The 142,063-nt window shown below is 55.1% G+C and overlaps 2 protein-coding genes across 4 annotated transcripts in view; both read right to left on the bottom strand.

Annotated features, from left to right (window-relative positions):
• DNAJB6 (DnaJ heat shock protein family (Hsp40) member B6) overlaps positions 1-19,368 on the bottom strand; it is a 36,961-nt gene extending 17,593 nt beyond the window's left edge. Inside the window, exons 1-5 of the mRNA XM_037131900.2 lie at positions 19,285-19,368; positions 11,672-11,761; positions 9,376-9,485; positions 7,465-7,521; positions 6,715-6,828 (exon numbers count right to left, since the gene is read on the bottom strand). Of these exons, the coding sequence (XP_036987795.2) occupies positions 6,715-6,828; positions 7,465-7,521; positions 9,376-9,485; positions 11,672-11,736 (346 nt within the window). The 5' untranslated portion in view covers positions 11,737-11,761; positions 19,285-19,368. The remainder of the gene's footprint in view (positions 1-6,714; positions 6,829-7,464; positions 7,522-9,375; positions 9,486-11,671; positions 11,762-19,284) is intronic.
• A 25,206-nt stretch (positions 19,369-44,574) lies between these two features.
• UBE3C (ubiquitin protein ligase E3C) lies at positions 44,575-118,195 on the bottom strand. 3 transcript variants are annotated; one of them, XM_037131879.2, is made up of 23 exons: positions 117,805-118,195; positions 106,788-106,841; positions 105,414-105,488; positions 104,617-104,763; positions 101,232-101,347; positions 98,705-98,862; positions 93,468-93,621; positions 92,871-93,091; positions 92,242-92,396; positions 89,862-90,049; positions 84,343-84,429; positions 79,459-79,616; positions 79,104-79,336; positions 72,865-72,969; positions 71,312-71,399; positions 71,053-71,150; positions 69,518-69,650; positions 67,200-67,447; positions 55,141-55,353; positions 52,862-53,050; positions 52,704-52,770; positions 47,492-47,622; positions 44,575-46,062 (listed from the first exon to the last, which is right to left on the bottom strand). In XM_037131879.2, exons 1-23 carry the CDS (start codon positions 117,868-117,870, stop codon positions 45,892-45,894), a joined length of 3,255 nt encoding a protein of 1,084 aa, XP_036987774.2. In that variant the 5' UTR covers positions 117,871-118,195; the 3' UTR covers positions 44,575-45,891. The 3 variants fall into 3 exon arrangements, with proteins under 3 accessions (XP_036987774.2, XP_036987775.2, XP_036987776.2); XM_037131880.2 differs by having other exon boundaries at positions 101,232-101,299; XM_037131881.2 differs by lacking the exon at positions 84,343-84,429.
• Positions 118,196-142,063: the final 23,868 nt, after the last annotated feature.

The following is a 142,063-nucleotide window of genomic DNA, read 5'->3' as shown; positions in this document are numbered from 1 at the left end:
TGGAGAGCGCAGGGGCCGGCACAGGGACGGGAACGGGGTGCCCAGCGTGAGGCCCCACGGCATGCAGTCCCGCGCAGAGCCGTGCAGCATGCTGCCACACACGGTTGTGCGGTCCAGGTGTCCCCCGGTCACTGCTCTGAGGACCAGTCCTGGGGACTTCAGGGTCCTAGGGCGCCTCGGTACCTGCACGCCGCTCAAAGGCTCTGGGAGGGGGCTGTTGTGCAGGGTGGCGGGCCCCCCGTAAAATCTCCCTCTGCAGAAGTGCCTGCAGAGGCTGGTTCAGGAGAGTGTGAGGAAGGTCAACTGCTTTTTGGTTGTATTTTGTTGCCTTTTAAATAAATACATCTTGCTTATTTTCCTCCTGATACTATATAACCTAAATGTTACTGTCTACAATTCAGATATTCACAGAATTTTAACACAGACATTCAAAGATTAAAGTCACAAAACTGCCCTGGCTGGTGTGGCTCAGTGGACTGAGCGCCAGCCTGCAAAACAAAGGGTTTTATTTTTAGTCAGACTAAAAATAAGTCTGACTTATAACTGTCATTAGAAACACACGTTTTCAATGTCACAATGATGTTGTTAAAAGTTGCCGCCAGGAGACTAAATCCTTACCAGGAGCTTCCCATCACTGGCCACACTGCGTTTTGCCCTTTTAAGGGGGTACAGTCATACATCACAAGCTTTTAAATCTTCAACCCAAAGCCAAATACAACTGTTTAAAACCCTCAACCCAGCAATTCTACTTAAAGAAGAAAACAAAAACATCACCTCGGCCCAAGCAGACAAGAGCCCGCTGCTCAGTGAGACCCCCGCGCACCGCTGACAGCAAGGGCCACCAACGGCCTGATCCCCAAGGCAGGGGACAGGCAGGCGGAGCTCGGGTCCTGTGCAGGCCGAGACACGGTCACAGCGCTCACGCCTCAGAGGCACTCGGAGCGGGATGCGTGTGGAGCAGTCACAGGGCCTGACACAGGCGTCAGCCATGCCTCCGCCTGGCGGCAAGGCCAAGGGCCCTTGCTCCCCCTCCTTTCCACTCTCTTCTGTGTTCCAAGTCTCACCCGGAGCACGTGTGTTCTACTGCTTTTGAGGTTGGAAGGAGTGAACACCGTACTCTGAGGTTTCCCAGACCAGGGTGACAACACGTGAACACACCGAAACACGCTGCCAAGTCCGCCTCTTGCCCACCCACACCTGGCCTGGAGGGTGAGGGGCAGTGGGAAGAGGGGGCTGTAGCTCTCTCCCACCAGCTGTACCCCCGGGGCCACACCCATTTAAGGGCCACAGGGGGAGGGGTCTCGGGGGATCTGGGGATGAGGCCAGCTCTCAGAGCAGCAGCCTGAACAGAACAAACGGCCCTTCCCATGTGGGTGGGGGGCCTGTCCCATCTGCAGAAGGCCTGCCGCTCTGGGGCTCCTGCAGCCCACGGGCCTCTGGCCTGGAGCCGGACGTCAGCTATGCAGCTGCTGACCTGTCTTCGTGCTCCAGGGAGCTGGCTCTGTGCACTACAGGTGGACGAGGACAGACACGGGGGCACCGAGAGAGGGAGAAGCCAGTACGGACACTGGATGTGAGGACGTCTGCTCAGGCATGTCTGTGCCCCTCTGACACCCCGTGTGTCCTGAGACACGGCCCCACTCGAGCCAGCAGGTCCACAACATGGCTGGCTTCCTTCTCCAGTCCGAGTCTGATGCAGCCTGCACCGAGCCCGTCTTTGAAACTTCATGGACCCTGCTCTGTGCTCAGAATACACAGCTCCACCATGCAGGCGGCCCCACAGCAGGGAGTCGGCGCCCTGTGACGTACCTCCCGCGGCCAACCCCAGCCTGAGGATTCTAATGCACAATCCCAGAAACGACTCACAAGTTTCACATCACACGCTGTTCGGAGGCACACGCTGAAATCTCGCTCCATCCCACTCAGGGCGCAGACGAGCCCTCCGTCCCATAGGCCACACTGCGCACAGGACAGGAGGGGACACCGGGAGACGCCATGTGCATGTCACCGCATGTGCCACCGTCGCCACTCCCCCGCCCCCCGCCGGTGTCTGCAGTGCCTGGCGGACAGTGGGGTTTCCTAGACGAACAGGGTGTGTGTGTACAACAAAGAACACAGTGCACCTGGGGTTTGGCTCCATCTCTGGTTTCTGGCATCCACTGGGGGTCTCAGGACGCACCCCTCAGATGGGGGCACCGCTTCCAACAAAAAATACATTGATCTGAGTGGTGTGGGGAAAATGGGCACCGAACACACACATCTGCGCCCACACGTGCACCTGCACCCACAGGCACGTTTTCCGAATTTTCACCCAGACTCAGCCTGAGAGAGCACCTCACCCACAGTGCCAGTCCTGGCTCGGAAGACCCACACACACCATAGGAAACTGGCCCTATGAGCACAGGACCACAAACGGGATCTGAGGGCGTTGGGGACACCTGAGACAGGGTGGAGGTCTCCCAGCAAACCCAGCCCCGAGAACCAGGGTCATAGCCCTCCGCTGACCCTCAGACCTGGGGAACATGAGACCCTGCATATGCAGAAGCAGAACACCTACTTGGAAGGAATTGAAAATTGATGTGACAGCAACTTAAGGACTCAGCAGGGGGCACTCAGGCTGCCCAGCTCCCACACCACTGCTCCAGAACAATGGAGAGCTTTGGGTCACGTCCCGGCCAGGCTGCAGCACCGTTCCCGCAGCCGCAAACCTCCGTCCTCAGAGCCCAGACTCACCCCACCCTGGTGGCATGGTCCTTGACCCAAGCCCCGGAAACGACCTCACAGGGGCCTCAGGGGCAGCTGGGTCTCATCTCATGGGTGTCCCTTCGGCCAAACAGCCTCCCCACCCCCTCCTGGCAGGAAGCAGCGCCCACAGGGGCCTCAGCTCCACCAGACTTCGAGCAGAAAGGCTGGTCCGTGAAAGACTTGGGACACACTGACTCAGGGCCACCTGCAAACCGCACACGAGGGGAGGACCTGCCTGCCGGGAGCACATGCTGGCTCCCATGACGGAGCACAACACAGCAAAGGGCTGGCACCCCACTGCGGGTCCCACAGCCCAGGAATTGACCAACTGGTCCTCAGGAGGAACGAACGACCTTCCCAGAGACCACCCCCTCCCAGCTCTGTGGGGAGGGTGCTGTCAAAGAAGGGTCCACGGACAAGCAGCCAGGTAGCAACACAACCACCCTCCCCACCCCCACCCCGCCCCCTCATCCACCAGCACCTTCTCCATGAGTCTCAGGTGAGAATTAACTCCCCAGGGCTGCTCCACACCTGCACAGGCAGGTGCAGCTCTTGGAGAACGGCTCACCCAGAGCGCTGACCCCCACCCCCCAGTGAGAAGCAGGTGGGAGCAGCTGCTCCCCCCTCCGAGGACCCCGGGCCTCACCAGAACTGATCTGAACCAGGGTCGCATGAGGTTCTCCTCGGCGGGAGGACCTCGCCCTGCCACCCCACCCCTGTGCACAGCGTAAGCCAGCGCCTTGTCACAGACAAGACCACACAGGCACAAGTCACTCCTGGGCCCCCACCTGAGCACCAGACTGTCCCTGCTCCAGAGCTAACAGCCCAGTCAGAAGACCGCGTCCCTGGCTGCACTGTGGCCCCGCTGTGCTGCTTAGCAGTCACCAAGGAGCCTCACCGCTGCAGTTGCACACAGAGGCTAAGTTTGGACCGACAGGCCACATGGGGACACAGTGTGCAGACACGTGCACGCCAAGGAGGCTCTGGGGCCACCAGAAGCTAGAGAGGCCCGGAAGGGACGCCCCCTCACAGCCACCCGCCTCAGACCCTGACCTTAGGCTCCCAGCCTCCAGCACTGTGGTTCTGGTCCCAGAAAGAGCCCTGCCCACCCCAGTGTCCTCAGTGGTCACCACGCCAGTGCCAAATCTGATCAAGGGCTGCTCCAGCCAAGAAGCAGTAGCAGAAACTCTTTATTCACGATACACTCACCATGGCTGGCCCTCAAAGCCAACCATGTGGTCACAGGTGTGCCAGCAGCACCTCGAGCTCTGGGCCACTGTCCTCACTCAACAGCTCCTCGATGTCCTCACTGAGCCCCTGGCTGTCCCCCAGGCTGGCCTCGCCCTCCTCGCTGGACGTGAACTTTAGGTCCTCTCTCAGGAGCTCTGCCTGGCCCCAGCTCCAGCCCTCCTCGCTCGACTCCCCTGCACTGAAGCCCTCGAGCTCCTCGCTGGAGACCACCTCCAGCGCATCACTGCTCCCCACGCTCAGGACGTCGTCCTCCGTCGGCGACTCCAGCTCCTCCCCAGGCGGCTCGGCCTCCTCGAACCCTGGGGGGCAAAGGGAGGCTCACTACACAACAGGGGCCACACCCTCCTCCACAGGCTGTCCCGCTTCTGGAGACCCTACAGAGGGAAAGGGGTGGGGACAGACAAACTCTCTGGACACAGGGCGGGGTTTCCAGTGAGCCAAACTGAGAATGCAAGTGTGTCCACCTGGGGCTGCCCCGGACGGCCCCAGTGTGCACAGATGTAGCCTGACTGGGCGAGAGCCCCGCACTGGTGAGTGAATGCCAAGAGGGTCCTGATTCAGGGTGCTGCCCTGCACCCAGGTCGACAGCAGCCCCAGAAGCCAGGCTCAGAACCAGCCCCCGCCCCTGCTGGAGGCTCGAGGCCAGCAGGGCCCCAGCCAAGTCCTCCTGCAGGCCAGGGGCGTCCTTGCCACTGGGTGCTCAGGCCCAGAACTGCTTACTGTCTGCCCAGCACCCGTCTGCTGTGTCTGGCCAGTCTTCAGCCCCACCTGAGATTCTACGTTCTGACCGGCAACAGCTTCAGCTTGAAGTGTCTCGTACCAGACCGTGAACCCGTGTTTTGGACATCAGGCAGGTCATGTGACCCACAGAGCTGGCAGACAGGAGCTGCCCCTCGCACGTACCGCCAGCAGGCCACGGCGCCACGCCACATGTGCGGTCGCCAGGGAGCTGCTCCTCTTCCTGCATGCAGATCCTGACAGCCTGAAAATGGAAGCCTCCTAGGACACCTGCAAGGCCGGGCGGGAGAGGGGTCACCGCCACAGCACGGGTGGGGATGGCGGAGCCTGCATCACCACACGAGCACCGCCTCTGGGCGGCAGGCCAACGTCCAAACAGCAGGGGGGTCAGCCCCACCTCCACCAGCTGAGGCCCAGAGGAAACAGCCGCCCAAGTGGGAGAATCAGGTGCGAACAGCTGCAGCCAGAGGTGCTCCGTCCGTATTGACCCCTGTCCACCTGGCCTCTCTGTGCATCGTGCTCTAGAAAGAGCTGCTCGGGACAACCTGTCTCAGTGAGGAGGCCTGGATCAGCCTGTCTCGGCTTCTCCCCAAGAGAGGCACACCCCACCCCTCTCACCACAGCGGGTCTCGCCCCTCACTCTCACCTTTAAAGCGTGACATGAATTGCACCCCAGGTGCCTTCACCACAGGTCTTTCCTCCCACCACCTTGGTCCTGTGCACCAGAGACCCCATACCCAAGAAGGCAGAGGGCCAGCCCACCTAACAGAAGGCTGTCCCCCAAAACTATCCTGCCCCACAAAACTGCACACCTGGACTCTGCTGAGGGCCGTGCTGAGACACGGAACAGCCCACACAGGACGGGCAAGCACGCTCGCCTACAGGGAGCCCGTGCCGCACCCACTGCAGGTCCGGGATGGCAGCGAGCACAGCCGCTCTGCAGAATGAACCCAGCCTGCACACAGTGGGAACGCAGCTCTGCTAGGCCCCCGCAATCCATCAGTGAGGGCGAGGCTTGCAAACACACACCAACAGTCACCTGCCCCTCCACAAGCCACACGCCACCGTCTCACGGCCAGGCTGCAATCCAGCAGAGCAAGGCAAGTGTCCCTGAATCCCCATCACCAGGAGCAAGAGCTAGGACCACCCAGCTGAGGAGGATGCACACCCACCGCACACAGCAGTGGGTCGCTTTGCCTGCACTGCGACGAGCGGGTCCGTGGTCCCTGTGGCATCTGCAGACTGGGCTGCTCTTCAACATCCCCCCCCCCCGAGGGCATGCAGGTGCTGTCCAGCCCCCACACCCAGGCCCCAGCATGAGGGGACACGAGGCACTGCCCCTCAGTGAGCCCAAAGGCAGAGCAGCCGGGGCAACACCACCAGCCAGCATCCAGACACCCAGCTGTGGCGGGCTGATGGACATGCCCACAATGCGTGTGCCCGAGACAAACGTGGGCACGGAGAAGATGGGACTAGCCTCTATCCTTCAATGTGGGAGCGGCAACACCACAGCCCCCTCTAGCACACCACACGGCCCGGAGCCGACTCCTCCCGCAGACTGCACTCAACCCTGCTGCCCCAGGACCACCAAACATACAGCACAAGAAGCTACAGAGAAACCATCCCCCAACACTGCAGCTGTGGCGCTGCAGGTCCCCGTCAGCCTGCACAACACGCTTGCCCACTCGAAGCAGCCACCCGAGGCCTGACCACTGCACACCGGAGGAGGCAGAAGAAGTCCATGGGGACCCTTTGCAGTGAAAAGGACACGCGAAAACCTTCGCCGTTTCACTGTTCGGGGTGTGAACTCAGAAGAACCTTCAAGGAGCGCACAAGGAACGCTGGGGCCGTGTGCTGTGTGCTAAGTCGGTCGGACCTCCCCGCTGGCCGAGACACAGCAGAAACAGGGGGCCGCCACCAGCCCTCCCTCCCAGGCCTCGTGGGGCCCCCCATGGGCCACAGCCCAGGCGGCAAACTTACCAAAGAAGTCGAACGAGAATGGGTCCCTTCCACCGAAGAAATCCCTGAACACGTCCTCTGGGTTCCGGAACGTGAAGCCGAACTCGCCAAACCGATTGTCAAAGTGGCTCCCACCTGGGCAGGAACAGCGGGCTGTGAATGCTGCGGGCCGCACGCCGCCCCATCTGTCTGCGGAGCGCTCCACACACCCGGGCCCTGAGCCGCTCCGGAACCCCAAGGCAGGGGAGCCTGTGCCCCGCCCCACCCCGCACGGCGCCTGCACCTCCAGCAGATGTGTGCTTGGACAAGGGTGTCCCTCCTCGCTCCCGCCTCGAATGTGCGCTCAGCACACACCCACTCCACCAGGAAACCCCGTGCACACTCGCGCACACCCACAGCCTGTCTGGGGGGGTGGGGAGCACGGACTCCCTGGTGGGCCTGCGCCGTGGGGAGGCCCGCAGAGCAGCACAGGGGCGTTTCACCAAAGCACAGCTGCCTTGCCTCACCGCCTGAGCGGTGGCTTCTGTCTCCCAGTGGGACCTGTCTGTAACCCCTAAGGACACTGCACTGGATGCACAAACTCACCCTGCGTTGTTTCCTATCTAGTCTCGTAAGCGCCATCCATCTGTCCTTCCTCTCCCGGCCCCACCTGTCCCAGCTGCAGGCTGTCCTGCGCCCCTCCCATGCCCACGTGTCCACGAGAGCTCACACACTCCCTCCCCCACCCCCGTCTCGATGTGTGTCATCAAAGGAAGCCCGACACTGGCGTACCTCCACCTCCATTCAGTCCTTCTTTGCCATATTTGTCATAGATGTCCCGCTTTTTAGCTGTGAAGTTAAAAAGAAAAGTCAGCAAAGACCATGCACCTTTCTCAACCAAGCCCGTAAACAAAGGACCCTGAGTTGTAAGTCAGAGACCAACGCAGGCAGAGGGGAGGGGGTGGAAGACGGTACAGAGGACAGGGGTGGTGATGGGAGAAAACACAGTAAGACGTGACTGTCAGAACCTTAAAGACAGACCAAGCGGTTCTCAGTGTTCTGTCGGCGGTAAGGATGGGGCCGACCACACTCTGAACGAGAGAAGGAAGAGAGAATATCTAAAAGCACATCTCTCCTTAAAATCTCAGAAAACCTTCCAGTGTTATGAAGTTAAAACATGATGATCAATGTTAAACACTTCACCCTAGCTGGTGTGGCTCAGTGGATTGAGCACTAGCCTGCAAACCAAGGGATCTCTGGTTCGATTCCCAGTCCAGGCATACGCCTGGGTTGCAGGTAAGATCCCCAGTAGTGGGAGTGTGGGAGGCAACCACATTCTGAAATCTGTCTCCCTCTTTTTCCCCCCTTCCTTCCCCTCTACCTAAAAAAATAAAGTCTGAAAAAAAATTTAGTCTCACCCCACTGCCCAGAGCCCACATGTGCTACATGAAACCACACCCCAAGTCTCGAAGAGTTTCGGCCCTCGCCATTGGGTGGGGCAAGTGGACGGGTGCAGGAAACCGAGGCAGGCAGCCACAGGCCCCGTGGCCCCTGTAAGACAGTGGCCTGGCCAGCCATGCAGAGTCCTGTCCCCTGACCTTCCAGGGGAAGAGAAGAGCAGAGCAGCATCGGCCATGCCCCCACCCCCACCCGGCGCTGGGATCCAGCGTCCTGGCGATGACAGGCACTCCCTGGAGGTGATGCCCAGCTGCCGGCTCTGGCCGCAGGCTGCTTGAGAGCCCAGGAAAAATGCAGCTCCATCACAAAGAAACAAAAAAAAGAGAAAGGTGACAACTGCACAGACGGGCATTTACAGGCTATCTTGCTGTGAAGTTCAAGTTTGGGCTCAGCACTGTTTCCTCTGTCCTGGTCTGGAAGTGCCCACACACTCAGGACCCCAAGGTCCCGTGCGTCCCAAGTCAGTGGGGCTCAGAAGCCCAGCCAAGGTCTGAGACCAGAGGCTGCACACACCTGCAGTGAGAGGCCCCGCCTCCACCTGAAACAAAGGAGGGAGTGCTCAAAGGTACAACAGGGCACTGACACCTAGTGACCACTGGCCGCTCAGGCCCAAGGCAGCAGTGGCTTTCAACAGTGACCCTGACCCACGCAAACACTCTCGGAGCAGCAGCCACCCGGGCAGGTAGGTCACCCGCCCAGCGTCCCGCCTGGCCAGGTTGGTGCAGTGGCTTCCCAGGTTCCTTCCCGAGACCCACACGGTCGGTCCTCCCTCACCCAGAACCCAGAGGTGGTCTCCTTGCCACCAAGCACTGCGGACCAGAGCCGGGAAACAGCTGGGCTCCCTGGGCTCATGACTCCAGGCTGGAGGAAAGGACTGGCCACCACTCCATGCCTGCACCCCGGCCAGGACGGGAACCGCCCCCAGAGCCTCCACCTCAGCTGTGCATGCAGTCCCTCCTGCCGGAAACCAAGGAAGCCCTTCCAAGTGCTACAACTCAGCCATGAGCACAAAGGTGAAGGCGGTGCGGTGAGCAGGAGCAGTCCTGCACCACAAAGGGGGCCGCCACACACAGGCCGTGGCCTCGTCTGTGCTGCCATCCTCGCACCCAGGGCCGGCTCTGTGCTGAGCCACCCAGGGGGAGCCCACGAGGCGCACAGGGTCCAGTCTTCTGGAAGACAGCCAGACTTTCTCCACAGACCGCGCCCACCCCTGCCCCGCGAGGGCGCCACACACAGGTCACTCACCATCAGACAGCACCTCGTAGGCCTCGGCCACTTGTTTGAATTTCCGCTCTGCTTCTTCTTTGTTGTCAGGGTTTTTATCTGGATGCCACTTCAGCGCCAGTTTTCGGTACCTGGAGAGGAGCGGGGGAGCATCGATCACAATGGAGTCCGAGCCCTCAGAGCCGCAGGCTGGTGAGGGCAGCGATGGTTCGGCCCAACAATCACCATGCCCCAGAAACATGTGAACAAGTTCTGCGGCCCAGGGGCCACGGAGCAGAGCAGCCTCCGGAGGCAGGACCGAGGCAGGACAGCGTGCCGTGTCCAAGGCCCCAGTGTGTGCGTGCATGTAGGGAACACGTCCCACAGAGGGTGCCGCTGGGCAGGAAGAGGTGCCCACTCCCACCCTGGCGAAGGTCATGCATTCCAGGTCTTCACAAAGCCACCCCACTGTGAACTCACCAGTCTGTGACCAACATCACCGTGTTCCAAGGTGACAATGGACAATAACGCCATTTTAAACTCAAAAGGTCCTCTTAGTTGAGCTAAGCACAGGCAGCCTTTTTTGACGGGGACAGTGCATGGGGAGGGGCTGCCCCTCAAAGTCTGGGCAGAGGGGCACAGGGACCTCCTCACACCTGGCAAGGTCCTGAGGGGGGGCTGTAGTGGTTCAGAGTGTGACCTCGGCTGACCACACCCCTGCAGGGGCAGACCCCACCCCCACCAGCTCCCAGCCCTGCTGAGGGGTCATGTGAGAGCAGGACATGTGTGTGCACCCCCCAGAAGAGGCCCATGCCCTATAAGCCGTGCCCACGTGCCCACCGGACCTCAGGCTCCCAGCAGCACCGCAGCTGCGAGGTGGGAAGGCCCCCAGGCAGAGGGCCTGTGACACAGACCTGGGGCAGTGACAGCCACACAGCACCTTCCGTCCAAAACAGGAGGTGTCCTGGTCACCGCACTCATCCTCCCCAGAAGGTGCACCACCCATTAGAAATCAATGAGGCCACCCCGGCAGGCGCGGCACCACACACTAAGTGCCCTGAGTGCCGTGGACTAAGCGCCAGCCTGCAGTCTGAGAGGCTGCATATTCAGGGCCCACGCTTGGGCTGCAAACCTGGCCCCCAGCTAGGGGCGGGTGAGAGGCAACCAATGGGTATTCCTCTCACGAATCGATGTTTCTCACCTCCTCTTTCTTCCTCCCCCTCTTTGTAAAAACAACATCTTTTAATAATGAATGAGTGAATGCACAAATGCATGGGACTAGCCCTGGATGTGTGTAGCTCAGTTGGCTTAAGCATCATCCCATAAAAAAGGCTTGCAAATTCAATCCCCAATTCATGAGTGTACGGAAGGCAACCAATAGAGACTTCTCTCTCCCCTCCTCTCTAAAAGCAATGGAACAAAGGTCCTCAGATGAGACTAAAAAAAAAAAAATACAAAAGGAGGCTAAATCCAGCCGGTCGGGATTTATTCCCCTGGGCTGCCCTCGGTGAGGAAGCCCCACCCGCTACGGGCCACTGTGCCTCCTGGGCTACACCGCACCGCATGCAGGTGGGCCTCCCCCGACGGGGTGTCCTGTGCACCCAGGGTGTCTGTGCCAGGGCAGAACAGGGCTTCCCACTGCCCCGAGCTCTCCCCAGCTGTGAGCTATGATGGAGTGAAGAGGCCCCCAGCCAGCTGGACACAGTCTTCCGAAGTTTCTTGGTCCAGGTGTGACAAGGCAAGGTCTCAGGCAACTCCAGGTAAGCCCGGCACAGCGCACAACCTGCTCTGGGTCTGGTCTCTTAGAACAAACTGGTGCAGAGACCCCTCTTTTCCAGCTGCAGACCCTCCCAGGACTCCTTTGTGGACTCGTTAGAAAGTGGGTCCCGAGACCTGCTTCCCACTCTCCCAGGATGCCTGACTTGGGTTCCCAGCAGGGCCACAATGCTGGGACATCTGCCTGCTGACCTGTTCTGCTCTGTCACCGCCTAATAAATTAAGGAGATGCAGCTCCCCTGGTCCAGGCCCTGGGCACAGGCTGGGCCCCTGGCAGTGGGGTTCCAAGAGACCACACAAGGACACTACGCCAGGTCACCTCCACCTCCAAGCCCAACGTAAGGGCTCTGGGATTATCTCACATCCCCAGAAGCAACCTCCAACAGAAACAGTATCCACTGCCCCAAAGCCAGGGACAGAAGGAACCATGGGACCCCCCCCCCCCAGGGCTGGGCTGAGGCTGAAGACCAAGATGATGGACTCAGTGAACACTGGCACAAACAGCACCCAAGCATCCAGGGCCAGCACACAGGCTCCTCACTGCAGACGCTTGGCTACTTACGCCTTTTTAATGTCCTCGGCCGAGGCATGTCTCTGCACGCCTAGAACTTCATAGTAATCCACCATGTTTCCACAGGCTGCTGGGAGAGCCCTGCAATCAGAAACGGTGGTCAGGACAACACTGCAAGGCTGGGCCGTCGTGAGGAGGCACAGTGGCGGGTGATGTCCCCTTGGCAACGACCGCTGGCTTGCCAGGCTGCAGTCTTGGCAGAGACCGAAGGGACTCCTGCCCTAAGTAAGATCCTTCTTGACGCGAACAAGAAAAGCTCTGAAAAGCCTCGTAACACCCTAAACCACTGATCTCCAGCCTTTCTCATCTTGTGGCACACAAACTACTGAAATCCTGCAGCACACCGGAAAGTGTATTTTGTCCCATCTGACCAAAAAAGTAGGTATGATTCTGACTCGCTCACACCAGACAACTGTTGTGGTGGCTGGTGCTGTGTTTCATTTGGTGACCCCAGGGGAAAGGGGTCAGCACCCCGACTACACAGTCCAGTGCTGCATGCTCTCAAAGTCACCACAGACCCAAACTAGGCACTGTCGCCAAGACGCAGCACCCGGCACCCGCCCGAGCAGCAGCTGGCAGGCCCCCGGGAACGCCCTACCTTCCTGCCTCCGTCCATGCTCAGGGGCTCTGGCTACCTCATGCGTCCAGAGTGTCCCTGTGCCAGGCACGGGGCAGGCACAACGTCCCCAGACAGAGGACATGCGGTGTGGAACCACATACGGCGCTCCCCAACACGCCCAGGAGGGAACGGGGCCTTCTTTGGCGGAGGGCTATCGACTGGGTCGACCGACTGAAGTGAATCTCAGGGAAGAGCTGTAACCTTAAACTCACTGCTGAAAGTCTGCGTGCAGACGGCTACGAGACTGCGTGACGGAAGAGCACACATGCGTGGCCTGTGGACGTGAACGACAAACTGTGCGGACTGCCTGTGGGGGGGGCGCGGCTGGGCGGAGGGGGGCAAACAGGGAACAGCTAAGACAACTTTAACAGCAGAAACAGTATCTTTGAAAAAACCAAAAGAAACAAACTTGGCAACAGGACAGACTACAAACCTGCCACGGACAGCACCGAATTTCATGTTTCTCAGCCAACAGCGCATCAGTGAGCGGAGCAACAGATCCATGCCTCTCTCTCAAATCAGTAACTGTTTTAAGTGGTTTTAAAAAAAAAAAAAAAGACGACTGAGAGCAGAACGACTTCAAGAGACGCAACATCCCAAACGGGACCACCGCAGGGAGAAGAGAGAAGCAGAGCAGCGTCCTGCAGCCTGCGGTCCATCAGAGCTGCCTGGGGTCAACGCCAGACAGCAAACCGCACACCCAGAAGACCTGCACACTGAGCAGGCCTGACACTAGAAGCACGCTGGTGTGTCACATTGAAATTTCAGAAAAATCAAAGATAAAAACACCCCATAAGCCACAGGAAAAACACCTTCCTACAAGGAAGCAGAGGAGGACAGATCCGCAAGCAGGAGTAGAGCGGGGCCAAGGGCCCCGAGCCCCGCAGGGCGCCCGCCGTGGCACAGGCCCTCAGTCCCATCGACAGCAGCAGAGGCACTGGCTGGCGGCAGGCCGGTGCGCACGTATTAAAAGCTCCTCAGAGAGAAGGGAAACAACGTGGCTCAGACACACAGGGGTCGGGGACGCATCGAAAAGAGGAGGGTGAAAATAAAATCTTGTTTTTCTTATTCCTAACGGATCTAACAGGTAATGGTTCATCCAAGTAACAGCAAAAAGCATCCCATCATGCAGGAGTCCACGTGTCCGTGTGCTGCATGGAGTGAGTGTGGTAAGGGCCCTGGTGGGCGAAGGAGAGTCAGGAACAGCTGCTTTCGCCAGGCACCTGCGCCTGGGCCTGTGCCTGCACCTGCACCTGGCTGCAATCTGCCCTGGCTGGTGTGGCTCAGTGGACTGTGCGCCACCTGTGAACCAAAGGATCACAGGTTCAACTCCCAGTCAGGGCACATGCCTGGGTTGTGGGCCAGGTCCCCAGTAGGGGGGCACTTGAGAGGCAACTGCACATGGACATTTCTCTCCCTCTTTCTCCCACTGTCTAAAAATAAAATGTTTCTGGAAAAAACACACAAAACATGACTGTGTGACATGACAAAAGTGTTACCTGAACTACTAGTCATATTGCAACATATAAACAACTCAAACATCTACATCTCCAACGTACATATAAATATCAAACAAAAAAAAAACTAAGCTATGAAAATTAAAAACACACAATCACAAACATGAACCAAAAACCAGTGAGCGTGAAGACCAGAGCAGTGGGGTGCCGGGTGGGAAGGAGATTAGAAGCCAGTGCGTCCAGCTTACACTGCAGAGGCCCTTCAAGGCTTAGGAACTGGCCAGACAAGTTCAGAGATGATTCGACTCACGGGCCAACCACTGAGGCCCCACAGGCAGGCAGAGGGCATGGTGAGCTCGAGTCCTGGCTGGCACAGCCCCCACCATGGGAGCCCAGTCTGAGCACGGGTGGCTGCCTGTCCCATCCGCCCTTCTCCCACGCGGACCACTATGTCCCACAGGCTGCACCCCAGTGGCAAGCCCAGACAGCCCCGGTTCTCCCATGACAGCTGCCCTCTTCATCTTCGAAACATGCAACCCATTTTTTTTCAAGAGGACACAGCACCCCTGCAGTCCAGAGGCCCTGCCCATCACAGCTGCCTGGTACTGTCATGCTCCGGCTTCCCGGGCGACGGAACCCGCCGCCAACCCGGGATGGCTCTCCAACAGTGACTGCAGCCCCTCCGCCAGCCCTGGCCGTGCTTCGGGCTCACTCACAGGGTCTCCAACAACTGCTTGTGCACAGCCCCAGGCCTTTGCATCTGGCTGATGCCTTTCTGAAGTTTTTAACCAAACCTTACAAAGGCTCAGCTGAAACCTGTGGAAACCAGGCCATAAGCTGTGTTTGCTCATACTCCCCCTCTGACGCAGGGTCCCACTGGGTCATGTGCCACCAGAGCCAGAAAAAGGGCCACGCCAACAGGACACTTCCACGCCACGACTCTTGAGGACTCAGGACTCTGCGTCACTCTTGCTAAATAAACAAGCCTCTGAGAAAAAAGGGCCCCGTCCCCCGACGGCACGCTGCCCTCACGACCTCCTTTCCCTGGGCGTCACGGGAGGTGGGTGCGCAGGGGGCGCTGCACAGGGCCCCAGATGTCTCACGCCCCTGCCCGCCCTCGTGTTCTGAGGGAAACATCCTGCAGTCCACCTGCAGGACGACTGTTACAGAACGACCCTCAGTCCCTCCAGCTGGGGAAGGGAACTCAGACGCCACTATGCGCAAGCTACCTGGTCCCAGTGCTGCCAGAAAGGACGGAGGCAGGAAGCAGTGATCACTCTGGAGCGGCTTCCCAGATGCCCTTCTGCTACCTGGTGACTTCCCAGAACACACAGATAGGGAGAAACCAACAAAGTGCACAAGCAGTCCCAGCTGACCTGGCTCGGTGGGCTGAGCACTGGCCTGTGAGCCAACAGGCTGCTGGTTCAGTTCCCAGTCAGGGCACAGGCCTAAGCTGTGGGTCGGGTCCTGGATGGGAAGTGCTCGAGGCAACTGATGGGTGTATCTAGAGCACGTGGATGTTTCCTTCCACTCTTTCTCCCTTCCTTTCCCTCTAACTAAATAAAGGGCTTTTTAAAAATGACTTGAGCAATCCTTCCTTATCACAGATCATCTACCTAAATATTTGGTTCTTACACAACGTCCCCTAAAGCATTCCTGAAACACACAAGGAAAGTCACCTCCTCTGACCCTGATGAAGACCACTGGCACCTACCCGACTCCTTCATTAAGATTTTATTTATTTACCGTTTTGTTTTGGTTTCTTTTTAGAGGGAGGGGGAGCAGGGGAGAAAGAGAGGGAGAGAAATCTGAATGTGCAGTTGCCTCTCACGTGCCCCCCGCAGAAGACTTGGCCTGCCACCCAGGCACGCGGCCCGACTGGGAATCCAACTGGCGACCTTTGGTTCACAGGCCGCACTCAATGCAGAGCCACACCAGCCGCGGCCGATTCCTTTCTTTAAGATAAAATAGGGCACATCGGCAAGTGCTCGATCTCTGGTACTTGTGAACTTAAACCACGTGCATATGTGTATTTCTCCCACTTTCCTGAACTCGGGATTCCACTACTAACTGCAGAAGGGAGACCAGAATGCAGACGAACCAGGAAGAAGGCCCGTTCAGTCCTTTCTGGACTCGCGAGCTCAGGACAAGGCTGCAGGCACAAAGGACACAAGAGAGACTCGACACTCAACCTGCAGGAACGTGCAGGGTTGCCAGGCGCCACACACCAACACAGGGCAGACCCACTGCGCCTCTGTGGGGAAGGCAGGGCCGGAACCTCAAAGGGCACCACATCCCCTTGTCTGAGGAAACCCCCCTTCCAAAGGCCACGGACACTTGCCGCTGAGTCTAAGAACCCAGCAGGCAAGCTGTGGACTCGATCTGGGTGTCCGTCACCAGGTGAGTGGGCACCGGGGTCACAGGTACAGCGAGTTCTCACTCAGCCATCAAGAGTAACACCAAAGGACCTGGCCAGCACTGTGCTAAATTTAGTCAGGCAGACAGTCCCCATTTGCTTTCACATATATGGGGACCTAAAAAACAAGAAACAGAAAAGAGACTCGCACAGAACTAACAGGTGGCTGTCCGCGGGTGGGGGTGGGGTAAAAGGACCCGAAGACAGCTGGAGTATCTGGGTGTACCACTAGTTCTGCCGCCTCACAGCCATGCTGCGGTTTTCCATTTAGAGAAGGTACAGAGTTTAAGAGATATGTCTTGTTGTGTCCCAATAAGACAGTAATGTGCCAAGGGTCAAGGCTATAAAGAGCATATTCTCTGCTTTGAAATACACTGCAAACCTCAGAAATGTGGGTTTTTGGTGTTTTTTTTTTCAGAAATTAATCTCCCCACCTTAAAAATAAGTTTTTTGTGTAGCTCAGTGGATTGAGCACAGGCCTGTGAACCAGACAATTGCAGTTCGATTCCCAGTCAGGGCACATGCCTGGGTTGCAGGCTGGTCCCCTGCAGGCCAGTTCCCAGCAGAGGACACACGAAAGGCAACCGTACATTGATGTTTCTCTCCTCTCTCCTTCCCTTCCCCTCTAAAGAGAAATAAATAAAATCTTAAAAAAAAAAAAGAAAAAAAGACATCTTATATCCTTCTTCCCAAGTATAAAAAGTTTTTTTTTATTTCCTTCTTAGGTAGGCAACTGAAACCAAAGGGGTCAGCTGTGACTTTTTAAAATCCCCCTAAAAATATAAAGTTTGGAGAAACACCTTACAACCAATACATAATAAAATCATCATGATTTTTACTGCCTGACTTACCCAATCAGCTCTCCAACCAGGCCTTGAAACCATCTTCTACCCCTCCACCACGGATTCCCCCTCCCACTCTGTTCTTCTCGCCACGCCCCCAACTCTGCTCAAGGTGGAAGTCCTCTCAAACTGGACTCGAGGAGAAGCCCAGCACCTGTCTGCCCGGCCTGGCCCACCCTCCTGGCTCCCTAACCAGCCTGCAGTCCCCACCCGGCACCACGAGGCGGCGCTCCCAACAAACGTAAACCAAACCGGGTATTCCACACAGCACCACACTCATCTCTAAACTCCCTTACAAAGATGTGAAAGGGCAAAAAGAACACGTTTTTTGTCATTTTGTTAAAGAATCAACTTGCAAAGACAAAGACTGATTCTATGCCCTTACTCCCCCCAGCAAACATCAGAAGTGCCAGGGTTGAAAGCATTAACCACCCCGGCAGCCAATCTCTGCCCTCCCCCAAGGGACAGGGACCAGCGAAGATGACAGACATGGTCCCATTACCAGCCCCCCTATAAAACTGAATTCAAAAAAACTCCCGCCCATGCTGGTGTAGCTCGGTGGATTGAGCGCGGGCCTGCAAACCAAAGGATCACGGTTCGATTCCCAGTCAGGGCACATGCCTGGGTTGCAGGCCAGTTCCCAGCAGGGGACGAGAGAGAGGCAACCATACATTGATATTTCTCTCCTTCTCTCCTTTCCCTCCCCTCTAAAGGTGAAAAGAACCCACCAGCCTTCACTCTCTAAAACTGTGGAAGGTGCACAGACCAGACCAGCCACCCCTGGCTGCTGAGAATGCGGGCTGAGCACTGTGACTGATGGTGCTGCACAGGGCAGCCGGGCTCACAAGAGAAAACAACACTGCCCGGTCCGTCCCTCGGTCCCAGCACTTGAAAAGGACGAGTCTGCTCGGGCAGGAACACCGCTGCCGCGCAGCTGCGGACGTCAGGCTGGAATTCCCTGGCCCTCCCCTCGGAGTTCAGGGTTACTCAACCTGCCCCACCCTGGCCTGCAGCCAGACACCTTCCAAGTCCACCCCTTTTAAACCCAAAAGGACACCGATGGGAAACCCTAACACTGTGAAAAGAGCCCCGAACACCCCTCCTCTCTTCTCTCATCTGCAGCGGGCGCCCCTCCTGCACCCCGGCTCCCCCCACTTCCCATCAGTCCCCACACCTCCACAAAGTCAGGTTCCGCAGCATCTCAAAATCTCCCCAAATCTCCCCGCGCTTCAGAGGGCTGACACAGCGCTCTCACCTTCCCCTCGGAGCCTGCCCAGCCCCACCCCACGGGAGCAGGAGTCTTGTCTTGGAAACAAGGAAACTTGGATTAAACCTCACAAGAACCACGGGACGAGGTGTGCTGGGGGACACGGGGAGGGAGAAAGGTACAAAACTCTTTAAAACCTTTCTGATTTCATCACTGCTATTTTTAAATGAGATTAAACGTTAAGCTCAATCAGCAAATTCAAATGGTAAGAGCCGATACTCCCCCACCTTGGATCATTTAACTTTTCTACCAAATCAGCTACCTTAAAAGATTCTAGCCACCAAATCCGACTCCGAATCCCCAGCTGAAATGTGAGTGTGGGACCTGGCAGGGGCGGCCAGTGCCTCCCGCGCCCAGGGGCCCCGGGCCCTGCCCGCCGCGGCGTCGCAGGCGGGTCGGACCAGCAGGCCCACCGGCTCCGAGAGCTTTTTCCGAGACGACCAGACGTGGGCCGTCTGCACCTCTGGCGTGGTTTCCGTACTCGGGCAAAACTGATGTAAACCTCAGCCACAGACGCACCTGCGGGCCCCGAAGGGAAACAACGCGGCCTGGGGCTTTTAGGGGGAAGTCCGGCGTTTTCCTCACGGAGAAACTTTTAAGAGCCGATGGAGGATTCTGGTAGCGTCCACTGGCACCGCCGCCCGGGCCCCGCAGGGCGCGCTGCGGGGAGCACCCACCTCGTCCCTGGTCTAGGGGCGTCCACGGGACGCGGAAAAGAAAAAAAACCGGCCTCTCACGCTGCAGGCCCCGGGACGCTCCTGTGGGGACGCGCCGCAGGGACCGGGACGGGGCCCGGACCAGCGGCCCACCGCCCGCACGAGCCCCACCCCAACCGCCGGCGCGGGCCGGACCTCTGGGGGCGGGCGGGAGGGCGACCCACTACACTCCGAAACGCGCTCCGGCCCTCCGGCCGGCCCCGCACCGGCGCCGGCGCCGGCCCCACAGCCCGGGCCCGCCGGCCCCTCGTCCGCCCCCAACACGGGGGCGCCAGCGCAGCCCTCACCCAAGACGCGGAAGAGGCGGCGGGAAGGTGCGACGAGCGGCTGTCCGGTCTCCTCCTCCTATCCTGCGCGACGGCGCTGAGGACGACAGCGGCTCCTCGCGCTTTCCTTTCTCCTTTCTGCAACAACAAACAGGAAGTGCGTCAGGCGTCGGCGGCGTGGTGGATCCACTTCCGCCCGGCCTGACGCCGCGCAAGCGCCCGGACCGCCGCTGCCTTCCCGAAGTTTCTCGGGAGCTGGACGGCTCAGCGTCGGCAGAGCTGAGCTTCCGGCCGAGTCCCCGCCCCTGAGACTGCGGGGAAGCCAAGGCCTGGGCTCGCTGCTGAGGGCCCGATGGTCTCGGTGTCCCGCACGGACCCCGCGCCTCCCGAGTCAGCATGGGTCCCACAGTGGAGACCCGCGCGAGGCGTGCGCGGGGAGGCGGGAAAAGAATGATCCCTGGCCCGGGGGTCACCCTGGAAGCCGTAACCCCTGACCCTATGGAAGTGGGGTGGCGCTAGAAACTGTCGCCCTGACCTTGGGGTATTGGGGACGGACTGCAAGCCGTCACCGGGCCGCAGGAAGTCAGTGCGGTGCACCCTGCGCACAGGGGGGACGCGTCCCTGCTGCGAACCTCCCACGTGACATCCAGCGCCACGCGCGGCCTAATCCCGTCCCCGCAGATGCAAAGGGCTGCTGTGCCTTTCCCACTGCACACTGCGCGGTCGCAGCGGCTCGCAGTGCGCCGACTCGCCGCCACCTGCTCAGCTGACAGCACCTGATCCTCATTCCTCCGAGCCCTGGACATTACACGCTCCAGAGCACAAAGGCTTATTAGCTTCCTTCCCGCGGCAGGGACGCACTGGGAGCCATGGGGCTGCCTAACCTACTTCAAAACAAAAGGTTGCTTAGTGCGTTGTACACCTGATAGGCTGTGTCCATGAACTGGGAAATGAACTATAAAAAAAGATTGCTTTATACTTTTAAGGGCTTTTTTACTATATATTCTTATTATGCTACTACAGTTGCCCCATTTTTTCCTCTTTATTGTCCTCCACCCCTAAAAATGATTGCTTTATACTGTATGTATTCATTTCTCATGTTTCCTGAACCTTCTGCAGGACTTCTATCGTTTTTAGCAGATCAACAGTTAGGTAAAGAATTTTAATTCTTTTATCTGAATAAATTCTCTGGGTTTTTTTTTTTTTTTTTTAAGAGGCTTTGATAACTGCCTGGTGGAAAGGAAGGAATAACAGTATCTGATCTGGGTGTGTACATCTCATGATAAAACTGAAGATCATCTCAGCAGAGACTGGAATTGCATTCAGATACACTGACAGTTTGGCCCTGTCCCCTGTAACCATATCTGCCTGCAGGTTGACAGTTTCATTTCCCTTCCAGTGTTGACAGTACTATCAGGTGACATTATGCATTTTCAATAAGTTCCTGCAGCAAGTGTGAGCTAATCTTGAAATGCAGACAGCCAGGATACATGAATTTTAAATAGTAAGTGGTAGGCTAGCCACAAATAACTTCGTCCTCCCTCCAAAAAGTGAAACATTTATTAAAACATCTGGCAGTGCAATAAACCATATCGCAGGAAAAAGCCAACTAGTACTCACAAGGCCCAGCCCCAATGAACGCACGCGGTATTGTGGGAGAGTAGAGGGGCAAATATCCTGAAAAAACGACATGAAACTATTTAAGGAACTTCTTGCAAAACCACAGACAAGCTCTTTCGAGATAAGACTGGGGATTTATTCCAAAATTAGCATCAGCCCAAATGGTGCTCCTGGAAAGCCTACTTCAGAGGACAATCACTTCACATGGAACCACCAGGATTTAGTAATTTTTTTTAAAAAATTTTCTGTATTTGCCCTGGCTGGTGTGGCTCAGTGGTTTGAGTGCCAGACTGCCAACTGAGACTTTGCCGGTTCGATTCCCTGTCAGTGCACATGCCTGGGTTCTGGGTCAGGTCCTCAGTTGGAGACAAGTGAGAGGCAACCAATTGATGTTTCTCTCCCTCCCTTCGCTTCTTTCTAAAAATAAATAAAAATAAAATATATTTTTAAAATAAAGATTTTTATTTATTTTTCAAAACGAGGGGTAGGGAAGGAGAAACGGAGAGAAATGTGTGAGAGATACGTGGTTGCCTCTCACACACCTGCAACCCAGGCATCTGCCCAGACTGGGAATCAAACCCGCACCCTTTCGTTTTCCAGGCCAGCACGAAAGCCACTGAGCTACACCAGCCAGGGCTGGAGCTACAATGGTTGAAATTGCAATGATTGTCAAAGTCCATCTAGGGAAGGTGAGTGTGTCTGTTCGAAAGGACAGAAATTTCGAACTGTGATTAGACAGACAAGTGGCTGTGCCTGTGTGGAGGATGAGGCCGGGCCAAGGACTTTCCCCAGTTACCTGGTCGTTGGGGAAGCCAGGCACCCACCCTGGGGAGAGTTCTGGGACAGGCAGTGGAAGAGCACAGAGTAGGGAGACTGTCCTTCCCCAGACAGAAGGTTAACTGGGTGTGCTTCCCTCGGTGCCTGGCACCAACTCAGGGTATAAGAGGAGGGGAGCAAAGTGCGCAGGTGACAGTAGAGAACCAGCAGGGCAGGCAGGAGCACACACCCTGCCACGCCCGTCCACGAGGCCAAGAAGCTAAGGTGAAGGTCCTTTCTGGACGGCCATCCGGCAAGTTTTATTATCAAACTGTGAAATTCACTTTTGATCCAAGGATGACGTTTCTAGAAATTTGCCCCAAGACAATAAACATGGGAAAGAAAACCCCAGGCCTGAAATGGCCTCCCTTGTGCTAACGCCTGTTACCAAACCTAGACATAATACCTGATCTGAGTAGGTGCTGCTTCAGCCTTTCCGGGAAACAGGCTCTTCCTCAGGCAGTCTGGAACCTTCTGGCTAACGCCGAGGAAGTAACCCTTCATGAGGACCAGCTGCCTGATAGAACTGTCTTCCCTTCACCCCGAAAGATGATGCCCTGGTCTAAACATAACCCTTTCTTTTCTTTTCCTTCCTTGCTGCACTCTTCAACAGATTAAATCTTGATAAAAATTTTCCATTTTGGGTGGTCCCTTGGAACACCCTTCAACTTGTGGATGGGATTCTGTCCAATTCGTGAATTACTTAAAATGAAGCCTATCAGATGTTTTTCAAATGTACTCTGTGGAGTTTTGTTTTTTAACAGCAGGAATGAAGAAAGAAAGGAAAAGATAAGAGGTTCTGGATCACCATTCTGGCTGATAACTAGTTCCTCCTCACCAGGAAAGATCACCTGGGTCAGGAATGTAACAATGTAGTTCGTTTTCCTCTTTTTTGATTGACATCAAATACACCCAGGATACATTATGGAGACAGTGGTTATAATGCGACCCCATTTTTGTATAAGTGTATTTATTTATGTATGTGTGTGTATAAGTGTGTGGAAAACACACACACACACACACACCGTATGGAGAAAATAAATGTGCCCGTCACCCTCCTGATAAAGGAGAACGAGCACCAGTTTATTAGCGTGAATACCTTGTGCACGGGAAGCGCCCATGGAAATGCAGTAAACTCCCAGCAGAGACGAAAGAAACACCCTGGCTGGGGGGAGCTCCCTTACCAGAAAAAGCAAAGCACAAGTGGACCAAAAAGGGGCCAGGCACCACACCTGACCAGCTCAGGGCAGGCGGCCTGACACACTCAGACACAGACAGCAGCCCCATGGGACGGTCTGAAATGGAAACTTCCCAGCTAAGAGCAGCTTAGCCAGGTCACCCAGGCTTAGGCCCGCACCTTCCCTGGTGAAGGTCAGCCTTTACCCCAACCGAGCCTGACGATTGTCCTTTTTGCACCTGTGACAACTCACCTTTGGAATGTCAGGGTAAGGGTAACTTCCTTTTTTCCCCAGGGCCCCTCAGGGCACCGACTCCCCCCACCCACCTACCCACCCACCCAGCAGAGACTGCAAACGTCCTCGTTGTTATTGTGATCATGTTACTGTGTTAACCGTTGACTCTTAACTCTCCCATATTGGCCTGGAAAAGAACTGTGTCTATACGTTTTGTTTTTTATCCGATCCCTTACGCTGCGCCTCCTCCATTCAAGGTCACGTGTAAGACAAAAACTGAAAGGCCGTTCTCTGGAGCATTTTCTCAATCCGTGGAGATGATTTTGCTTCTTGCCCGTCGTCGTCACTTTGGGTCAAATAAACTCATAAAAATTCCTGAAGGTTTGGACGTTTTTAACATAAAATAAAGCAGGGGGCGGCCTTCGCCCCTGATGAGAGATTCCTGAGATTCAGGAATCCTCCCCCTCTCCGGCACAGAGGGGGACCGCTTACCACGGACATTTCCCTTAGGGATGTAAATGACGGGGGGCAGGGGGGGGGCTTCCACTACCAGAGCGACTGCAGTTTCTCCAATGTAATACGAACAAAACAGTCCTCGAGTCCAAGAAGTTGCCTCCTCCTCAGGGACACCTGGGGGCCCATTCAGTAGCTTGTTGAAGTGCCTCCTGGAGTTAGATCTCTGATGCTTCTTATTTTCTTCTCTCTGATTTTATGTATTGTTTGAACTTCTGCATTACATATAAAATACATTCGTGTTATGTACACATTCTTTTCAAAACCAGTGAAGTCATTTTTATAAAGTGGAAACCATGAATGGCACACAGCCCCTTCAGAACTTTGTAGCGGTGTGATGTGAGGGGTCAGAGGTCGAAGCATGACAGGCATATATCCATTTATCTACTTATTGAACACGTATTGAGCCCTGACTGGTGTGGCTCAGTGGCTGAGTGCTGGTCTGTGAATCAAAGGGTCACGGGTTCAATTCCCAGTCTTAGGGCACATGCCTGGGTTGCTGGCCAGGTCCCCAGTGGGGGCGCAGGAGAGGCAACCAGACGCTGATGTTTCTCTCCCTTCCTCCCCCTCTCTAAAAAATAAGTAAGTAAAATCTTTTTTTTTAAAGTATTGTACACGTGTCCTGCACCAGCACCCTGCAGGGGTCCCGATGGGACTCCTTCCATCAGAGGGACCTCAGGCTGGAGGGAGGAAGACTGAGGTTCCAGTACTGGAAGGAGCTCCAGTGAAGAAAAGCTTCCCGCAGGAGGCCAATCTTACATGTGTTTTGGAAAACAATGGGTGAACAGTCGAGGCCCTGTGTGAATGCAGAGAATTCCAGATGGACAAAACATTTCCAAACATGGCCAAGACAACAAAAGAGAAAAAAGATAAAGATATCTGTTTTAAAAACTTAACCTTTTGTAGGGGTGGCAACATAATTATTTCAGAAGGAAACATCTTGTCTGATTCGGCAAAGGTGAGGCTGTCCACAAGGCTTAGAGGGGAGAGAGGGAGACTGTGTAACAAAGTAACCAACTTCGCTTTGAGGAAGAGAGTGTTTGCCAAAGTTACTTTGATTCTACCCAAGGGAGGTGGTCGGGAGCCTAGGCCTGGGGTGGGGGAGCAAAGGCCTGAGTGGGCAGGAGGGCCAGAGGCCCGGAGGCACGGCAGGAACAGAAAGCCGACATCACCAAGTGCCCTTCCCATGCTTTCTCATTCCTCCCCAGCCGTCTCCAGTCTTCAGGACGATCCACCTTTCCGGCCCAGCCCTGTCCGAGCGGCCTCGAGGAATGAAGGGAGGGGTGGGGTTTCGAGTTCGGATCCAGGCAGCAGGCTGGAGGGCTGAGGAGGGAAGAACACAGGGACCAGTGACCACCTGGGGTCCTTCGGGGCAGGGCACGGTGAAGGGGAGGGAGCTGCACTTATCGCGGGCACTTTGTTAGGGGACACAAATCACCTTATTGGACAACCAAAGGAAAGGGTGACCGCCTTCAGGGAAGAAGGACAAAGCTGAGGATCCGTGCACCATTGGAATGGCTGGGCCGAAGGAAATGCAAAAGTGAAACTGGGTCCTAGGATGTTGAGGTGTGTAGCCAGCAGGGGCTGCCTTACAGACGTGCGGTAACAAAGAGGAAGAGGCAGGAGGGTGGGAGAAGAGAGTGAACATGTGAAGGGCCCTGACCAGAAACCCCACCGTTTAAATGAGAGCTGGGCCCTGACGGGCGTGGCTCAGCGCCTTGGGCATGGTCCTGAAAAGTGAAAAAAGATCCCGGGTTTGATTCCACATCAGGCCTGGGTTGCGGGCCAGGTCCCCGGTTGGGGGCATGTGAGAGGCAAGCAAGCGATCAATGTTTCTCTTCCTCTCCTCCCTCCCCCTCTCTGTAAAAATAAATAAACAAAATCTTGTAATGATAAGTAAATACATAAGTTGGAGCTGGCAGGGCCTGCAGGCAGAGCACACCCCCTCCCATCACCCAGCAAGGACCCCAACACGGAGCAACTCCCCTCCATCCCCACCAAGAAGCAGTTTTTCCACCTCCGCTATACGAGAGGGAAACCGGAGAATCTTCTCCTACCCAGCAACCACTTGACCAATGAGAGGCTGTGCAGCCCAGCCAATGAAAAGGCGCAACACCCAACTCCCAGTTCCCGCCAATGGGCTCCTTGTTTACAACAGCCCCGCCCTGGCCGGTATCTCTATAGATTAGAGCGTCCTCTCCGTAAGCTAAGGTGGCAGGTTTGATCCCCGATCCCCGGTCCAGGCACATACACGTGTCAACCGGTGAACATATAAATAAGTGGCACAAGCAACTGATGTTTTTGTTTCTGTTTCTCTCCCTCTCTACAATCAATTAAAGGAAACAGTGCAAAAAAAAAAAAAAAAAAACCACACCCTTTGCCCTGGCTGGTGTAGCTCAGTGGATTGAGCACCAGCCTGCGAACCTGCAAAGAATCGTGGTTCGATTCCCAGTCAGGGCACATGCCTGGGTTGCAAGCCAGTTCTCAGCAGGGGTCATTTCCCAGCAGGGGACACATGAGAAGCAACCATACATTGATATTTCTCTCCCTCTCTCTTTCCCTTCGCTTCTAAAGATAAATAAAATCTAAAAAATAGATAAATAAAATTATTTTTAAAAAAAGAATAATAAGTTTGGGGTATTCACTGCTAAAAAAAAAAAAAAACAACACCCTTTGCCCTCTGGACCATCAGACCATAGGTCCAGAACTGCAATTCTTTGTTGTTCCCCAATAAACCTGTTTGCTGGCCTGTGCAAGTTCAACAACATTGGCTGTGGGGAGGGGGAGGAGTCGGTGACGGTGGAAACCTCACAGAAAGCACCCAGCAAACAAGGGAAGGCAGACACACTCTCGAGGAGGAAGGGATTCGAGTGAAGGCTTGGGGCTGATCTGGTTTCACTCTGCTGTTTTGGCATGTGACCCAAAGACACTCTGACACAGTTCGCATCAAGGAGCCCGCAGACAGGAAAGGGGTTGAGGGACAGGGAGGCGGAAGGGATGGGGGGAGTGGCTGGTCTGGAAGGTTTGGGGCCAAGAGCAAAGAGAGAGGAACTAACTTTGAAAAAGAGGAATTTGCACATCCTCTCTCCAAGCGGACAGGAGGAAAAAGGAGATAGAGCTTGGGTGTGAGACTCCTGTCCCCTGTCGTCTTGACCTCAGTAGAGGAGGGGCCTGGTGCACACCGGGCATTTGGGGCCACCACGAGGACATTGGGGACAGGAGACATAGTTAATGCCGGTAAAGATCCTGCCACAGAGAAGCCCTAATCTTCTTGGCAAAAAGAGAACAGAAAGCAACTCTGTGGTCACAGGTCTCACCGCACCTGGCCCCTGGGACAGTTGGTGCCTCAGGGAGGGAGGCAACCGGCAGAGGCCACAGAGGGCAAGGCAGCCCCTTCTAAGTGGCGACCCCATGCTGCCTGGGGCAGGAACTCCCCTTTGCGCCCGGCGACTCCTGCCGCCCAGCAAGGCGCCCCAACTTCACGCACATGCCTCCCTTTGCGTGCGTAAAAGAGCGACGGGAAGGGCTGCTGCATCTGCCCTGGGCATGGAGAAGCGCTGGCTCTGAGATTCCCGGATCAAAATGGTGAAAGCGCATGTCCTGTGGGAAAGAGTTCCCATCCGCAGTGAAGGTTCCCATCCACTTCTCCAGAGGAAACCCTGCGCCCCCAGCCTCGGAGGGAGGTGGCAGTCACACCCTCAAAGGGAGCCCAAGAGCCGACAGAACCCCCGCACCTGCCAGTGCAAGTCCCTGTTGCAAATTTCCAGCCATCACAGCTGATGGCCGGGAGCGTCTGGGGGAACGCGCCCTGGAATTCCCGATAAGACCCCCACCCACGGAAGAGAAACTGGCCCTGTGTCCCGCCCCACCTGCTCCTACGGCCTTAGAAACCGCTTTTCCTGGCTAACCCAAAGGCGTAGCGCTAAGTGGGATAGCCACAGTGTGGGGTGTGGGGCGTGGGGGGCAGTGTGCATACTGGCCGCCTTTGGTGTGAAACTGGGGGGGGGGGGCAGGGAGGGAGGGAATGACACTATCTGGGTTTGCTTCAGCAACTCCCGCATTCTGCCCCAGACAACAGGGACTGGGGGAGGGGATACAGGTGCGGAGTGGGCAGAGGCAAAAATGAGACTGGGATCTGTGCAGAGCTTTCAACTATGTTACCAACTGACACTGTTTCAGAATTAATTCTAAAATACAACAGGAGAGAGGTCGGCCTGTATCTAAGGAGGGAAGGGTGCCTCCTGGAGACACAGTAACTCCAGGGAGTGACCTCCCACAGGGACAGTGAGAGGGAGTCCCTCACAGACAGGTCCCTCCTCCCTCTGCCCTCAAGGCCTCAGCCTGTCAGTCACTGGGCCTCACAGTAGGTGCCGCAGGAAGAAACCACAAACCATCTCCAGACACGGAAGAGCAAGCAGCTCAACCCAGCAGTTCCCCGCAGGTTCTTGTTAATGCCCTTTGCTTTTCCTTTGATCCCTTTGGGGCAGCCCAATGCCTCAGCCTTCACAGCACCAAATGATGCATTAGTCATTTCCACGATGAGAATGCTATCCAGGTTTCCTTTTAAAATTTATTTATTTATTTACTTATTTATTTTTAGACAGAGGGGAAGGGAGGGAGAGAAACATCAGTGTGTGGTTGCCTCTCATGCGCCCCCTACTGGGGACCTTGCCTGAAACCCAGGCATGTGCCCTGACGGGGAATGGAACCGGCGACCCTTTGGTTTTCAAGCCAGCGCTCAGTCCACTGAGCCACACCAGCCGGGGCCAGGTTTCCTTATTAGAATTCATCTTGCTAAGCAGTTCATCAGCACTCCTTTGCTGAGCAAAGTCCCTAGTTAGTGCATCCCAGAGTTCCAGCAGGAACAGTGCCTTGGAGCGTCACCTCCTGTCAGCGGAGCCTGGTTCCCTGGGTGCCCTGTGTCCACTCAGGCTGCAGGTCAGTGGCATGCTGCCCTGCCTGGCGGTCCCTTTGTAAATGAACTCCCCTCTGGGGACAATGACGCAGTCAGCCTGTCCTGTCCTGTGTCCCTGAACTCCACAGGGCTGTGGCTCCCCCAGACCTATCTGCTCCACAGTCGGACACATAGCAGGCGCTCAGCGGACACACGTGTACTGCACAGGTGGATAAGCGGTGACTATACTTCCAGACAGTGGCTTTGCTCAGCTGGGGCACCTGGGAGAGACTGGCAATCTGTGTGCAAGATCCAAGGTCAGGGGAGGCCTCGGTGTCAGAAACACTGATGACCAGATGGGCCTCGGGGAGTGACCAAGGGGAAAGGGGCTCTGGACAGAAGGTGGCAGTGGGGTGGGGATGTAGGGAGACGCCCAGTATGCAAGGGCCACCTGCTCAGAGGGGGCTGAAGGCCCTGGTCCCTTGGGGCTGTGGGGGCAGAGCAGGCTGCCCTGGGGGGGAACATGGGGTGGGGGCTCCAGCAACCCTGCCCTGCACCAGAGCCCCTGGCATGGGGCCCTCAGCCACAGATGGAACACGCAGACCCCTGCTTCCAGAGCGAGTCTGCTTCTGTGTCCTCGGTGGCCAGTTCACCCTCTGATTCAGAGACCCATGGGCCAGCAAGCACACCCCACCTGTGCCCCTCTGCTGGGTCACCTGCTGGAAGGAGCAGCGCCCTCTGGGAGGGGAGGGGTGAAGAGAGGAAGCAGGCAGACCTTGGCCTCTAGGCTTCCCATTATTTAAGAAGCTCAGAGATCCAGTGTCCTTGCACTGGATCCAGGTGCACCTTACACCTGGACCCCAGGTGGGGTCACCTGGGGTCAGAGTCCCCAGGGGACTCTGACAGTCAGTCCCCAAAGCCTGCCAGAGGGGGCCAGTCCCCCATGGTGGGGTCGGTGGCATTTGGTTGTGCACCTCTGCCTGTCACCCACTGGCACCAGCCTTGTGATTTCTGGAAGCGGCACAGGGCAGGGGCTGCGCGCGTCTGCGGCACCCTCACCGCGGACTGAACACCGTCCAGTTTGCATGGGCCTTCGAGGGGGCGCGGCGCGGAAGCGTCACTGAGTGTGGGCCAGGCCCTCGCTGTGGGAGAGGCCGACGCTGGCCTGGCAGGAAGTCCCTCCGTCCAGGACGGCACCGCACGCACTTCGGGCCTGAACACAGCAAACGGCCTGGTCTCTGTTGGGGCGTTTTTCTCTCTTCAGAGTAAAAATAGTTTCAAAGTTGGAAAATCACGGCCATCCTGTCCTGCATTCACGAGAAATGACATCATCTCATGTTCTCATTGCCAGTCTGCCCCCAGGGCCCAGGGGCAAGGAGTCGGAACAATGGCCGTCTTTCTCTCTGGGTCCGGCCAGCACGTCACCCTCACTGTTACCTGGTGGGCAGGAAGCTGGCCCTCCCGGAGCCCTGACACCCAGCTGCCCTAGGGCTGTGGGCTCGGTCGGGCCACCTCTCTTCCCTTGCGTATTTCACAGGATCTCCCAGCCGCTGTGCGGCCCCATCTTCCTAGGCGGCCCTCTCGGCTCCCCGGGCAGATGTCTACAGTGTGGTCGGGGCCGATGGGTCAGATGGGTCGGGCTGAGTCACAGGAGCAAGATCCAGCTGGAAGGGAGGCACTGAAATACCGGCCGGACCTGCGTGGCAGATGCACCGGTGGCCACTCGGGGAGTTGAGCGGAGGCCTGGGGACACCGGGCTGCCTCCCCAGAGACAGGGCCTCGTCTGTGCCCTCGGTGGCGTGTGGCCGCGCCTCTGTCCTCACAGGGGCCTCCTGAACCCAGCGCCCCGCGAGGGGGGCCTCAGCCCAGTTGAGTGGGAGATAGTGGTTTCCAGAGTGGATTTGTCCCAGCGCCTCCCTCCCTTTGCTCCCTAGAACAGACCCCGAGCCCTGGCTTCTTGGCCGATTAGGGCGAAGTCTGCATCCCAGCCACCCCCCAGCCACGCCGGGGCTGGGGGACAAGGCTGCGAGTCATGGGGTGGACCTCCAGCGGGCGTTTTCTCTATGACGCAGCCTGAAGACTCCGGAACAGGCCCCCCCGCCGACCTCTGTGTGGTTCAGGATTACGAGTTGTGTGCTGTCCGTCCCGTGGGTCCCTCACTGCAGCCTGGGAACTCCCGTGGGACGTGCCTTGGAATCCCAGAAATGACAGCAATGAGGCCGGGCACTGGGGGCCAGTGTGGTGGGAAGTGATTAAAAACAAACTCTCTTGGTTGGGTATTTCAGTGGGTTGGAGCCTCAACCCCATACACCAAGGTTTTGGGTTCAATGCCCAGTCAGGGCATGTACGAGCCTCTGGTCGGTTCAGGTCTCCCAGCCGGTCAGGAAAAACCATGCGTTTTTGCAGCTATTTGTAGTTGAGATTGTGAGCACAGGGTCAGGCACACACCCATCCCAAGCTCGGAGGGTCACGGAGATGCCTAGAAGCCCAGCCCAGCCACAGCCTGCACAGGCCAGTTTTCTGTTGACAGACACTTCCAGGGTTTCCAAATCCCCCCTTATGATTTATCACCCGCCCGCCTTCTTAGGTTCGTGAGCTGATAGCCCTCGGAAAATGCTCCAAAAGATGCTGAAGTGGAGGAAGGGATTACAGGGGCCCCTGAAGCTCGCCCATCAGGTATCTGTCTCTGAGGTTTGGTGACTGTATAATTGTAGGACACGCACGCAAAGGATTTGTCCCCAGAGAAGTGCCAATCAGCAGTGCCCCATGGGGTTCGGTCAGTGACTGACTCTCTTGGGGATAAACTAGTCAATCCATTTGAAATCCCTCCCTTCCGCCTTCTGGTCTGGTTCCTGGAAGTCTGCTGGGAGGGAGTGTTACCCAACAGCACTTGGGATTCCCGCTGCCCGCCCACCCCCGCTGGGCAAAATTCCAGAGGCAAAGGTTTGGTGATAAAGGGGAGGAGTATTTATTCCAGAGCTTCACAATTTTGGAATAACAGCATCCCATTCGTATTCAATCAAGCCTGTCCCTCAAAGCTAAACTCTTTCACTCTTTCTTCAAGGCTTGAATCACTTAAGCCTTATCAATCGCGGCTAAACTCTAACACCCGAGTTCTCCTAGCATTCCTCTGTTAGTTTTTAACTACCTTATTCCAATAGGGTTAGTTTACAAACCGAAACAACGTAAAATACAAAGCTGCACCGTTTTGGAAGAACAGGAGGCTTCTGCCTCAGAGCCTGTCCCCTCTAGAACAACCCTGACGCCCGCTGCCAGGCCAGCCCAACCCTGGGCTGTGTCTGAAGCTCCTTCCCACCCAAAACACCGCCTGTTGAAAAAGGCAGGCGGCAGCTCCAGGCATCCCTGAGGAAGAGGAGAGAGCCAGTGAGCTGGCCCAAGAGCCCTTCATTTTATTCAAAAAGTTTTTTTAATTGATTGATTTTAGAGAGAGGAAGGAGAGAGAGAAAGGGAGGAGAGGGAAAGAGAGAAACATCGATTTTTGTTCCACTCGGTCATGAATTCATTTGTCGATTCTTCTCTGTGCCCTGACCGGGGACCAAACCCTCTCGACCTTGGTGTGTGAGGATGATGCTTTAACCCAATGAGCATTTGGCCAGGGCTCTTCTTCTGTTTTAGATCTTCTCGTCTGCCCATAACTCCAGGGCTCCCGAGGCCCCTCCGACTCCCCCGAAGAGCTCTGAGCAGACCTCTCCCCCTCAGGGGCTGTAACACCCAAGTGGGTTCGGCAAGACCTGGACACAAATTAAGATGACGTCCATGAGTCACAGTTCTCTTCTCTTTTAAAAATTACTTTTTACTCTCCTCTAAGAATAACTTCCTGAAATAGAACTGCCTGGAGAAACAAGAGATACATTTTTGCATTTGAATACATATGTCATTTACTATCTTACCAAACAGCGTCTGAAAACCCCCACTTCCTCTCAGCCTCGGCAAGATGCAACATGCTAATCTTTAATCTCTGGCAGCCCGATGGCTAAAAAATACCACTTGGCTAGATCACTTGGCCTGAGTTATTTTTATTACTGTTGGTGGTGTTTGGATTATTGTACTGGTTTTTGAAAATGGAGAACTGCCCTGGCCGGTGGCTCAAGTCGGTTGGAGTGTCGTCTTGTGTACCAAGAAGGTTGCAGGTTCGATCCCCAGTCAGGACACATACCTGGGTCCCGTGTTCAATCACTAGTTGGGGTGTGTACAGAGGTAACCAGTCAATGTTTCTCTCTCTCACATCGATGTTTCTCTCCCTCTCTTCTCTTCTCCTTTCCTTTTTTTCTGCTTGAGTTTTTATTTACTTATTTTAGAAAGAGGGGAAGGGAGGGAGAAAGAGATGAAGAGAAACATCCGTGTGTGGTCGCCTCTCACATGCCCCCTACTTGGGGACCTGGCCTGCAACCCAGGCTTGTGCCCTGACTGAGAATCGAACTTTGGTTGGTGCTCAGTCCACTGAACCACACCAGCCAGGGTTGCATCCTTGCTCAGAGACGTTCCAGTGGGTACAAGACATTTTCGCCGAATGCACAGCACGGCTGATGAATCCTGAGGAAACCCAGTCCCAAGCCTGGAAGCTGCACGGGCTTCCTGGAGGGTGGGGAGAGATTCCAGACCTGCTTAGGGGTGTCCAACCCACGGCCCGCGGACCTCATGAGACCCAGGACGGCTGTGAATGCAGCCCAACACAAAATCATAAATTTACTTAAAACGAGATTTTGTGTGTATGTGGTGACGCGTCACAATGTACTGAATGTGTGGCCCAGGACAACGCTCCTCCTTCTAGGGTGACCCAGAGACGCCACAAGTTCCTGGGCCATCGAGAGCAAATTCACAATCTGTAAGGTTCACCCCGCAACATGCACGATTAGGAGGTTTTTAGCATATTCCGGAGCTGTTCCACCATCTCAGCGGCCCGTTCCGGAACGTTCTCCCCACCTCCGCCCTCCCCCTCGCTCCACCCCCACCCGGAACCACTCCCCTGCTTTCCGCGTCTGCATTTTCGTCCTCGGGACAACTCATGGGGAAAAGTCCTGGTTTCTTTTGTTGTTGTTCTTTTTAAACCGCTTTGAATTTTATTAGACACGGCAGCATCTACATGCACTTGAACCAGAGGCACAGGTCAGCGTGAGATGTAGTTCATCGGTACTGAGGCCAAAAGAGGTGACCTTGGACCCAGCAGCCCCACCAAGAGGAAGTTCAGACGAATTTGCACAAGGGGTGAGGTCACACCGGTTGCACACCTGCTGAGACAGCAGCCGGGATGGACTCCTGGCGGAGACCTGGTGAGGAGAGCAACGCTGAAGCCCCCTGGTGGGATATGGGGCTGCCACGAAAAAGGTTACGCTCGGAAGGTTCTCCGTATTCTGTTCTGTTATGGGAACATGTCTTTTTTTTTTCTTTTTAAAGATTTTATTTATTTATTTTTAGAGAGAGGGGGAGAAATGTCAATGTGTGGTTGCCTCTCACACGCCCCCAACCAGGGTCCTTGCCTGCAACCCAGGCATGTGCCCCAACTGGGAATTGAACCAGCGACCTTTGAGTTTGCAGGGCGAGGCCCCAGCCATGGAGCCACACCAGTCAGGGCCACAGGGGCAGATCTTAAAACCTGGAATGAAGAACCGAGCTAGTGGGGAGGGGGGAAGGGTATGGGGACCTACACGGTGATGGATGGAAGGCTGACCTGGGGTGGCGGACACACCGTGCAGCGTTCACACGATGTCTGGCGGAACCGCGCGTCTGAAACCTGCATAATTTTTGTTAACCAGTGTCACCCCCAATACAAAGGGAAAAAAAAAAGAGAGAAACAGCAAAGGAAACATCAGGAAGCAAAGACCCACAGCTGAAGAGGGAGGAAAACCACACGGGATGTTCAGCACCGAGGCGCTGACGTGTCCTCCCCGGAGCAGCCGGAGCCGGGCTCCGAGCTCAGAGCCCGACCGCTTCCTGGTGTCAGGCCGCGTGTGTTCGCGGTTGCCAGGACTGCCCCGAGCGGAGGGAAGTGCCGGCTCTGTTGATTGTTCCACTTGAGTTTGTTTGGTTTCCGCCTCACGAGGGCGCCCTCCTGGGTCACGCCCACGCTCCTCTGGGCCAAAGCCGCGACACGCACTGCAAGGCTTGCTCTCTTGGGCTCCCCGTTCCCTGGACTCGGAGATTCCCCCCTTCTCCCAAGGGCAAGTCTCAGACGCACCCCCCCCAACTGTGTGAGGGGCTAGCCTCTGCCCCTCAAGGTTGTCAGGTGTTGAAGGCTCCCTCCTCCCAGACCTCAGGCTACGACCATACTCAGAGATGGATCTTCGCAGACCTGGAGGGGACTCTCCAGGGTCTTTAGGTCTTAGGGTGACCACGACCCTACACCAACAAGTGTCCTGGCGAGAGGGGGACCTCAGTCCCAGAGACACACGCTGGCAAGCTGACAAGAAGACACAGGACGGCGGTGGCTGAGCAGAGGGGCCTGGCCCTATCTCCCTTCAGCCTCAGCAGGAACCAGCCCTGTGTGCCCAGCCTGGGACTCAGCCACCAGAACCACGAGTCCACCCCCTGTCCACGGAGCCGCCTGGTCCGGCTCCCCCAGCAGAGGGAAGGGAGGCCCCCGGCCCCGTGCCTGTGCGTTCCGGCCACCCGGCATACAGCTCTGTGGTTCACAGGCTGCTGTGGACGGGTGACCGCTGTTACCACTCCTGTCTGCCCTGCAGTTTCAAGACTCCCATGCGCCCCCACAGCTGTTAAATATTCGTCTGAATTCAGACACCCGTCTTGGCATTACTCTGAGTCCAGTGTGAGTGGGTGTCTCCCGCATCTTAAGAGTTTCTTCTGTCCTTTGCTAATGTCACGAGTGTAGCAGGAAGACCCGCCTCCATGTCGGACTCCGGAATGGCCCCCAGTGCAGACAGCCGGCAGGGCCCAGGTCTCCTGGGCAGGGCCCAGTGCTGCTTTGGGCCTTTGAGACCCACTCGGGGTCTGGGTCGCACGTCCTTCCTGCCTGCTTTATGCTTCCTGGCCCTTTACAGAGGCTGCTCGGGGACAGACTGCCTGCACAGGGCCCGGGGGTTCAGAGTATGTAGCTATAGACTGGAGAACTTGAACTTCTGCAGGAGGAGGGTGAGAGCATGCAGCCACGTCGGGGCACTGACCCCTGGGAGTTACAGTTTAAAGGAGCTTCAGGGACGTGGCCTGCAGTGCCTGGGCTCCTCCTGCCTCGGTGGCTGCCTGGAGGCAGCCAGGACCCTGAGGACCTTCAGCAAGGCCGCTTCTCAGCAGGCGCGTCTCGGGCAGCCTGCACTCACTGAGCCCTGGGTCCTCGGGTTCATCCCTGTCTTAGTAGGTATCAGGGGCTCTGTCCTCCTTAGGGCTGGGTCCCATGGAGATCCATGCTGACCCTCCTCCCATGTCCTTCTCTAACCCTGTCTGGCTCCTGTCTCCTTCCGTCCCTGCCCCACCCCCACTGGGTGAGTGGTCTCCCTCCCTCCCAGATTCCATCTGCTTTGCATTAGAACCCCTACCCCTCACAGCAGGGAGGTCCTAGAGGTCCCCACCTGTCACCTGCCCCACCCCCTCCTTCCAGAAGAACTTTGGGGACTAGTCAGCCTGCAACGGCCCTGACCTCCTCCCCCACAGACAACCTCTGGCTGAGGTGGGGGGTGGGAGTGGGGGTGGGGGGTTGGGGGGTACCAGCCAGGCCAGGTCAGCCTGTGCTTTTCCGAGAACACATCTGCATCTCACCTGAAGCCTCTTAGCCTTAAGCCAACCTGCCCGACTGAGGTTTCCTGCTCAGAGCCCAAGGAAGGGGCCACAGTGGGGACACCCAGCCACCCTGGCTTCCTGGGTCTGCTGAGCCACATGGCCCTGTGCCTACGCTGCAGGCTGCACGCAGGCAAACCTGCCAGCCCTCTGGCCCTGACTCTCAGCCAGCGGCCAGCTTCTGCTCTCCTGCCCACAAACCGGAGCTGCCTGGCCTGCTTCTGACTCACCTGAGTGAAGCCCCACAAGCCCTCCAGGCCAGGGCGGGAGGGGCGGCCACCCCAGCTCAGGAGAAATGTCTCCCAAGTGCCCCTGAAGGCTGTCAGTCATTTACATGTTAGCGAGAACAAGCCGGCTTTGCAGGAGACACAGGGATCCATTCAGGGGAGAGGCTTGTCCTCAGAGCCAGAGGAGCTGGGATGGGGTGTGTCCAGAGCTTCCTGATCACCCAGAGAAATGCCTGGACAGGATTAGCAGAGCAGGTCTTGGGAAACCTGAGTTGTTCCAAGTCCTTAGGCAAGATCAGTTGAGAAATGGGTCCTGCAAGAGTCAGAACATCACCTTGGTGTAGGGACCTTCCTGGCCAGGGACACCCAGTGTCCGACAGAAGCTGGGAAGGAAGAGGGGAGGGTGGAGGGGCACTTTGGGGAAACTGGGGCAGTCAGAGAGCCAGCCGGGTGTGGACGCCTTGCCTGCAGCTGCTAGTGGGTGACGGACCGTCTGCCGCTGCCAGTGAGTCACCTGTGCACGAAAAACCAGTGCTCACCTGCACGCCCTTCAGGCCTGACCCACATTCCCACAAGGACACTGTGGGCCTCCATTGGGGTCTGTGCTGGGCACTGACCAGGCCGGTGGCCAGCGAGCATCGTAGTACATGGGTGGTGCCCAGTCACGTTTGGGGGGCCTGCATGGGCTGAGGGGCCGAGTAAACACTACCGAACTGAATATTCCTTCTGTAACAAGGTGTCCACAGTCATGATGTATAGACTCTGAGAAATGTTGGAAGTACTTTTTGGGAGGATAAAGATTTTATTTATTTTTAGAGGGAGGCGGAGGGAGAAAGAGCAGGAGAGAAACGTCATTGTGTGGTTGCCTCTTGTGTGCCCCCTACTGGGGATCCAGCCCACAACCCAGGCGTGCACCCTGACTGGGAATCGAACTGGCAACCTCTCAATTCACAGGCCAGCGCTCCATCCACTGAGACACACCAACTGGGGCTCATCCTGTCTTTTTGAAGCAGAAGAGCCCCCAACCGTCCCCATGACCCTGTCACAGAGCACCGACTCAGTCAGTATGACGACAGGAATGTGAAGTCGTGCGGAAAACTGTACACCAGCTGGTGACGTCAGGACCTGAGGGGTCCCGGGAATTCAGACTGCTCATCCACTCATTCCTGAGTCCTGAAGGTGAATCCGGTCTGGGACTGGTGACTAAAGATCACCCGCAGCCCCACCCACACTGCGGCAGTCTCCAGCCCCGCCCCCAGCCAGAACAGGCCCCTGGTTCATTCATAAAGTGTTTCATGAACTCCAGCCACGTCGAGGGCTGGGTGAGGCCTGGGGTGGGTGGCTGTGGGCCCTGTCCTCCAGTGAGGGTGACAGCGACGCAGTGGCTCGACTACACAGGTTGTCTCTCTCAGACCTCGTCTCTTCCTCCTGCAGGAAGCCCTCCTGCCTTGGGCCTGGGACAGTGCTGTGGGCTCAGGTGGGGCCGCCCTCTTTCCAGCAGCCAAAGGTGGGCTCACGGCCCTTCCTCCTGTGTCCATAGCTTTGCCCTGTCCTGGTGGCCATCCTGGTGGCCTCCCCTCGCCTTGACCTCCTTCCACTCAGTGCCTGAGCGTCTCCGAGTACAGCCTGGAGCTGCCGGGCTTAAGAAACCAGCCCCGGCCCCAGTGCTGTCCCTTTCCCAGCCCCAGCACCCCTAGGAGGTCCCTGAGGGCGCGGCCTTGTCCCCAGGGACCCCGTAGAAAGCTACCTCTGACTGTGGTGTCTGCTCTGAGGGGCAACACATCCCCCCAAAGGAGCAGCCCTGTGGGGTGTGTGTTCCCAGATACGGCGATCAGCGCACAGGCCAGGACGTCGTGCAGCCCGCCCCGTGTGTGTGGGGGCAGTGGGGACAGCTGTCGAAGTCCTCCCCATCAGGCCTATCTCCTGGCCCCCGCATAACCCCTAGGAGGACCTCTGGGCGGCAGGTGGCCCTAAGAGGCCTGCAGTGGGCAGCTGTCCCGGCTGCCACCCCTGCTGCCCTGTCCACTTGTGCTGACCGCTGGACTGGCCTCGGGCCACAGGCTGGAACCCTGGGTAGCCTAGCTCTGCAGCCTGCTTTGGCCTCCGGGCAAAACAGAGGGTGTGGGTGGAGAGTCCAGATAAAGAGTGTGGGGCACTCTGGGGTCAACAGGAAACAGTCAGCCTGAAACTCCCCTTCCGCTGGGCGCCGGGCTCCCTGGGCCTGGGTGGCCGTGATGCTTGAGGTGGCTGGTGCAGCAGCCCACGCACATGTTCCCACCCACAGCCAGGCCCTCGGAGGGAGCCCAGCCTCATAGGCCCCTGGGGGCCCACGAGGAGATGTGGGGCCTGGCCACCTGGGCCACAGACTTGTTGAGACAGCAGCTTTATGTAACAGGACCCGGTGGTTTTGCTAGAGGTATAAATAATTGAAGCTGTGTCTTAAATTACCAGAAGGATTCGGTGTGTTTTGCAACCGCACAGGGCCTGGACTGGGCTGCTGGTTCCCAAGCCCTGGATGCTACTGCTGGGATCTGAGGGGAAAATACCTCCGGACAGTGATCCAGTGACTCCAAGGAGACAGTCACCTGTCTCTCACTCAGTCACCGGTCCTTCTGGCCCAGGGCAGGCCCTGGGGGAGTCTGTCTGTACTTTGTGAGGGGCTCAAAGCACCCCCGGGTTCCACCTACCATAGGCTGAGAGCTGCAGCCCATCCCGTGTAACAATCAGGAATGTCTTTCAAGGGCCACTCCCAGCCAGAACCTCGGTCTAGAGGAACAGCAGATTGGGACATCATGGGCTCAGTGCCTGGGACCCTGCTGGGCCCTGGGGGAGTGTGAGGTGGGTGTGTCTGAGAACCAAGCTCAGAGCAGATGAGCTGAGCAGCACTGTCCTTGACAGGCCACCCCCCAGGAGTAGCCCCATGACAAATGTCCTTCAGTCCTCTGTCCCTGCACACGGGAGGTGGCACAGCCCTGCCTGGCATGGGCATGTCCAGGAGACCTGGGCCACCGCCCATGGCCTGAGGCAGTGGCTCTGCAGAGTGTGGTCCCTAAGGAGCTCCCAGGCCCCGGTGGCCTTGCCCAGGACTCAGCTCTGTGTCTCAGCCTGCTCAAGAGGCAGCGCCAACCTGGATACCCTCTAACAGCGGGCCATCACCCTGGGTCCTCGGCTCTTGCCTTCCCCACCCTCTTCTCTACTGCAGGAACCAGCTCGGGGCTGCCAACACCCCCCTTGGTGGCTCCCCAGCACTTTCAGCCACCTGTTCCCCACCCCAACTCTGCTGCCCTTCACAGCTCAGGACTTCTGCCCCCCTGGGCAACACCCGCTGCCACGCAGGTCTCAGATTCCAGCTCAAACTTCACTGGGTGCCTTGGGACCCTGGAGAGGATAGAAGGCTGCCCTTTCTGTTCCCTCCCTGGGCTCGTGCCCCCCCCAGCCCCCCTCCCGAGTCTGTTTGGCTCAGTGCAGGAGCCCAGTGCCTGGAGCCTGGCCAGCCGCCCTCATGAACTCATCCTGAGTGGACGAGAAAGCTGAGACGTGTGTGGTTCAGATGCACGCACCCTGGAGCAGGGCATGCTGTGTGGGGGTACCCGGAGGACCCAGAGTCAGTGACCCACGGGGCAAAATGGCCCAGAGGTCCCAGCGGCGCCCGGGATCCATTCCCGACTTAATTTCAGGTAGTACATCACCTGCCTTCTTGGGGCTACGGAAGCCCCACTGGCAGAAGTAGCCGGAAGTCAGGCGTCCCAGTCCAACAAGGACGCCTGGGGAAGCAGGAATCTGTGAGGAGCACCAAACCACCTCGTAGTGGAAGGATTTCCCAGATGTCGTGTGTTTACTTGGTGCTTGCTCACTGCTCACCTGGTGTCCAGCCCTAGCAGGAGTCTGGTGGCCCACCCAGGTGGCCCTGTGCTCAGGCCCCTCCCAGAGTATTGGTTTGCGAAGCACCATTGACCCACAGGTAGGAGCAAAGACTCCTTTGATAACCAGGGAAACTGAGGCCCAGAGGGCTGAAAAAATGGTTTGAAAATCAAGGCCACCATGAGAGTGTGGTAATAGCAGAATAACTCCAGGGGTGTGTTAAGCTGACGGGTGGTGGGGATAGCATCAGGCTGGAGCCTGTGACTGACTCTCTCAGTCGGTGGGTGAAGATTCTGATGGGGCCAAAGGCTTGGGGAAAGAGGCACAGGCTGGGGAGGGGGCCCCCCGGGCTGTGCTGGGCAGGGCTGAAGGCCTGGGTTCTCCCCAGGGCCCCTGGAGGGAACAGGGCCCCGACGACGGAGAGTCCTGGTCCCCAGAGTGGGAAAGGCCCCATCCGGTGGTCTGGGCCCCACTTCATCTGTGGTTGGCAGCGCAGAAGTGCGCGAGAGATCTAGATGGGGACAGTAAGGCTGCAGCAGAAGGGCAGCTGGGACCCTGGGCAGCTGGGGGACCCTGCACCCCAGTCCCCAGTGCTGAACACAAGTGGCCCCGCTGCCCCCCTCGTGGACCTCACCCGACTTGGCTGCCTGTAGCAGGGCCCGCGGCTCAAGGTTGTGGGGAGGACTCTCTCAGGTCCTGTAGATCTGCCCTCCCTCCCAGGAGCCTGGCCAACCTCGCCTGCTGGACCCAGGTTACAGGCCACACTTGGATGTCTGGGCTGGGCCACCTGGCCTTCGCACCCTATACTGTTCCTCCCCACACACAGTCCTGAGGGGCACTCCTAGGGACTAGAGTTCCTCTGCGCCCCCAGGCTCGTTGGGGACCAAAGACAGAGCCCCGCCCAGCCTCCACCTGAGGCCGTGAGCCGGCTATGTAGGCGGTCCGGCGCCTGCACAGAACGCCCCTGCCGCCCCGCCTCCTGCCCAACCCCCGTCTGACACCACATGGACTTAGTGCAGACCCCACGGAGGGCTCGACCGCTTGCGGGGGCAGCGGGTCTGCGTGTGCCTTGAAGACTTGTGTGCCTTGAAGACTTGTGTGCCATGTGCATGCGCCAGCATCTGTCTGTGCACGCGCACGTGCTGTGCAGCCGCAGCGCCCTCTGCTGGCCACACCAGGGACCGCAGGAACTGACAGTTCGGAGGCCTCGCAGATCCCTGACCCCCCAACCCCACTCCAGCTCGCAAGGTCCCTGGCGATCCGCAGAGGAGCCGGGGAGACAGCACCCGTCTCTGGGAACGGAGCCCAGCATACTGCCCCCCAGCTTTGTCACTGAGTCCCCTCCATCCTAGTAAACCCTGGGGCTCCCAGCTGGGACTCAGGGTGCGGCCACCCCCCACAACCTATGCCCCTCGGGGCCCTTGAACTCCCGGGTAGAGCGCCCCCTGCAGGGTCCCCAACCGCCCCCACCGTTGCCACCTCCTCCGGTCCCCATGAAGCCGCAGAGCTGGGGGCGGGCCAGCTTGGTTCCACCGCCCCGGCAGCGGCTGCCCACTTGCCCCTCCAGGCAGGACCCCGGGGGTCCCACAAGCCCGAGGCAGGACCCAGAGGCGGCTCCGACAGCATTTTCGCGGGGTTTGACTCGGTTTTTGGCCACAGGGCCAGCGAGGGTGGCCCTGCACGTGCCCTGTGCTCGACCACCAGGAACTACCCCCCACTCCAGCTTAGCTAGGGCGTCTCTTGGCAGGTGCCGTCTTCACCGAGGGTAGAAGTGGCCACCCCACCTGGCCGGCGGGAAAGGAACCAAGGTGGGAGCCATTTCTCGGCGGTCGGTCTCCCAGATAACAGTCCTGTCTGGATGCGGATGCCAATTGTGTGGTCGGGGGCTGGTTTGAGCTCCCCACAGCCCCGCTCGTGGAGGGAGGGCGTTCCCATAGCAGAGAACTACTTCCTGGTCTTCCCACCAAGCAGGCCTCCTGCCCCTCCTGGGGGGTCGCCGCTGTACCACCACCCTTCCCCTGCCCCACTGGTTGGAGCCCCACCCCCTGCAAGCCAGGAACCCTCCTCCCCCAGGAGCCTGACCTGGGTTTGGCAGCCTCGACCCAAAACCCTGGGCACTGGAAAGCCTGGCAGACCCTGGAACATCCTGCTGCTGATGACCCTTAGGCCCGAGGCTTCCGCCAGACCACACCTGTGATCCTGGGGCAGGCAGGGGCCGGCTGACAATCAGGTCCAGGGCTCGGCCCCTGCGCCAGCAGCAGTTGGAGGGGCAGCAGCATGCACAGGCCAACTTAGCCCCGGGCACCGCGCCCCTTGACCATCAACCCCAGCAAAACCCTGTGCATAGGGTTCCCAGGTGGGGCCCTTCTGCCAAGCTGACCCTTCGCTGTAGCACCTGTGAGCAAGTCAGGAGCCCACCTGGAGAGGGTCACTGAGCCCCAGGGTGATCTGGGCCGCCCAGGCAATGGGGTTGGGGAGCAAGCCCTGACAGTGGTAATGCAGTTGGGAGAACAGGGGAAGCACTCAGGGGTGGGCACACCAGCCCATGCATCCACAGGGTCGCAGAGGTTGCCTACCCAGACAGCCGGGCCTCTCCCCCTCTGTGACCTTTCAGAGGAATCCGACACTCATCCTGTCTAACTCACAGGGACGTAAATGGGAAATGTGAAGTAAACGGAGAGTCCACATTTCTCAGCAGGTTCCCCCTGCACCTCCACTTCCCCTCCCATCCCCTCCCCTCCTCTCCGGGAACGTCAGTGCAGGGACAGCTGCGCCCTGGGCTACGCAAGGCTGGACAGCCTTCCCAAGGGTCTGCCGTCTCCTGTGGAGGAGTGTCACCTAGGAGCAGCCACCCCAGTGCCCTGCCAGTGATAGAGGCTGGGGGGCAGGGGGAAGGGCAGCACATGGACCACACAGTGCCAGTCACCCTGTGGCTGTCAGGACGGGGACACCACACACCTGGGGCCCCACCTCACAAACAGAGGAGCTAAGAACGGGGAACACTTGTGCTTCACAGCCCACCCTCGAAACCTTCTGGATGCAGAGATGCAGAGCCACGCCTACAGCCTGCTTGGCCCCTCAGCCGTCTCCAGACTTTGCCCCTGGTCCTGCAGCCCAGCCGCACGCCTGCTGGGAGAGCAGAGACTGCCTTGCTCTGAAACGGATCCCAGAGCCTTCTGTCCACGGCCAGCCACCAGCTGCTATTTCAGACCCAGACTGCACATCGCCCCAGCACTCTCTGGCCTGGAGCAGACTGGTTCAGAGAGCTGACTGTTTTACATTTACTGTTTATTTTGCAGGGTGGGAGGAGTGGACACGGTGCAGGTCTTGGCTCTAAGAAACCAGCTCTGGGCTGTGGTTGGCTTCCCCGAGGCTCCTATCCCAGGCCCCAAGTGTCTGCATCACCACATACTGTCCTCGGCCTCTCCCACACGCCCGGCTCTCCGAGCTGTCCCTCAGTGGTCACCCCCCCAGTGCCATCTTGGTCCCCCACCTGCCCATGGCCCAGTGCCCGGCCTGTGAGCCAGGGCCACTGCACCAGCCCCAGTGGTGGCGACAGTGCTCGGTGAGGTGGGCCCCAGACACCCAGCTACACCTGTGTGTGGAAGGGAGCCTGGAAGAGACACCTGGAACAGCCTCCCTGTAACTCGGCGCTTGGGACCGAGCACAACACTGCCAGCAACGAGCAGAAAGAACAGAGCACAGAAGCAGCAAACAACACGGCGCAGAAAGACCCTCGCTCCCACGGGCACACTCTTCCTCAACAGCGTGACGCCAACTCCAAGGAGAGGGGAGTCCCCAGGGCCCTGGCTCCCCACCCCAGCTCAACCCCTCCCAACATATGGGCAGGGGACATGGGGCAGCCTGGCGAGCCTCGCTCCGCGTGCCAGGGCGGGGGGGGGGCACACTGGACTTTTACCAACCCGCTAACCTTGGTTAACATCTAGCGGCTGCGGTTTCCCCAGGGCAGAACCAACTAAATACAGGGATTGGGGCGTGACCCCAACACAACCTTGGGGGAAAAGGTTAATGCAAAATTTACCCAGGAAAACATACAGATAAATAAGTAAGTTCCAAATAGCCAAGGGGAAAAAAAAACAAATTAAGTGTAACTGCCCATTTCTCTTCAGTCCACAGCATTTCCAAAATACTGATGATAAAATACACAAATTAACTAGTAAGTAAAGAAGATACAGAACATTCAACAGAAAACAACCTCAAATAAAAATAAAACCAAGGACAAACCCTAATTATTTTATTTCTGTGTATCAAGACTACAAATAGCATTTAACACTTAATTTATTATTCAGATTAAGAAATTACACATTTATTTCAATAATGGTCATTGTCTTAGAAGTGTCGTTCAGTCCCCGCATCTAAACGTGTATTGCTAGTCTGGTCAACGCAGGGGGGGCAGCCGGCGCCCGCTGGGGGAGAGGAGCCGCGCCCAGCGTCGGCAAGGGCCCCGCCCCATTTCCGGAGACCTGGTTGCCCACCATCAAGTCAGGTCCTGATAAAGTGCCCATCTCACGGGAATTACAGCACTCCTCCCCTGGATGCGTGTCTAGGGACTGTCCCGTCTTCCTTCAAAGCAGCACCGTTGAGGGGGGCGGAAGGGGCGGGAGGGTGGCGAGTCACCGAAATCCAAGGAGGGGACGTCTAGCCCAGGGCCGAGGGGGGCAGGCCGCAGGACGAAGGTGCAGCTGCCACTTTGGTTCAAGTGACTAGATCGGTCTCAGTGTCTCTTCTCCCACGTTGCCGTTCACGGAAGGCTGCACGAGTGCTGTGCCGTGGGGGCTGGACAGAGACCCCTCCCGACAGCTCCCCAGGCAAAGAGTGCAGGCAGGTGGAAAGGAACGAAGGACCCACCACGCACCACCCCGCCCCACCCCGCACCGCCCCCCACCCCACCCCGCGCCTTCCGGACCGCCAGGATGCAGGTGAACAGAACACTCCAAACGAGCATGCTAGTCCCCTCTGGGAGCGATGGCTTAAAGAGCACAAGTAAAACACCATCACGCCTCTCTTCTCCAAACCTCGCCACTTTGGGAAAAGGCAGCAGGAAAAATGCCTTCAGTTTGAACAGTCAGGCTTGTAAACAGTTCGGCCACACGCGAAGCCGCGGCCCCTGAGAGTCAGCCCCCACCTCCCAGACCCTGTGCCCTGCAGACCAGAGCCTCCCCGCCCCAGCAGCCGCGCCCAGGGCGCCCCAGCTCAGGAAGGCCTGGAACCCACCAGCAAAGCCAAAGCTGCATCTTTGGTTAATTCCACTGAGTTGCCACTAAGTCTCACAACTGTGCTCGTCTCGGCAGTATTTCTAAATCAGCCGCGTGGCACCTAATGTTTGTTATTGTAAGTTATCTGAAAAGCAACGTCCATCTAAGTAAGGGACCATGACCTAAGTCATTTACAAACTGGAGGGGGTGACAGAGAGGGGCAGGGGAGGCGTGGGGGTACAGCCTGAGCTCGACGGCCTGGAAGGAGCTACTCACGACGGAGGCGCGCAGCTTCTGGGCGTGGTGGGCCCATCTGGGCCGGCTCAGCTCAGCTCGAAGCCGGCTGCGCACTCAATGGCGTACAGCAGCTTGCTGCGCAGCAGGGACTCGTCGTGGAACTCGGGGAGCTTCAGCAGGTTCATGCAGGTGCTGGCTGTGGGCAGCCGCTCCAGGTCAGAGCCACCGTGGTGGATGCAGAAGGCTGGGTACAGCTCCTGGAAGACAGGGCCGGCCAGCACGGCCATTAGCCCGCTTCCAGACAAGGGGCGCATGGCAAGGCTGCAGCGGCACCGAAGGGGTGCACACCCACGTGACTGCATGCCCACAGAGACACACAGCGGCCTAGTATCCAGAGTGGGGGGGGGTGGAGAGCACACTGGGAGCCACGTCCCTGCTCTGACAGGGATGCCCAGGAGTGCACCGCCCCTACTCCCGCCAGCACGTGAATGCCCAAGTAGTGCAGGGGTGGGTGCTGTGGGCCGGGCCCCTGGGTCTGCCATCTTACTCCAGTTCACAGGCCACTCCAAGCCTCTCACAAAATCATCAGACAGGAGTCCAGAGAGAAACAGGGAAAGCATGTTATCTTCATCATCATCATCATCACTTAGCGCTCTGAGCACTGTGAGAGCAACTGCTTCTCAGCTGCTTTAAACACAGTAAAACAAAAGCGCCCAGACCGCCTCTGTGACGCAGGGTGGTGTGTTAGGCACCACGTTCCTCTGAACTGCTGGGTGGACCCCTGGGTGGACACGGGGATCCCTAGTGCCCCGGATGGATGTTGGACAGTCCCCAGTGTGTGGCCTCCTGAAGAATAAGGCTCTAGCGCCCCCTGGGCAGCCACACTACCCTCCAAGTCCGGAGCACTCCTGGGAGCAGCTGTGCTCCCTCACGCAGGGGACAGTCAGGCTGACCTGCTCACACCCCGTGCAGATGCCTCTGGGGCGTGCAGCCAGGAGCAGGAGCCAGGCGGAGATGTGGGCTGTGCGGCGAGCACCAGAACATCAGGTGTGTCTGTGGCCCACTGCCCCAGACACACCTGTCCCCGCAGAGCCTGACTTCTGGCAGTTCCCTGGGCCGCGAGGCTGCGGGGCCAGGACCACAGTGTGGGAGCCAGCCTCGCTGCATGCCCCTCTGCCATGATTCAGCTGCAGTTATGGACTGTGTTTGCGTTTTAAGGAGCCAGCAGGAACGCTGGTGCCTACACTGACCCCTGAAGGGCGCCAAAAAGAGACAGACGGAGAGCGATGTGGCCAGGGCAGGCTACGGCATTCTCTGCCCAGTCCCGGCAACTTCCCTGTAGGTTTGCAACGGTGCAGTGCAGCCAGGTAACAATGAACACTGGTGAGCCAGAAGGAAAACTCGCACTTCTGCTCATGCACCCTCCTCCCCGAATGCACCGCCCACTGGGCGTGCTCTCGGGCAGCACGGCCACGGGTGACTGCCAGGAATGCAGGAGGGCAACGGACAGACCAGTCCCAGGCTGCAGTGCTGCAGACATGGTGCAAATCAATGACCTGGCGCCACTGAACCGTGGCACATTCACGTCACCTCCCTGGACACGCAGTAACCTGCTGCCTTGGAGCCCACGGGCTGTCCTGTTGCCTCCCCGCCAGGGTTTTCAGAGGAAACGCACAGGGGCTATACCTTAAACCCCAAGAGCGGGGGCCGGGAGCAGCTGGTGACAAACTTGAGCAGCTTCCGCTTCTCCTCATCCGTGAACCCCTCCACGACGCGCCAGAAGACCCGGATCACGGGGTGGTCAGCAGAGTAGCCCCCTGATAAAAAAAGCACATCTCTATCACATATGCCACACGCAGAAGCCGCCTCTCCAGCAGGCCGGGATCGCACAGCTTGGCCACCCCTCCAAGCACCTCTTATTGTCCCTGGGGGTGGTGCACAAGCTCCAAGGGGACAGAGCCTTTGCTGGGGCCAGAACAGGGAACACCTGCAGTCACAAGACAGCCCACAGCACAAGGGGCTACCAGGACCTGGGCCTCAGGGGCTGTGCTGGGAGCTCAGGGAGACTTGAGGGGCAGTGCCTGAGCAGCGGGAGCTGCAGAAGGGGCCCGCACCTAAGGGCGGGCAGACTGGGGACTCCGTCCGGAATAGCTACTCATCCTGCCCGCCCCAGCGTCTCCTCCTCCACCGGCCAGGCCCAGAGCATGGTGATTAGACCACTGTTCCAAAGTGTAACATCTGCTACTTACAGCTTTTAATCTGCTTAAGTGCTTCCTAAAACTGAAATAATTGCCTTATATTGTTCTCTCATTGTTAACATACTACAGAAATAACATCAATAAAATATCTTAAGTGCATTAATTGGCACCAAAATGAATATGATAATATTTTAAAACTATTTACTGGAATAGCTAAGATCATTAAAGGCATGAGCTTTCTGTGCAGACAGAGGAATGCAAACAACCCAAGACAATTTCTTGGCAAAGGACGGGCTGGATTAATTTCATTTTTCTACACTTATGACTTGATAGTGGGGACAGTGTGACCTTAGATTATTTGCCTTTGCATAAACACCAGGGTTCAAGTTTAGAGCAACACGAATTAATTACAGAGAGGGCAGGTACATGCGCACGCACACACACTCGTATTTATATGAATAAATGATTTTAGCAAATTTACGGAGTTTGCAAGCACCACATCGATGCAGTTTGGGGACATCTCCATTCCCTCAGCAAACCCCATGCCCACCCGCAGGTCACTGGGTGGGCATCGGCCCAAGCAGACCCCTCGCCCACACGGAGCCCTGCTCACAAGCTGGGAGACTCCCTTGCTATCCTGGGTCCTGAAACTGAGTCGAGTCCCCTCGGAGTGCAGGCTGGGAAACAGGTCCTCACAGCACAGAGGGTGGGAGGCCAGTTCCCACTGTTTAAAAACTGCGGTAAAGGAATGTATGACCCACCTCTGAGGCCTCTGCTAAGTGGTGTTGGCCTCGCTCACCCAGCAGGGCTGTCACTGCTGCTTCTGACCAGCAGCCCCCCCTCCAGCCACCGATCCCCTCCAACCCACATCAGTGCCCACCCAAGAGGAAGGCCCACTGCAGGTTACTCAGGGGCTGAGCCCTACAGTCCATGTCCTTCCACATGCACCAGGCTCATGTCCCTCAGCGGGGTGGTGCCAGGGCCCGCCTCGTAACACACGCCTGAGCTTCACTTCTCCCGGCAGCGCAGACTACGCTCGCCCACAGGCAGGCGTTTGGGCTGGGTGGGCCCAACTCCCTAACGTTGTGTGGGTGGGAGCCTTGGCGGATGCCCCGGGCGGGTCCCTGCTCTACTCCCTGTGCTAGGCTCACCAGGCAGCTGTGCCCAGACCTCCAGGAGCCACAAAACCGCCCGCCACAGCAGCTGCTTTTTGTCCCCAGAGCGGGGCTCGTTCCTCCCTCTCCTAACCAACCGGTTACCTCCTGTGTGTGCAGGGATCACTTTAAAGGCTTTATCTCCCAATCTGAAGCTTGTGCTGTCATTTCCTCAATGCCATCTTTGGAAACCCAAGATCTTTAATGTGGACAAAGGCCGATGTTCCACCACTGTCTCTTTTCTGGATCATGCTTTTGGGCCGAACTCCACCTCATCCAAAAGCCATGAAGGCTTCCTCCTCCGTGTCACAGTAGAAGCTGCCCCACAGGCCTCTGACCCTGTGCAAGAAGGCCCACCCTCGCTCTTCTCTTTGGATCTTGTCCCAGCAGCAGTGACCGGTTGAAAAGCCGGTGAGCACAATAGAAGGCTTCGCTTCTGAACGCCCAACAACATCCAGCCAATGACCAACTGTCCCTGTGCCCACCCCTCCGTGTCCTGATCACCTCGGCTTCATGGTGCATTCCAGACAGAGCCTGACCACTTCGGCTCTGTCCCATGGGACTGCTGTGGCTACTTTAGGTCCTTTATATTTCCAGATACAATTTAAAACCAGCCCACTGATTTCCAGTCAGCCTGTGGATCTTGGGATAAGGGCTATGTTAAACCTCCACCTTCATTTGGAGAGAACCCATCAGTGACAAGCAGACCGCCACTCCACCCACCTGAGTTGTCAGTACGCCGTACGCAAGTCCTGCACTCACTGCACTGAACGTGTACTTCATTCTTCTTGATGCTGTTTTGCACAAAGTTGTTTTATGAACTCCACTCTTCACTTACATGTAGAGACAGCTGGCTCCTGAACACTGATCTACGCGCAATCTGCTGAAACTGTCCATCAGTTCTAGTGTGTTTCCTCTCTTTGTGGTCACATCAACTATGCAAACTTTTAGTTCTTTTTCTGTTTCTTGTCTGAGTGGGATGCCCCCTGCCCACGTCACCCACTGCACCTGCCAGGCCCCGTGAGGTGCTGGACAACAGGAGCAAGCACCTTGCCTCAGCAGCGAGCACAGGGGCCTCCGCCGGCCAGTGTGCTGCCAGCTGTGACCTCTGGACATCCTGTGTCCACTTCGGGAAGACCCCTCTGCCCTGCTGTGCTGCCAAGTGTCACCCTGCATGGGCATGAGGGATGGTAATCTGTAACTTCCTCTTCTGGGGTACTTTTTCTGCCTTTGACATCAGGCAAATACTGATTTTTGAGGAGAGAAGCCCTCCCCTCACTCAGCCACAGCTAGATGTCCTGCATGGGACACGCATTTCTGACTTAAACATTAAAAGAAATGTGCATTTGCCCTGGCTGGTGTGGCTTAGTGGATTGAGAGCTGGTCTGTGAACCAGAGGGATGCCAGTTCAATTCCCAGTCAGGACATAGGCCTGGCCTGTGGGTTCTGCCCGTAGTCAGGGCGCATATGATGGATGTCTCTCTCTCACATCAACGCTGCCCTCCCTATCCCCCACAAAATCAACAAACATGTCCTCAGGAGAGTGTTAAAAGAGTACAATGAAGAAAAACGAAGAAAGAAAATTGCCTGTTATTTCATTCATTGTGAATGACTACTACCATTTTCTAAAACTTAAATGGATTTTGAGTATCCTGTTTTAAAGAGTAAATTATGCACTATGTATACCATTCACACAATAGAGAAAAAAACAAAAAAATTTTAAATACGTGTTTATTTTTAGAGAGAGGGAAAGGGAGGGAGAAAGGGGAGAGAAGAAACATCAACGTGTGATGGCCTCTTACGTGGCCCCCTCCTGAGGACCTGGCCCACAACTCAGGCCTGTGCCTTGACTGAGATTGGAACTGGTGACCTCTGTTTGCAGGGCTGTGCTTAATCTACTGAGCCACACCAGCCAGGACAGAAACACGAAATTTTAAAAAAGCAAAACTGACTTGTAATCTCAGGGCCACTTATCAACTTTGCTTCTATCTTGTCCAAGTTCACTTTCACATTCAGATATGGGTCACAGGACACGTGCCACTGAGTCACCTTGTCTGGTTAAGACTGTACTCTAAATTTTCCGGCACATGAAATACTCTGCAGGGTCCATGCACATAATGAAGACGGACCTGCTGGCACAAAACAGAAATGATTTTTACGTGTTTAAGACTCTGCACAGGTCTCTACAGATGAGCCAAGACACTGAAAGAGTAAATGCATTCTCACCAACATTGAAAGGTCTGTACTGTTTCCTGTGAGCCACAGTCATTCTAATTTCACCCAAAAAGTGTTCAGATCCCTTAGCAAGTAATTTAACTTCTGGATTTCACTTGTTTAAAAAAAAAAAAAGATGGTAGCCCTGGCTGGTGTGGCTCAGTGGATTGAGCGCCGGCCTGAAAACCAAAGGGTCACCAGTTCAATTTCCAGTCAGGGCACATGCCTGGGTAGCAGGCCAGGTCCCCAGTAGGGGGCGTGCAAGAGGCAACCACACATTGATGATTCTCTCCCTCCCTTCCCCTCTCTCTAAAAATAAAAAACTTTACACATCGGCAGAAATATAAATGAAGCTGTTTATGATAGTGGAGAGTTAAACCCCATACACCTACTTCATCTCAAAAATCAATGGCAAGGACAGCCACGGCAGGGAAACGTTTTAAGCTCCTGCCGCCCACCAAACAGAAGCCACACTCCAGGAGACGCCAGAGGAGACTGGGGCTGGACAGCAGGTGGGGGCGGCAGAGCGAGGCACCAGTGGCTGCTGCAGGGTCTGTCTCTCTTTCTCTGTCATTGCTCTAACACGCACCATGAGGTTCACTTGAAAACTCACAAGCACCCGAAGGCACACTGACTGTGACTGCGGTTTAACCTGTCGCTCCTCCGATGGCTGGCACTGCTGGGCATCTCTCCATGCACTTACTGGCCATTTGTGAAGCTTTAGTTTGTCATTTTCTTGAAAATCAGACACACTTAAGTTTAATTTAATAAAATAAATAAAGACTCAACAAGGCTCAATTTTCGGGCTGCTTTTTTTCCTTTCAGTTTTCCTTTTCTTGGTGGGCTTTTGGGGGCTGGCACTGCTGTTAAAAGTGCCAGCCTGGAAGCAGCCCACTGCCCACAGGCCGAGGAACACCCCACAGGAGGTGCCGCGGCTGCGCCTGTGTGTAAACACACAGGCACTGGAGGGGTGGGAACTCACTGTGGGGAGGGGGCGCCGGTGGAGGAACTGCAGCCGGGACCAGGAACAGGACTGTGGCTGTGGTCTCACTGCAGTTTTTAAAACTGTCATTTTTACAGTCCTCACTCAAGGACACATTTTCACTGCTCTTAGAGAAAGTGAGAGAGGAGGGGGGGGGAAGAAACACTGATGCGAGAGAGGCACCCTGAATGGCTGCCACCCGGACTCACCCAGACTGGGGATCAAACCCACAACCCTTCGGCTGCAGGCTCACTACAGTCTTTCAACACACAGGGCTGAAAATGCGTCACCTACGTAAGAACGGGCACTGGTGACGTGTTCAGGAAGAAGGGCACGAGGCGGTTACATACCTGAGTAGTTGGTGAAGGATTTCAGGTCCTCTAGACTGATGGGCACTTGTGCCCCAGAAATCAGCACCTGGAAAAAAAACATTTTGTGGAACCAGACGCAGGGGTGAGGGAGCTGTGTCTCGCCTCGACAGCGCCCCCGGGTGTGGTGGGCCGCAGACCTGGATCTCCTGCTGGTCGAACATGCGCAGCCACTCGAGGTTGACCACGTTGGCCAGGCCCTGGCGGAAGGCCAGGCAGTGCTGCCGGATCTGCCGGTTCAGCCTGTAGTCAGCCACCAGGTGTATGTATGCGATGCGGTTTGCGCTGGTGACGGGGATGTCTTTTCCACCGGACTTCAGCTCGACTACCTGTGGATGTTAAAACAAGGGTCTTAAAACCCTTAGAGCAGCACCACAGAATAAGGGAGAGCCAGGAGGGATCGCCTCCCGGAAGCTGGGCAGCGCTGTCTGCAAACGAGAGCCTGAGCAGCGGGTGGCACACTGGGCGCGCCCGGCCCACGGGCCCGTGTTCCCAGGGCCCAGCAGCTCAGCCCTCCTCACAGGCATGGACCGCCCTGCTCTCTCCACAGTAAAAAGGGACTGCAGCGACGTCACCGTGGCCCTTCGTTTACAACATCAGAAACCACCGAGGACCAAGTTCTGATCCAAATGACCCCCTGAAGTCAGGGGGGGCGATGCATTCTGGAGACAGTGAGGCTGCAGTGACCTGAGCACCGGCATCCACCCCACTTCTCCGACATCAATAGGAGGTGACGTGATGATGGAAGCCCCTACAAGTGAGGCGGCTGACGACCATGGACGACTGCAAACGCCCGAGCCCGACTCCCAGGAGTGCGCTTTCAAGCTCCTTGTTCACGAACACCTAACAGAAAGGCCTCCTCTAGGCACTCAAACGCCGCTGTCCATGGCGAGGAGGAGAAAGAGCTGGTCCCTCCAAGCAGAGTACAGATGCCTCAGAGTGATGGCCGCAGGCCGAGGACTGAGTGGCACGGCAGACTGGGTGTCCTGTGCCCGTGGAGCAGGCACTGACCTTCTGGGGTAAAAACATGGGGAGGATCTGACTGCAGGAAACAAAGATACCCCACCTGGGGTGCCGGCTTCACCCCATCTCCCCGCTTCACTGAGAGTAGCTCTAAAACCCCCTGGAGAGCTTCCCTGAGTCACCGCACGCCTATCAGCGCCACGGCCGTCTGGCCTTACCTAGTGACATTGCCCTGTCACTGGTGCCTGTCCTCAGCACTGAGCTGCTGTCTGCACTCTGGGGAGGGGCTGTGCCCACTCCCTGACAGGCCACCCTTCACCAGCTGGCTTGGGTTCCACTTCCACAGATGAAACATGGTGGCCCCTTAAGTGGACTAAAGGCTGATAACAATGGACCACGTTCCATGTGACTCAGAGACAAAGGGCCCAAGAGGCAATCAGTTGCAGCCAAAGGGCTCCCTGACCCCCAGCCAGACAGCAGGGGCATTTCTCTAACCCGAACCTGGTCACACCTGCTCCTTCATACTCCTCTCAGGATACACCCACCTAAACCACCACTCGGGTTTAAAACCATGTCAAACCGGCCCCCAGACATGCGTCCATGGGGCATCCCCGCACCTGTACACACGGACCAGAGCAGTGTCACCTACAGCGGGCCAGACCCCTCCCAGAAGCACAGGCTGGAACAGCCCCGCCCCCCACACCTCAGCAGGGGCTTCTGGCTGGCCCCAGGTCATAGAGTGCAGGGCAGGACCTCCACCGTGGTCTCCTGCCTCCAGACCGAGGCCGGTCTGCGTGGTGGATGGTGATGCACGGCCCTTCTCGAGCCCGAGCGCCCCCTCAAGGGAGGCATGCACGCCGACCAGCAGAGGCCAAAGCCTTGCGCTCTGTTTACTGCAGGCCAGCAAACAGCCACACTGGGTGTACTGCAGACATCAGACTTGAGAGAAAGCCACAGTCCTGGAAGAGAAGATTAACTAACAGGCCTGCAGACACGAGGTACTTGCACGTTAGAGGTCTTGAACCCACGGAATGTTTTAGATGTGAAGACCTGCACAGAGGGCTGGGCTGTTATGCCTATGTCTCCAGAAATCTGTAAGATCTCCCCCAAATTAGATACCTTACCAGTGACTTTCTTAATTTCCCCCATTAGACTGGCTGGTCTAATTATCCTTCCACATCGCCCTCTGCAGCCCTGTTGCTCGGGGGACCTGCCAGGAGCGACGGAACCGGATGCCACGCCACCACTGTCAGCAGTCTTGGTGCCGAGACTGCCAAACTACCCAACTACCGAACTAAGGAGATTACCGAGTGACGCCAGAATGGAGGAGACGCCTCCCCCCACAGCAGGTCCCTTCACAACCAGACAGAACAAGGCACCAGGACCCTGTGGTGGCGAAGCCCCCCGTCAGCGGGAGTCGCACACGGCCACGTGGATGCCCCGCCCCGGGCCGCACCTGGGCCTCCCCGAGGTCGTTGTTCACCGCAGTGAAGTTCAGCCCCAGCTCCTCCACGTCGCCCTCGTAGCTCTTGAGGAACAGCAGGTTCCGGTACACCTCCGGGTCCAAGGACGCCAGGTGGTGGATGTCCACGTCGGCGCTGGTGCCCAGCAGCTTGGATAGGAAGAAGCCAGCGAAGGGCAGCTCCACCAGCATGTTCTCGTAGAGAGCCTGCAAGAGGACAGGGCCGGCGGTCAGCGCCTCCTGGGCGGTCCCCAGACTTCCGGAAGACAGACGGGTGCGTGCACCCTGCAGGGTGACAGGACCCTGGGGCGGCCTTCCTCTGTGTCGGTGACCAGGGTGCCGGGGCACGGACTCGGTGGGCGCTGGGTCCGCTACTCGCCAGGCCACAGCCGCAGCAGTCAGGCACGCATTTGGCGCATCCGAGATCCTGTACCAGATTATCAAGGTGTTTTAGGGGCTGAAATCACAGAAGGTTAATACCAATGGGGAATTTTATAAAGATTTTGTTTAGTTATTTTTAGAGAGAGAGGGGAAGGGAGGGAGAAGGAGAGAAACATCACTGGGAGGTTGCCGCCCATGTGTCCCCCACTGGTGACTGGCCTACAACCCAGGCCTGTACCCAAATGGGAATCGAACCAGCGACCCTTCTGTTCACAGGCCGGCACTCAGTCCACTGACCCATACCAGCCAGGGCCCAATTGGGATTTTTCAGAGCCAAACCATTACCCTGACCGGTGTGGCTCAGTGGGTCCTGCCAAGCAAAAGGTCATGGGTTTGATATCCAGTCAGGGCACAGGCCCAGGTTGCCAGTTCAGTTCCCAGACAGGGCACGTTCAAGAGTAAACAATGTATCTCCCCCTTTCTCCCTCCCTTCTCCTCACTCTAAAAATAAATAAAATCTTAAAACAAAAAAAAAGAGCCAAATCCTCCACACCGCAGCAGCGGCTGGCACTCCTGTCCTGCAAAGGGCTCTGCAGCAGTTCTGGCCCCCAGTGCTGCCGTCACTGTGCACCACAGACCGAGGGGCCTGGACAACAGACGTGCCGTCTCTCAGCTCTGGGGGCCGCGAGTCCACAGTGGGGTGTCTCCAGGCCACACTCGTCCCTGAGGCTCAGGGATGGACCTCTCCTGCCCCTTCCCTCATGCCCAGTGAAGTGGGTCTGTGACCACTCCCTCCCAGCCGTGGCTGTCCTGTGTCTGAGCCCCTGTCCTCTTACAGTGACACCAACACTGGACTTGGGGACCCTCAGTGACCCAGCATGACTTCACCTGAGCATGATTACAGGTTAAACACTCTTATTTCCAAATAAGACCACACTCACAGGTGTGGGTTGTGAGGACTTGAGCTTTTTTTTGGGGGGGCGCAATTCCACCGGCTCGGACCCCCCACCCAACTGTGCCTTCAGAGGATGCGAGAGGGTAGCTGTGGCCAGCCCTGTGCGCCACTAACTTCTAACAGAAGAAGCATGGCTCTCTACACTCACTTGTCAGCCACAGGGGGAGGGGCACTCACGCCCACTGACCACACCCACTCTGAAATGAGGCAGCTGGGCCCTGGTGCAGGCAGTGTAAGTTTGTAGGTGGCAAGACTGGTAGCAAAACCCACACACCCTGATACCAGACCAATGACAGTTCCCCTCCTAGGTTCCTGTCTACCTCTTTGCTGAAGGACCTCAGAACACAACTACTGCTGCATTTATGGACAGCCGAGTGTAAGTTACAGGTGGTGGGAAGCACAGCACTGTCACGACCGGCTGGAGGAACCACCACACCTGACCGCAGCTGTGACATGACTGTTCTCCAATCAGGGAGCAGAACATCGGCACGCGCCCAGCACCCTAGGCCCTTACCCCACTCTGCCACTGCCATGGGCACGTCCTGCTGGCTACAGAACTTGCACCCCGGTTACACAGGCCTCACTCCCTCTTTCATGCCTGACTTCTCACTACAGACCCTGTCTGAGACTCCCCTAGGCTGCTGTCTGTTCATCACTACACCTGTGCAGCGTCTGCTCCTGCTCCCTGAGTGTGGCTCCAGTGCACAAGCCCTGTGAAGGTCCCTGCGAACCTTTCTGGGGGCCCATCTCCCTGATCTTGTTGGTGGACCCCTGAGAGAGGCTCTATGGATGAGAAGTGCTGGGTTGCAGGCCTGCTTTCCAGAATGCAGTGACCGGGTCCTGACAGCTGCTGTGTGGGAGGGTGGCACCTGGCCCACCCCCACTGGGGACGTAAGGTTGTCGCTGTGCCTGGTCTCATGTGTCCCGGCAGGGGCAGTGGGTCTCACGGGGCTGTGACTGTGTCACCCTGACGACCAGGGCGCAAGGTGGCATTCCACGTGAGACCCCTGTGCCACCTCTGGCACAGGTGTGGAGCAGGGGCTGTGAGTTTTCCCACACAGTGCACATCAGGAACCCAGGTGGGAGCCTGCGACTGTGGGCTGTGACTACAAGCCAGCCTGCACCCACGAGGCAGACACACCCTTCTCCTCACCTCGTGGAGGACTGGCTGGGGCCACCGCCAAGCTTTCTGGTCAAAAATCTGCTGCTGAAGACAGCAGCTCCTGTCCCGAGCACCTGCCCAGTACAGGGCACAGTGTCAAAGACGCACTTGGCACCCGCTGCCTGGCTGCTGCCGGCCACCTTGAGGTCCAGGTTCCTGCACGGGCCTTTCTGGTGGGGACACTCCTACCTCCCAGGTGAGAGGAGTAGTGATGTGGCCCTGCCCCACCAGGTCAGTGACAGCTACAGGCCTGGTCCCGCACTTGGTGGCCATGGATCGCCTGTCTGGGGGACAGCCTGTGACCTCTGGCCAAGACGGAGTGACCTCGGAAGGACAGCGGGTGAGGTGGTGAGGGCTGGGAGGGCCCCGCCTTGGAAAGGCCTGGAGGAGGCCCGCGGGGGAGGCGTGTGGGGACACAGACACATCTCCTGAGGCCAGGGCACGGCACCGGGACCCCACCGACACATGCCGAGAGGGCCCTCAGCCAGGGAAGGGTGCCGTGCACCTGAGGGCCCAGCCCCTCCCAGGCCCAGCAGTGAAGGAGCTCCGCCAACCCCAGCGGCCACCGTGGTGTGAGCGAGCAACTGCTCCGGGGGTGGGGGGTAGTCAGGAAGAAGCCACACACTGGAGAGGGCACCCGTCACCCTAAGGGTGCTCACACACGGGCCGGGCCCAAGTTGCCATCTCCCCACCAGCAGGCCCACAGGCAGCACCAATGGGCTGGTCACGTTGCCCTCAGGGCGACACCCAGGAAGCACCAACGTATGCTTCCAGAAGGCTGTGTGGCCACGGAGCCCAGAGCTCCTGTCAACTGTGGATTCTGCCATGTCCCCACCAGCCAATGCCTCAGGGACACGGAAACCGCTAGCTTTTACTTCTGATCTGAAGACTAATGTTGACTCCATTACTTTAGAAAAGATGGCAGAAAAGGCCCTCTTCATGAGGGACGGGGTAACGCCTTGGCTACTGGCACTGTGGAGGGTAGCTGGGCTGAGGTGAAGCCGCAGGCCCCGGGGTCGCAGTGGCCTGGATGCTGGCCCCACAGCACACGGGAGCCCTGCCACCTTGGGGTGAACGACGCTGGAACTGTGGAGCCACAGGGACCAGACGGGCCGGCATGCAGGATAGCCGCCCTGTGCCTGAGGCCACTGTCCGCCAGGTCTGCATTGGTGATAGCAATGCAGTGAGACCGGCTACACTGGCCCGAGCTCCCTGAACTTCAAACAGAACCTCATCATGACTCACAAAGTGGAAATGCAGAGGTGCAATTTTTTACGGAAGGCAGCTCTCACCCTCCGGAGCATTTATGTACAGGCACTAATAAATGACAGCACTAAAAACCACGATTGCATCAGCTAAATGCATTATAAATTAAATTTCCATAATGTATGCAACCGAGACACAAATGTCAGCATAAATCAAGGTATTTTCTAAACACAGGTTAATTATACAACTTCAAAAACTGCCTATTTTTTATGCAAAATAATCCACTTAGCATTTTTCATCTCAGCCAGCTGACCAGCTGGTTCCCGAGCTACATCAATAACCACCTGTCACAGAGGCGGCCGTAGGTGTATGGAAAAAACCTGCAAGGGATTTTTCAACTGTCTGTGTTTTATGAGTGTTTATAGGTGGAAATTGTGCCAAAATGATCTGAAATAGAAAGGATTAATTATTGCAGGAGCCTTTTAATATAAGTGAGTGCAGCCGAGCGCAATTACCACAGGGCTGCGGCTGCGTCGGGAGGGCAGGTGCGGCCCTCGCCGTGGCTGCTCTCTGTGCTGCCCAATAGCGCCAGTAATTTACTACATTAAGAATCGATAAAAAAAATAATGCTTTTCAAATGCATCTTTATCAATCTTCAGGTGGCTACAAAGTGAACATTTATAACTTCATCTGAAAACTGTATCAGCAATGTCTTTCTTAAAGGCCCGATGGAGCAAGAAGAAAACTTTACCTCGGGCCCTGCTAGCCTCCAAGTTTTGAAGATGAACAGAGACACAAAGCAGGGAATGTGCTGGCAGCAGCTGAACTCGGAGCTGTGTGTCGTGTGGCCGCTGACCACTGCATGCAGGCTCTGAGGGACGGTGGCCCGCCTGACCCCTATGCACCCGACTACACCCCACACATGGTACCCACCCACGGGCCAGGGACCACTTCGAAGCCTAGACTCCTGTGCCCGTGACTCACGTTCAAAACCACGTGTACTCCCTTTGGGGACAACTCAGGTTATGGAAACCACCAGTCCGCCTGCACTCGCTGCAAATCAGAGGCCTTCCAATCCGCTCCAGTGAGCCCCCCACCCCCATGGTTCACTCCTTCAGCCCTGCCCACAAAGGCCGGGCCTTTTCTAACTGTGTTCCAGCCCAGGAGCACAGCTCAAACCTTTCTGGAGTGAATCCGAAGAGGAGGGCACTCGGCCCCAGGGTCAGAACCCCACTCGCATGGCCCTGGCCGGGCAGCTTGGGGCACCAGAGCATCATCCTGAGACTCCAACACTGCAGGTTCGACCGCCGGTCAGAGCACATGTAAGACTCAGTCAACAGTGCACCAATAAGCGAAAAAACAAATCAGTGCTCTCTGTCTCTCAAAATAAAAAAGTCACTGCATCCCAGTCATTGCCTTCCTAGACCAGCAACCCTGAAGCCTCCATGAACTTGCCCTGCCTGCTCTGGACCCAATAGACAGAGGGCTCCGGCGCGCCCCTCGCAGCCGGGGGCCTGGTGGTCTGGCGCACTGCTGGGAGAGCTGTGGTCTGCTCTGAGTCAGCACCCACGGTGCACATGTCTCCTGTCTGCTGGGGCACTCCTGGGGGTGCAGAGGGCAGGATGGCCCACTGGAGGCTTGTTTGGCAGCTCTGGCCTCCACATTCCGCAAACACCGCCTGGCCCCGAGGTCCCTTCTCCTCTCATCTGTCTGACCCGAGAGCAGTCCCTGACCCTACTCCTGCTCCTCTCCCTGGAAGCACTTTCCTGGGCCTCTCCCTACCTTGCTCGCCACCTCCCCTGACTCACTGCTGCTGAGTTCTCTGGTGCACTCCCCACCCAGCCTTGGGATGGCCAGGACTCTGCCCCTCACCCAGCGATCGCCACAAGCACTCCCTGGGCAACACCGCCCAGGGCAGGCCCTCAGTGAGACAACAGAGGTCCTGGCTCAGCCCAGACCCGCCCTTCGCTCGGGGTCCGGCCCTCAAGCACCACCCAGACTACTGCAGGGACGTCTGACAGGAGCTCTGACGGAGCCCCAGACGGATCATCAGCCCTCCCCAAGCACACCCTCAGCCAGAGGCACCCCACCCTCCTTGTTCTCACAGCAAAACCCAGATAGTCACCCTCAACACCCAACCCTTCCTCCCCACCAGGACCTCCCAGGACGAACCCCTGGGACTCCTCAGCTGGTCTCCCTGCCTGAGTCCTGCTGCCATGGGCGATCTGCACTCCTAGAGGCATCTGGGAGCCCTGGCTTCCCACCAGGGTCCCCACAGGCAACCCAGAGGGTGCTTGGCTCACTCACTCAGGAGCTGGGGCCCAGTGGCCTGCCCTGCCACCTCCCAGACAAAGCCGCTCCCGTGCCTCATGCTCTGCAGGAAGCTAAGCTACTCGCTACTTTTAAAGAGCGTTAGGTGTTCAAGGTGGCTGGAACGAGCTACGTCTTATTTTCAGGTGATTGCTGGCCAGGCAGAGCTGCGCAGCAGACTTTGGGGAGGAACAGCCAGGCCCTGCGCTCTCTGTCTCACGGGGACAGTGCAACACAGCTCAGAGGGGAGCGGCCTTGGTGTGACACCAGCCGAGCACTGTGTGCACTCGTGTTTGCACCTGCTTGGAAGCACGGCAGCCATGCCCTGGCAGGGTGGCTCAGTGGGCAGGGGGTTATCCTGAAAAACAAGATGCCATGGGTTCGACTCCTAGTCAGGGCACACGCCTGGGCTGCAGGGTCGGTCGGTTCCCAGTTGGGGCGCACATAAAAAGCAGCCAATAGATGTTTCTCTCTCTCCTCCTTCCCTTCCTCTCGCTCTACAAAAAGACTGATCTCTCAGGAGCAAAGAAGACCTTTACCCGGGGCCAGATGGAGATCTGGTGACGATCTTGGAGTGGCCAACGCTGTCATGCTGTGTCCAGGTACTGGATCAACTGAACCCTGCAACACACCTGTCGTTTTCCCTATACAATCGAAACCGCTTTCATTTTGTGTTTTATTTTTAAAAATATTTTATTTATTTATTTTTAGAGAGACAGGAAGGGAGGGAGAAAGGGAAGGAAAGGCACATGGATTGGTTGCCTCTTACATGCCCTCCACTAGGGACCTGGCCCACAACTCAGGCATGTGCCACTGGCAACTCTCCAGTCTGCAGGCCACGCTCAATCCACTGAACCACACCAGCCAGGGCTGTTTTGTGTTTAGTTTTAAATAAGTAAAGAAACTTCTACAGCCCTGGCTGGTGTAGCTCAGTGGACTGAGCACAGGCCTGTGAAGCAAAGGGTCGCTGGTTCGATTCCCAGTCAGGGCACATGCCTGGGTTGTGGGCCAGGTCCCCAGTAGGGGATACGCAACCACACATTGATGTTTCTCTTCCTCTCTTTCTCCTCCCTTCCCCTCTCTCTAAAAAAAAAATAAATAAAATATTTAAAAAAAAAAAGAAACTTCTACAAAAAACTATGATCTTGGCTGACAAGAAAGTATAATCTTCCAATCTGTGATGGCTTTGTTTTAACAGGAAAAAACATAAATCGTGATTACAAGGAAGCTATAATAAACTCAGGCACAATTCTCAGAAGGGGTGAGCTCCCAAAACAGCAACGCTTGTAAATAATGACCTTTGGCTTTTCTGCTACAAAAAATGCTGCCGGGCAGTGACAGCAAGCTCAGGAGGAACCACCCATGGTCTGGCTCGGAAAGCATGCAAGAGAGACCTGCTGGCGTCCAAGCGACATGGCCTCCGGTCACCAGGAGGTTCCTGCTGGTGCAGGACGGTCAGCTGTTTGCCGGGGGGTCACTTGCCTTCAGGGCAAGATGCACCAGCTGTCGCAGCACCTGGTCTGAGGGCAGGTGGCAAGGACGCTCCGTCCCAGCGCCCTCACGGGTCTGCGGGTCAGAACCAGACTGGATGAGCGGAAGCTGTGCCGCCTGAGGACCAAGGCCACTCAGATCACTGGCGTTCGCCTCCCTCGAGTCAAACAGCTCCAGCAAACCCAGTGAGCATTAACAAAAGGACTCTACTGACACGGACGATCATCTGTCCCCAACTCTCAGAACTCTCAGGACAAACTGCTAACTGCGCTCTAGGATACATTAAGGGCACACTAAAATACAAAATTATAAACTACCCGGGCGTTTCACAATCTAATTAAAATTTGAAATATACGACCAAGTTTTATCGAACAATCTGATTTATAGGTATCCTGTTCCAATTAAATCAATATTCTAAAGCAAGAGAAAAAAAGAGCCATTTTCAAGTAGAATTCAAATATGATAAAAGATTTCCTTCAATAAATATTCTGCACTTAATTGGCTTAAATGGGCCTAGGTGCTTCTGTCTGAATAAAAACGCTGGAGATGACATTACCACATCCTTGAGCTGTTTACTTACCCCGGCGCGGCCTGATTTACAGGCGGTAAGTGCCACGCCGGCCACAGGAGCCATCTGCTAATGGAACTCCTAATTGGGGAGCGTGCAGCGTGCGGAGAACTCTCCCCGGGCAGGACTGCTCCCGGGGCCTGGCGGCACTCTGTCACAGCAAACAATCACTAACATATGCATTAGGGGGATTTAAATACATTACGACCCAATAAACACCGTCGTCCATCAACACACAGTCTCGCCCCCTCGAGCTTCAGTGCACAGGCCCAGCCGTCAGCGCTGTGTCTCACACTCCCTCAGCCCCGACGGCCCGACCAGCCGCACAAGGGCAGCTGTCTGTGGTCAGCCGGTCATCAGGGTGTGTCAGAAGCGAGCACTACCTGAGGGACGCTTGCAGAAAGCCACATGGGCCTGCAACGCGTGGGCCTGCCACCATCCTCGGGTGACTGCGGTGTCCCCACAGGTTTGTCTGAGCACCGTTCTTTCAAACAGCTTCACTGAGACAGGACTTGCACAAACCAGACCTCAGGCGCCCTGCCCAGACCCTGGGTGATGGGACGCACAGAACCAGGGGGTGAGAGGCACCCCTGCTCCTGAGTCTACAGGCAGCCACCACCCACCAAGGGGCACTGCTCCTTGCCAGCCCACGTGACCAGAAGCTCCCTCGACTTCAGAGGGCCAGGGGCACCCAACTCTTCTGCCTCTGCAGCCATTGAGACTGCACAGTCTGCACATTCAGGAAGGGAAGGAATATGATTTGGAAACACCAAACCCCGGCTACCGGAGCACCTGTCCCTGCTGCCCATCACCGCACTGGGTGCAGCACTGTCTGCGGGCCTGTCCAGGCTCCTGTGGTCCTTCTCTGTTTTCCAACCCAGGAATGTGCCCTGACTGGGAACTGAATTGGCAACCCTTTGGCTCACAGGCAGGCATTCAACCCACTGAGCCACACCGGCCAAGGCTGTTTCTGTTATTCTTATTGTTAACTGAGCGAGTTCCTGGACTTGCCCTGCAGAAAGAAGTACGGCATGGCCAGCCTCAAAGGGCTCCATGCCAGGCGCCAGAAAACATGCATCCTGATGGACAGTGAGGGAGAGACGTGTCGTCTTCAGTGAGTTGGAGGGAGAGTGTGGCCCACCAGCTGCCCATGTCGGGGCCCCCACCACCAGGCCAGCATCTGAACTGTCACCAAAATGACCTGAAGACATGTGCCACCTCCACCTGCAGGGGCACAGTCCCCCCCCCCACACCGTGTCCCCACTCTCTCAGGCTGGGGCCTGCCACCACCTGTCCCTCTCAGCACAGGCCATGGCAGTCAGAGCAGAGCCGCACTGGTGCCGGGAGCCTAGGGGACAAGTGGAGAGTTCAGAAAGACACCCTCAGGGTTACGATCGGCTGGTTCTGAGCGAGCGGTGCTGATACGTGGCAGCAGACAGGCAGGGGAGCTCACCTTACACTGTCCTCACAGCTCTCCTCTGCCTGGACCCCAGAACCACCTGTAAGTAAGTGCTGGGCTGGCAAAGTGCTTAGGACACACAGGGGCAGTTATTTCGGGACCTTAGGTCAGGTGATGGTTTTTTAGGTAAGACAACAAAAGGACAGGCAACGAGAAAAAAATACAGAATTCACCAAAAATAAGAACTAGTGCTCCAATCCAATGGACACCATTAAAAAAGTAAGATACAACCCACAAAACAGGAGAAAATGTTCACAAATCGTGTATCTGAGATGAAGGATCACGACTAGAATAAATAAAGAACTTCAAGGCAAACAACTCACTGTAAGAAACAGGCAGTGGGCTTGAACAGACACTCCTAGAGATGACAGGAAGCCCAGGAAAAGACACTCAGCACCGTCAGTCGCCAGGGAAACGTGAATTCAAGCACAAAGACACCCTGCCCAGCTTCGAGGGTGCTGGCAATGGCCAGAAGGAGGGGAAAGCTAGCAGGGGGTGAGGCGCCAGGGTCCTTCCCACCTGCTGGTTTGGAGGCTCGGGCGGTCACTGCTCAGCCTGCCTCCACCTGGCTTCACAACACGACCGCAGTCCAGGCCACCACCACCGAGGACTAGGCCCCCGTCTGTCCCCACGGTACCACAGTCTTCGTCACACTACACTAGGCCTGCCACCTCAGCCACGACCCAAGGCACGCACACCCAGCCTCTCGCCATGGACTCGAAAGCCCGAGGGCCGGGCCCTTCTGCTCAACGCTGCCATTGGGGGAAGCAGCCATGGGCGGCCGGGGGGGCTGGCCCCGGGGAAGCCTCTCCACTTGAACACGGGGTGAACTGGCAGCAGCTGTGATCTGTGGCCCTGGGGTCCTGAGAAGCCATGCTGATCATGGCTCCTGTCACGATCGCCTGTCTCTACGGACAGTCAGAGCAGATGCGAGGCAGGGGCGCTGCTGTGCTGCCACTTCCAACGGGGGCACGAATGCGTGTTCCCACCTGTTCGTGCTCTCTGAGACACTTCGACAAACGCTGACCTGCCTGTACTGCGGGACCACAGCCCAAGACTCGTGGGCGTACCTGACAGTGGCCTCCCCGGGGGAGTGCCATGAGCCCTGTGCGAGGCCACCTGACGTCTGCCAGCAGCGGCACCCTCCCGGCTGACAAGGACAACGGAGGCAGTGTCTTCTGAACTGGCCGGGCACTGGCAGAAGCTGCTGCTGGGGGCCATGGGCAGGGAGGGCGAGCAGCGAGGCCAGCCAGCAGGGGCCCCCTGTGACCCCACCCCCTGCCCCTTGCCCCCCGCAGCCTGTGATCCCAGCTGCCTAGTGCAGCCCCACAGTCCACCATGCCTGGACAGCTGCCGTGAGCAGGACGGCGCTACATCCAAGGACAGCCCAGGGATCTCTCGTTGCTGACTCCCCACAGGGATGACTGAGATGACGCTCTGCCATGTTCACAGCAGCTCAGGCAGAGCTCCACACTTCTGCTCTCCTGGGGGGCCTTCCCACCATGGCACGCCAGCATTAGCAACTATCAACGTCCAGTCTGTCCAAGGTGAAAAGGAGCAACACACAGAAAAAAACACATCAGAAGTACCACGATGCAGACAAAGTTCCCCATTACAAAAATGCCAGCAATCAACTAAAAAGAAAATAAACAAACCCAACTGGTTTTTGTGGGCCTAGTCTGGCCTGCGGGGAGGCAGCCAGACACCATGACTTCAGTGAGGCCTGGCTCCCACTGTTCCCTACCCATGGCACCCCCACAGGCTGGCTGAGGTCTGAGTGACCATGTTCCCCAAAATCCGTATAGTGAACCTCCCCCCAGGGTGAGGGTGTCAGGAGGGGAGGCCTTTGGGTAGAGGGCCAGGCACAGATGGGGACCCTGTGGAAGAGGCCCCAAAGCACCCCCCCCCCCGGAGCCACCAGGTGACATGCGAGGCACCCCAGCCTCGGCCATGTGGCCTCTGGAGCCGTGAGACAGGACGCCTGCAGTGTGTGAGCCTTGGCTCAGGGTGCTCTGCTGCAGCAGCCTGAGTGGGCCGCCACAGCGAGGACCCACCGCTCGGTGATGAGGGGCTGGCTCCTGGGGGCGCCCTCGTCCTGCTCTGACTTCAGGGGAGGCAGCGTTTGGAGGGCCCGACAGAAGTGGGCAGTGTGCACTAGGTTACGCGACACCCTCTGTCTACAGTGACGGGCAGGCTCGTCTGACAGGTGGTCAGTTGGCAGGTGTGCCGTTGCGGCTGCGACAAAAATGTCACAACAGCAGCCTTCACCAGCCCCCTCCCACCCAACCGCACCCAGCACGGGTGCGCACATCCCACTGTGCCCCACGTCCTTCCGCCTCAGCGCATCAGCATAAGGGTGAGCTGGGGCAAGGAAGCAGCAAGTGCTCCCCAGGGTTCATCAGAATCAGGCCCCCAATTCCGAACAAAGGCCCTCAGGGAAGCGGGGGGAGCTGCGCAGACACACAGCCCGCCATGCCCCCCCACCCCCGTGGCCAAGGCCACCTCTGTGTGACACCATCACCTTTCCGAGCATCCTGCCCAGGAAGTAGTAATGTCTGGCGAAGGAGTCTCCCACGAGCATCTGCGCAGCAGGGTTGGGGTACAGGAGCCCCTCGTTCGTGGTCTTGAAGAAGCCCTGGTTGGGGTTGAAGCCCGACTTCAGCAGCTCATTCAGAAACTCCCGGAAGATGCCGCCGCCGTCGATGCCGGCCTCATCCAGGCCGTGTGCGTTGAGCAGGTGGACACGGATGCGCTTCTTCAGGTCAGGCTCTGGGGGGGGAAGGCAGACAGGAACGCAGCACAGTAAGCAGAGGGGCGGGAGCGGTGTTTGCTGAGGAACTTGGGTGCAGGGCGCGGGGACAGCTGGCAGACAGAGGTGCTGGCCCAGCGCCCCAGAGCCCACCATGGGCAAGGAGGCCCTCCGCATCCATGTGTGAAGATGGGATGGGGAGGCGGGGAGAAGCAGTCACCACGCCTCCCCGAGGGCGACGCACACTAGAACCAGGAGGGGCAGTGAGTGGGATTAAGGACATAGGGTGACCCTGGATCACAGAATTAACAGAATTAAAAGGCAGAAAGGCAAACAAATGAAGACTTCAGCAAGGAGACCCTCTGAACGAGGCGAATGCTATGGGGGACCCCGTATTCTGTGGACCCCAGAATCCTCACCACCATTTCAGACTGCTCCTTGGCTGGAGAGGGCGATGTTCCCGGGTTATCGACTGTGCCACGGTGATGGGCAGGCACCCCAAACAGGTCTCATGTGGACAGGGCCACGGAGTGGGACAAACCTGTCCTCAACAGCCTGCACGATCACGGCAGCCTTCCGCCCCGCTGCCAGCATCCCGGCACCAAGCATGGGCCAAGCGGGCCCACTCGGGTCCCACTGGCCAGGCTCAGTCAGGGGGCAAGGGTGACCTGTCCTTCCTCGTTCCCACCAGGGTCCTCCAGGGGCTTTGCCTTGGGGGTTGGCTCTTCCCAAGTCAGAGAACCTGTGTGAACAGTCTGTACTGTGCCTCACTCCCAGTCTGTGTGTGGATGGCGACCTCCTCTGTCGAGCACAGCAGTACTGAGTGGGTCCCCCATCCCACCAGCAGGGACCAAAGTCGTGCCAAGTGGGCCAAGCCAACTGCATTGGAGCCCACATGCCCCTGGGGCAGGGAGGTTGCGGAAACCCCAGCCACCCGGCTGCAGCTTGCTCCCGAGCCAGAGTTCTAGGAGGGCCTGACATGCGCACTGCAGCGCTGTCTTCTGGGCAGTCTCTGTCCCTGAGCCTCAGTGGCCAGTCACCAAGTCATCCTTCCCCCAGACTGGAGCTGTGGCTGGGGCCCGGGAACAGTGCCACGAAGCAGCCCCAGGGCGCCTTCAGGAGCAGCCCAGCCCCCAGGACCTTGCCTCTCCCCAGCTCTTAGGAGGTGCTGAGGCCATCTGCACGCACAGCGAGGTCCAGGTAAGGATGCCTAAGGGGACCGCTACTTCCGCCTCACCCACTCCCACGGCTCCCACAGGAAAACAACGGAAGAAACCATGCCCTGTAACAGCGGTGACACTCAAACACGAAGAGGAGTGAGGCTCTTGGGAGGGGACTTTGTGCGGGTCAGCCACCTTCACCCAGCTCAAAGACGGACACCAGGGGCTCACTGGGGCTCCACCCCAACCCTATGACAGGCAGGGGAAAGGGGGTCCCTCCCCATAGGCCCCACGCAGATGAAACCCCAGTCATGCCGCCGCCGTGGAAAGGGCTGCAGTGAGCTGTAGTGCTGGGGGCAGCACATGGGCGTCCTCAGGTCGGGACAGTCTCCCCAGGGGAGGGAAGCCGCCACACTTCCCAGAGCTCTGCCCTCCCACACCAGGGAAGCGCTGTCCTGACCACCGCTACAGTTCCAGTCCCTTCCACCTAGCACACAGCCATCCAGACATACTGCCCAGTGGACGAGGGCATCTGGGGGGCAGTGGTGTTTGTTTTAGTGCCTCTGAGGTGGCTGACGACCTGCAGCATCTGTGTGAGCAGACGGCCCTCCATGACCTGCAGAAGGGAGGCAGCTACGTAGCTGCACTGCCAGAGTCACAGGCTGTCAGTTCCGTTTCACACCAGACTCTGGGGGGCACACCCGGGGGTGGGGTGGGGTTCTTGCCTTAAGAAAATTCGGTATTTGAAAAGTGTGTGCTGCAATGATTTGTCGGTTTCAGGAACCTTATTTGATGACACAAGCACCCTGAGTCTGACTCACTGCTCTTAGTTTTAACAAGTCACTCCAGAACGGGTGACGGCCACTTACTGTTTAACCACCGGCTTGCCCTAAAACACCTCCCCAGCCCCACAAACAGGGTGACATGTACCATTTTCTGGGGAGAGCTTGTCATAAGCATCTTCATAAATATAGTTTCTCCTTATCGTGACATTGATCCCATCAAGAAACGGACCATCTCCTTGAACTTCCTGCTTATCTGCATAGATCAGCCTCTGAAAGATCTAAAGAACAGGGGGCAGTAAGGTTATTCAACACAACAGACTTTGTTACAAACATTTATATATTTGTAACACTGCTCCTCTTCCCCATTTTACAGCAAATTAAGAACAACTCCAACCTATAGTAATTCCCCACATTTCCTCCTGTAAGCCCTTTATAAAACGCAGGTGCTAGCCCTGGCTGGTGTAGCTCAGTGGATTGAGCGCGAGCCTGTGAACCAGACAACCACGGTTCGATTCTCAGTCAGGGCACATACCGGGGTTGCAGGCCGGTTCCCTGCAGGCCGGTTCCCTGCAGGCCGGTTCCCAGCAGGGGACGCATGAAAGGCAACCATACATTGATGTTTCTCTCCCTCTCTCCTTCCCTTCCCCTCTAAAGATAAATAAATAAAATATGTTAAAAAAACACAAACAACACAGGTGCTGGAGGGGAGAAAAGAAACAGCCCTCTCAGCTGTGTGAACACATGCACCTTAGGACAAGCATCATCCACATGATGCAGGTCCCGTCAAGTGTTTTTCTGACGCTGGAACTCCAGCAGAGGGCGCCCAGGGACCGCGCGAGACCCTGTGTGGTGGGCTCTTTCCAGGAGGAAGCCTGAGAGGCTGTAGGAGCTCACTCCCTGGCTCTTCCTGTGAAAGGGAAGCGCAGGCCCAGAGAACACCCTCTCCAGCTGTGACCTCAGAACGGAGCCTCGTGGTCCACAAAAATCTGCTCCGTTGATGAGAACACACAAAACACTTTAAATTACAAGTTCTGTATATTAGTCAAAAACCATTAGGCAACAAATTAAGATACCTGTCCATCTTTTTTTTATAAAGCACCTTTAAAAATAAAGTATAAATATCTTTAACACAATGTACAAAGACATATTTTCTTAAAGAACTGTACTTTCAAGCCCTGGCTGGTGTGGCTCAATGGACTGAGTGCTGGCTTGTAAGCCACAGGGTCGCTGGTTCGATTCCCAGTCAGGGCATAGCCCTGGGTTGTGGGTCAGGTCCCCAGTCAGTACAGGAGCACTTATGAGACAACCACACATCAATGTTTCTGTCCCTTTCTTTCTCCCTCCCTTCCCCACTCTCTGGAACATAAAAAAAAAAATCTTAAAAAAACTGTACTTTCAAAAATGAAGCAAAACTTACTAGGCAAAAAGCACCTTATGTCTACCCCATTGTCAGAAAACTGCAGCGTAACAGGCCTTTTAAGTAATTACCACTAAAGGGAACATATTTCTAGGTCACACTGGCAGCCACCTGGCTGGACCCACCGTACCTGTACAGATCACAGCTAAACTACTGCGGCCTCACTCGGGCAAGGCGGTAGGGTGACCGGCTGGGCCCTGGGCAATGCTGAGGGATGCCCCCCCCCCCGCCGCCCAGTGCCCCTCAGAGAAAGCCAGGCCCACCTTCACCCGCTCCTCGAACGGCACCACAAAGGGCAGCTCGGTCAGGACGGCCAGCTGCCGCTCCTCGGACACTGACAGCGGCGGCGACTCCACACCCACTGCAACACAGACCTGCGTTAGGTGCGCCTGCCCTCCCAGACCCCCACGCACATGCCTCAGGGACTAGCCCAAACCCGCTGCGCCCGGTGCACTTCATGTAAACTCCAGGGACACAGCTCTGGGAGTGACCCCAGTGGACCTGCAGCCCGAGCACGCTCACCGTCCAGGGTGGACTGCAGGGGGCCGATCCGCCCCATCCGCCGGAACCTCCACGCGTGTCTTGCGGCTGGCACGTACAGCTGGGGGACCTGCGGGACCAGCAACCCTGCTCAGTGCTGCCCACGAGCTGCCCACGCTCACCTGCCCCCACATGCTGAGGACAGTTACACTTCTCTGCAGGCAGCCAGGCCCCTCCCCAAGCTCATGACCCTTCCAGGCGCCCTGTCTGTGCCCAGCACACTCCCCGTGTGACTGATCTCCCTGAGGCGCCCCCAGGAAGCCTCTGTGTCCTGTGTGCTGATGTGCGATGTGGGACACAGTGACCATCCTTGGGATAAGCGCTTTACAAAGCAAACATATTGCTTAAAAAGCTAACAATTTCTTAGTAATACTCAACATTCACTTTCTTGTGACTTTCTAACAACTGGTCTGCCTGCACCATGCAGTGTCCCAGTGCATGCGGACAGTCTTCCAACTCCCACACTCCTTCGCTCTGCTGCCCCCTGGGGTCTGTGGTGCGGTCCCCTCGTGGTGTCACCACCGGCTCCGTTTCCTGCACACCTGTAGTCACCCGTGGACTCACCCACCCTGGGGAGGAGTTGGGCCAGAGCACCAGGTGGCTGCAGGTCAGCAGTGGAGAACATGTGCCAGCAAACAGGCCACCGTATGATACCCGCAGGGGACCCAGGTGGCCAGAGTGCAGCGGAACCTGTGTCCTGGCCCCAGATAGCCACTGCACGGGTCTCCCCGCAGCCCTGCAAATTGCACTTGAGAGCCCGTCCAACTCAGCGACTGCTCCAGCTGCCATCAGCAGGGGGAAGCCGACGCCTCGCAGGGCCTCCTGTCATCTGCTACTCGGTCAGCCTGCAGACGCGCTCACACAGGGAAGGCAGGCTGGACTCCCCACCACTTCTTTCAAACCCGTGCGAAACGGTGGGGTTGGTCCTCAGCAGCCTGGGAAGCGCCTGCTCGTTTGAGGTTCATGAACCCATCCCCTAAGCACCACCTGAGGTCTGGCCCACAGCACCTGTTCACTGTTGTCTGGCTGGAACCCCTCAGTGGCCCCTGGCTCTCTCACACTACCCATCCTGTCCGGTTTCCCCAGACCTAGGACCAGCCACCTTGCCCAAATTAAAATGAATAAACTCAGGCCCTGAGTGGTGTAGCTCAGTGGACTGACTGCCAGACTCTGAGGGTCACCAGTTCAATTCCCAGTCAGGGTACACACCTGGGTTTGCAGGCCAGGTCCCAGTAGGGGGCATGCAAGAGGCAACCACACATTGATGTTTCCCTCTCTCCCTCCCTTCCCCTTTCTCTAAAGATAAATAAAATCTTTAAAGAATAAATCAAATCAAATCAATAAATTCAGGATGCATCGCACTGTGTCACGTGCATCGCACTGTGTCACGTGACCCAAGAGTTGAAATGTACAAGTTTACTGTTACCACTCAGTCATGCAGTAAGTAATGAACCATGACGAAGGGTCTACTCTTTCCCCAGACAGACGAAGCTGAGAACACAGGTCTAGAGAATGCCCCAGGTCTGTAGTGACACCTTGTCTGCTCGGATGTCCTCTTGCTCCGACAGCCAGTGGTTTGGGGGACAGAAGCTCCTCCTTGTGTCTCTGGACTTCAGCATCTTCACCAGGTTGGTGATGACCTGTGGGGGGAACAGGAGCACGTCACACCAACAGGCCCGGGCTGCCACCAGCCGCAGCCCGGCGGCCCCGATGAGCGCACGTACACTTTCCTGTTTACACCCTGCCCTGGCCCCCCACCCTGCAATCAGGTGGTTTATAGGGAAGGGTCTCACTCTGTGGTCCCGAGAATGGGTTTCTGGTACAGAGCAGCCAGCCATCTGCCGACCGAGAGCGCGAAGGTAAACACAGACACGCACGTGCCCAGGCTGACTCCCAAATACCACAAGGGAGGCAGTCACGGCATTGGGAAGCAGATAAATGTAACTGGCTCATCTGAGCTGTAATTAAAGACCTCCATCCAACACAGCAATTTTATAAACCTTTTCCCAAGGTAGAGCAGCATTTCTTGTTTTCTGCAAAACACTACATCCAGGTGTCCCGGGGCAGAAAAACACATCTCACTCTGACAAGAAAAGTAACATCACTCCTCCCATCCTGAGCCTCCGCAGGTCGGGTGCACCCACCAGACGCACCAGACGGCACAGCCTCAACTGTTCAGAGACTCCCCGCCAAGCCCTGCAACTCAGCACCCAGACCACAGAAACGCAAAGGCGCCTTTCATGACACGCACGTGCCAACGTTCAGGACACCAGGGTCTCTGCGCGCGGAGACCCTGCTGAGAGCACGGTCCTCTTTCAAAAAACAGGGAGAGAGAAGCAGAAGGAGAAGAGGGGAGATGCAGCGTGACCCGGGCCTGAGAGCATGTGTGAAAGGAGCGGCTGAGGGAGAGGTCACTGCGGAAAAGCACCCCAAACAACTGAAGCCGACAGGAACCTGAGGCGATGGTGGGCCCTGCTGAGGTTTGCCAGAGACACAGTGCGTCTGGCAGAAAGCCTGGACTGCACAGATGCCAAATAATTTCTCACTGTAAAAGCCCCAGATAACGCTCTTGTTAAAAGTGTAGTGTATCCAGAGCACTCACTGCACAGGACACGTCTACACATAAAAAAGGGTTAGTTACCCGAAATTCAAATTTAACTGGGTGACACATCTCACCTGCGACACCTGGCAGTACTAGCTCTGCACCCAGTCCAAAGTACAATTCTCAAACTGCCAAAACCCTTATCTTAAGTTCAACTGAGAACACTGCTGTCTTCATTTAAATGATCTTTTGTTCTGAGTTTTACAAAAAGTACAAATTTTAAGAAACCATGAAAATTAGCCAGATCCCTTTTATGATGTCAAAACGCCTCTAAACACATTCCTCTCCTCTGCATCACAACTCAACCGCTTGGAGATTCTGGACACGAAAAGGGCAGTTGTGGAGATGACCACTACAAACCCCAGGCACTGCCCAAAGACCGTGGGAGGTGAGAGAAAGTGGAGTGCCAACGCTGACCTGCCGGAGAGAGCCGGCACCGAGATCAGAAGCCGTTCTCCCTCAGCAAATCTGAACATGTTTTCTGGCTTGGGGAGGACCCCAAAAGAGTACTCCACCCAAACCGGAGACTCAGAAAGTTCTGGACGTGAAGAGGACCTAATACGTAAATGCCCACACAGGGCCACCATCACCGATTTTCCCCCATTTGTTCGAGGGGATGCCTGTCAATGGCAGTTTCCCAGGACACCCAAATGCGCAGAGACTGGGGAACCAGTGCGGGGCATGCAGCATCCCGGGCTGACGAGCACGCGCCGGGGGAGCAGCTGTGCCCAGTGCCGCCCGCAGTGCCTCAGCGGCACACCAACCACACCGACACAATGTGTCCCGACACGATGCGTCCCACCACGTCCCAGGGAATCAGCCAGCGCCCTGAACTCACAGGAGGGCTCACATCCTGAAAAACGCACACAGCGGCTCTCCACGCTCTGTTACTACTGACTGTGGGAATGGGAGGGCGGGGGGGGAGACACCTGTGGGCAGGTGTCCCTCCACCCCGTGTGGAAAAGGTCACATGGACCACCACTCCTGAGCCCACACCTGGCCACGTCTGAGTTGCAGGTGCTGCAGAACAGGCCCCGCCCTGCAGGGCCGCCACCCGACCCAGCAGGACACACGTTGCCCCGCCTGCTGCACGTGTGTGCACGTGTACAACCTCAGGCTGCTGACACGAGAGCATATTTACTTCTAAGCGAAGCTCACTGATGTTTAGTTACATTAACACAACAAAAAGTACATGTGGTTCACCGATCGATGCTTCTCTCTCACATCAGCATCCCTCTCCCGCTCTCCCTCTAAAATCGATAAACGTACCCACTGGTGAGGATTGGAAGCAAAAACCAAACCCAACTGAGACAGAACCCTCACAAGACAGGCAAGGAGGGGGCACGTTCGGCCCCAACAAAGGCCACCGCTCGGCACCCCTTGGTGAGCAGCCCACTGAGGCGGTGGTGTGACGGGCACAGTCAGGGGTACTGTTGTCTCGAGGCCTAATTTTTAGGAAAGTCTTTCTGAACCTGAAAAATCACAAATCAACCAACCCCCAAGACGGGGCGACCGGGTGCACTGGGCTCTCTCTGTCCAGACAGGGGTGGCAGGCAGGGTCTGAGCCCTGCCCACCCCTGCCCTTCCTGTGCAGGCGCTGCACACGCATGTGTGTCCAGGGGCACACAGAGGCTGGAGCAATCAGAGCTACAGAGCACACCCGACAGGCACACACACAGCTGATGAATGCAGATACCGTTTCAGCAGCATCGATGCACGCCTTGGAACTGACCTCGGTCCCCACAGTGACAGAGAGACATGACTCTCTCCACCTGAAATTCCACTCTGGGGCCAGCCAGCAGCCTCTCCCAGAAACTGGCTCAAGAGGACAGTGCAGGGTTGAGAATGAGAGCAGCTGGCGGTCCAGGGAGCCAGGCCCCATCACGCAGCCCCGCCAGGTCAGCGGAAGACAGACTCCACCTTGCAGTCTGCAACTCCAAGCTGACACTGCTACAGAGAAAAAAGGCTAATGGGCTTCCAGTCAAGAGGGAGGCATAGGCAGACACACGTCACCTCCTTGCACAACCATAGAAGGATCACAACTAACCTCAAAAAACACTCAGAACTGCCATATATATATATAATCAAACTGTGTGGAAGTCCAACAATCAAGGTTAAGTTTAAAGATCCACATTCATCCAGACAAGTGTGGCTTCCAGAATATCAAAACTATGAACTGTAAAATGACAACAAACTCACAGCTATCAACAACTGAACCTAAAAAAACAAACAAACAAAAACCAAAGCATGCCCTGGCTGGTGTAGCTCAGTTAATTGAGCGTGGGCCTGTGAACCATGCAATCGAGGTTCGGTTCCTAGTCAGGGCACATGCCTGGGTTGCAGGCCAGTTCCCAGTGGGGAACACATGAGAGGCAACCACACACTGATGTTTCTCTCCCTCTCTTTCCCCTTCCCTTCCCCTCTCTCTGAAAATAAATAATAAAATATTAAAAAAAAAACAAAGCAAACAACTAGAATGGGAACAGAATCACAGAAATGGAGATCACATGGAGGGTTATCAGTGGGGATGGAGAGAGGGAGGGAGAATGGGGGTGAAGGTATGGGGAATAAAAAGCATAAAGGGTAGATAGAAAGTAGACAGGCAGAAGTTAAGAATAGTGTAGGAAGCCCTGGCTCGTGTAGCTCAGTGGATTGAGCACGGGCCTGTGAAGCAAAGGGTTGCTGGTTCAATGTTCCAGTCAGGGCACATCCCTGGGTTGCAGGCCAGGTCCCCAGTAGGGGACACATGAAAGGCAACCACACACTGATGTTTCTCTCCCTCTCTTTCTCCTTCCCTTCCCCTCTCTCTAAAAATAAATAAATAAATAAATAAATAAACCATAAAAAAAGAGAATAGTGTAGGAAATAGAGAAGCCAATGAACTTACATGCAAGACCCAATGGACATGAACTAAGGGGGAGGTGGGCAAAGGGGGAAAACCTGGGACAGCTGTAGTAGCATAATTAATAAAACATACTGTAAAAAAGTGCTGCCAGTCTGCTCTGGTTCTTCCCACCCACCACCACGTGGCCTCACCTGTGGCACAGGAGAGTCCCAGCATCGTCATGGCATTACAGCGACCAGCACACGCCGAGCTCTCAGAACGCTGTCTGGACACAGTGCCCCTGGGGCACACTCCCCACACTGCACATCACAGACCGCCCTCTACACAGGGACCCTGGGGCACACTCCCCACACTGCACATCACAGACCGCCCTCTACACAGGGACCCTGGGAGCAGCCGGGCCCTTTCCTGCTCACAGAGGCTGTCCCTTGCGGCCATGGTCAGGCCTTGGCTCAGTGAACAGGTGGCATAAATGACTTCCCACAGGACAGAGATGCTGTTCAAAAAAACTGTCTTCAAACAACTGTTCTCCACTCAGAAGGTCTTTGTAATGACTAATTTCAAACCCAAATTAATCCTTTACCAAAGTAGTGAACTCTCACCCTCATTCTCAAAACCTTCAATCCCTATAAAGTGATAATGAGCCATTTTGAGGGATAAGAAAGAAATTCATTACAAAATTTCCAGTCAATGCTTAAGCAAAATAAAATAGGGCCAGGAGTAAATCTATAGCGTTATTAAACTCAGAGAATTCCAGGCCCAGAAGATAAGCCTGTCAGATGAAAATTATTAAATTCTCAGTAGGTGCTGTAAAACGATAAAATCACCTGGCACTGCACACGGTACTTGTTATCTACAGAATGGAACACTTTATTAATAACAAAGGCCCCAGAGTTTAATTAAACACTTAAAGAAAATACATATGCCACCATAATATGCGTATCCAGGAAAGTTTACATAAGAATTACAGGTTTTCGATGAGTCGATAGCTTATTTTTAACTTAGAATAGTCAAAAAACCGTCAATCCTTAAGAAAGGATACATCAAGGGCTAACCATGTGACCTCCCGTATCTACTTAGGAACCTGGAGATGGGTGATGAAGGTGCACTGCAAACACATCTCACGCCCGTGGGCACAGATCGCAAGTTCAATGGTGCATGAGGACTGCTCCGCGCAATCAAAGCAGTACCCGTTGGCCCCACGGCTTGTAATGCCTCGCCGTAAGTGGAATGTGCTGTGAGGCCAGCGGAAGGGGCCGCGCAGAGCCTGCTGCGCCCCTCGGATGAGTAAGCAGTCCTTAATTAGCCCATCAGGTTAAGTGCAAGCATTAATGGGCCTTTCCTAAAGTCTGGCTTGACATCTTTCTCCAAACATGGCCAAGAAGAAAGTTCCATTAGCAATATTAATACAAGCTTAGTTGATCATTTTCATTCAATTAACTTCTTTCAATTAAATAGATAGCGTGACAACAGCGGTGATAAAAGACCTGAAGGGACAGCTGATGACTCGCTGGGAACATTAGTGCGCGAGAGGTCGCCAGTCTTCCCTGGACAGTAAATCTAGCGCTCAATTTGGAAAATGCACTTCTCCTGCTCTCACCCCTTTAACGAGCAATTTTAGCTGACTGGGTGTGTTTGCCGCAGAAATTTCACGGGAAGTCAAGCGCCCTTTTCTCTTCCTTTTTTCTGCCCCGATAGCTAGTCTCCCTCCGTGGAGGTGGTTTCCTGCCAACACTGCAGCCCCGGTAACTCCCAACTGCCCTTTCTGTGTGGTCGCAGATGAGGCTCTTTTGAAATCATTCATATTCCAGTGTCATGAAATTGATAACCTTACTCCTCCTATGTTAATTTCTTGTAAGACTAAAGAAATAAAATCTGTAAGAGATCTTGCAGTGAAAAACAGAAACATTAAAAACCTCATCTGCACTTCATATCACTAGAAGCACTATGGGCAGTTTCTAACAGATGCGTTCAGCAAAAACGGGGTTTTCAAGGAAGGCAGGTGTCGGGGGTAGAGAAGGGTAAAGGGGGAGAGATGTGGGGACAGAAGGTGACCTGGCTGTGGGTGCTAAGCCCACATGCAACATACAGACCACGTGCCACAGAAACACACTCTTGAAACCTATGTCAACTTATTACAATATATCACCCCAACAAACAGAATTGTATTTAAAAAGTAAAAAAAAAACAAACAAAAAACAAAACCCCCACAGACCCCTAGATGACATCTAAAGTGGAAAAAAGTGAGAGAGAAGGAGAGAAAACCACAGTGCACACCGAATCACGGCCCCAACCCGCAGGTCTGTGAGAAGAGCCCACGCCCAAACCTTGAACAGCTGGACCCAGCGCTTCTGCTCCGTCTGGACGCACCGCTGCACCTCGGCGCTCGAGCGCGCCCCGACGCTCTGGAAGGCGGTGGCGTACTCCTCCCGCACCTCGGGCCTCGTCTCCGGGTAGGCCAGCTTGATGATGCCCAGGCAGGCGTCCCGGAGGCACCGCGACAGCACCACCAGCTCTTCCAGGGTGAAAGGCATGAGGGAGGACGGCCTCTGACCAGCGACTGGAAAACAGCCCCGCCCCATCTCAGTTTGGTCCCAGGGCACCAAAGAGGACAAAAGTTTCTCCCATCCCCCAGGAGGAGAGGCCAAGGGCTGGCGACAGAAGGGCCCGTAAAAGCCTCACCTTCAATGGGGTCACCGAAGAACTCGTTATCGTGGATGGAAATCAGCGAGTGACTGAACAGGGAGCTGAACAGGTAGAAGAGTGGGATGATGCGGCCGGAGTCTTCGAGGGACATGGGCGAGCCCCTCGAGATCACCTGGAGCAGCGGCACCGCGGACCTGGGCAGAAGGGACAGGAGACAGGGCATCACACAGACAGACCCGGGGAAACGAGCGCTTCCAGGAGCACAGCGTCTGCTCCGAGGGCAGGGGCAGGCCTCCCATCAGCACTGGTCGATGAACAGTGCACAGAAACCCGGCAGCCCAGCAGCCAGCCCGCCAGTCTGCCCCCCCATCCTAAATTCTGTGGCGTGAGCCCTGGCCTGAGGACACCCTCAGAGGACAGCGGCGTCAGTCACACCACTCTCGTGGATGCACACTTTGCTTCCATGGTCAAAGCCCCCCTTCCTGTGTAACACTTTGCACAGTGGCCGAGCGCTCTGGTCCTGGGAAGTTTACCAGCTGCTCAGCACTCGGGGACATTCCAACAGGGGTCTGTTGACCCCGGCAGGAGCTCAGGAATCGGGACTCCTCCCTCTGCTCTGGGCCTTGCTTCTAGGAGCCCAGCTCCTGTCCCAGGGCTCTGTAGCTGCCCCTGGGACAGGGTGTGCCAGGTGCCGCGGGCCACCCAGAGCAGCGCAGCCTAAGGTGAGTGGTCCTGAGAGCACCTCGGGGGCTCCTTACCCAGAAAGAGCTGGCATGGGCTACACTCATTTCTCCCACCACCACCCCAGCCCCTTTGTCTCATGGTTAAATGTGGCGCCTCGTGTTACTGAACTTGGAGCTGACATGCCTCTTCCCAGACTACCAGGCTCCACGGCCCCCCAGAGCATGTCCAGCTACACCTGTGGGCACCTGCAACATATCTCCACAAACCAAAGGCAGGCACACGTTAGATGAGTCGTGACCAGGACTCAGGACACAACCAGCCAGCCACCCCAGGCGGCCCACAGGTCTGTGGGAGAGCAGGGCAGGAGGCAAGGCCCAGCAGATGACTGGTTATTCCCAGGGGCTTGGTGGAGCTGGGCCTAGGCCCTGGAGCTTCCGGGTCTCCACGGTGCACATCTGAGGGGCTGCACCAAGTCAGCAGGGCTGAGGACGGGGACCCAGGTGAGTGCTGTCCCCAGGAGAAGAAACACTCTAGCCATTGCCCTGTCCTAGACATGCCAACCCCCACATGTGGCCACAACACTGAACCCTGTGCTTGATGGTCTCACCAACCAAAGGGACTGGTCCAAAACAGGACCACGGTGAGGATGCTGAAAAGGACACAGGACAACTGTCCCACCTCATGGACAAAGCCAGGGGGACGGAAGAGGCTGTGTGTGCGCAGAACAGGGGCAGGGGGCAGCCTCACCGCCCAGCAGTGAACCCTTCACCCACAGGGTCCTGTCCCCTGAGCCCACTGGGCCACCCAGGGTCATGTGCCGCTAACAGATGGAAGGCAGGATCTTAACATCCGTCCTCGGTTTTGTTGCTATCAGTAAAAATAAAGTTTGTATCTTTTAGTTGCTTTGCCACCAAATGCATAACTGCAAAAATAACTGATAGTGATGAACAAATGAACACTTAAGGGAACATGGTAGAGGTTGAGTTAACCAGGTGAAACACATAAAAACATTTCCTGAGCCCTGGCTGGCATGGCTCAGTGGGTTGGAGCACCGTTCCATACACCAAACGGTCCCAGCTTCCATTTCTGCGAGGGCACAGGCCTGGGCTGCAGGTTTGGTCCCCAGTCGGGGCGCATTCAAGAGGCAGCCGATCGATGTTTCTCTCCCTCCCTTCCCCTCTCTCCAACATCAGTAAGCATGTCCTTTGGTGAGGATAAAAAAAAAAAAACCCTGAATGTAGAAAAGCGACACACCTGCTTCAGTTGTTACTGCAGTCGATACTCCTCGTACTCAAAACTCCCCACCACCTCCTTCCTCATCATCCTCACACTCACCAACGTCACTGCGGCCCCCCTGCCCCTCACCGCAAGTCACCCACGCATCTGCCGTCACGCATGCCACTCTCAGAGGGGCTCCCTACAAAGACGGACGACCCTTCTGTTCACCGTCCTTACTCCCTGTCGGGGAGCCCAGGAAAGGGTGGTTTTTTCCTAATGACAGAAAGTGTGACCGGAAAGAAGGGCCAGCTGCGTGCCTGTGTCCTCAGGCAGCCAGGACAGAATGAAGCTTCTCTCGAGTCCTGCTGACCGCGCTCTCTGCCACAGACACTGGCTCAAACAGTGCTCTAGACACAGGCCAGCCCCACAGACGTGCGAGCCAGGAAGAAGCCACTGTGGACTGCAACAGCAAGACACTGGCGATCACAAGAGAGTTGGCCGGTAAGGACACTGGTGTGGCCTTGGGCTCGGGCTCGCCCTCTGCATGGGGCTGCAGGCTGCGCCCTCAATCCCACTCCCCCCCACCAAAGAGCCTCTCTTCCACCTGTAGACGCTCCTACTGAACAGGCTCCTGCCTCAAGAGTCTTAAGAGCACTTCCTACTCCACCTGCTGAGAGTCCTCCCCACTGCTGGTGCCGACGTGGAAAGACACGGGGGACGGGCACACAGGGCAGCCACCCTGCTGAGGGGAGCCCAGCCAGGACTCAGCCAGCCTCGGGGCCAGAGGACCATGCAGCTTGCCACTGCAGCAAAGGCCCTCCCTTGGGCGCCTGGTGGGAGGCAGAGACCACCTGGCCCCGTGTGCCTCCACCTGCCCCCGCATCCCAGGCCCGGGTGGGACCAGAGCCCGTGCTCTCAGCCCCCGCCTCCGGCTGCCCGTCAGCCAAGCACAGCTCGGAGGTCTCAGCCATGCACGTCTCCAAGTCAGACTCAGCGCCACTTAGAGACTAACTAAGCCTTCTGTCCCAACAGTTAATGAGGACACACGTCAGGGTTAATACACTCTAAGTTCTTTGTGGGACTTTGTTTTAATAAGTTAAACATGGGAAATGAAACTCAAATCCTCACACTGGCTTTTTAAAAGTAGTGAGCTTTTAAAAAGAGTCTCTCCCGTGCAGTGACTCCGCTTCCTCAGCACGAGGCAGCGTCACGAACACACAGACAGTCAGGCTCTGCTGCTAATTCCTGTCCCAAGGGTCCCCAGCCTGCACCTGCCTTAAAGAAACTGTCCCCTGGGAAAGCCCAGGCTGGCACCAAAAGCACAACACAGCCTGAAGCCCCCCTCCCTTGAAGACGAAGGGCAGCAAAGAAGACCCCCAGGCCTCTCCTGGGTCCTTGCCCCAGGGGCTGCCGGGGGCTCCTCAGTGGCAGTGGTGTCATTAGAACCCCCGCTCCTCACTCCCTGAAAGTAGTGGGCTGGCCAAAAGGTCCATTTAGTTTTCCAAAAGATAAAAGACACACTTTTCGTTTTCACCAACAACTTCACTGATTTGGATATTCTGAGCGTGTCGGTTGCCTCCCACTACTGGCTTCTAGTGGGGAGAGGCCAGGGTGCTGCTAAACACCTTCCAGTCCATGACACACCCCACAGCAAAAGGTTATTTGGACAGATTCTGCCCTGTACCAAGAAACTCTGCAAACCTCTCTGGACATGTCCACTCAGTCACTGCACCTTCTCCATACACTGCATGAATCTTTTTCTGCATTTCTGGCTTTCTTGAAATAAAAACGCTGCATGTTTTCTTCCAGCTTCAACATTAAAAGGGCTGTACAACCCTTCTTGAGTTCTGGTTAGGTTTTTTAACAAAGTGTGCCGATAGGACAGCCACCACAGCAGTCTAACCGGACTGCTCCAGATGACATGGAGGACAGCTAAGTGCCACCGGAGTCACAGGCGGAGAAACGCTGCGGACCTTTCAGCCAGCCCAGGACCCCAGAGCCATGCTGTATGAACAGCAGACCCCAGCAGTAAGAGTGGCCTGCGCAGCTGACCTGGACACAGCGCCCCCCGTAGGGCAGGCCGTCACCGACGCTCAGGCACAGACCCGGGCCTCCTCCTCAGCACCCCACGCCCAGAGTTCGAGGTGCCTGGACTTCCTGCACCGCCCGACACGCTGCACACCCACTCTCACTGCAGACCCCACCCTCACCCACCAAAACGGCTTTTCAACTTCTTGTCTCCCAAAAAGAAAAAAGCCAAAAACCAAAAAGAAATTCTTCTTTCCAAAGTCTTGCCCTAAAACCGAGCCAAGCCTCCTGGTCCCAGCTGGGCGGGCTCCTGGCGGACGGCCCCGCCGTGGCACAGTGGTTTCTCGAGCATGAGCTGCACTCACAGCTGCGTTCTCAGGCTTAGTCCGCAGTCAGCTGAGTCGCACACGGCCTTTCTGTGTGACAGTGTGCGGGGTCAGTTCAGACTCCGCCAGAGGGGACAGGCGACATGGAAATGGGCTGAGGGCACTCACCACGGGTACTCAGTTCTCTGCTTACCACTCGACTAAAACTAGTGCAGTAAAGGCTCTCGCCTTTACGTTTCAGTGATTCAGATAAGAAAGATCAAATTATTTTAGCACAAAGTTTTAAACAACCCACTTCTACAATATTTGATATCTGTTACTGCTGTGTGCTGTCTTAAATTTGCTTCGAATCTACATTTTCTTTATCAAAAACAAAGGAAAGTCATGTGGAACGAAGGAATTTCCAGGTCTGCCATTTCCCAAAATGACTAGAATTTTAGAAACAAGTTCACCCTCAGATAAAGCCACACTCCTAGTATCACATACAAACACCCGTAAGACGGGCAGTGGTTTCCCCCCTGTGACATGGAGGCCGTGTAAATGCAACTCCCCACAGGAAGTAACCGGGAGGAACAGTGCTGAAGAATACCTTACAGGGTTTTCAACGAGGTCGCCAAGTCCCCCGTCCTTAAGCTCAATTTATAAGTCCGCGTGCACCACATACCCTGTGATCATCCGTGTGGTCATTGACGATATGAGAACCCAAAGGTGCCTCAGAAACCTGGCATTAAAGGCTAAGCTGTAGAGAAGCCTAAAAAGGAAGGGGAGATAAGAGTCAGCAAACACTCGTTCAACACATCGCTTCAAAAGTGCGCTTCGCCGAGGACACGTGCCGTGTGGGAGACGTCTGCACCTGCACCACCAACACCCGCCGCCCGCCACGGTGTGCGGGCCTGGCGCCGGCCAGAGTGCTCCCAGGAGCAAGAGGAGAACCCCTCCCCCCGAGGAGGTGCTGCAGGACCTCTGTCCACGCACTCCGTCCACGCACTGCGACGGAGGTGCTGCCAACGCTGCCAACGCTGCCACCACTGACACGCGCCCTCAAAACCTGTACCACTCAGCATCCGACTTGAGTCACGATTCTGGAACACGCACATACAAATGACCTTATCGTCAAATAAAATCTACAAACTACTTTAACTCTATAAAAGATGTTCTGAAGGTTGAAAACACTTCTGTAGAATACCACTTCCACAGGGGGACCAGGGAACAGCAAGCCTCCCTTCCGGTCAGCCCCCTGCGCCACCCTGCACTCTGAAGTCCCAGTGCCGCCCTCAGAGGAGCGGTGCGTGGCGGGCATCTTCAGAAGCGCAGGAGTTGGGGAGGCTGAGGCGCAGCGGGTCAGGGTCGGGGCCAGGGCCAGGGAGGGAGGGGGGCAGGGTCCAACAGGCCTTGACCTCTCCTGCTTTAAATCCCCTACAACAGCCACAAAGCCTTAGGCTGGGGAGAACCTGCGAGGTCACCCAGCTGCCCCGCTCTTCAAAGGCCAGGCGCGCCGTTTCCACGGCAAAAGAAGAGGCTGAACTGCTTCAATTCCAAGGCCTCCCTGGCTCTGACTCGTGAGGGGCGGCTCTGTGTGGAGTGTGTGTCCGCCCCATGCACACACTGGGACAAAGTAGCAACAACAGCACACAACCCACAAGCTCCAACTGGGCAGGTCTCAAAACCAGGCTGAAAAAACTTCTTAAAGTCACTGGAATAATTTTAAAATGTAACAAATGATGCAGCAAGTTACAGGAGACAAATGAAACAAGCCCCGTCACAGAGAACCCTGGTGCCCTGTGGTGGGTGGCAGGCAAGCCCCTCCCGAAAGCCTACGGGGAGGGACCCTGCTCACCACACATGGGAGTGGGCTCCAGTGTGGGTTCCCTGCCTTTCCCAGGTTTTACACGCTAGGAGGGTGGCAAACAGCTACACAGGAAACAGAATGAGAAAAAAAATGCATGAAAAATATGAACTTTCACACGAGAGTTCTAGAAGCTAACATTTCTTGCCTCCTCTCTCTTGAGAGATTCTCTTAAAAATGTGTTATCTAACATAATTTTACTGACATCCATATTTCTTCAAGTTGTGTTAAACATAGACACTAAGGTCCAGCACCTGGAAAGTCTGAGGACTCACACAGCGCCACAGGCGCACCTGCTCCGAGCTCCTGCAGCAACCACCCAGGCGACAGAGCACTGGCAACGCCCGCCCCGCTGACCTGGGGGGGAAGTGAGCGAAGGCCGGGCACACACGCTCGCTCACGTGGGGGCCTGTGGATGAGGACATGGCACCCCCACACCCTCCAGCATGCCTTCTCACAGGGATGGCTGATACCGACCCACACCCAGGAGGCCACTGCAGTGGGCCCACTCCCCAAGCTGTGCTCGGAAACACAACACTCCCTAAGTGAGTTGCTCAGGAGACCATAAATGAGGCGCTGAACCTGCACACAAGTTGCCAGGACTGGTGACGAGCTGCCCTGTGGGCTGACTGGCCATGACCAGGCCACTGCCTGCAAGGACCACCAAGGAACATGACCGAGGCAGTGGAGAAGCCAGTCCTCCTGCAGGCCGCCTGGGTGGGGCCCAGCAAGGCATGCTGAGACACCCTCCGCACAGAAGGGGTCTCGGGCACCCACCAGCTACTGGAGGCCGCCCTGCTGCCACGACCACTCTGCCAGTGAAAGCAGCACTCACACCACCACATGAGAGGACAAGCAAATTCTAAACTCCCTTCATGACAATAAGAACCGTAAGACACATCTCAGCTGGAGGCCACTCACTCCTGACAAGCCTTTTTCTCTGCCAACTCGGACCGGGACGGGAAGCGAGGCTTTAGACACAGGGCTGAGCTCCAGGAGCACCTGGGGCCCAGGACCCGGCCTCTGCAGCCAGCGTCCTTCCGGGGCCTCCTGGGGACGGGCCTGTGCCTGGGCTGTGGGGTCAGCCAACGGGGAGGCAGCCCTAGCCTCTGGAGAGTTCCCACGGCCGCCTTCCCCTGCTAGTTCCAAACACTGGGTTTCACACACGCCAACTGCAGAAGCTGCCGACAGCCCTCACATAGGCCTTTCTCGGGATCCCCTGCATTTCCTAGGAAACAACTAGTCACCCACATTTGCAAAGTTCTGGGAGGTCTGAAAACTCAGCACCAGGGACGGTGCTGAGGGTGCTGGGGCAGCTCCCGCTGCACCCTGGGCTTGCGCCCCAGCGACTGCCAGCTCCTCCTCTGCACAAACCTCAACACAGACTTGGTGGTGGCACTGCTGTGTGTGGGAACATTAAAAAATTTTATCCTCGAGGACATTTTCTCATTGCTTTTCAGAGAGCGAGAGGATGGGGGTTGGAGAAGGGGAAGCACGGACGACAGAGAAGCATCACCGGTTGTCTCCGGGACACACCCTGACCGGGGATCAGAGTGCAAACCAGGTATGTACGCTGGTTGGAGATCGAACCCACAGCCTTTTGGTTTACAGGCTGATGCTCCAACCAACCGAGCCACACCGACCAGGGCGAGAGAATGCCCGTTTCAACACAAATCGGCAGCATATTAAACCTCCTGGTTATACCAGACACATCATTGATAATAAAAGCAAACAAAACCACAGACAAAAATCCAAATGTTCCTCTCTGTAGTTAGCTACCTCCTCAGTATTTTTCTAAAACACTGTAAACCTTGTTTACAAAAACATGAACATTTAGAAATAACCCTGCAGCACACTGTACTGGAATCCACCTGCATTCTGGTGGAAAAATCAAGCGCTCATTGTGATAAAGCTGGAGACTGTAGGCGAATGATACCGTCAACCACTCTGACCCCTGAAACACTACCTTTCAAGTTCAGCTTCAAAGTTTTCAGATGCCAGAACGAGAGAGCCAAGCCTCGAAGAGCAGGCCCACCTACCTGGCCCCCTGGATGAGAATGCCACCCCTTCAGAGCCGCACTCTGCAAGAGAGCACCTCCCCCACAGTGGGCACTGCACGAGGGCTGCGAGGAGAAGCCTCGGCCCCCAGACTCAGGAAGGCAGTGGCTGTGACACGAACCTACAGACTGCTTGGCTGAGAAGGGGCAGCGCGTCTTGGATGGAGACTAGAGCAGGAGGAAGGAGAGAGGCAGGGGGTGGCACCTGGGATCCAGGAGGCCCCAGTGCTCCACGGCCACACGTCACATGAGAGAGACACCCCAGTGCCAGGGAGCTGAGGCGCGTGAATGTCCGAGTGCCAGGGGGATGCCTGGGCAACGTTGAAGCAAGACAGGGTGACAGTGTGACACTCCGGTCTGGCAAACCATGACACACAGTGCAGCACTCCCCGTCTGGTGCCCAAGGGCAGGTGGAACAACTTGGGCTGGGGGACCACCCGGCTGGCAGGACGTGGCGAGCGGAACCAAGGAACAGGGTGTGCACTCTAGTCTAACTGGAGTGCAGCAGCCCTGGTTCACCAGCGACTTCCCAGAAGATGGCCCAGCAGGACCCTGACTCGGGGAAAGAGGCCTGCCAGGCCCAGGCAGCACACAGGATCTGAGGACAGGCGCTGCAGCCACTGGGCTAGGTGCGGAGCACCAGACAAGGGCCAGAGCCCCTGGTACGAGTGACACTGCCCAGAGCGCCTGCAGGGAAGGAAGGCATAGGAAAGGGAGCAGAAGGGGAAGTCTGACAGAGATGGAGAAGACCTGTGCAGGAAGCCGAGGAGAAGCCCAGAGTCAGGGCAGAGTCACCAGCACGAGGTCTGTGGAGGGGCCAGGGGTCCAGGGCTGAGCAGCGAGCTGCTGGCGGCCTGGGGGCATCCCCACAGACGGACAGGTAGGCCTTCCAGTGAAAGAGCGAAGCTGTGAGCAGAGCAGCGTGAACAGTAACCGCTACTCCTTCTTACTCCTCCCCCTCCTGACGGGGGAGGGGCTCCCGTTCACTGTTCTCTATTCTTTTTCTCTCCTTCCTTTACTTGAACAAGTGCCTTGGAAACTGCTCCGTGTCCCTTCACACAGCCTGACAGTCCACGTGGAACAGAACACACTGCAAAGCCCCACCGGAATTGTAAGGGGCTGGACAGAGCCTGGGGGGACCACAGGGCGAGGCACCAGCCCAGGGCCACCTAACTCTGTTTCAACCACCTTTTCTGAAGATTTGGAAGCAGTCAGAACCCCTTAACCACTGAGGGAGGCCTATCTGCTATGTCGTGACCCCTGAAAACACACTCTGGACCCTAAACCCTGATGTTGCTCACTGCCTCTGGAGCCCATCCTGCAGGGAGCAGACGCCAGGCTTAGATGCTGGGCTCGCACACCGGCCGTGGGGGAAGCCATGCAGAAGCCGGGCCCAGCAGCCCGGAGCAGGTGGCCACCGCCCACAGCAGGGACCAGGGCCCGGGTGCCCCCTGGGTCCCCAGCCCACTCTCACCCAGTAGCCTGAGAGCTCCCCACCTGGGAGGATCTCTGCCTCGATGCCTGACCTCCTTCGTGGTGATGAACACCAGTGGCCTGGAAGGCACCTCGTGAGGTCCGCCTTCATAGTGACAAGGCAGCTTCTGCCAATGAGGTCCCCCCACAGCTCATATCAGAGGACAAAGCAGCAGCCCTCACCACCCTGTGGGCGAGTAGCTCTCAGAAGCAGCCTCAGTCACCGAGCACAGTGCAGCCCCCGCCACCAGGGCCATCCGGCAGCCCCTCCTCCACCCATCCGCTATGCTCTATTACGTATTTTTTCTGTGAAACTCCTAAGAAACTGCTAAACTGTTACTTAAAATAGAGGGAAAAAAGCTGAAGATGACGCCAGGTACCTGAGCACGAACTAGCCATTTTCACTTGTTTTGTTCCTCTCAAAACTTATCTGGAGTGTTTGCAAACCACAATTGGGGACAGGCAGGGTAAGCGGCCCAGGTGCTCCGATGAAGGAGCAGCGGGAACAGGCCTAGAACGACACGCCACCATCAGCTCTGTCGCCGCAGGCACCCGCCTGGCTTCAAACCCTTCTGTGCCTGAGACACAGCAGAGGCTGGCCACCTCCGCCTGCTCCCACGTCTCAGGGCACCTCAGAGCTCACGGGTGGGGTGGGGTGGGGCCCCTGTGGGGCTCGCAGGTTCGGGAGAGAAACCTGACTCATTCTCCACAAAATGCTCAGGCAGAAGCAGCCCCGGGTCCTGCCCCACAGACCCAGACTGAGAGCAGGGCACAGACGGGGACAGGGACCCCGGCCCGGGCACGTGCCTGACTCGGGGCACCATCATGCGCTGCTGCACCAGAAGCGTGTGGCAGATGCAAGCCATCAGCGTGAAGGCCTCCTCGCCGGCCGAGTCCCGCCACACCAGGCTGAGCAGCGCGTTCGTCTGCTGCTTCGTGTCCAGCTTCCTCAGACACTCCTCCGCTATGTAGGGCAACGACAGTCGTCCGTCCGCCTGAAACACACCGGGAGTGGCTGTGGGTTAGGGGTGGTCTGTGGGGGCCCGCCTCTCCACCACACTCACGGAGGGTCTCATTTTTCCTCCGGCCAAAGCACAGGGCAGGCATCACCCCAAATTCCCCAGGCCACAGCACAGCATCCCCCACAGAAACCTGAGAGCTAGAGTGGGCAGCAGTTGTGTCCAGTGTGCTCCCACATGGACAGTGTCTGCAGTGTCCCCACTTTGACAGAAGCTTGTCCCCTATTTTTAGAGCGCCCCGCACAAAACGTGTCTGTGAGAACACATCATCATTGAAGAACTTCCACTGCAAATTGTCTTGAGTGATCGTTTAAGCAGAGTAGGTTATTACAGAACATTTAAAAACAATTAAATGAAATACATAAACCTGTTATTTTATATCTTAATTCTCTAGAAGATCTGATTCACTGAATACAACCTGAGCTAATGCTCCACAGAGTTTACTGATTTGGGGCATTAATCAAAAACACACGTTTTTCATGTGTGGATGTGTGCATGTGCACACAAGTATATACAAATAGACACACAAAACTGCACTGTTTGAGAACCGGGGTGATATACTTACGTAACTTACAATCGCCTACCAACCAAAACACTGTTTTAGAGACTAAAGCCACACGTTCCAGCCAGCAAACTAGACTCTGGACAAGATGCACAGAATAAGAAACGTTGGGACCGCAGTCCGAGCTGCGCACGGAGAGTGAAATTCCGGTGGACGCCAACACCCCTCCCGCCGCCCTGCGAAACACCACAGGCATGAGCACAGCAAGGGAGCCAAGCTCTGCCATCCTGGTCACAGTCTGCGCCCCATCTGTGTCCCCAGAGGGGAAGGCCCCAGTCTCTGCTAAGGCCTCTTTTTCACACAGACACCAAGTACATGGCGGACTGCAGACACCCTATAATTTCACAAATCCTTAAGAAGGTCACTGAGTGTTTAAACCTATCTTCTAGAACAAAAGCTCTGCCCACATCCAGCTGCAGGGTGCCAATTCTTTTGTGACCCCACACTGCAGTCTGCTTCTGGTGCTGCAGAGTCGGGGTTTGGCCAGTGCCGCTCCCCGCAGCAAGCCCAGGCGCTTCCTCACCCACGAGTGAGCTGCCTGTACACAGAAGGGACAGCACCCATGCCCTCTCACCCCACCCCAGCCTGAGGACTGACTTCCCTGGAAACCTGGCCCCTCACCCCTGCATCCCTCCCGAGGTGAGACCCCATAGTAACCTAACAAAATCACCAAGAACCTAATAAAGCCGTTCCGGGTGTGTAAGAGAGCGAGCAGACAGGCATACCACGTCAGGAAGAGGGACACACGTGTGTGTGTGTGTGTGTATGTATAATGCACGGCTTTCCCCCCTGGAAAATACATGGTAGGGAGTGGGGCACAGAGGGATAAATGGTAATGGGAAAAGAACAATGAAGAAGATCTGAAGAAAGTCACATGCAGAGGAAGCAGAGGAAACACACAGTAATGGATGCTGGGTAAGAAATGGGAGACAACCATGGCAATGCGCTTCTAGTTCATTTTACAATGAACCCTAACACTTGCCGTCTGTAGAGCTGGCAAAAATGACCAGAAGACGCTGCCTGGTGCTCACCAGGTAAGGCAAGAAGGAACCCAGCCACCTCCCCTCACAGGGGCTGGCACTGGAGAAGGGGGGTGGCGCCGGGGGTCCAGCCTCACCCCAGAATAAGGACTGAATGAGGATGCGCTCTGAGGGTAACCGCGGCAGCGCCTACCCGGTGGCGGGACCTTACTGCCCACAGCCACTGTGCTGTACATCCCGACGGGGTGAGCCACATGGAAGAGCGTAGTCACCGAGAGCTCTCTCAAAACAGACACCTGGCTGAGGGCTTGGGAGGGCCCGTTCACCAGGCCGGCTCCCGTCCAGGATGTGGTCCCTCGCAATAACCTGACACACTGAATCACCCCATTTCGCACTAAAACCAGGCACCATGCCACGCCGTGTGCCCCCATAAACATGCATGTGGCCTTCTCGTCACCGGGTGGAGACCTCTGGGAAAGGGGGGGGAGGGAGGAGGGCCGTAGAGGTAGTGCTTCACACACTACCTCCTGCATCTCTCAGGGACTAAGACCGAGGGACCCAGAGTGAGAGACCACTGGGAGCTCAATGGTGCTGTCGGTGCAGCGCCCGGCTGGCCCAGAGCTTACTGGCGCGCCTCTCTGCTGGTCTGCCTCGGCGCTGTCATCCTCGGAGTCACTGGCTGAGTCCTGACAGCTCTGACGGGCAGGAGACACCGGCAGCTGGGACAGGAAAGTCTGCAGCACACGCAGGTACACCAGCAGGCCTTCCTCAGAGAGGGTCCCTTCGGGAAACAGTCGATGACAGCCATTCATTACGGGTGATCCAGGCTGCAAAACCGCCGTCCCTGTCTTACACTTGGAGTGGCGTGGCTGACCGGCACCTACTGTGACGCCAACCCATGGGCTGCGGTGTCGCAGAGGGAATGGCTGTGACCCCAGAGCATCTGACGTTTGGCACACGTGGGGAGACAACCTCGCACGCACACCTGCTCCCCTACTTGGCACTGAAGTCCTGAGCCCGTGTGGCCTTAGGACAAGTGTCTACTCATGACGCCAGTACAGGTCAGCACTCTCCACAGAAGCCCGTCCAGGACAGTCCTGCAGCCTCAGCACCCTCCCAGGAAACTCCCTCAACCGCCATCCTGTGACAGTGATGGGGTGACAGGGGTGACAGTGACCCTGCCGTGTGCTGCCCCTCCCGCCAGGCCCATGCCATGCCCCACACAGGCTCAGGAGGACCGGTCTGGCGTTCGTACCCAGGTGGCTTTCGCCAACAGTTAAGACGACATAGAAGAGCCAGGCCGCGGCCCCGCGGGGCTCGGAGCGCCCGCTCTCCGCCAACAGCAGCGCCTCCAGGAAGGGCTCGAAAGGGAAAGCAGCCTGGGCATCAGCCAGTGCGGGCAGCACGAAGTGGAAAACCTGCTCGGTGAAAGGTGCGGCCAAACACTCCTCGGTGAAGGCCGTAAACACCTGCCGCCTGGAAGGGAAAACACAGGCTCTTCATCAATCCTCGGTTGAAGTAACTTGCAAACCAGCCTTCCGAAGCAATCGAGGCTCAGCGCCCAGCATCAGGCAGACCACCTGGAGTGAGCTGCACGCATGGGAACACTCAGCCACGTCCCTGCCTCTCTGCCGGCCACGGGGAAGCGGGGAAGCAGGCAGGTCTTCAGGACTGTGAATCTATGCTAGGGTGCAGGCCAGAAGGATAAAGGACGTTTTTCTTTAAACCAAGTCGCATTAAGGAAGTAAAAATTCAACATTCACGTCTGTTATTTAAGATAGCATCCTGCGTCCAAGTCACCACGAGATACAGAGCTGGTGAAATCACAAAACAAAGCAATCCCCGCTCTCACCTTGCGCCTTCTGGACAGGAGGTGTAAGTAAAGTGCAATGGTTTCAGAACATTCTCTAGCAGCGCTTTTGCAATAGGAACTCGAGATAAATCAGAATATTCGATACTTGACGGAAGCCTGCTGTTGATTAACAAGTAGAGAGATCTGTAATACCCTAAAGGGAAGGAAAACCACACATATAACAAATTGGGTGCCTTTTCTTATAATGAGGTACAAAACATGCCAGTTTTAAAATGCTTTTTATACAACTCTTATCAGCCCAAGTTTAAGTGAATTCTTCAAGTTTTTATTAAAAAATGTTACAAATACAAAACAGCCCGAAACAGTCAGTAAACCCCATTTACCTGTCACCGAGCACCCACCATCATCAGCCACAGCCAGTCTGCGTCCCCCCACCCGCGGGGGTGCAAATCCAAGACTTCATTATCTCAATGTACTGTCAAAGTTAACTTTATTTTTTAAATATATTTTGATGTTATTACAGCTGTCCCAATTTCCCCCCTTTGCCCCCTTCTACCCAGCGCCCGCCTCCCAGCATCATTCTCCCTTCCCCTTAGTTCATGTCCATGGGCCATACATGTAAGTTCTTCAGCTTCCACATTTCCTGGACTATTCTTAACCTCTGCCTATCGATTCTGTACCTACCACTTGTGCTTCTTAGTCCCTGAGCCTTCTTCCCCATTCTCCCCTTCCCCGCTGATAACCCTCCATGTGATCTTATTTATGGTTCTCTTCCTGTTCTGGCTGTATGCAAAGTTTTTTTAACAACTCTTGATAGTTATGTACTGATTGCCATTTTAACGTTCATGGTTTTGATCTTCCTTTTCCTAAACAAGTCCCTTTAACACTTCACATAATAATGGTTTGGTGATGATGAACTCCTTTAACTTGACCTTGTCTGAGAAGCACTTTATCTGCCCTTCCATTCTAAATGAGAGTTTTGCTGGATTCCATTCTAAATGAGAGTTTTGCTGGATAGAGTAATCTTGGATGTAGATCCTTCCCTCTCATGTCTTCAAATACTTCTTTCCAGCCCCTTCTTGCCTGCAAAGTTCCTTTTGAGAAATCAGCTGACAGTCTTATGGGCACTCCTTTGTAGGTAACTATCTCCTTTCCTCTTGCTGCTTTAAGATTCTCTCTTTATCTTTAATCTTTGGCATTTTAATTATGATGTGTCTTGGTGTGGTCCTGTTTGGGTCCAGCCTGTTTGGGACTCTCAGTGCTTCCTGGACTTGTAGGTCTATTTCCTTCACCAAATTAAGGACATTTTCTTTCATTATGTTTTCAAGTAAGTTTTCAATTTCTTGCTCTTCCTCTTCTCCTTCTGGCACCCCAGTGATTCAGATGTTTGTATGTTTGGAGATGTCCCAGAGGGTACTCATACTCTCCTCATTTTTTTAAATACTTTTTTCTTCCTGCTGTTCTGACTGCATGCTTTTTCCTTCCTTGCATTCTAAATCACTGATTTTGATTCTCGGCTTCATCCCCTCCACTGTCGGCGCCCTGTGGGTTTGTCTTTATTTCACTTCATGCAACCTCGGTTTCAGCCTGGGTGTTTTTGTGGGGTTGCAGTGCCCCGTGAGTTCTCTGAGTATCCTGATCGCCAGTGCTTTGAAGTCTGCATCTGATAGGTTGCTTATCTCTGTTTCGTTTAGTTATTCTGGGGTTTGGTTCTGTTCTTTCAGTTGGGCCATGTTTCCTTGTCTCCTCGTTCTGGCAGCCTCCCTGGGTGTGTTTCTGTGTATTTGGTGGGGCTGCTTTGACTCCCTGTCTTAGTAGGAAGGTCTGTTGTAGAATAGCAGACCTGTAAATTGTGTGTGGTGGAGCTTAGGTGATCGCCAGGGTGGGGAAACCCACTTCACCTATGTGGTGCGAGGACTCAGGGGACAGTGCCGTTGCCTGGCTTCTGGAGCTGTGCCTGGCATTCACCCTCTTTCCAGTCACTTCACTGTCTCCCTGTATGTGACTGGCGCCCCCTAGCTGCTGTGCTGATGCTGAATCCAGAGGGGGTGGGTCTGCACAAGTCCTAAGTCTGTGTGGGCCCTTTACGGGGAGCCTCCTAACAATCTGGCAGTTCCTTCCACTGCCCCAACTCCCCTGGTTTTTATAGCCAGAAGTTATGGGGATTTATCTTCCTGGATCTGAAACCTGGGACCCTCTGCTCCCAAGGTGTGTCTCCTGGTCTATGTCAGCCACACGTGAACATGGGACCACCCGTTCCACTGCCTCCAGGTGCGACACCCGGTTTCTGAGCTACTCTGCCCATCTCCGCCCCTCCTATCCATCTGGATGAATGTGGCTTCTTTAAATCCTTGGATGTCAGACGTCCACAGATCTTGATGTTCTGATGGTTCTGGGGGTTGTTTTGAGGTCTGGTTGTAATTTTTTTCTGTAGTTGTGCAAGGTGGCAAAGTGTGTTTACTTATGTCTCCATCTTGATCGGAAGTCTCCAGAACTTCTTAAAAATCCCATTATCAGAGCTAAAATACATTAACAGTAATTCCTTAATACCACAAACATCTAGTCAGTGTTTGAGTCTCCCATCATCTCATGTTGTAAGTTTTATTAAACTAGTTGGCTTGAGTCAGGATCCAAATAAGACCCATATGCTGGGATGTTAAAAATCCATCTCTGAAGCATCCTCCAAGTCACTGTTCTGAGGTTTTTGCTGACTCAGGACTCCTATACCCCTATGTGCTCCGACCCATGGCACTGCGTCCTCTCTAGCATGTAGACCATCCTTGCTCCATGCAGCGACCAACCTGAGGTGGCTCCTGGAATCCTGCAGTCACCCTGCTCCTCTGTCTTCTGATAGGCCCAGAGGGCAGGCCCATCACCCACCTAGGCGGGGCAGCAGCCTTGTCTCCAGGACTTGTAACCCCTCCAGAGGAGCGTCTCTGTCTACAGACCCCAACACAGGCGCTGGGGAACCCAACTGTTTCAAGGGCAACATCTGTGTCAGCAGGAGCGTGACTGCCCTACGCCTCCAGTGGGCTCTGCGTGTGCAGGGGGCAGACTCCAGTAATGCCAACCACCTAGATTGCTCGGTCTCTGAGGCACAGATGCCCCTTCCTAATAAAGTGGCGAGAAGACACTTCGGGTACAGCTGAGAGCCCCCCAAGACTGTCCAGACACACCACTGGTGCCGTGAGCAGCCACTACCTGCCTGCTTCGTTTCTGAGGACAGCCCAACCTGCTGCGCACTGGTGTTCCGACCACTACGTGGTGCCTGCTGCACCCTCCGCTGTGAGGCCCACTGTCAGCCGCCCACCTCTGACCCCATGCGCGGTGACGAGCAGTGGAACACAACAGGGTAAGTACAAAAACAGTTTCTAAAGGTGTCACCACCCTCTTCACAGTCACGTGAAGAGGTACTCGGGAAGCAGACTGAGCGGAGCACGCCTAGGGTGTCGAGCTCTGCTGCAGGTGAGACAGTGCCCCGTCACCGCAGGTGAGGCCCGCTAACAGGAGGGGCCAGAGCAGACAGCCTTCGGGATTTTCTGCAGACGAAGGATGTCAGGAGCCCCTACCGAAAGCAGCTCAGAAACGGCTGCAGCACAGAACATGCTAGAAGCAGCAGCTTCAGGGCAAGCTTTTGAATCATTTCCAATTCCTAGACACATTTCGAACTAATGCACATTTTAGTTAACCTTTTACGTCTAGAAAACGAGAAAAGTAAAAATTCTAATTGAACAGGTAGCCTTAAATCAATATACTTGGTACATCGATTAACACACTGGACCAGTTCTGTGATAATTTGTATTTAAAAGACCAAATTCCACAAATTTCAATTTATTTTTAATTCCCTAATCTTTCATCAAGCTAAGTAGCGCTTCTTTCATTAAAACCTGAGCCAAACACTAAGGATGAAATGTGTAAGATTTCCGTTTATTTTTTACAGCTCTAGCCCTGAGGGTCCACTTGGCTAGACGGCCCCTAGATCAGCCCATCCCTTCATCCCTGCGAGGAAACAAAAGCCCACTCACTCCTGATTTTCCCAGAAGCACCTGTGGTCCGTTCTATGCCTGAGCCTGAGGACACTTATTTCTAGCATGATAACACCCTGTAAGCCCCGAGGGCTCTGACTTCCTGCCTCTGAGAACACTGGGGGTCAGAGTCCTAAGTGTTTTGTTTTATTATGTTTATCATAAACGTTCTAAAATCACACGGATCTCCCCATCCTTCTCCAAACAGAGCCACTGGCGTATCCTCAGTGGTGTTTCAGACCCAGGCGACCACGCGCTGTGCAGCACAGCTCCTCTCGAAGAAGCTCTAACGCTGGGCGAGGAAGGGAAATCAAATGGACTAAGTGTTGGGCCGTCCAAGAAGCCCATGTGGTTGTTTCCGCACGACGGCCCTAGTTGCACTTAGTTGTCTTTAACTTCACTCAAAACAATTTTCTTAGGTTGTATTTTGACAGCTGTCCTATTGGTGTGCATTAAAAAAAACTTATCGAAACTGAAATTTTGTGTAGCTATTTTTATATTGAAGATGAAAGAAAATATGCAACTTTTTCAGTATGCTATGCTTTATCATTTTAAGAAAGGTAAAAATGCAAATATTAGAAAAGATTTTTGCAGTGTATGGAGAAGGTGTTATGACTGACCAAGTGTGTCAAAGTAGTTTGCAAAGTTTCATGTGGGAGATTCCTTGCTGGATGATGGTCCTCCACGGTCAGCCAGACCAGGTGAAGTTGACAGCAATTGAATTGAGACATTCATAGAGAACGATCAACATTCTACCATGTGGAAGACAGCCAACGCACTCAAAACATCCTGACTGATCAAGTTCCCCGTGAACACGAAAGGTGTGTATTTACAGGGAAAACCACATGGACCTTTTGGCCAGCCCAGTGTGGCCTTCTCCTCTGAGAACAAAGGTAATGACTCCACGCTTCTTTCCGCAGGACAGGCGCTGGCGGGCGTCTCCAGGCCGCAGCCCCGCAGACAGCATGCGAGCAGTGTGCCCAGGGCCACTGCTGGCGGCACTCGTTCTCCCTTCATTTATACGATGCACCAGAAGCAGGTAAGTGAGGAGTCTGAGCACGTTTCAAAGGTTAGGCTGGGGCAATGGAGGACAGAGGTTGGATGTGCGACCCCAGCAGGCGCTCCCCCAGCTGTGCACAGTGCATCTGTGCCAAGTCACATGTGCTGCTCAGAGAAAGTCTGAAGCCACACCTGCATGCGGCCACACTCACCCCACAAGGCCGGCCCTGGCTCCCACCCGCCCCCACTTACCATTCTGAATCATGTAGTGCAAAATCTGTTCAATGACCGACACCACAGAGCCAGTGTCTTGTAAAACAGGCAAGTAAGTGTTCTCGGATGAAAACACCTCGAGCATTCTCATGGGAAGCGCAACATTCAAACTGTCGTCGTTGCAGCTCTGCAGTAACCTGTGGGGACGAGAAGACGTGTTCGCACCCTGACCAGATGGCACATGCCACCCCGAGGCCCCTCGGGTCACCAGCACCTACTATGGTGAGTGTCTGAGCCACTTCGTCCTCGTGCCAGGAGACCCCTGAACACGGGTCCGACCCAGACAAGAGCACAGCCAACTCCATGCCCATATTGCAAGTCCTTGCTGTGAGCCAGGAGGCAAGCTGGCACTGGGGGCACTGGGAGCACAGATACGGGATGCAGGAGACTGCCAAGGCAGCACGGCGGGGAAGCGTGAGGACCAGGGTGCGGCTGCAAGTGGTTGAGGCCCGGGGACTGTGCCTGGAGCAGCTCAGATGTGGCCTCTCCTCTCTAAAGGGGCCCCTGCTCTCTCCTTCCAAGACACCTTCAAAACTTCCCATCCCTGCCCTGTCCCCTCTGCTAGACAGCTAGCATAGCTTCCTGGCCCTAAGTCACCCGTAATTTTGACTGAAGAGAATTACATGAAAACCCTAGGCAGAAGGAAGGGTTAGCTGTCACATCATTAAGTCATAAAGACGATGTCTTTTCTTACAATTGACTTTCCATACACAGAGCTCACACACGACCACGCACGTGCACCGATGCAGGCACGACACATCCTGACAGATGACACAGCAACAACCCATCCTCACTGGTCCCCTGGGCCCCTCAAGTCAACCCCTCCCTCCAGCTCCTATTGCAGCCAGCCCCCCACCCCCGTCACCGTAGACTAGTTTGAGTTTCCTACCACTTCACGTGGGAGGAACCGCACAGTGAACACTCTCAGCTGCAGGCCCTCTTTGGGATCCACCACGTCCAACCAAGGCCATCCCTCCAGCGAGTGCCACCACCCGGCCCACCGCCTGTGGTCCCCGAGCACCAGCTGATGGCCACTGGGCCACCTGGCCCTGTGCCACACAAATGCGCCGCAGTGGCCGCCAAGGACAAGCCTCATGGGAGCCCATGTGTCATTGGTCTTGGGGCACAACATCTGCAACATCCTCTCGGACGCTTCAGAAAAATGGCCCCATGTGCAGGGCAGAGAAAAAGCGGTGGGACCAGATGTGAACCTGTGACTCCAGGTTGAGAACGTAAAGGTGTTCTTTCAACTTCTGTGGTGTCAGAAACTTTTCAAAGTAAGAAGTTGGAAGAAAGGAAAAATTACATAATGATATATCATCTGCTAGAATTACCTGCTAAGTGACTGTCTTTCTGAAGCATGTCAGGTGCCCAGAAAGGACGACCTGGGGCTGCGTGGACCCAAGCAGCGGGTGGCCCCAGAGAGAGGAGGCGCTGCGCCCTCCCGGGGCCGTGTGAAGAGGAGGGTGGCGGTGGCCACGGACTAAGACGCCACCGTCTGGATGTTTATGGAAAAGTCTGCCCGCACTTGCTCTAGGGTGGTGAGTCCCAACCCTTGTCAACTCTTGGCTCACACGACTAGTTACTAATGCTCTGCAGCCCACCCAAAAAGGTGTTTTGCTGATCTGACAGAAACTAGGTGTGATTTGGATTCATTCACAGCAGACAGCTGTTGTGCTGGCCGCTGTCACTTTTTAACTTGACAATCTAAGGGAAGAGAGGTCAGTACCGCTGACTGAACAGCCAGGTGTGGCGTGTTTTAGACGTTCTGGTGGCCCACGGACTGAAAATCAGTGTACAGTGTATACATCGTGTTTTTCAAAGTAGACATTTCCCAAACACAAAGGGGTTAGAAGAAACTAGGAGTTCTTGGGATTCGCCGCCCTCTGGGTTCTCTCCCTCCCAGTAGAGGTCGGGGCCTCTACTTCCTAGACCAGCTCCATAGTTCGGAAGAACTGGTTAATGAGGCCCAGTCCTGATGGCAGTCCTAAGTAAACGCCACTACACACAGCTTCTGGGAAAGTAGCCGGAAGGACAGTGAAGGCTCAGATTCACTTGAAAACTGCGCTGCTGCTCAGATGGGGACAACCATTTAAAACAACAGCAGAGCTGTCACCTGCTCACTCATTTAGGTACTGAGAGCTCACATGACTTAGATGTGCCATTTCCTAGACTGAAGCCAAGAAGTCCTGGAAGTGGCTGACTTCGAGCTCCCGCGTAGGCACAGTGGAGCCTAGTGGCAGGCTCACATGACAAACTCGAACTCCAGCAGCTCGGCCCACCCATCGTGCCGGCGCCCACCACCTGCGTGGCGTCTAAATCTCCATTTTCACCTCCCAGGCCAGACTCACCAGGAGCGAACACTGTAACACACAGAATGCCCCGCAGTAGCAAAGACAGACAAAACCCCTCCACATCAGACACTGAAACCAACGGCACTCTGCTCGTCCAGATGTCCAGAGCGGTCGCTGAGCTCATGCACACTGCCGACCACGAGGGGACTCACCTGCAGCAGAGGCTCAGCAGCCTCTTGATCTGGAACAAGCACGTGAGTCTGTCGGATCCGTCCAGCTGCTGGACAAACAGAGCGCTGTGCTTAATGAGGTTCTGACACACCCAGATCTGAAACAGCAAAACACACACGTTACAGCTCCGCGGCCGGAACAGCCAGCGGCTCGCCACTGTGGCGACACCTCCCATGCCCTGGGTGGTGAACAGGCAGGCGGGCATGGTGGGAGGCAAGTCCTCCAGGGCAGGTTTACGCATGGCACACCCACCCATGCCGCCAGCTGTCCTCCGCAGAATGGCTCTCGGCCTCTGGCCAAGTGACTGATCTACCACTGAAACCATGTTCACCCAGCAGTCAGACAGGCCTGGGACAAAGCTGTCCCTCTGGCACACCAGCAGTCTGACACCAGCTCCAGGAGGACCTCGTTGCCAGTCACACACCACCCGGGGCACCAGGCTCCCCTTCCCGTGCCTGTACTGCCCTTCCGTGGGGGGCCTCCACCGCCCCAACCCCTCAAAACCCTGGCAGGAGAGATGCTCTTGGCCCCACTGTCCTCAGTAGAAGGCCAGGCAGCAACACGTGAGGTGACGCTGTGCACCCGGCCAGTGGGGGGACCCTTCCACAGTGTTCACCTGCACACGCTCACCAGGGCGCACACCTTGCACGTCTACTCTGTCGGCTGTGCCCAGCACCACTGGGGAAAGGTCAGCTGCGGGTCCAATGGCCAGACCTGCTGTCCCCCAGCACAGGGTTGTCGTTCAGCGAGCTCAGCGAGTACCGGCCAGATTCCCACCTGACTTGCACCCACGAGGCCTGTGTACGTGGATGCAGCTGCAACCTGGGATTTTAAAAGCCCAACGCCTAACCAAAATCTCCTCCACTTTACTGTTTGTGGATGTGTTTCTCGTTCAGTTCCTAGAACTCATTCAGAACCAGTGAGAGAGAGGAGGGCCTCCTGAATACAGCTTGTCATGAATGTGCCACAGCACCTTTCCTCTGTTATCTTCCAGGGGTTTCTCTCCGAGAGTCACACCTGAGTGACATCGACTGTGTCACAGTTAAACCACCACAGCGAGCATGTCTGTCTCCTGGGTTAGAGCGTGCCCTAAGCCAGGTGGAGTAACTGTACCCCGCCAACACCAACCTGCACACGCGCACGTTCAGCCCGAGGGCTCCCGGCCACCTGTCTGCACTCCTCAGGGACCACTGGGATGCAGAGACGCCCTGCCTGCCTGTGCTGTGCTCTACAGCGTGGGCCGTCTAGCGACACACGAAAACAGGACATGCAGCACCTCAACACTGTGAACGTCCGTAGGGCGACACTAGGGACTCCAGAATAAGGTTGTGAACGTACTGATCAAGTGTAAGGTTTCAAGTTGTCCGTGACATAAAGGGGACCCGCAGCAGGCCGACACTCTCCCTGAGCCCCTTCTGGACTGGCCTCGGACAAATGGTCACAGCTCTGACAAACGCACCAGCACAGGCCAGAAGTGCAGCATTACCACGGGGAACCTCTGGCTCAACTCTGCCACATACTAAACTCGGATGAGTAGCTCTAAAACTTTGCTTCTCACTCATCCTTTCCTGGGAGGTGGACAAAGGACACACACCAACAGAACAAGGGAGTCAAGAAGGGAAGCACTGCGACAGGAGGTGGGGAGGGCCTGATGGCGAAGCCAAGCCAGAGGCCTTCGTAGGAGAAAGGCCTGGAGAGCAACTGGCCAACCATGTGGGACGCGGCGGGTAGGGGCTCAACCCTGGGAACCGCTGGGGAGACAGAGCCAGGCGGCCAGGCCTCTTCGGTCACGGTGGAGTGCACCAAGGCACATTCGGCAGTCCTTGTGGAGGGAGACTTCAGTGAGAGAGTCCAGGAAAACTACGCAGAAGCAAGGCCATCATTAACTCTGGAACAATCTGCAAAGGGACTGTGCGCAGAAGGGACATAGCTGCAGCACGCTGTCCTTGCAGAGGACATGTGATGCCACTGAAGCAGATGCGGGAGGCGTGAGGGTGGGGCAGCACGTGCTCAGTTGCGCACAGGGCATCTTGGGAAGCTACCAGGAGCGGCGCCACTTCCCCTGGGGGGGGCGGGGGGCATCAGGGACATGAAGACTGGGCAGGAGACGCCCCACGTGTGTTTGCTTGTGCTTGCTCTTTTGTTTGCTCACTGAGTGCTCAGGCCCACTCCTGTTCTGTCAGCCAGGCCTGACGCATCAGTTCTATCCGGTGTTGAGACCCTGCACGGGAGAACCTGCCTTGGACTAGCAGCAGGGCTGCGGAAGCAAGGCTACATGGTTGTGCCCGGGGAAGCTGAGGGCGATGCCCGAGGGGCCCTGCTGGTGCCCAGAGAGGGCAGCAGCATTGCTCCACAGAGAGAGGCCCCAGGAGACACCGCTCCACTCACATCTCTAACATCGGAGCACAGTAAACTGGGACGTTTGTGCAGCAAGAAAGCAGACCACAGGCTGGAACACTTTCCTGACCCTTCTAGACCTCAGATAGACGTGGGAAGAGCCTGCCCTCGGGGAAGCCAGGGTCAGCCTCTCCACATGGGCCCAGTTCTCCCTGCAGTCTAGCTGAGCTCACTCAGGAAGCAGTGCCAGGGCCAGAAGCCGAACCCCGATGGCAACCTGGTATTCCTTTGTCCTTGGCACCCATTATTCACCTCTCTTTTGTGTGTACCCCCCACTAACACACACTGTTCCTCATCGTGGACGGCACTAGAAGCCTATGAAATTAAAGTAGCCCAATTATATTCTGGATGTTTTAAGAAAGAGTACCGGCCCTGGCTGGTGTGACTCAGCTGGCTGGGCACTGTCTGGTGAACCAGAAGCTTGGGGTTGCATTCCAGTCAGGGCACCTGCCTGGGTTACGGTTTTGGCCTTGGTAGGGGCGCATACAAGAGTCAACGGATCAATGTTTTACTGGCTCTCTCTTCCTCCTTTCCTCTCTCCCTAAAATCAAGTACCATGTCCTCAGGTGAGGATTTCAAAAAAAGGAAGAAAGAGACCCGATAATTTAGGGATTTCTACTGAAGTATTTACAGATCTGAAGGGCACAGGTGAGGAAGGTGTGGAGGGAAAGCAGCCATCCACGACTGTCTGGGGCCCACAGTGGACCCAAGACACGTGTGAGTGTACTCTAGTGTACTCAAATGTACTCTACTTTGTCTCGCATGTGAAATTTTCCACAATAAAAAATGAACAATCCTCTTGACAACCTGCACTGATTTTTAAGAAGGTCCCACCCGCCAGCACAGGAACGTCCTGCTGCCACTGGCTAAGGGGAGATTGTGAAGACGGGGCCTCGGAGGTTGTCCAGTGTGTGTTAAAAGCGGAAGATTGTGTCAACATGGACAAGTGAAAATGCAGTTAACACTCACCAAACGTTTGGAGTCTTCGTTCTGTTTGTAAAAAAACAGAAGCTGCCTCACCAGCAGGGTCAGACTGGGGCCGTTAGCGATAGAGAGAGTGCCGCCGGACTGCGAGGAGTCAGCGCAGCGGTCGAACGCGCCTCTTTGGATGGAGTACTGCAGACACAGCAACCACGGGTCAGCGCGGGGGCAGGGCCTGCCGCAGTCTGCACACCACAGGACACTGTCACGGGAGCGGGGCATGCTGACAGTGGGGACCCCACGGCTGCGGAGCCCCGGGAAGGCCGGGCAGTCCCCCAACCCCCACTGGGACTGGCTGCTGCCACGCCCCCGCTCAGATCTCTAGCTGTAGTCTGGCCTGTCTTTATCTGACTACTTACGAACAAAAACAGGATCACACCTCCCTGTAAGTCTTTACATAAATCTAAACCAACAAAATTAGTTGTTGGGGGACATGCTGTTATAAACATAAATGTTCATTAAATGCGTGTACAAGAAACATAGAAAATAACTCTGGCTGGTGGAGCTTAGTGGATCGAATGCCGGCCAGTGAACTAAAGGGCTTCCAGTTTGATTCCCAGTCAGGGCACATGCCTAAGTTGCGGGCAGGGTCCCTGGTTGGTGGCATATGAGAAGCAACCCACACTGATGTTTCGCTCTTTCTCCCTCCCTTCCCCTCTCTCTAAAAATAAAATATTTTTTAAAGACCACACAAAATGAATTCCACTTCTAAGAATCCCAGGCATTATTTAAAACAAGCTCTCGCGTGCCCTTCCAACGCGTTCTCAGGCCATACACAGACTTACTTGCTGTTTTCTGTCTCGATGGCCTCGAATGAACGACTGGATGATTATTGCATTTTTCAACCTTCGCCTTTCTTCCTGAAGGAGGAGAGCAGCCAGTGAGAGTCGGGGAAATGACATCCGGTTAGCACAGACTTAAACAAAATTACAGCCAACAAACAAACAAAACAAAACAATAAAAAGAAATTACAGCTATATAGTTCACACACCACACAATCCCCTCTTTCGAGTGTGCCATCGACCGTCTCTAACAGACAGGCGTTCACATCTGTGCGCCCGTTGTCCCTGCCTGAGTTCAGAACACTCGCGACGCCCACTCACCAAACAGCTGGGCCCACCAGCAGTCACCTCGCCCCGACCTCCTGCGCCCTGACAACCCCTGGAATGCGCTTTCCACACGCAGCAGTCTACTCCGCCCACCCCAGACAACGAGTCACAGAGCAGGTGGCTGTTTGAGGGCTGGCTTTCACTGCGCATGACGTGTGGAGACTCGCCCTCCTGGTATCACCCATCAGTCCTCCAGTCCTTCTCACAGCCAATGAACACCCACTGCATGGGTGCCCCTGTTGCGGCTACCCACTGGCGGTCAGCTGACAGACATGTGCGCTGTTTCTACTTCGGGCCCCTGCAATCATGCTGCTGTGGATGTGCCTGAACAGGCGTTCGCGTGGACGAGTGGTTGTCACTCCTCTCGGGTGAGTACAGGAGCGAAATGAGCACCTGGGGAGCTGCCAGGCTGTCTTCCCAAATGGCTACATTATGTTACAACCCCACCAGCACAGTGAGACGTTTAAAAATGCCTTTAAATATTTTAAAAGTCATTCTTGTTTCAAAGCAGAAAATTCCAATTTTTATTGACCCGAGACTGTCTTCAGTGACCAAGCAAAAATCCATGTTCTTCAGCATCATTGAAACACTGCAGGCACCACATCTGAGAGCCTACTGTGTGCTAAGAGGCACACTTCCCATGCATCTGTAAATAACCTCCTGCATGCTACTCGTTTTGAAGATGCAGAGACCAAGATTTCCATAAAGACAAAACAAACCCAGAAAATGAAGCAGTCAGAAGTTAAACTCTGCAGAGACAGGAAGACCGATCCTCCGCCGGACAGGTGACATAGCCTCGCATCTCTGTGAGTGCCACCTGTCCTGGAGACGGCCCATCCTGCCCACTCTCTCCACTGCTTTCAGGCTGCATGGCTTGCTGTCAGAGACAACCAATCCAGAAATGCTCCCGAAGCTCAATATGCCTGTGTTCATAAATGTGCACAAAATGCATCGCACTCAACACACCCACACATGAAACAGTGAGGCCCAGACTGACTTCAGAGACGTGGGAAAGTGCCCATCTACGGACTGTCCCCAAGCTGTGTTTACCTCTCTCTTTCTTCTTTCTTCCTGAGTTCGATGTAGAAGAGAAGCCTTCTCTTCCTAAACACAAAGAGATACAAACATTATGGAATGCTTGGACCCAAAAATATTTCTACAGATCATCCAATCAAACTGTTCAACTTCATGAGAAATCGGAGAAATGAGAGGTCCTAGATCTGATGCAAGTCAGTACTTTGTGGCAGTTTCTACAGAATAAAACCTGATTTCTTATACACAAACACCTCCAAGTGAAACAGGACAGGGAAGGAGGCTGGAGTGCAGCGGACACCCTGCTTGTGAGGACAGAGCAGCCCCGGGGTGTGTGTGTGTGTGGGGGGGGGTGAGGTGCCCTGAGCAGCGCGTCCTCCTCCTGCATCAGCTCTAACAGCTGCCCGGGGTGTCGCCAACCATCCAACAAAAACTTCCATTTTTGGAAGTGGAAAGTCCATTTCTCTATTGCTACCAAACTTTAAAATGTATTTGCAAAAGAAATTTTTTTCATGATTAGTAAAACTAAATTTTGATAAAAGTTATTTGGTATGTAGAGGGAACTAAATAAAAAATGGGAATCTGGTTCGACAAACCTTTGTGTCAGAAAGCAGACAGGCCTGACTTCCCGAACGCGCCCTTTCACTCAGTGACGTTCGCACACTGGTCTTGCACAGGAGTCTCTCCGGGGTGGCGGAAGGGCCTGTAGCCGTTCACCACACTCACATGCACCTCACTCTTAACTCTGTGAATGCAGCATGCAAAATACGACTCCCTCCCCATAGTCAAGGCATGTATTCCGTGGCTCTGGGTGAAAGGTTTACCCACAGAGACCTGGCAACCCTCCTGCAGTAACAGCCAAGGGAACATCCTCTGCTTCTGGCATGGGGCGGGGAGGGGCACCAATGTCACAGAACTGCAGGATGAAGCCGCCACCTGCACTGACGCCTGACTGGGTGCTGATCCCTCCTCACTAGTCCTGCACTTGTGCAGTTTACAGACTGCCTGTGGGTCCAGAAGGTCAAGTTCTGGTATAGGGGCACACCAGATTGAACCCCACGTGGAACCTCTGTGGCGATCTGAACCATGTCTGCTTTTCCTATGATACCACGTGTGCGCCTGCATTAGTTTGTCATGAAAGTCTGCCTGCAGACTTTAAAAGATCTCCTCTAGCTGATGAGTTAGCACATGTTCTCAGAGCTTGTTTATTAGGCCGCAGGCTCACTGACAGCGAAGGACTGTGTGAGAAGGCCGCCCTCCCCGGGACCTCACCCACCGCGCCCTCGGCTCCATCCCCAGTCCTCATAGTCTCACACTGTTGCCATCGCCGTGTGGGTGTGCTTTCAGGCCACTGAGCAGTCCTTCCTACTGTTCCTGAGAGTTTAGCGGGGTCTGGGAGGCATGTGCCTTGTCATTGCCACATGAAGCCTGAGTGGCAGCCTCTCACCAGGACTCTGCCCACAAGGGGCTCCCTCTGCTCAGACGGCCTCCTAACCAGATTTCAACACCTGCCCCGTGCTGGCTGCTGTTTTCGGCACAGCTGATTAAGGGCACAAGACTGGAAGCATGTCCCAGTGGGCCATCACTGTGGTCTTCACTGGACACGTGGACAAATGATGGTGACTCTGACTACCCTCTGTGCCTGAATGTATGAGGCAGCATTCAGAAATGACACCGTGTTTCTTTCCCCCGACCCACGTCAGGCCCAGCAGTCAGGTGCCAGAAAACGAAGGCAGAAGCACGACCCGAGTTCAAAATCACCAGCACCTGCATGCGGCTCACACGAGCAGACACAGTCGACGTCTGACAGGGGCATTTCGCCACGTGGCGGACAGAGACCGGCAGACCTGAAGCAGCGCCCAGGAGGCCCTGTGCACAGGGATCCACCCGAGCAAACAGGCCAGGCCACAGAGAGCCCACGCTGTGCGTGCACGCCCAGCCGGCAGCCCCCAGAAGCTGACACAAGCCCGAACACCTGGCTCACCACAAAGCTCCCAGGCCGGTCTTGCCACAAACAAGCGCCTAAGGGACGTGGCAGACCAGACACTGGAGCAAACGCCACTAGGCATTTGAGATGCTCCTCCATACACCTCCTAAGTCACCACACACAGCACTCTGGGACACACTCTGACCTAGGTCAACAAAGGCTGAGCGTGCCCAGACACACTGGGGTCAGAGGTCTCTAGGAAGAGACCCATGACCCAGCTGCCACCTCAAAGCTACAGAGAAATACATAGTGCTGAAAGGCTGAGTGGGCTAGACAGATGACATCGTATCCCCAAGTCGTCACATCGAAACAGACTCCTGATCAACCTCACGTTTATTTACATACACAGCACAGCACTGACAAATACATGGACAGTATGAGAATATACTAATCCTGACTTCTGGCCAAGGTGGAGGCACAGGTAAACAGGCGTCACCTCCATACACAACTACATCAAAACACACATTTACTCTATGAAACAAACATCACGCAGACCCATCAGAAAACAGAGCTGTGTGGGAGTCTGACAACCAAGGACTTAAAGAGGCCACACTCCTCCAGAAGTGTAGGAGGGGCAGAGGCGTGGATGGGCAGTCCCACACCCACGTGTGGTAGAGGAGAAGATTGGAAGGGACACCTCCGAAGGGAGGGATCCCAGCCCCAGGCCAGACCACACAGCCCAGGGTCCCAGCAGATAAGTCCCCATAAGTTCTGGCTGTAAAGCCCAGTGATGGCTGGGGCAGCAGAAGAAACTGGGTCCTCTTAAAGCACCCGCAATGACTTGAAACTCACACAGACCCACTCCCTCTGGGGTCAGCACCACAGCATCAGTTGGAAGGGCACCAGCGGCACACGGGGACAAAGAGAAGTGGGGAAACAGCTTCCCCCTGGGGAAAACTCCAAGGGGCAGGCAGCAGCATTGTCCCCTGTGAGCCCCCCCCCCCCCGCTACATACAGCCACAGGGCGGAGACATGAGTTGTCTCGCCCTGGCAATCACCTAAGGCTCCGCCCCACACAACTTCTCAGATGTACCAAGACTGGGAGTCAAAGCAGCCCCACCAAATACACAGACACACACACGGGGAGGCTGCCAGAACGAGGAGACAAGGAAACATGGCCCAACTGAAAGAACAGAACCAAACCCCAGAATAACTAAACGAAACAGAGATAAGCAACCTATCAGATGCAGACTTCAAAGCACTGGCGATCAGGATGCTCAGAGAACTCACGGGGCACTGCAACCCCACAAAAACACCCAGGCTGAAACCGAGGTTGCATGAAGTGAAATAAAGACAAACCCACAGGGTGCCGACAGTGGAGGGGATGAAGCTGAGAATCAAAATCAGTGATTTAGAATGCAAGGAAGGAAAAAGCATTCAGTCAGAACAGCAGGAAGAAAAAAGTATTTAAAAAAATGAGGAGAGTATGAGTACCCTCTGGGACATCTCCAAACATACAAACATCTGAATCACTGGGGTGCCAGAAGGAGAAGAGGAAGAGCAAGAAATTGAAAACTTACTTGAAAACATAATGAAAGAAAATGTCCTTAATTTGGTGAAGGAAATAGACCTACAAGTCCAGGAAGCACTGAGAGTCCCAAACAGGCTGGACCCAAACAGGACCACACCAAGACACATCATAATTAAAATGCCAAAGATTAAAGATAAAGAGAGAATCTTAAAGCAGCAAGAGGAAAGGAGATAGTTACCTACAAAGGAGTGCCCATAAGACTGTCAGCTGATTTCTCAAAAGGAACTTTGCAGGCAAGAAGGGGCTGGAAAGAAGTATTTGAAGACATTAAAGGCAAGGACCTACAACCTAGATTTCTCTACCTAGCAAAGCTTTAATTTAGAATGTAAGGGCAGATAAAATGCTTCCTAGACAAGGTCAAGTTAAAGGAGTTCACCTTCACCAAGCCCTTATTATACGAAATGTTAAAGGGACTTATCTAAGAAAAAGAAGATCAGAACTATGAACAGTAAAGTGGTACTAAACATCAATAATTCAATGCAAGTAAGAAACTTAGCAAACAAGCAGAGCAGAAATAGAATCAAAGAAATGGTGATCACTTGGAGGGTTATCAGCAGTGTGGGGGGAAGAATGGGGAAAAGACACAGGAATTAAGAGCCACACAGGGCCTGGTGTGGCTCAGCAAATTGAGTGCCAGCCTGCAAACCAGTGTTGCTGGTTCGATTCCCAGTCAGAGCACATGCCTGGATTGTGGGCCAGGTCCCCCCAGTAGGGGGTGCATATAAGGCAACCACACATTGATGTTTCTCTCCCTCTTTCTCCTTCTCTCTAAAACTAAAAGTAAATAAAAATGTTTATAAATGGTAGGTACAAAATAGACAGGGGGAGGTTAAGAACAGTGTGGGAAATTGAGAAGGCAAAGAACTCACATGCACGATGCATGGACATGAACCAAGGGGGAGAGAATGCTGGTGTGGGGGGTACCGGGTAGAAGGAGGCAAAGGAGGAAAACTGGAACAAATGTAGTAGCATAATCAATAAAATGTATTCAAAAAAAAATATCGAGGAAGAGGATGTTCTAAGAAAGATAACACACTTAGATCTGTTTCTTTTTGTCATTAGGTTATTTCGACCTCTAATTAAGAATGCCAAATTTGGCTACGTAAAAATTAAAACTTTTTACATAGAAAAATACCATAACCAAAGTTTAAAAAGTGACAAAATAGCAATAAATATTTGCAACACTGAAAAACTATATGTAAAAACACTCAATAATCCTTTTAAGAGATTCAACAATAGGAAAAAGGTATAAAGTGCATAGAGAAATAAACAAACATGTCTTTCACATACAGAAGTTCATCCTTACTCACCTGGGGAAAAATGCTGAGGCGCACAGTGAAAGGGGCTTTTGAAGCCGCCTCAGCAGCAGCCCTGACGCCTCAGGACGGGCTGGGGCTGGGACGCAGAGGGGCAGAGGGGCAGAGGGGCAGAGGGGCCGCTACTCGCAAGCACTGACAGAGCCTCAGAGAGCAATCTGGAGACTCCCACTGGGACTCAGAGTGCACCCAGCTCTGACCTAGAGCTTCTAGAAACCGCACCTCCACACATCGAAGGCACCCACCAAGCGCATGCACTGCAAAGTGTTTAAATTAGCAAAACGGAAGCCATCTTAATGGCCATCAAAGACGTGGCAGCTACACCAGCTGTGCGCCTGCGTGCTCCGCGTCACCAGCTCTTCTCCAGGACGCAGCAGGCGTACGTGTGCGCGCACCTGGAGCTGCCCCCTGCAGGTCTCGTGGAGACCTGTTCAATGGGCTCCGCTGTGTGTCTGAACCAAGAGGAACGTACACACCTCAGTGAATCTGGAGGGACCCCAAAATTATCTCATGGAGGGCGGGCCCCTTACAGGACAGGCTTCCCTCGCTGGATGCACGATCTCGGACCCCATCTGGATCGGCGGACCAGCTTGTGTTGTGTGAGGCTGCGTCCCGCTGTGGCCAAGCTTAGTGAATTTTTGGAAGACCCTTTCCACACGCTTGCCCAGTTCCTGATGGGTGACTGACGACACAATGACCTCACCTGTCCACATGCAGCTGCGTTCCAGCAGCTGCTGACCAAAAAAGGCATGACCGCTGTGCCCCACGCTCCCTATTCACTGAGTTGACCTTTTTTTGTTTCCCCAGATGAAATAAAAGTCCTCCAAGGGAAATGTTTTGCTGATGTGGAAGAGGAGAAACAAAAAAAAGGCAGACGCACCAAAAGGCATCAAAATTGATGGTTTGAAAACTGTTTTGAGCAGTGGAAAAAGTCTTAATAGGTGTACTGCATCCAAGGAGAAGATTTTCAAGGTGACCAAAGTCTACATATGTCAGAATACGTACACATTTTATAAATAAATCCCATTTGCCCTGGCTGGTGTAGCTCAGTGGATTGAGCGCGGGCCTGTGAACCAGAGGATCGAGGTTCAATTCCCAGTCAAGGCACATGCCTGGATTTCAGGCCAGTTCCCAGCAGGGGACCCACGAGATGCAACTGTACATTGATATTCTCTCCCTCTCTCCTTCCCTTCCCCTCTAAAGATAAATAAATAAAATCTTTTTAAAAAATCCCATTTTTTGGGCCCCCCTCACAGATTCAGAAAATAGCTCTGTGCAGACCAGTGAGAATCTGGGGACAGTGACTGGAGGGACCAGGGGCTGGGGGACGAGCATGGTGGTGAAAGGTAGGGACCTGACTCTTCTGCTTCGATCACTGTCCCTGTGCACATATCACGTCCTCACACTCACGCCTTTCAGAACAAAACACTCACAAAGCCACATGCAAGCATGAATTCTGAACACAGCTTGGTGTGACCAAGAGTGAGTCCGTGACTAAGGGGCAGGGGAGGAACACCGAGCTGCCGGCACAGGGCTCACTCAGACTGACTCGGACAAGCATGTGGCTCCCGTTCATCACACTTGTGCCTGAAAACACCTTCCCCTTCACGTCCCACAGGCCCAGGAAGGTCAGGGGCTCCTCACAGCAGGCAGAAGCCACCCCGCTGAGCATGCTCACCCTGTGTTCCTGGGTGACTAGACCACTGCTCTCCTGTCCCCTACACCCCTGTGGCTGTGGCTGGGGCTCCAGCCCTGGCCGTCCACCGGTGAGCCGCAGTGAAGATCCTGGAGCTGTGGGCCCTCACCTTATCTCCTCTGAACATTAAGTGCAACCAGACTTCACAAATGCTTTTTAACAGACATGTTTTTAAATGGGGAAAAACTACTTTCTTCATGCAAATAACCTTAGTGGTAACAAAATGAAGTTTTTAAAAAAGCAAGTAAAAAAATTTTTTAAAAAAAAGCAAGTCATATGTAGTTTAAATTAATTTCATTACTCATTCGAATAAAAAAATTATGGTAAAAAATGAATATATGTCACAGAAAATTTATATAACATGACAATTTCCAAAAAATCAAATGCTCAAATTGACTGCTAACCATTTTTAAAAAGGAATTGTGGCATGTTTGTTGATATCTTGACTTAAAAAAAACAGTTATGAAGTTTCTACTATTCATCCATTTGGGTATTTTCATTAGCAATTTCCTCCACTTACCAATATAAACAGAATGATCAGTTTCACATGTGTCTGAAGTTAGTATTTCTCACTCTCCAGCACTGACAGGATACTAACAGTTCCACACAATTCAAAAAAACATTCCAGAAAGACACTTCCCTTTGCATTAAACCAGAGTAAGGGAAGGGGGAGGGTGTGTTCGTAAGTAAAAGGCAACTAAGTATCATGTGTTATACTGTAACATCCAACACACATCACTGTGCACTCATCCAAACCCACAGAAAGCACAACACAGAGGGAACTTTAATGCATCCACACGGGTTCATCCACTGTAACAGATGCACCACACTACTGCCAGATGCTAGTAACGGGAGAAATGTCAGGTGGAGGAAAGGGAGGAAAAGGGAACTCTGCACCATCTCTTAATTTTCTGTAAACCTAAAAAAAGCTCTAAAAAAGTCTATTTTTTAAAGCAACAGATAAACATTAAAAAAAATATTAATTCTACTGCCACTTTTACCTCAACTATCATGGAAAGTTTAAAAAGATTGATTTTCCTTCCTCTCTATAAACTCTTCTGTATCCACCTCCATTTCTTTCCTTTGAATCTCATAGTATTTCCCTCTTCTGCTCACCGGCTTCTCCTCACTGTTGCCTCTGCCAGCCCCTGAGAGCCTGCAACCCTTCCTACTCTAAACTTGCTCAAGTTTCTCTCCCATCCAAAAAAACAAGTACCTTCCTAGACCCTGAGCACAATCTCCTTGGGGTCCTTTGCAGTGACTCCCCGTTCACCACCCCCACTGAGTTCCAGTGCCGCACTCTAAGTTCCAGCCCCTGCTGCCCTGCCACCCACTCCCTCTAAAGCCACCAGGTCCTCCTAGTGGTTAGTCTCTCCTCACTGCACCCCCACCACACTAGGCTTTGTGGGCACCCTGCCCTCACCCCACATGACTCCTTCCTACACACTCGCCCGCCCCACTTATTAAATGTTACAATGTCCCACAAGTTCCACCTGGTCGGAAACGACGCATTCTTACTAGGTGGCTTCATTCTAAGCCTCCACCTGCTATTAGGTCCCAAATCCACACATATCTACCTCAGGTCCACAGGAACCTGGACCCTTCACTTGGCAAGCACTCCCTCTTACTGCACAGACCCCACACGTCTACAGGGTTCTGACTGCAGCAATGGCTCTGGCCTACACTGAACTCATCAGGTGAAAACCTCCTGGGCCCACAGATTCCCTCTTTTAAGAATTAAAATTGAGCCCCGGCCAGTGGATTGAGCACCAGCCTGCAAACCAAAGGGTCACTGGTTCGATTCTCAGTCAGGGGACATGCCTGGGCTGTGGCCCGGTCCCCAGTAAAGGGCACAAGAGGCAACAACACATTGATGTTTCACTCCCTCCCCTTGTCCCTCCCTTCTCCTCTGTCTAAAAATAATAAATAAAATCTTAAAAAAAAAGAATTAACATTGAGACCCAACTGCCTCTGTTGGACACTGAACTAGGAAATCATACTCAGCCAGGACCAACTGCAGGTGAGAGGGGAAAGTCAGCCTGCAGAGAGCCAAGACTGCAGCAGACAGGCCCCAGGGAGCGAGGAGCCCCTGGGTGCAGATGACTTGCTGTGTGGACAGGCCGCTGCCCTGCCGCTCTGTGAGCTGCTGTCTCTCCTCCCCGTGCACTTCTGTTTTGCCACTAAGTTGGTTTCAGTGGATTCCTACACTCTAATCAAATTAACTCCCAAGACACTCTTCTGGGCACTGCCAATAAACGACATCACGCCACCACGATGTATCTGGATTTCAGACACGCCTGAGAGTAGAAGCTGGTGTGACTCAGGGTCAGTGGAACCCAGCGAGAACTAGCTCTGCGCACGCCCTCCCACCCACTGGGACGCCCTGGCTGTCCCTCACCTGCCCCAGTCCCACTCATCCTCCGGGACCAAGCCCCAGACAGCGTTATCCTTTCCTAGATTGCTCCCATGGGAAGGCAAGATGTCACAATAACCCTCTATTGTAATCTAACCTTTAATTGTTTAAGTCTCATGTTCCCAACAAGACTGTAATGAGGGCACAGACGTTTCCTTAAAATGTTTCAGATCCTACACAGAGCCTTCAGAAATAAACATTAAAAATACGCGTTTACTTTGGGGAAAAAGGATGTATTTACGCAAGAGGTGGCAACTATTCAGTTTTCCACGAAGGTCACGAAAGAAGGGAAGATTTCAAATAATTTAAGACACAGAGGAGAGATCATTACTGTGGCTTTTAAATAAGGTCCCTTACTGGTGTGGCTCAGTGGACTGAGCGCTGGTGTGCAAACCGAAAGGTTGCCGGTTCAATTCCCAGTCAGAGCACATGCCTGGGTTGCAGGCAGTAGGGAGTGTGTGAGAGGCATCCGAATGATGTTTCTTTCCCTTTCTCCCTCCTTTCCCCTTTCTCAAAAAAAAAAAAAAAAAAAAACTTACAAAAACAAAGTTAAGGGAAAGAACAGAGAATTAAGGAAAGGAAGCATGTGCACAAATGTTCAACATCACAGTTGTCAGGAAGCAGAATTCAAACTACAATGAAACTACACCCCTACTGTAACTGCCAGAATTAAAAGGACCGACAATACTAAGTGTTGGCAAGGAAGTGGAGACATATGCACCCTCAGGCCCTGCAGAGTTGGGACGGGGAATGTGGAGCTAGCCCACCCCTGGGGAGGTGAATCTGAGTAACGTGTGACCCAGCTTCTGAGTGTGCCCCTGGCAGAGTGACACGCAAACACTCATAAAGAAGAGTGGGTCAACGGCAGTGTGTTCACACAATGCCACGAGCCCAGATGGGTGGATTCCACCTCCCAGAAATACGCTGAGTGAGCCACGACGCCAGATCCAACAAAAAAGGAGAAACAGTCTGAGACTCCCTTCACATGATGTTCCCCTGGGAAAACTGACCTGTGTCAAAAGAGGGTGGGAATCTCGGGCTGGGACTTGGGCGGGAGGGGGCAGGAGGAGCGGAGCCTGAGAACAACACGGACGACTGGAGGTCACATGGGTGTGTCCACAGGTAAAATCCTTCACGTTGAACCTACAGTGCAGCACGCGCCTCCCCCCGCCCCCCGTGTTCCCGTGTTACAGCCACCTGTTAGGTCAATCAGCCCCTCTGCGGGCCGACAGAGAGACAGCCTCACCTGGGAGGAGCCTGCAGGTAGGCACTGACTTCCAGGAGGCACAAGATGCCAGTCTCGCTCCAGAGTTCTGGGTGCCCTCCTGGTAAGACCCCTTCCTCGCCACCTCCCCTCCAGTCCCCCAGCACGGGGAGGAAGCGTGTGTGACCCCGAGTGATGCAGGGTCTGCACCTCAGTGAAAAGCGGGAGAAAAGACAACCGTTTGCACAGCTAAAAAGAAAGACGTTCGACCGCCCTTTGAGATGCTGATCAAAGAGCTCCCTTCCTCGGAGCGGAGATGTTCCCGGGTGACAGCACAGGGTCGGCCGCAAGCGGGATGCCTGGAGCACACCTGTCAGTGGCGCGCGGGTAGCCAGGCCCATTGCGAGCGAGGGTCGTAGTTCCGGAGCCGGGACCCGCGGCCGGCTGGCTGTTTCTGTGCCGAGTTACTGCGGCTCGTCCAGCCTTCTCCTAAACAAATCTAAGACTCGCAGCAGGAAAAGTCTCCAAAGGCCGGGAAAGAATAACGTTCACAGTTTCGGCCTGGGAGGCGCGGCCGATGGGCGTGCGGTCCGGATTTCGGAGGCTGCGGACAAGGGCGCACGCGTCCTGTTTACTTCCCTCGACAGGGACCCCTCGGGGAGCGCCCTCCAGGAAGCGCTGCGCCGGCTCGGGCGTAACAAAGTAGCGCAGCCCGTTTCCAAGAAGAAACACTGTGTCCTTAGCTACGTACACCGAGAGAGCTGCGCGCCTCCTGCCTCCCCGCAGGGTCCGGGGCGCGGCAACCCCCGCCCCGCGCACCTGCTCAGGCCCCAGCGCCAGCCCGGCCGCTCCCGTTCCCCTGCCCCAGAGGCCCAGAGCCGCGCTTACCTTCCGGCTCGCACCTCCGAGGGACACCTTGGGCCTCGTTTTGAAATCGCCTTCAAAACTGAACATCTTTACAGCTTATCCCATCTGGGATCCGCGGACCCTGAGAGCAGCAGCGGGCGGGCGGGCGGACAGGGCCCGGGGGACGGTCCGGGCGGGAAGGACGAGGCTGAGCCGCGGAGCGACCCCGAGCCCGCCCGGGGGACTCTGCCCACCCGGGCCTGCCCTCAGGTGGGGGCGCGGCAACAGTGGGGGGCGGCTCCTCCTCACCTCCCCCCTCATCCACGCCTCCCCACAGATCCTGCCGAGGCGGAGGGCGCCACAGCCAAGCGGACCCACACTAGCGCCGGGAACAGCTGCCGGGGAGGGGGGGGGAAAGATGGCCGCCGGCCGCCGGCGCCGTGCGCGCGCCCGCCATCGACGCCGCGGCTCTCCTCCAGACGCCCGACTGACGGGCGCGCGCCCGCCATCGACGCTGCGGCGCTCCTCCGAGCGGCCCGCTGGCGTGCGCGCGCCCGCCCGCCAGGAACTGCGTTGGAGCGTGGAAACGTGCCGCGGTTACCTGGGGTCTGCGGCTGGGGGCGAGGCCGAGGCTAAGGGCGGGGTAGAGGGCGGGGCTACCTGGGGGCGGGGTCTAGGTCAGAAGCGCCGGAGGTGCCGTGTTGTGTTTAGTTGTGAGTTACGCGCCTTTCTCGGATTAGAAGCCAAACGACTCAAGGGGAAGAAAAAGATCAAAGATCCTTAGTTCCTGTAGGGAGTGTGTACGTATTCCATGTGTATCACATGCGTACATGCATCCGGAAATGTGTATCATGTACACATGCATGCATAATTATACATGTCACGGGCACATGCGTAGAAAAAGAAGTATATCACAAACTTCTAAATATAGAAGTGCATTATAAATATATCATGGACATGCACATATGCATAAATATAACGTACACATAGATATCAAGTGCATGCACAAAAACGTATGTCATAGTCAAAAATATGTACACACAACTGAAACCAAAATTTTAAAAACTAATATTTATCACTACAGCGTGGGATGCAGTGATGTGTTTTTCTTTTAATGCTACTTGAAAATTGCTTGGTACATTTCACAACCTACAAATGGGCTTCAATCTCAGAAAAGTTTTGCTACACACACGTATACATATGTGAATTCAGTCACAATATAGAGTATATTTTTTATGATAAATCAAGATTAAAAAAACTTTGAAAGCCACTGGATTAGTGTGCTGATTCCGGATTACTATATTCATCTAGTCTGATATGTGAAGAAATCCTTAATTCATCAAAATGCCCAGACTTCACCAATTTTGATATCTTACAGATTGTGAGAAATATCATGCTATTTTTAACCCATCCAGTGGGCAAAGATTAAAATATTGGTAATATCCAGCCATGGCTGGTGTGGCTCAGTGGATTGAGCACTGGCCTGTGAACCAAACAGTCACTGGTTCGATTCCCAGTCAGGGCACAGGCCTGGGTTGCAGCCCAGGTCCCCAGCTAGAGATGTGCAAGAGGCAACCACACATCGATGTTTCTCTCCCTTTCTTCTTCCTCCTTTCCCCTCTCTCTAAAAATAATTAAAATATAAAAAGTAAAAAAGAAAATAAAATATTAGTAATAGTCATGATGTACTACTCTCAGTAACTGATTCGGCTCTGAGGTCTTTGATTTTGCCTCAAATGCTTCCGAGGGCCAGAACAGGAGCGAGACGTGGGGGAGCAGGACTAGCTGGAGCACCAGGCCCAGCTCTCCAGCTTCAGCTCTGTTGGTAATAAGGTGAGCTGTCTCCATCTGCTGGGTACCACTCTAAGTTTCTAACTGGCAGGAACACAGGCAGGGAAGAGGGGTCTATGTACTGGCCTCTAAAACTCCCAGCAAAGGAGCTTCAGACCCCAAACTCCTGGATCCCCAAGGGGTCCCCTCCTTTAGCCCTCAGTCCCCTGCACTGTGGAGCCAGTGTACCTGTGCTAATTTGGTGATTGTACTGCAGGTGCTTTCCTCAGTACTCACTCCACTGAAGAATGAATAGCCTGCCCTCAGGCTGTGGGGGAAGCTGGATGAACCAAAAAGTGATTATTTGTCTCTAGTATGATTCCTACTGAAAGATTCTCGAGGAGTTTAAAAAATATTTTTAATAGAACACGTCCAGCCTAGTAATTCAGGAAGAGTAGTGTAATCTGTCCCCATGATGCATCATGGAGCTTCCATGGCCAGTTTTCTGTGACGTGTAGCCTGTCCATTCTTCCCACTCCTTTGCTCCAATGAGTTGCTTACATTGAATGAAACGCAAAGTAAGCAATATGCTATATTCTTAAGGTATTGTTTTTGGAACCTTGCGAGACCTCGTTTTATCTAAAGATTCTAACTGAAAGTCAGGAGTTATTTCAGAAGTTCCCCTGCAATGTGCAGGAGAGGAAAGAAAGAACTGCTTCCATCAGGAAGACCATTTGTTCCTTTTCATCTTACACTCTCTTATCTGAGTTACCTCACAATTCAAATATTGGGTGATAATTGGGGAAAGCACATAGGAGGTCTGTCTGGAAAAAGTCCAGCCACTGGTAATGGGATGAGAACGGTTTGTGTGACATCACTGTCACCTGGCAGCCACGGAGCGTGGACTGGGATGCACATGTGTGAACAATGACGACTTCACTGTACTAGTCAGTGGGGGCGGTAGACACTGTTTAGTGAGCACGTGTACTGTGTGGCCAACACATTCGAAGTGACTGAGCAAGTAGAGCAACAAATCTGCGTCAAATTTTACATTCAGCTTCAACGTTCCTCTGTGGAAACTATTTGGGTGGTTCATAAGGCCGCAGCTCTGGGCAAGTGTTGATTGGCAGCTTCATCACGACAATACACCTGCTCATGCATCACGTCTCCTGTAGAGTTTTTTGGTGAAACATCAAATCACCCAGGTGACTTAGCCCCTTTACAGCCCAGATTTGGTGCCCTGGGACTCCCAGCTTTTCCCCAAACTAAAATCCCCTTTGGAAGGAAAGAGGTTTCAGACCTTTGATGAGATTCAGGAAAATACAATGGAGCAGCTGATGGTGATTGGGAAAACTGTCTGAGGTCCCAATGTTACCGAACAGATACACACACGGCGGGGAGGGGCAATATTTGGCCCACCCAGAGATGCCAAAAACTTACTGAACAGAGGGGGCCGAGGATGGTGTACTAATACTGAAAGGACCCCCCAGGTTCGTTATGTTCGCCGCCCTATAGGAAAGACGTTTCTCAATGCCAGAGATTTGTGAAAAGGAAAGGGTATACTTATTTAATGCTATACAGACTTAAAGTAGTGACCCAACATCCTCATCAAAATATCAAAGTCCTTTAGGATACCCACAGATGCCCACAGTGCTTCCTTCTCCCCTGCCCTAATTCAGGGCACTGTAACTCAGGAAAAGAAGCACATGCCTGTGTTTCAGGCCAATGGAGAAACCAAGTTGTGTCCCAGTCCAGGCAGGATCTCTAATTAATAAAAGCCATGTGGCACCTTCTCATGGTCCACTGGTAAGAGTTCTTTGTACCCATTTTCCAGGCAAGTCTCTCCTGCTTCCCAGGCCATGTGGCCAAAGGGAGCACCCCAAAGCCACGTGGGCCTCTTCTACCAGAGCTGCAGGGGTCTGTACTCTGGCCAAAACCGCATGGTTCTTTCCTCCACCAGAGCTGTGGAGAGGGTAGGGTCGCCACTCTGGCAAAACCGAGTGATGATTCTCTGCTAAAACTGCATGGTGGTTCCCCCTACTAAAGCTCTGGCGAAGCCTTGTGGCTCTCTCTCCTTCCCATGGCTGCAGGGGTCCCCACTCTGCCAGAAGCACGTGGGTTCTCTCTCCTCAGTGGCTGCCCAGTCTGGGTTTAAACCCCTCGCGGCAGTCCTCCTTTGCAGCCCCATTTCCAACCCCTCCCACAATCAGCTACACCTGCCAGCACTCCCATATTATTCCAGGTTTTACTGGGCTGCCATCATGAATCTGGGCAGGTGTGGCCCCATGATGTGGAGCCAATCTTCTTCAAGCTCTCACGCAGGCCCTGTAACCAGGGAGACCTGCCTCCAGTTAGTCTTTCGGGGGAAGTCCCTTTCTATCCCCCTGGCTCAGGGCATGGCCACAGCTATTTAACATATCTATGCAGCAGTTAAAAATGATAGATAAATTTAAATGACCATGCCAGAGGTTAGCTGCAAAGCTGTTTCTTACAAAACAGCTCTCAACAGCCCTGCTCCATTTGTGCCTTCCCCAGCTCACACCTGTGGGGGGAAGGGGTGAGGACATCTTAATATTTCCTGGACACCTTGAGTTCTGGACCTCATTCCAAATCCCTCTTTGGGGCCCCGCTCTTGGCTGCACCCTGTTATACCAAAGTGCCTACTTTGAAGGGGGACTGAGGTGCCATTGTCCTACGTACAATGTTTCTTGTATCTTGTATCTTCTTCAGTAATGTCTATTTTTCATGTTACATGACTGGGTACTTTCTGGACAGGCCAAATTATATATATAATATATTACCCGAGGACTTTTTTTTCCATTGCTTTTTAAGGGAGAGGAAGGGAGAGCCCCAACAGGTGTGGCTTAACTGGTTGGACACCACAGTGCAAAGAAAAGGTCACCAGTTCGATTCCCGGTCAGGGCACAGGCTTGGCTTGTGGGGGGCCAGCTTCCCAGTTGCAGGGGGTGTGAGAGGCAACCCATCAATGTAAACTTCCCACACATCAAAGTTTCTCTCCTTCTCTTTCTCCCTCCCTCCTCCTCTCTCTAAAAGAAAATAAATAGAATCTTAAAACAAAAGGGACAGAGAGGTAGGAGGCAGAGACAAACACGCCTCCTACATGCACCCTGACCAGACTGACGACCTCTCAGTCCGCGGGACGAAGCTCCAATCAACTGAGCCACACAGGCCAGGGCAGTTATATTTTTAATGTAAGAATTTATGATTTAGAATAGTGATGCATGTTAATTATTAAGAAAAATCAAAACACTACCAGCACAAGCAGAGTATAAGAAAAACTTTCTGTCTGCTGTGCATTCCCCACCTCTGTCTGCAATGTATCTATTTATCATCCCTCTGTGTCTGTTTATCATCAGCTATCTATCTAAGACTATCCTGTCCATCATTCATCTATCTTAGTGTTCTCTCACTGCCGTAACAGATGCCCACAGACTCAGTGGCTTAAACAACACAAGTCCATCCTCTCACCGCTGAGGCACTCGGAGGGCTCCTTATGCTAAGAGAATGGTGTCTGCAGAGCTCTCAGAGGTCCAGGGGCTGGGGGTGGAATCCATTTCCAGCTTCTAGAGGCTTCCCGTGCTCTGGGGCGCCCGGCCCCTTCCTGCCACAGCCTCCCGGCTGTCCTCTGCCTCTGCCCTCCCACTCCGACCCTCCCGCCTCCTCTCACAAGGATGCTGTGATGACACGGGGCCACGCAGGTGAGCCGGGGTACCTGCCGCATCCCAAGAGCCTTCACAGCTGCCAAGTCCCCCTGCCAGGGAAGGTGACCCGCTCCCAGGTTCCGGGTTTGAGGACATGAGTACCTTTGGGGCAGGGCATTGTTCTGTGTGGTCCGAGAGCATACTTGGAATGGCATCTGTCCTTTTTAATGCACTGAGGTTTGTTTCATGGCCTCGCACCTGGGCTCCCCTGGAGAAGGTTCCGTGAGCACCTGCTGGGAGGTTCTCTGGCGGTGCCAGCGGGGCCAGTTCAGAGACAGGTGTGAGTTGTCCCCCTGCTGTGGATCCCTGTCTATGGGGCCTACCCATTGCTCAAAGTGGGGATTGACATCCATGACTGTTACTATCAGGATGTCTGTTCCTCCCTTCATTTCTCCCAGTGTTTGCGCACTTGAATGCCTTTGGACTTGAATGCCTTTGGACTTCAATCTTGGAAAGCAATTTAATTTTTGGACTTCACTTCCCCCTGGCAAATGGTGATGGAAGAGGAGTGTGTGTTCAAATGTAGGGCAACTTATTCTTGATGTCTCATGAACAAATGTCACAGACCATGTCTTCCACCCCCAAATTCACATGTTGAACCCTAACCACCAGGGGGATAGTGTAAGGACATGGGGTCTTTGAGAGACAATGAGGTCATGAGGATGGAGCCCTGCCAACGGGACCAGCGCCCTGGGAAAGGCCCTGCAAGGTGGTGATACAGTATCATCTACGAGCCAGAAAGTGGGCCCTCACTGGACACCAAGCCTGCCAGCGCCTGAATCCTTCAGCCTCCGGAAGTACAAGAAATAAAGGTCTGTTGTTAATAAGCTACCCAGTGTGCTGCTGTGTTGAACTTAGAGACATGCATTTCTTTTAGAAAAAGAAGTATCATTCAAATGATACACACAGAAAGGGCAGGAAACATGTATCTACATTTTGAAGAACAATAGCAAAGCGAAGGGCTCTGGAAATACCACAGAGGCTGAGAAACAATGTTACCAGTACCAGAGAAGCTCCCTGCAAGACCTTCCTGGTGGTAACTAGCAACCAAGTAACTAGCAATGAGTCATCAAGACTCATTGACTCCTTCCACCCAGTCCACCCACTGGGTGGAACGCCTCCTGGGGCTGGAGGCTGGGGGCTGGCCCCTACAGCTCAGGAGCCCTGGATTTCAGTGATAAGCACCAGTCTGCCTGCTTCAGCCTGTCTGCATCAGCACAAAAAAAGGTCAACAATAACCAGTGTGAAAAAAACGGAGTACTGATGTTAATAGGCTGTTAACATCCTGCTGCTCCTATTTTTATGCGTCATCCTCCTCATTGTTTTAATCATTTAAAAAGGTTAGACAATTAAGAGTGCGTTTGGCCGCCAGTCAGCGTGCAGGGAGCCGGAGGCCAAACAGAAAGTGTTCCCAATCACCAGGGTTAGCAACCAGCTTCCCCGGGGTCAAGGGCGGTGCCTCACCGCACAGCACCTCGGCCACGCCCATCTGCAAGCACATTTGGAAAGACCCACTTGCAATTGAGTTCTAAGTCACCAAATGATAATTAAGTGCCAGGCTGTAGACACTGGGCCGAGGGCAATAAAACCTGCCTACTAAGCATTCCCTTCTGTTCCGCGTATACCGTGCACTGTGCAGTCTCTCACTTCTTACGACAAACCTGCCCAGGAAACATCACCACCCCACCCCCTGGAGTTTCACAGATGCAGGACCTGGAGCTTCGGACGTGAGCGAGCAGGAGGTACAGTGAGGACCAACCCCAGAGGATCCACTGCTTTGGGGTCGACAGTTGGCCAGGGTTTCGTTTCTAGCGACCTCGATGAGACTTTGCCTGAGCGATTTTCTAAAATCTTTTCTTGTTTACTCCAAGGGAGAAAAACAGCTGGGAAACGTACCGTGCAAGAAGAACAGATCGGAGGGAGCCATCCTCACCCCTCGGGGCCGGCACTTCCCGCCAGTTAAACAGCAGGGCAGCGGCTGCCGCCACAGGATGGAGACGTTGAAAGTATCCTCAACAGTTTCACTAAACAGAGACACAGACGGAGTTAGGGTAGTAAACGTCCTCTGGCGCAAGGAGTTCCCTCGACAGCCAAGGTTCTGAGCAGCTGGAGCAGGAAGGGAAACCCAGGCACGTGCCTGCCGCCCCTTTGGTGCTGTCTGCGCCAGGCCGGCCCCATGGCGGTCACCATGACTGGGACAAGACTTAAGCTGCGTCCTCACCGACGGGTCCCTGATGGGTCGCAGACATCTGGGGCTCCCAGGACCGTGAGTGTTTGCAGCCACAGTTATTACTATTCTTTCAGGATGAGACCCACACACCAGGGGGCGCGGGCCCCTGGAAAGGCAGCGTTACTCACAGGCCCAGGAAGCGGGGCACCCGGTGGGGGGGGATTGGGTGGGACCCTTTATTGTGGTTTCCACAGGCAGGGACGGGTGGGGGGCGGAGCAGGCCTGAGGAGCCGCCCTCATTCTGGGAGCTGGCCTGGGTGAGGTGAGTGGCCTGAAGGGAGAGTCGGCAGAGCAGGTAACAGTGAGTGGGGGGCAGCTCCACCTGGCCATTTGGCCTCTGTAAGGTGCTCCCACCTGTTTATGGTCCCTGGCTCTTCCTGACTGATCCTCCCTTCGCCCTGTTGCCTGCTGTCCAAACTAAGGTCGAGCCACATGGCCCATATTGTGGGGACGGCTCTTTCCCTGGAGATAGAGTCCAGGTTTAGGATAACACTTCGCCCTCGGCACCCTGGTAGCTGGAGTCCTTGGGATTCCAGCTCGGGCAGGAAGGAAGACCAGGTGTGGGTGGGTCGCCATGGGGGTTGCAGGGACCCAGCAGGAGACAGGCCTCGCTGTGGCTTCGCATTTCCAGGGAGAGAAACTGTCCTGCAAACAGCACGCAAGCCAGGTGCCTGCCTATCCTCGGACCTCGGACTTGGCACAGAGACGCACTCGGGGTGTGAATGGCGTGGCTCCATTGTTTGTGGGGTCTGGGGTGTCCACCCCCCACCGTCAAGCTGTCCCACCCTGCCTTCTCTCCCGTTCGCCCCCTAGCACTCTGTGCCTGTCCCAAGGTCCATGACATGGTTGTCATGGGGCTTAGTGATTGGGGTTCTCGCTCATCCCTTCAGTCGTCCCCTCCCTTAGGGACATGGATCCTTCCTCACCTCTGTGCAGCCCGAAAAATGGAAGCGATGCTCTTGACTCTGGTTGACAAGTTAAGTCAGGAGCCTATTCAGTGTAAACAAGGCATTCTCAACTAGCAGACAGCTGGTAGACAACTAGCAGACAAGTCTCCTTCAAAATAAGGGATCCTGTCCTAACTAACTTCTCCAGCTAGTATAATCTAACTTAAAAGCAAGAAAGTTGTTAGCGACCAGCGACTGAATGATAGAGCTCGTCCACCCGAAAACCAGAGTTTAGTGGCCAGTCAGTGCAGAGCCGTGAACGAGGTCTGATCGTCAAAGCCCGTCTGGAACGCACGCCTCCGTCCTCCACCTGTGGTTCATCCTTCACGTTAAATCTGGTGAGTAGGTTTATGATTATACTTTTCCAGAGGGAATGTGATTACTTTAAAATCTCTTATGTATTTCTGAGCTGCAAAGACTGACATGCAGATATTAAATAGAGCAACGCTGAGCAGCACGAAGATCGACAGCCGAGGATGTTGCCCAGCCTCTCATTTCGCAGATTGGAAAATCAGAACTTGGAGAGGTCAGGAAAATTATGCAAGTGGGCACAATCTCCAACTCTCATTTTTTACATTAACACCGTGATGCCTTGTTTATTATCCTAAAATTATCTCAATCGTGTTCCAAAGAGAGCATTTTTCCTGACATCTCGGGACCGGGAGGACATTGAGCACGCACGGAACAGCCAGGACAGGCGGCCAGCTGCTCCCTCCCTCACCAGCCACCCCTCTCCTCAGGGCCTCCTGGCCTGGCCGCTACCCCGCTGCCCAGACCCGATGACCCTCCCAACTGGCTCCCTTTCCCCCCCTGGCTGGGTCTGCCTCTGATCCTAAACACCAGCTGAGTCAGAGTCAAAGGCACCTGCCCTGCAGCCCCCTGGCTATGGATCTGGAAGTCGGCGGCGGTGGCTTCTTATTTCATCTGCCCCGGTAACATCATGGAATTTTTTAAAGCTTCTTATTGGAGACAGTTTCAAGCACATGCAACAGCAGAGAGACGAGTATCACAAGTTCTCATGGGCCCATTACTCGGCGTCAACAATCACCAATCCGCCCCTCGAACCCTGTCTCGTTTTCCCTGTTATCACTCACGTTCTGCCTCCCTCACCACCAGCTTCTTCCCAGCCCCAGATACCCGTGCAGCTAACCCCAAATGCTGCATCATTGCATCCCTAGGTATTTCAGGATGTATATTAAAAAGACAAGGATGGCCTAGCCAGGTGGCTCTGCTGGTTGCGGGTTCGATCCCCAGTCAAGGTGCATACAGGAGGCAATCGATGGATGTTTCTCTCTCACATCGATGTTTCCCTCTCTCTCCAAAATCAATAAACAGGCCCTGGCTGGTGTGGCTCAGTGGATTGAGTACGGGCTGCGAACCAAAGTGTCGCTGGTTCGATTCCCAGTCAGGGCACATGCCTGGGTTGTGGGTCAGGTCCCCAGTGGGAGCCATGTGTGAGGCAACCACACACTGATGTTTCTCTCTCTATCTCCCTCCCTTCCCCTCTCTCTAAAAATAAATAAATAAAATCTTTTTAAAAATTAAAAAATAAAATCAATAAACATATCCTCCCGTGAAGACAGAAAAGATAAGAACGGCGTTTTTCCTAAACCACAACCACAGTTTCATGACCGCACCCAGAGAAGTTAAAACGAATGTTCACAGCAGAATGATTCACAACAGCCAAGTGCTGAGAATACCCGAAGTGCCCATCGGTCAATGAGTGGATCAAAAAACCATGGTACATTTACACAATGGAACACTACGCAGCAGAAAAAAGGAAGGAGCTCCTACCGTTTGTGACGGCTTTGGTGGAACTGGAGAGCGTTATGCTCAGTGAAATAAGCCAGGCGGTGAAAGACAAATACCATGTGATCTCACCTACGGGTGGAACCTGATCAACAAAAGAAACAAGCAAGCAAGATACAACCAGAGACGTGGGAATAAAGAACAAGCTGACAGTCACCAGAGGGGAGGGAGGAGGGGGGATGACAGGAGAAAGAAAGGGAAGGGTCATCAAGGAACATACGTAAAGGACCCAGGGACAAAGCCAAAGGAGGGTAGGATTGAGAGCGGGAGGTGGGGTGGGAAAATGGAGACAATTGTACCCAAACATTTATTTAAAAAATGATATAAAAAAAAGGTTAAAACGAGTACTCAATTCATCAGATACCTCGTTTGTGTCCAGGTTCCCTGATTGTGAATAATCTTTTAAACATTTTATTTATTTATTTTTAGACACAGGGGAAGGGAAGGAGAAAGAGAGGGAGAGAAACATCAATGTGTGGTTGCCTCTCATGTGCCCCCTACTGGGGACCTGGTCCACAACCCAGGCATGTGTCCTGACTGGGAATCGAACCAGCAACCCCCTGGTTCTCAGGTTGCACTCAATCCACTGAGCCACACCAGCCAGGGCATGAATAATCTTTTAGAACCAGAATTCAAATAACATTCATAGTGTGTTGAAGGAGGAAGAAAATCTCTCCGACTCTGGTTTTGGTGAGGCCTGAGTCTGCCTGAACTGGGTGGGGGAGTCACCGACCCCACAAAGAATTTCATTTTGAGACATTCTTTTTAAAAGCCACGAGCTCTTCCTGGAGTCTTGAAGCACAAATCACACCTTTCGTGAAAACCCGTAAAATATACTCAGCCTGTGGGATGAAATGAAATCAAGACAAAGCAGATCTTTATGGTCACTAGTGTGGTTCCCGGCCGGGACAGGGGCCACCACCGGGCACTGCCCTTCTAGACAAGTGACTCGTAAGCCTCGGAACATCCTTGCCGAGTTCTTCACTCCAGAGCAGCGATTTCCAACCCTTGTCACCTCATGGCACACACATCAACTAATTACTAAAAGTCTCTGGCACGCCAGAAAATTATATGTTTCGCTGATCTGACAAAAAAAATATGCACAATTTCAACTCATTCACACCAAATGGCCATTGTCGTGTTGGCTGCTCTCATTTTTTTAATTTGACAATCTAAGGGAAAAGAGGCCAGTGCCCCTGACTAAGGAGTCAAACACTGCAAGTTTTATAAATTGTCGCTGCACACCGGTTGACAATCGCCGCTCTAGAAATTGTCATTTCTGACACCTTTCAACCCGCCCCTGCTCCCTGCACGTGTGACATGTGGCGCCACAAAGCGAGTTCTGTCTCGTTTCTTCTTTACTCAATGCCAAGGGTTTGTCCAGACCTGCCTGGGGGCCCTATGAACGGGCCGAGTCACCGAAGCTGTTGTTGTTTGAGGGTTTTTTCCTGCTGCCTTGATCGGGGACGGCGCAGCCTGATACAGTGCTGTTCTCCTGTCCAGGAGGGCCCGAGCGTGACAGCTGATAAGTCAGGCATGTGGCCACGGTCACCCTGTGCCACAGGGGGACACCTGTACCTGACGGGCCTGAGTGCCTGAGCGTGGGAAACCCTGGAACTGTCCCAAAGAATTCAGAGTCTGAAAACACCAGCTGGGAAAATTCTCAGGATTACACACAAAAAAATGTTAACTCTCCTTGACTTCAGGTGGTGCGGCTGAGCGAGACTGCTGAGTGTGCAGTGGAGGCACTCGGAGAGCAAAGTGAGAGTAGGCGCGTGAAACTCCGAGAGCAGGGCCTGTCCCCTCGACATCGCCCAGACGGCTCCGATGTTTGAATGGGAATGCGTGGTTGGTTCTGTCCACGGTGGGACTCAAACTGATTGGTGAGCTGCTTCCGTCTTCGGAAGAGAACGGAATAAACAGTGGCAGCCAGTTGGGGGTTTCCTCCGGCGCTGGAGTCGTGGTGAAGTGGCTGAAAAGGAAACCCCACCAGGCGACAGGTTGGGGGTCCTCACTCCGCCTGCCCCACGCACGGGTGCCACGGAGCCCCCAGGGGCTCCACTCCCCGAGCAGCGCGCCACTGCGCCCCGGGGATTCTGGGAGAACTGTCCGGATTCTGTCAAACCTCCCTCCTGCAGAGGGAGGGAGACTGGAGTTTCCAGCTGTAGGAGAGAGGATGTGTGTTATAGCAGTTTCCCGGGACGGCCGTGAAAATGACCATGGATTCAGTTCCCCAAAACCACAGAGATGTGTGATGTCACGGTTCCGAAGCTCAGGAGTCCGACTCGGGTCTCGTGGGGCTGCAGTGAGAGGTCAGCAGGGTGGGTCCCCCTGAGGGTCCGGGAAGCGCCTCCTCTGGGACCCACACCAGTCCCACCTTCACTCCCATCGTCACAGCTCCTTGGCTGACCTTGACCCTCCCACCTCCCTCTAGTCAGGATCCCCGGTTATAGCAGGTGCACCCAGATAATCCAGGACCATCACCCCACACCAGCATCCTTAACAGATTCCTGTGGGAAAGTCCCCTTTGCACCATGGGGTGCCACAGTCACAAGTTCCACGGATGTGCTCATTGTTGGGGACCCTCACATTGCCCACCACAAGTGTACTTATCTAAAATATTGGGGGGGGCGCTGTGAGCTTGAAGAGGGAGAAAGAGCTCTGAGGGGCTCCTGAGGGGCAGAATTCAGCACCAGAGCAGAGTAATTGCCTGCTGATACCGCGTAAGGACATGTTGCTGGGCCATCCCTCACCCTGGCCAGTGATTCCACCCACGACTGGTGCAGGTTCCTTCACAACGATGTCACACACACACACACACACACACACACACACACACCATAAGGGTCTCAGACCAGGAACAGTGCCATTCAGTTGAAGTCAATGAGCAAAGCACTATCTGAGCACCTACTGTGTGCGATGACCAAGGGACACCATCCTTAAGGTGCTCACTGTCTGGTTCAAGGGCACACAGTGTCCCGAGAACCCTAACCAGCCAGCCTGAGATGTGAGGTCAGAAGGGACGGCCCTGGTGGGAACATCAGACAGCCAGGGAGGAGCAGCAGAAGGGAGACAGTGAGTGAGGAGACGTCAGTCCCTTCAATCCAGCCCCTCAGTTCCCCAGACACCGGCACTCCTTTGCCAGAGGAGCTCCTTCCCTCACAGCAGCCCTACCAGGGCTTGCTCCTCTCCACGACCCAGGCATGGGGCACACGCAGCCAGGATCAACACCCTGAGTCCAGTGCCTGCCACCTGCAACACCCAGAAAAGATACCAGGTGCCATTAAAAAACTTTTATTGTCAAACAAGTTTTCACGGTGCAGCCCGAGAGAAACCCTGCCTCCTCCCTCATGGGCGCTGCTGTGCGCGTCGGCGCCTCCTGCAGGCGGTTCTGGGTCAGGCCCCAGGCACACACTTCACCTTCAGAGGCCGAACTTTCAGCAGCAGCTTGATCTAAGTAAGGACCCGTTATCGGTGCGACTTGGGGCACGCCCGAGACACTCTCCCGGAGTGAATAAATCAGGTTCTTAATGAGTGCGGACAGGCAGGGACACCAGAGCCGATCCTTTGGTGCGCTACCCGCGGGACCACAAAAGCAGAGTGGTCTCAAGTGATGGGTTTAATTTTCAGAGCAAGGGCCTCAGCCCCCAAGTGCTGGAGAAGTCCATGCAGCTTTCTGATTGCTCTCTAATTATAATTGATGTACCTGGGAAAGATGTCGGCGGCATCCATGTTTCACACAGGTGTTAGCTGCCCCTCCCCCCGCCCTCCGCGCTAATTGCTCCCCATTCTCGCTGGGGAGTGTCTGTGATGGGCAACATGGTTTTCATGGAATCCAAATTTATTAGGGTTATTAAAGTCATTAATTATTTGGCACCATGTAGCTTTCATTTGCTTCATCCTTAATGAACACTGACAGCTTTATATTTTTAGGTGTAAAAAGTGGGATTTCCTTTCAAATGCTTCCTGTCCTGTTCCTACGGCTGGCTGTCGCCCCCAGCCCCCAGCCCCGTGGTCCCTCATTCCCGCCCCTGACCTTGGCTTCACCCCTTCCCCACTGCTCCCCCAGGATCGATTGGTAGCCCTTTCCCTCCCAGAACGATAGGCAGCTTGTCTTCCCCTGCACCCCTTTTCACGGTCCCGTGGAAGCCCCCCACAAACTCAGGGATGATGCACTCAGTCCCAAAGTGCATCTGTCCAACTGGGGAGGCACAGCTGGGAATGAGCAGCCCGTGCTCCGAGGGGGCATCCCCTCCCCACCTGACGTGTCTCCACCTCTGACATTAAGCAGCTCAGCTGATGTCCCTGGGACCACCTCTGCACTGGGGGCACAGGAGAGCTATCCTTCCCCTGCAGGTGAGGGCGTGAACATTGTCAGGGGACCCTGCCTGCAGGAGTCTGTCACCCGCCCACGGGACTCGGGTTGTGGGTCTGTTCTGGTGTCTCCCCTTTTTCTCTGGGACCAGCCAGGCAGCCTTGGTGCATGAAATCAAGCGGGGAAGGGCCCTCCACCAGCTCAGGACCCTCGTCCCCTCGAGCTCATCCCGGCACTACCTGTGCGCCCGGGGCCGCACCCCATGCAGTTCACACTGAAGACTGGAGAGGCCCCGGGTCGGAGTTGTGAGCCTGACTCAGCTAGCTGTCTCTTGGGGGCTGGATATTTTCCTGTACTTTGAACTTGACTCGGGAAGAGGGGAGAGAGCTGAGTAGGACAACTCAATTCCCGGTGAAGTTCCATAAACATGCATTTTCTCACCTGCAGAAAGTGCAGGCTGAGCCGACACAGTTTGTTGGCGCTGCTGTTTCCTCTCTGTGTAGGCAGACCGGCACAGAGGCGAACACAGACAGCAAAGGAACACTTTCAAAGGAAACAAGTTTTCCTTCCCATTGCCAATGCTGGGCAAAGGAAATGAACGGAAGGACTTATATGTATCATTCAGGCAGAAAGTCCTGTGAGGAAGGAGAAATTGAATCTGAATCCTCTTGGACGGACTGATTCACAGCAGCAGCCCTGCCTGAGCCCAGGGGGGCTTGTGTGTGTTCGAGAGGTTGCAGTGTGAATTTCCGCCCCTTCCCCCTGGAGGCCTATGACGCCTGTGACTACAGGGACAGTCTCTCCAAGCTCTTAGTTAAAATACAAAATGCCTCTGGAACAGGGTTGCAGAGGGTTACCTGAGACACTGAGACTGCTCAGCCTCAGGAGGAATCAAACTGACAACGTTCCAGAATGTTCAGGCGCCTTCCTCACCTCCGATCACACTGGCTGCAAAAGGGCATCTCTGAGAACACGGACGCCCAGGAGAGGAGTCCCACCGGCAGGGACCCAGGGGCCGCCAACAGTCCCGACACCAGCCAACACCCCACGCCGGGCAGCACAGAGAAGGGTCCTGCTTTTCCTCTGGGGTCCAGGTCGGGGAACTGACCACCCGCTGTCCACAGAGCAGGCCCACAGCGCAGGGGGGAACGTCGAGCCGCGTCCTGGCTAAGCTGGGCCGCAGAGACCCATCTGCAGCCTCTGCTCTGCTATCTGCCCACCGTCGGCACCAGAAAGTACTTTGCCCCGGGGTCCTGCCCAGAGCAGAGGGTCCCCAGCACCTGAGAAAGGAAGCAAAGGGCCAGAGAACGTGGAGGTGCTTTGCTTCTGCTCCTTCTCAAATACGTACACGTGTGAGCATGTTCTCAAGTACATGCCTTCTCACACATATGGGGTCCGGCAGGAGGAAGGCCTGCTTGAGTGTAGTTGGTACTGTCATGAGATGGGTGTGATCACTTCTAGTCTTAATTTGAACATGTCACCTAAAATGACAAGGAGTTCCCGAGTGTGATATTACTGCGTTGCATGATGACATGCTTGTGATTTCGTAAATAAGAGTTTGTAATAAGGAGGGGCGTTATTTGTGCCACACCCTGTATATTCTCTCTCTCTCTCTCACACACACACACACACACACACACACACATATATATATATAAATGTTACAGCAGCTTAGAAGAGACCAGGAGAGAGTTTAAATAGCAGTTTGAATGCAGGTCCGGTCCCAGGTGTCACTGTGGCGAACAGCGGGCCACACACATTGTTTGCTGTGACCTTGGCAGTGTCTCATCACCCCTCCTGCTCCTGTGTCACCATCCAGACCACGGAAAACCAAACAAATGCTACAGCAAACACCTAGGTTCTCTCACTGTTCACGCTTTGCCACATCTGCTGTCTGTCCCGATACTCGAGGGTGTGTGTGCAGGTACTGTGGGTGTATGTGTCTGAGTGTGTGTCTCTGTGGGTGTGCATCTGTGCATCTGTGAGTGGGCCGGCCTGTGCCCCCTCCCCCTGGTCAGCCTGGACCTCACCTGGGTCTGGGAAGGTGGCCATCAGACACTGTAGCCTGGCCCTTAATCTCATGCTGCTGAGGTCCTGGCCCAGCCTGCGGTGCCACGCTGACACCCTGGAGGACAACTGTCAGGGAGTCCCCAGCCCTGATGGCCCCACAGTTGAGGGTTCCCAGCAAAGCCATGAATTCTGCCAGAACCCCCAGAAGTGACAAGTGACACCGTGACCTCATCTACATGCATTCACATACAATACTCCGTGTCCTAAACACATGTTCACACATGGATTCTCAAAGCCATCCCATGGCATAAACAACATTGGTCTCATTTTCCCGGTGGGAAAACCCTTGGGGAGGTCCAGGCGACTCCCCAAAGATGGAAAGGCAGTCACCACCTAAGGCAGAGAGGACCGAGCTGTGTGGACAATGGGTAGCGTCCACACCGCATTGTCCTGTGACCACCGGACGCAGACAGCAGGGAGAGCTTTCCAGGTCAGACCTCCATCTGGCCGTGTGCTGCTCACTCAGGGGGCCATGTTCCGGCCACAGGACAGCCCTGGAACAAAGGGCTCCGCAGTGCCTCTGCCAGGGGCCAGGGGCCAGGGGCCAGGGCAGCCCGCGGGGGAGCCACTCCCGGGCTCTGCATGAGGACGTGCGGCCCCTGAGCAGCCCTGAACAGCAGCGTGTCCACACTTGACTCACCTGTTCACCTTTTTGGGAAAGAGAGAACCTGGGGGCCAGAGGGAGGAGCAGGCGGCTGGGGCAGAACAGACCAGCCTGGAAGTGTTGACCCGCCTCCCAACTTCACCCCCAGTCCATCCCGCAGACGACAAAACCCACCCCTGGGTCTGGAAAGAAAAATCAAAGGGCCATTCCCAACCGATGCTTTCCCGGTTATGAAAATATTAACTTTACCAGCCGATGGGGGCAGGCCGAGCACCTTCACGCACAGACAGGGGCCCTTTGCTTGGGGAGAGCCCGGGATCTGCGACCATGACCTCAAACCGCTGCGGAGCCAGGCACAAAACGGCAGAGAACAGACAGCACACACTCGGCGTTCTGCCTCGTCAATGAAAAAAGAGCGAAGAACACGGTCCCAGTAGTTTAGCTATAAATTTCGTGATAACGTGGGGACCTATTAAGTTGATTTTATGTGATAGTAAAGAAATTAGGTTTGCAAAACACCACAACCAACCAAAAGGAAAAAAATCAGCCGAATTGTGTGGCCGGGCCCCCCCCACAGCCCCACCTGCCGTCTGGGGGGAGGTGGCTTCCAGGCACGCCCACGACCCTTGGTGAGGCAGAAATTTTAGGAGCAACAAAAATTATGGGAGGGATGAAGCTTCATCAGTCATTTTCCCGCAAGAACAGCGGCAGTTTGAAGAGTTTTAGCACTCTGAAGGTCGAGATTAAAACCCCAGTCATTTATTACCACTGATTTAGAGATTAATATGTGCCAATTAATCAATTACTCAATGTGATGAATTGACAATTAATTGACATTCCAGTTCCCATCTGGCAAAGCTTTTGGTTTCCATAGTGAATCATATAAAATCTCTCAGCTGAAAGGTGATGAGGGTTCCTTCCAAGATCAAAACGAAAAGGAATAAATGAGGAACCGTAAGAATTACCATCCACGAAGTTTTAATATGTGAAGTGTGTGACATTGCTTTACCAGCAGGCAAATCAATGTCACTGAATTCGTCCACTTAAGCAGGGTGACAAGGGGGGCCCTCCCTTGTTGCCCCTCGAATTTATCCCGTGCTGTGCTTTGTGCACCAGCCCCAGAGCCAAGCTGGAGGGACCTGGAGAACGAACCCCCTCTACCCCACAGCTCTGTGGACAAGGGCTTTCTAAGGGGCTCACAGAGCCAGCTTCGACCCCCGAGATCAGCCGTCTGGGGCAGGCCGAGTGCCTTCACTCACAGACAGGGGGGCCTTTGCTCAGGGGAAACCCAGGATCTGAGACCATGACCTCAAACCACTGCGGAGCCAGGCACAGAAAGGCAGGAAACAGCACACACTCTGTGACCCCCTCGGGGTGCTCGGTGGAGTCAGGCCGGGTCAAGGTCAGGAGAGCCACATTCCAGCAGCCCCGGCAAGAGCACATGGCTCCTGAGAACATCCAGGGCGGCCTGACTGCAGCTGGCAGGGGAAGGGGAGGTCTGGGAGCTCAGCAAGGTCACGGCAAAGGGTCAGGGACCCAAAGCGCACCCGGAGCCTCAGCAGACAGGAAGACTGCGTCCCACAAGGTTGTGGGGGAAAGGGAGGGGCAGGGAAGGCCCTGGAGTTTGGAAAGACCTTTGCTCTCCTCTCCGGCTGCTGGGTTCCCCTCCTGCGTGCACCCCTGTTCCTGAGTGCGTCCAGCAGCAATGGTCAGGCCTCTTGGGCTCCCGACTTGCACATGTGCTGGGAGCCCCTTGGTTGCCGCATCAGGACCCCACATCTCCCACCTCAGCCCAGACTCCCTTCTGCTCTTTATCCCAAAGAACCGAGGCCCGGAACTCTGAGGAGAGGACACAGCGGGGAGGGCACGGGGCACGGGGCTGTCCCCAGAGAGTCGCCAGGGCACGGGCAGGAGGCACGATGCGCAACCCAGCAAGGCCTTGCCCCAGAAGCCTGTCACACATCGGAGCCACAACCGAAATGACATTCAGCTTCCAAGAACCAGAAGTACATTTAGGCGAAGGGATGAGTAACTCCATTGCAGGGGAAATTAAGTTCTTGATAAAAATAGCAGGGAAATGAAGAGAGACTTTTAGAATGCGGTGCTGCAGCTCACATGGCCCTGCTCCCGTTCTCATGGCGTCGGCCCGAGACCCCCAGTGATGCCACAGCCACCAGGGTCCAATAGCCCTTCCTGCCCCATGGCCCTCTGTGTGTCTGTGTGTGCTTCGTTAAAGCTTGTACTTATTTTCAGAGAGGGCAGGGGAGGGAGAAACTGAGGGAGAGGAACCTCAGTGTGTGGCTGCCTCGCTCGCCCCCTACTGGGGACCTGACCTGCAACCCAGGCAAGTATCCTGACTGGGAATCCAACCGGTGACCCTTCTGTTCACAAGCCGGCACTCAATCCACTGAGCCACGCCAGCCAGGGCCCCTCTGTGTTTTTTTAAGCCTCATTCACCCGTCTGAGGGCTCAGCGAGGAAGGGAGCCGCTGGAAGGCTGCAGCAGTCCCCCCCTGAGAGGCGGGTCCACCTTGGGCCTGAACGTCCACCGCGACTCTGTCCTTTCCCTCACCGTCCACTCAGTCTGCAGCTCTGACTTTCCACGGGTCAGCAGCTGGGGAATCGCACCGCCCTTAACACCTGGCCGGGCTGGATGCAGGCGCTGAGGTAGGACCCAGGACGGGATGCTGGGGAAGGAGAGGGGCCCCCAGCGGGAGTCGGGGTACTAGGCTCCAGAGGTCACGTTTGGCCAGGCAAGCTTGGAATAAGGGCGACCGGGCAGGAAGGACGGAGGCCATGAGGTCCAGGTTTCTACCAGAGTGGCCCTGGCCGACACCCGGCCCCAGGTCCTACCCAATCTTAGAAGGTGACCCCTGCTCATGCAGCCGGGTCTCTCCCTGGCGAGATCAGGAAACCTGCCCAGCAGGGTCCCCAACGCCTGGGTACTCTCACACCACCAGGCCTGGGGACGTGCGCAGGTGCAGCGGCTCCAAATCGCCACCAGGGACCGGGCTCCTCTGGCTCTCTGCTCCTTCCTCCCTGATGCGGGAGGTTCCAGACTCTGGCCTCTCACCCAGCACAGGGGCCTGTCCGGGGTGCATCTGCCCTCCGCGAGAGGGAAGGGAAAGAAGGAAGAGAGGAAAGGGAAAGGTTCCTGTTTCCTGTGTCCGGCGGCCTGAATGTTCCCAGAAATCACACCTGTAGGTCTTCTTGCACCTCATTGGTCGGAATTGTGTCACATGACCACATAAACTTTCCCAGGAGTCTCCACTATACTTCTACGCAAATCCTATTGGTCAGTACTGTGTCACATGACCACCATAGCTGCAAGAGAGGCGGTGGAGAGCTGCCTTTTGCACTGGGCACTCCTCCCCTCCTCCAAAATCAGAGGTTTTTTCCTGAGGACATGGCTTAGCTGTTGAAATCTGACTGGTATTAAAGAGTCCGGTTAAAACCAGAGTGGGAGGTGGGAGGGTTGTGATGAAGCAGAGACAGAGGGGGGACACCCTCGCTGTCCCCTCAGGCCTGCTTCTCAGCTCGTGAGAGTCTCCTTCGTGCCCACGGTGGACTGTGACCTGGAAATCTCAAGTCTCCGCGGGGACACTCCGCTTCTAGATCAAATTGTTCCTTAAGCAAATTAGAGATGGAGGCCCAATTGCATCATTTTTCTTAATTAGCAAACCAATCTTTTTCAGAGGCTAAGAGTCCAGAAGTGACATCTGTCATGCCAAGTTCTCTCTCAGCTTACTCCCCAAGCAAAGAGGAAAAAGCATGGGTGTCACGTTTCCCCCCCCCACCCCAGCATCTGCAGCAAAGCCTTGCCCCCCCAAGGGGGCTGCATTAGCATTTCAGCGGCCTGCTGATGTCTGGAAGCACAGGCAGAACAGCAATAAAGCAGCCGCTCAAATGTTTCTGGAGGCGGTCCATAAGGGGGATATAATGAAAAGGACGGCCCAAATGTGCAAGGATAATATAGTTAATGTATTACTTCTTTTATTATTTTATCATCTTTCATTAATTGCTGGCAGCCTGCCGGCAGGAGTCGGCTCCCTGGAAAGGGCTTTTAGTTAAATGTCTTAAATGAAACGACCACTTGGAACCCGAGGACAAGGTTGAACCAAGGTTCACTCGACTTCAGTCAATCTTGTCTGGTGAGGGCACAGAGCGGGGATGGGGGCACGCGTCCTGGCAGAGCTGGTGCTCAGATGCCCGGGGCACTCAGGTCCTCTGCTTCAGGACCTGAGGCACAAAGGTTCCCCCGCTGCAGCACCCCAGACCCGCCCTGCGGCTCTGAAGAAGGGACTTGCCACCTCCCAGCCTCATTTCCTCTGGACTGCGCCTCCCTCAGCAAAAACGTGCCCTGACACCAGGCCAATTACTGGGCTATTTAGGGTTGCCAGACCACAGTTAATTAATGAAGAGGCTGGGGAGGGTGGGTGGGTGTCGGGTGTGTAGCCCTGGACCAACTGAAGGCCCCCCTGCTTGGGACTGCGGCTGCTCCAGATGGTGCCGAGGCCCCCGGCTCCTCCCCCCTCCGTCTCCCCGTGGGCTCCCCCACTGCCCTGGGGACTGCAGGGCTCCATGGCCCAGGTGTGCCCTAGGTGCCAAGATGCCCCAGCCACTCTGGCCTCAGCCTCTTCTTCCCACCAGTCTGGACAAAAAGTATGAAAATGCTGCCAGCTCCTAATTTCAGCAACTTCACACTCTCAGCACATCTTGGATGCAGCTCCTTTTCATCTGAAGCAGCCTCCTGTGTGCCTCACACGGAGAGGGAGACAGGAGCGGGAGGAGCTGGGGGCTGGACCTCAGGAGGTGGCTGTCGGGGCGCCAGGTGACCCGGACCCAAGGGGGTGGAGCAGGGGAAGGGCCTGAGGATGCTTCCAGACTAACCTTTCCAGGCTCAGCCTCTGGGTCTGCTGGACATTGGCACTTGGGGGTCCCAGTAACACCACCAGGTCCCAAACTGAATGACTGACTTTCCTCCAAAAAGCAATGCTCCTGGAGACATTCCGGCTACTTTCAACGGCACTTCAACTTTCTTGTTCACAGGCCTTCATGCACCCCCTAACCTCTGACCTCCGTTCCCCCTGGCCTCCTCCATCTGGACACAGAACTACGATTTTGAAAAAATAAAAAATGAAAAGAGTGGGGTAGGATTTAGCACAATGACAATGAGGTAAGAGGTAGGTTAGCAGTAGAGAGAGAAGCCCAGTCTTGGCAGGACCGGGCAGGGGTGACATCAGGGGGAGCCAGAGCCAGGCCAGCTCCTGCTCCCTCCTCTGGGTCTGCTGGCCCCCCACGCTCCCTGCCCCTCCGCTCCCACAGCAGCCCACAGTACCCCACTCGTGCTCCCCCACGGGCTCAGCTCCACAAGGACATACAGCACACAAATGTACGGGGGTTCCAGCGCCCCTGCCCAGTGCCCCCCAGTGCAAACAGCTTTTGTAGCTACAGAACAATATCCGAGCCAGGAACTGGGCGGCGGCACAACCCACGGACCTTGCTTAGATTCCACCAGTCACGTGTGCACTCATGCATGTTCATGCGTGTGTCTGGGATTTGATCACATGTGGGGCTTCCTGCAACCACCACCATCAAGATATTTAACTGTATTACCACTACAAGACCCCTGCCCCCCATGTGTCATCTCACAGTGTGTGGCAGCCTGCAACATAGTTTCCTGAGGTTCGCCCAAGTCCTCCTGTGTATCGATACTTTGTTCCTCTTTGTTACTAAATGCTGTTGCTTGGGATCCATGACCAGCACTGTAGCGGTTCCCCAGCAGAAGGGGCTCTGGGGAGTTTCCAGAGACCTGATACCACAAACGGAGCAGCTCTAAATATTCGTGTGCCGCCTCTATAGCGCTCGGACGGATTGTGTGAGAATGGGTATGTGGCACTTTGACACCTGCTGTCACGTCCCCACCCCGCCCCCTGCAAACTGGCACAGCCCCTGCGGAATACAGTCTGGTGACCTCCCTTTCTCTGACCCTCTTCCACTAAACACATGTCTGCCCCCAGCCCAACCTTACCCCATTGGGGGCCCAGCCTGAATGTTGCTAATGGACTTCCCAAGGTCACATATGTGGAGTACGTGGACTACATGGACATGGAAGTGGGTGTGTCCCTTTCTCTCTTACAGACACATGTCCCTGGGGTGCTCAGCTAGAGCCTGAGGAAGCTCTGAGAGAAGTGGGGAGCAGCCCACTGGCAAGTGGGAGGTACCTCCATGGAGGGGGGCCACCCTGAGACTGGCCAGAAACTGCTCCGACAATTCCGAGGTCAGTAGGGGAGGGCCAAGCTCCTGGACCGCCAAAGCGGTCTGACCCTTCTCTGCACCTGTCTGCGAGTGCAGAGATTCTGGCACAGACCGGGGGTACCCCAACTCCCCCCACCCCCATGCCAGCCCACCACATCCTTTATGGAAACCACTCTCTGTAGCGACTCCCCACTCAAAAGAACCCACGACAGGTCTAATCACGGAAGAGACTCCCAGCGACAACCAGCCCAGACCCCACACTCAAGGTTTAACTACCTGAGCGCGTCCCCTGCGGGCCCGGAGCCCCAGGGGTGACACGGCCAAGTGTCCGATTTATGAAGTGGGAAACTGGGGCAGGCTCATTTGTTTGTGCAGGTTGACGGCCAGCGGTTAATCACCAAGGGTAAGTGGAAGGAATCATTCCTGTTCATTTGCAAATGGAAATCAAATGAGGGCTGAGCCTAAATGCATCAGCGTTTTCCTTTCCAGAGGAGAGGGTTTCCGAAAGGCGGCTGACCTTGGGTGCCTGGGAGGCCTGCGGCGGCTTGGAGCGAGCGAGCTGCAGTCTCTCCAGGCT

This window comes from Artibeus jamaicensis, unplaced genomic scaffold (assembly GCF_021234435.1).
Source record: "Artibeus jamaicensis isolate MK-2021 breed Jamaican fruit bat unplaced genomic scaffold, CSHL_Jam_final contig_718, whole genome shotgun sequence".
NCBI lineage: Eukaryota > Metazoa > Chordata > Mammalia > Chiroptera > Phyllostomidae > Artibeus > Artibeus jamaicensis.
This window is presented reverse-complemented; position numbering and strand designations above follow the sequence as displayed.

Coding starts and splice junctions, on each gene's coding strand:
- UBE3C (XM_037131879.2), bottom strand. CDS start 117,870: ATGTTCAGTTTTGAAGGCGATTTCAAAACGAGGCCCAAGGTGTCCCTC. Junction 67,448..69,517: donor CAAGCTCTCCCCAGAAAATG/GTACATGTCACC, acceptor TTCCCCCCCCAG/AGCCTGACCTGAAGAAGCGC. Junction 47,623..52,703: donor ATCCTTCACCAACTACTCAG/GTATGTAACCGC, acceptor TTTTTTTATCAG/GGGGCTACTCTGCTGACCAC.